The following is a 143,483-nucleotide window of genomic DNA, read 5'->3' as shown; positions in this document are numbered from 1 at the left end:
GTTATGGTGAAATTTTCTTTCAAAGTTTTTGAGAAATTCAAATTCGTTGACTCAAAGCTCTAATATCAAAAACTTCGAAAATAAAAAAACATTCGAAAATAGAAAAAAATCATTCGAAAATAAAAGAAACATTCGAAAAGGCGTGCCTGTGGCAAACTCGCATACTTTCGAGTTCCCATAAAACTTAGCAACTCGCCAAATAGCACGAGTCGGCCACCATAAGAGCCACCGTAGCGGGAAACCAATTCATACACTATTAAGCAGACCTATAGGAAGTATAGGTCTGCGAATCAGACTACAGTTACCATAACAACCGAAAATAATTGAATTTTTGTTAAGATTTGATAAAACCTTAGATTACAGACTATTTTTACTTTCCCTTTATTGAAGACTGTGAGCCTGGGGAGGGGTACTAAGAATAGGTAATGATAGGTAAGGGTACAAACTTTCGCGAGCAGAAACTTTCGCGATTTTCGCGAATTTTGGCCCTTTTCGCGAAAGTTAATGTCTTTAAAAATTCTAGGAAGGGCCATTCGCGAAAGTTTATGCTCGCGAAAAATTTTTGACAAAATAGAAAATGTGTAAAACTTTAAACTTTGAATAAAATGTAACTTTTATGCCACTTTTTAGCCTGCTCAAAGCACAAATGTTTCAAGCCAATTCAAGAAGTATTTGTCCCTCTAAGCCATTTTTTTATGTGAAAATTCTCAATTTTACGTCTTGATTCGCGAAAGTTTATGCTCGCGAAAAATATTTTTCCGTTAAATTCGCGAAAGTAAATGTCGTGAATTTCGCGATTTTTCGTCCTCGGGAAAGTTTCTGCTCGCGAAAGTTTGTAAGCCTAAAGTATGTGCCTCCCTCAAGGGTGCCTTTAAAAATCCGTTTTACCAATTTTTCCTACATTTTGGTCCAGAAACGCCCAAGGGTCGAAAGCAAAAAACCTAAATTACCTCTCGCCCCATAGTGAGAGATACTAGAACTTAAGTTAACGATTCACTTCCATATCAATTAAACCTGGATTGTGAAGAAAAAAAACGAAGAACTTACCAAGACTGTAAATTCTCAAAATTTCATATTCCGTTGAACAGATTCTTTTACCATTGTGATCATAACAAACAGAAGAAACATCTGTGAAATTCTTGCTGACACCAGTATCTTTTATTTCGTTGCAAACTTCCATAGATGACTTATCAACTTTCCATTCTCGGATCATCTAGAAAAAGTTTTTAAAATATTTGATTTCAGGGGGGATACAGGGTTGTTCTTTTCCTATCAAGGCTCGATCTAAAGCATATTTCAAATTATTGGTTTCCATCTTCTCTCCTTGTTTTCCCCATCCAACACATCTGGCACACAACGTTACGGGGCCCATATATGCAAACATATTAGTACTAGTAATTTCTTGGTTATAAGGGAAATTCGGGATAAATTTCCCGAGGTCAATTTAAAACATTTCGAAATTTGACCGACTTTTGACCATACTCGCACCCCTTCGTTTATCAAAATTTCTTACCGTTCCCCTGGCTTAGATTTATATTTCGTGCTTGTGGAAAGGATCTAGCGTTTTCATTGCTTTCGAGGTGCATGACCAAAAAATTAGGCGACAAACGTAATTTAGAAGACGATTTGACCGGCTGAAAATGCCGTATGGCCCGTCCTTACGGGAACGTGGAAAACAGGATTTAGGCAATTTTTTGACCGGGCGCTGAGTCCGCAATTTCAATGCTCTGTCTTAGATCTCGTACAAGCTTGTTCTCCGGTTGGTAGAAATTCACCATGGTGAATTTGAACGCCAATGAACGCCGTGCGGCTCGGCAATCGTCCATACAGGAACCTCTTGCGCTGTACCAATTCTGAAAAAAGTCCAGACCGACTTAAGGCGAAATCTAATCGGGCGCTGTGTCTTCAATTTTGGTGCTACGTCTTAGATATTTTGCAGGCTTGTTTTCCGCTTGGTAAAGATAGCTCACACCAGTTTGACTGGCTAAAACGCCCTACAGCCCGGCGATCGTCCTTACGGGGACGTCCTGCAGCGCACCTTTCGCGGCCAGTAGTCCGGCGACCGGTGACGGTGGAGTGATGAAATTTGGCATGCTTCACCCCTTTGATGTGCTTGGCATCTCCAGAAAGTTTCATGTCGTGAAATTCACCCAGTCATTTTTTAAGTTATTATTGTTTGCATTTTAGTTGTTGTTAGTGTTTGCAATTTTCTTTTGTGTTTGTATATTTGCCCCCGCAGGAGCGTAGCGACGAGGAGGCACTCATAGTTTCACGCATAGATATTGGACTGGAATCTCGAAATTTTGTTGTTTTTTTGTGTTTTGTCGCGCAAGCATCCCCGTAGTTAGTCTCTTCCGTAAATGTTCGGTTTTGCATATTTTCATATTACGTTATATGCTATTACCATTATTACATATTACAATCTATTAGTTTTGATTTAGCTTTGAAAAGCTGAAGCGAGTGTTATAAATGCAAATTATAACAGTGTATGATATAACACGAATTACAATATTACTTGCGTGCAAATCATCAAAACAAACAAAATGGCAGACTGGTTATGATGATGAGCTGATTCATTGACTGGAAAAAGTGTTTTGTATGTCAAATTTTGTTTCTTGTCTTTGAAACTGAATACTAAATACTGTAATTTAGTCAGAAGTTCATTTCAGCAATGATTTCAATTCTTTTTCTGGAATCTTTAAAGAAGTTTGCTCAAGTTTTCAAATGTACATTTGATATTTTTGTTCAAACTGTAATTTATCTTTCTCTGTTATTATATTAATAACTAGCTTTATTGTTTATAGAGCTTCTTGAGCTTTAAAGACCATCATATGGTCGTAACTCGAGAAAGTCCTTCTTAACTTGGTAAAGCAAGATACCAGCAAAGTACAAAAAAGTTGAATGTACACATAAGTAAAGTTGAATCCAAAAGTGGTTGAATGTGTTGAATGTCAATCAATGATTTTTTTTTTTTGGTCTTCAAAGTAGATTTACCTCACTTAGAGTGTTTTCACTGTTTGTTCAGTGTGGTAAATCTATTTTAAAAACCTGAAAAAAGTTTGTTTACATTCGTTTAACTTTGCATGCGCACGTTCCACTTTTTCATGCAGTTGTGATAGGGGCCGTCCATATAGTACGTACGCAAAGATTTTCCAAAAATTTGATACCCCCACCCCCCTTGTACGCAGAGAACAATAGAAATGATGTCATTTAAACAATAGATGTACGCTTTTGCTAAACCCCCCTCTCCCCCCTTCACTGCGTACGTACTATATGGATGGCCCCATAGCCTAAATAACTTACGCTCTAGGGTTTGGTGAAATAGCTCCAATTCTAACTTTCCAAGTTAAGGCATTTAACGGTGGTTAGACTAGGCACACAGACAGTCATACAGGAACACCATAAAGTGAGAGTATATAGCTAAAAGCTCAAAAAGTCTAGTTTCCTGAAGGCCCGTCTCTTCATTGTCTGTACTGCAATCATATCTTAATGGCTTCAATCCTTTCAGCTTGGAGAAAAGATCGCATCATGAAAAAGTACTATGCACTTGAAAAAAAATTAGGCAAATTTCAACTTTTTGACTGGTACGTCTGAATGGACCACAATGACATTCCTTTATTTTTCTTTTGCCTGCAATCACAGCGTAAGCAAGAGCAATCTAAGATGTCTGCAGCATTATCGGAAAAGGTCTATTTAGTGAATGATCATGACATATATTGTTGTAAGAAAAAACAAACAAACAAGGAGATGTGAAAGTCAGTAAGATAATGATACCATGATTTTCGAAATATGTTTTTGAGAAGCTTTTCCAGCTTTTCTTTGAATTTTATTTAATTGTCAAGCTGCATGAATTCTTCAAGTATTTTGTTAATGGAATATAATTTTTTTTTCAATGAATCAATAAATAATTAAATCAATCAATTATTCCTGATTATTTTTTATGCTTTAATTTTTAAAGCATTAAAAGCTTTATAAGTGCATGAGATGACCTTTCTGTGGGGGCATTTAGTGAAAGCTATGACTAGTTTAATATCTTTGCATATATGGGCCACCGTACAACGTTGTTTTAACAGTTATTTAACGTTCACAACGTCCTTATAACGTTAGATGAACGTTGGAACAACGTTGTGCGCCAGCTGGGTATATTTAGATATTACACTATCCTCTCACAGACTCGGCAGGATTTTTCCAGCCAGTGTTGGTAAAAATTGACTGAAACTCGATAGCGATTGATATTCTACTATTCCACTTGAATTTCCACTCTTTTCAAGTCGGAAAATTCAGTGGTGATAGAAAAAACAGTACATTATTTTGAAGCTTGAAATGAGGATTCGTGTATTTGATTATTTTGAACAGGGACCTAAATGAGATTAAAATTTTCCATTGGGGACGATATTTTGGTCAATTTTTCCAGTGGCCAACCAGGGTCCAACCGGGTAGTGGTTGTAATATTAGACGAAATTTTCGACCTTAAGTCGTCTTATTTCTTTCGAGACAGACTTTAGAATAATATAATTTCTCAAACTTACATTAGATCCGGAGATGATCTTATTTTCAGTTGGGTGGCATGAAACGCAATAGACAACGCCATCACCGGCTGTAGCTGAACAAAGCTGATTACCTGAAATTTAATTTGTTAAAGTTCATAAACCTCATAATGATATTGACATAACCCTGTGCATAGATAGCTCTTTATGGGGAAAAAGGATAATAAAGAAGACAACAGCGTAGTTGCTGATATGAAATGTCTGTTGGCGATTTTAAGTTATCGAAATTCCGAAATTTCATAGGTAAACACCGAAACACCGAAGCGTTTTAGGCAATCTAGCGTCGCCGGCAGCATTTCAAATTACGGAATACCGTTTATTTTTTCTCAAAAATACTAAATATATCATTGGAAGCAAGAAAAATGCCGATATCTTGTCACCGAAAGCCTGGAACGCCCCTAAAAAAATTATTTTTTCTATTGTCCATTGTGCACATTGTAGCACATTGAGTTTGAACCCCCAAAGGGGCTAAAGACGAACCTTTAACCTTTCTCAAGCTAGAAAAAGTGAAACCTTAACTTTGCCTCGCATTGAGAAATTTTGTATTATAAACACACGGATCGCGTGTTCAGGATGGGAAAAAAGTGGCTTCATTTCTCATCCTAAAGTTTCGGATCTAGCCCCTGAAATCAACGTTGTAGCCTGTTCAAGCCTCTTTTCGGCTTATTTTATTCCAAAGGCTAAGCATATCTCCAATCCGGCAGCTGTCTAACGAATTTCTCTGTTTTAGTTACATTTTGTCTTCAGAATCACGTGTTCAACATCATGTTGATGTCAAACCCTGGTTGATGATAACCGCATATGTTTTATTTTTTGCAGCAAAATATAAAAATATTCTGTATATATAGTAGGGGGCCAATCCTTTGGATCCGTGACATCTTTTATGCGACGCAACCGCATAATTAGGCTCGGCAAAAGTTTTTATGGGCCAAAAACGGGAAAAAGGGCCTCCTCTCAAAAAAGTCTTGAAAACCTTCCTACTTTCGAGCTAACCACGTGTGGTTGCGTCGCATAAAAGATGCCACGGATCCTAAGGATTGGCCCCCTACTAATATGCTCAATAATATTTTGTGGACCAGAATTATGGAAAAGTTTGCTATTAGAAATACCAAGAAATGATATACAGTACCTTGGAGATCCCATCCAATAATTTCACCACCCAAATGAGCTGAGAAAATCATTTCCAAGCGTTCATTATAACAATAGTCAAACCCAGTCTTTTCTGTACACCATTTCTTGACAGTTTCAAGTGATTTCTTATCCAGGACTGCAATCCATGAGCGATGCTTATTATCTTCCCAAAGAGAAAGTGCAAAGTCTGAGCTACCTGATCCTATCAAGATTTTGTTTTCAGTACACTCCAACCATACTATCGCCGTATCCTTAAATAATTTAACCAAAAGAAAATGTGAATCTTATGGAAATTGCGATTTACTACAAATAAATCATCCCGAAAATGGTCATTTACTGATCTTTAGCTCTGATATAAAAATCTTTCAAAAGACAACAAACAGTTTGTATACTTTAATCGTAGAAATTTTAGCGAGACTAATTTTAGCGTTTTAGCGAGTCTTCCCTATTTTCGCTAAAATAAATCTCGCTAAAACACGCCGAATCGACAGATTGCTAAACTTTATCTGCGCTAAATTTCTGGATATATTGCCTTGATACATTTTTATCAATAGGAATAGGGTTTCAGTGCAAAGAAATGCTAGAAAACGAATTCAATCAATAATATAATACGAGTATTTGCTAAAGTTTATCCACGCGAAATTTTTTGAAATCGTGATTCGCTAAAATAAATCCAAAAAAAATCAAGATTTTCCCAACTCGCTAATATACGCTAAAATTAGTCTCGCTAAAATTTCTACGATTAAAGTATGTGAGTCACCTGGAGTCACACATAATCGAGATTTGAAATATCAGACCTGTTGGAGCAACCGTAAGCTGAAGGCTCAAAATGAGATAAAATTTACTAGGAGTTTAAGAAAAAACCTCATTTGCTCTAAAATGGGGAGACTGCAGTCTCCCTGCTTTCACCGGGCCTCGATATTCAAACGCGCTTATATTTTCCACTAATTAGTTTTTCAAAATTCGTCTCAGAAAGTGAAGGAAAAGGAAGAAGAATTTTCGCCTATTTTAATAGAAAAGTGCTACAAAAATGATTTTTAAACAATCAAAAGCTAAATAATATTGATACGAAGAAGGACTCGAGCCTCTGCAAACTGATTGCTTATAAAAAAATGTGTACCTCATCGAAGATTTCAATTGAATCTTCCATAGTGGCTGTGGAAACATCCCACCACGATAATTTCCCCTTCATATCACCCACGAGTAAGCTTTTACCATCAACTGAAACCCAAACAGCCATGCCAGGGACATTCAATATGTGAATTAATTCACCGCTACTTTGATCCAGGATTTTAACCTTACTTCCAGCTGCAATAGCCACTATATCTCCTTGTGTATCTGAAGCAGCAATGTCCCTTCCACCATGATCATATTTAACCAACATTGGGTCACATTCCTCAGGTATATTGGCCCAATATAACGGGTACGCTTCCCCTTTGACTGAGGGCTCCGTCCCTAAAGCCAAGGTATCTTTGGTAACATTTGAGACTGGGGCTTGTGATACAGCCATGTTGAGGCAGAAATTCGGGAATTCCCGAATGTACGGTGTATAGAGCTGAACAAACGAGGCCCATTGCTTGAGAGCATCTATGTCATCTGCATTTGTGAGTGTGTCCAAGGCGAGAGTGTATTCGTCACTAAGGCTTTGATGTTGCTTGGCAACAATGCGTTCTTTAACAAAGTAAATATTCCTCAAACTCATTTTCAAGCTTTCAAGAGGTGAATCTTGATTCTGGCGAGCTTTGAGTTGATGGTAGACCAGTTGTTCTAGGGCATGTTCGAAATATGCTGGTGGTTCCTCTTGAGGTGTTTCACAGCATTGCTTGGTGATAATGTCTTCAAAAAAATCTCTCATCCACGCGTGTGTTTCTTGTTCGAATGATTCTGTCATAAATTTTCGGCGCACGGCATATTTGAGCTGGTCGTGGAAGAATCGAAGATAGCCACCACCACCTAAAAAGACATAGTTTCTATTTTATGCGACCAGTTTTTTTCATATTTATTTGTTGATACATTTTAAGTTCAAGTCTGAAGTCGCTAAGGACTTTCAAAATTTTACTGACGGTACCTCTAAAACCCTTTCTAACAAATAACAAATAATGCAGTAACCACATTTGAGATTTTCTTATTTTCTTTTTTCCAGATTTAGGGCTTCTAAGCTAAGTTGCTTTTATTTTTGGGCCGTTTTAAAGTTCGAGTCTTGTGCAACTCGTTAAGAAATGTGTATTCGTTGAATTCGAAAGTTTGAATGACCGAAGTGCAGAGGTAGTGCATTCGACTACGGTGCATGAGATTTAGGGTTTAATGGGGGTTTAATCCCTCGCCTGGTATACCAAAGATTACCCAAAAAGGTACAATTTTGTGCATAATATAATGCGAATTTTTGATTTTTACCACAGCTTGAACCAGTCTTCCCCCTTACTACAATGCTGAAGGAAGGCTCTACCGGTCCGTTTTTCGCTTGAATCTTCATCCATCATTGTAGTAAGGGAGAGTGGAGTATTTCCGATAAAATTAAATGTGATTCTGAAAATTCTCATAATTTAAGGGTTCTGACCATAGTCGGAAAATTGATTTCAGTATTTATGTATTTTAGTTATGTTTTAGGTTCTTTAATACTTTCAACAAAGAATTGCCTTTATAAATTGCTTTTTAAGCAAATCCCTTAACCCTATTCATACTAGGCTTTTAGGGGCGGTTCAGAACTAGGGGGGGGGGGGGGCTTTTCCTGTACCACCCCTTAACTTTTGATCTAGTGGGTCTTTTTGGATGAAATTTGGCACACAAGATCCTTGTCACGTAAGGTAACTTTTGACAAAAAATTTTGTTGATGACGTCACTCATCATGCTCAAAGTGAGCAAAAACCGAAATTTTCCATTGTTCTTATAAATAGCTATTGTATTCTAACAAAGGCTTTAGAAAAAAGTTGCCTGAGTTAAAAATGCTTATTTTATCCTAAATATTCAATAAATTACGGTTTAAACGATATATTTGACATTAAAAATAAATTTGTATTGGAAAAGTGTCAATTTTTGTGACACCTTACTGTCAGAAATGTCATCATGCTCAAGGTGTGAAAATATTTGGGTGTCAAATTTTTTTTTATTTTGAAGCAAAATAAAAGTTAGGAATTTACAGAAAATTTCACGGCAAAAGCTCTATTATTTCAGGAGCTATTACCAATAGTTTGACTTCCGAACAGAAAGAGCCCCCCCCCTAGTACGAATAGGGTTAAGAGTAATTAAGAATTTAATTGCAAAAATGATGTTATGAACTTTAAAAAGACGTTAATGATATGTTTGCATCACTTTCTCTTATAAAAAGTGCTAAGTTTTAATGGGTAATTAACGTTTTTGTTTCGAAGTTTTTACAAACTGTCCGCAAAAAATTGAACTGTTTTAAATTTTTCGGAAAAATTTTCTAAATTAATGCATCAAAAGTTATGGCTGTTTTTCTATGAAAAATTGGGATGGAAAATTGATCAAAAAGCACTCTTTTCAAGATTTAGAAAAATTTGCCAGAAAAAAAAGTTTTAGTTCGATAAAAGATACACCATCTACCGCAAAAAAATTTTCAAAATATTTTTTCTTTGCTGAAACTAAGCTCTTCCAAATTTGAACTACTCTTCTTCATAAAAGTCTTCATTTTCTTCTTCATCAAATTTTCTCATTGCGATTCTTAAATTTTCAGACTCACGGATAATTGGGTTAGCAGAAAATGTATAACATGCCACAGTTTTGTGGGCTACATCAAGTAGAACTTTATATTTTGTAAATGGTAAATATTAAAAATTCACTATGGTCAGAGCCCTGAAGCACGTAATTGTGTACATGATGCTTTATCTGCTCAATGCTTAGAAATTAAAGATGTGAATTAAGGGTATGTGGACCAACCGAGGGAGAAAGGGTGTGCCCTACCACCCTAACCTTCGAGTAGACAACTATCGAAAGAGGCCGGCGGCCGTTCCGATCACGATAGCAAATTTTTCTTGATAAATGCCTTTTCCAATAGATAATGAAAATATAGTTATAGTTGTTATTAAACCATGATGAGGAAGTCATTGTCATTGGAGCAGGTATATTTGCTAGTATACTGCTAGTGATGAACGAAAAAAAGACCTACCAGCAGCTAAGAATTTGGCAATCGAATCGTAGATTCTTGGAAAATTTGCATCGTACAGAAACTCCCCATCGCCTTTTTCTCTTTGTTCTTTAAAATGCAGAAGATCGTTGATTTGGTTTTCCAGCAATCCATCCTTTGAAGCACACAATAATCCTGCTACGTCCTCCACAAATAATTTACCATACTTTTCAGACCATTCGTCTAAAAGGAAGCTAAACAGATCTGTAATGGTGTTTGGTAGACTCTCAATATACTGGGAAACTTTCTCGAAAATTCCAAACTTTCTCAATGCCTCACATGCAGCGATTAAGTACAATGGACTTTGACTTTTGGACAACAATTTCTTCATTTGATTCCCAACTTTTGGATCCTCATTTTCGGTGAGCTTCTTATTAAACCTTTCAAGTGTTGCTCGGACCATTTCTTGCAAATCTCTATGGCTCATGTTTTCGATGGGAAGTCGTTGTGCATCTGGTGAAACATGACAAGCGTTCTGAAATGTCCCATTTTCTTGGTTTAATGTTGAGATCATGAATTTGAGATTTTTTGGAGCTTCTTTTGGTGGAAGCCACCACACATCCCAAGCACCTGAAAGTTAACAAAAAAGATAACAGGGCCTAAAATGCTAAATAATAACCCGTCTTAGATAAGTCGTTTTAATAAGCTGATTGAAGCATTTTCTAATATACCTTTTTGACCGTAGTCACGCGGTCAGGCGTGTGCCACTTTATTATTTAATTTCCCACTCTAAACTCGTTTCCTTCATATGACTATGGTTAAAACATTACTGTAAGTTTCCAGACCAGAGTTTTTTTTATACGGACTATGGTATAACATTACCTAATCCAGTATTGAACTGATTGACAGCATCAACGATAATCAGAAATAATTTGTCTGGATATTTTTTAGCACTTTCGATCATAAATTTATGATGTTGTTGTTTTAATTTCGAAGCGCTCCCTTTAAACCTTTTTGCTAATTTGGTTTCACCCATGTCTCGTCTGTACTTTCTCAAATTGATCTGAAGTCTTCGCATCATACCTATAAGGAAAACACTGGCGGATTTAAGACAATAGAGCAAGTACGTCGGAAACAAGCGAAGGCATGCAAGGCTCGTTAAAAGACAATGAAATTACAATTACAAATCTCTTCCTCTGACAATTTCGACATAGTCTAAAATTGCCTATGCCCATATGAAAACATTTGAAATTAAAATATAGTGGCTTAAAAGGTATAAATACTTGTTTTTTTTTTGCTTATATAAAAGCTGTCTCAATTACTCCCTTGTCCCTTAAGAAAGACTCTTAGAGTGATAAGGCTACTGTTTGCTTGATGACATTTCTTTAGCTTATGCCACTAATACAGCGATTGTCTGGGTGTTTTTTCCAGATTTGAATCATTTACTAAATAGACAAAAAGAACTGCAAATTTTATAAAGAACAACAAATTTTGCCGTCCAGAACCCCGACCTGGATGGTTTGCCCATCCCTACGAATGCATTTCTCCTTGTTTACCACAAAGATTTACTACCCTATATATGGTTAAAAGAACGGCAAATTACGCATGCGTATTATTATACAGGATTCTTTAGAAGAATAGACTAGCGAGAACAAATTTATAATCTGAACATCAAACCTTCAAGACTACTTGACCCAGGACAAGTATCAACAGCATGGATAAACAAAAAATCTTTTGTCTCCTCCACTCGACTCATACAATCAACCGTAACTTTGGCCAACAAACCAGATTTTCCACATCCTGGCTCACCATGTAGAACCAACGTGTTTGCATCACTGGTTGTACTTGTAATGCAGTGTTGAAAAGCTTTTTCTACGAGATCTTTTCGACCAACAAATGTAGCAGCTTTGAATTTTACCGCATTGCTATGCTGGATTGACTCCATGGCGTAACTAAATGTAATAAAATTTATGCAATATTTATACCGGGTGGGTCAAAAAAACGCCCCTATTTTACAATCTTTGATGTACATTTCTCTCCACAAAACACGTGTTTCGTCCTTCCCAGGACCCATCAGTGCGGCTCGGGTAAGCGAGGATAGACTGCTGTTCTCACCAAAGAGCTACATTAATGGACGTGTTACACGACTTCACCTGGACCAATTCCTTAGAGACGTATTTGAAATGCCCTGCTAATACAGCAGATCAACTGATTAATATAAACACCCAGAAAGGGAAATTATGCACCTTCGAGAGACTATTTTGACTTTTTGGACCTACCTCCGTTTTCGCCGGAAAGACAGTATTTCTTGAATTTCTCGAGCTGTACTTTAGATTTTTTTATGAAATTTTGCACACTGATGCAAGATGACAATACCTAAAATGTGACGGAGCCCGATTTTCGAAAAACATTTTTTTTCCGGCCGGAAATATGCCGGAAAACCAGTTTTTTGACATTTTCTCGAATTTTCATCCTTAGTTTTTTCTGATTTTTTGCAGAAAGATGCGTATTCGCAATACTCAAAACATGACCGAGTTTGTTTCGGTAATCACCGTTTTTGCAGATTTTCATTTGACTTTTTCCTTATTTCTTTGTTTTTTTTACACAAAAACATTATTGATAACAATGCCCACCATTAAGGGCTCTGACCATAGTGAATATTTCTTAATTGCCGTGTTTAAAATGTGTTTTCTGACTGATGTAACCAACAAAACTATGGCATGTTATAAATTTTCTGTTAGACAAACTATTCCTGAATCTGAAAATTAAAAAATTGCATTGAAAAAATTTGATGAAGAAGAAAATGAAGACTTTTATGAGGAAGAGTATTTCAACTTTGAAGAGCTTAGTTTCGGCTAAGAAAAAACATTTTGAAAAAATTTTCGCAGTAGATGGTGTATCTTTTACCGAACAATAAAAATTTTTGCGGAAAATTTTTGTAAATGCTTCTTTGTCTCGAAATTTTCAAAATAGTGGTTTTTCATCAATTTTTTATCTGGATTTTGCTTAAAAAACAGTCATAACTTTTGACACATCTTTTTAGAAAAATTTTCCGCAAAATTTAAAATAGTTCAATTCTTTGCGGACAGTGTAAAGAAATTTTGAAACAAAAAAGTTAATTACCCATTAAAACTAGGCACTTTTTGTAAAAGAGGGTGATGCAACATATTATTAACATCTTTTTAAAGTTCATAACGTCATTTTTGCAATTTTCTTAATTACTCGTAATGGATTCGATTAAAAAGCAATTCATAAAGGAAATTTATACGGAAGAAACATTGTGGCAATTTGTAATATTGTGATAAACTGGTACCAACAACAATCAATATTTATTTTTACGATATATTTCGGATATATTTATCCATCATCAGGTCTAAAAGAATAAAAACAGTTAAAAACAGTTATATAGATTTAAAAATTATATAAGGTAAATTTCAAAATAATGCAACGCATCCCTTCACTACATACACATAAGACACTATAAATGAATAAGAAAAATTGAATTGATACAGAAAATAAAAGGAAAAATTAGAAAAAAAAAAAAAAAAAAATACATACAAGTATATAAATCGCTCAGGGAGTATAGACGTAGCGTTTTGGGAATTAAATTTTAATTACCAAAGCCCTACTTCTATACTCGTCTTTTGCATTAAGAGATGGCTTATGCTCATTAATCATTAATGCCTCAAGGGCCATTAAATAAAATGTTGAACGTGACGTAGTACAAAGAATTGATACGTTCTCAATTGATAGCTCGATACCACAATCCTTAAAATGATTCCCCACGGGGCCAGATCTTTTGTGTTCTTTAAGTCGTGTGATTAAATGACGGATCGTTTGACCGACATAGCACGATTGGCATCGTGAACAACAAATTTTATAAACCACGCGACTTTTGAAACACTTTTCAACTGGAGGTTTCAGACTTGGTAAATCCATTTTAAGTTTTTTCGAGGTAAAAATGATTTTACACGGAACTTTCAATTTCTTTAGCGAACTTTCAAAGCTATCCGACACTTTACCGCGATATTCGATAAAAACCATTTTCTCATCCACTTTGTCTTCTTCGTCATTCTTGTCATCTTCCTCGTTTTTACCGTTTCGAATTATGTTAGACAAAGTTCTAGATATTATTGGTTCGAAGAACTGCGTTGGATATTGATTGTTTCGAAGCATGGTCTTGGCCTTTTCCAGACTGTCGTGGAAACTTTTCCATGAACTGCACGATCGATGTATTCTATGAACTAAGCCTGACACGACTGACCTTTTGTACTTGGTCGGGGCCAGTGCGTTATAATTCATGGTAAGCCCTGTATCTGTCGGTTTCGTATACCATTCTGACGAAAGTTTTGTTCCGTCATAAAGGAAATTCTTTGTTAAAAGTGTTAAGGAACCTGAAATATAACTTTTATGTTCAAATACCAAAATCAATTTTTGGACTATGGTCAGAGCCCTTAAGCATGATTCAATTGTCAACAAAACTGATTTTTGCAACCGGAACTTTCTATTTCTATTTTCCCTACTCCCCTTCCCTCTTCCCCCATCAACAATAAATGATAAGATTTAATGTGTTATGCATTTTTGCAAAACGCTATATCGTCTGACTGACTGTATTCATTTTTCTCCTTATTGCTTTATTATCTAGCTTTCATCATCAGGTAGGTCCATTCAGCATGTTGCTTGTTACTGTTTTTGTTACCCTTAAAGAGACGCGCGGAAGGCAAAAAAATTCTTTCCTTGCCGTCTGCAAATGCGCATTATCCATTATAGCCTAAGCACCACTCCTCCCTCCCCGGTGTTTGGTGCTTTGCGAATTATGGCATAAAATCAAAAGAACAAATTCTCACTTGTCAACTTGAGTGGTATCAACGGATGAATAATTCGATAAAATGGAATCCATCAAATCTTCATCGACTTGTTTTTCAAATTCTTCCAATTTTTTCACGTAACCAACTCCAAAACTTTTGGCATTTTCTCTTTTTAATGTGATTTTTGCATTCTGGTATTGTGCATTGTATTCTGACCATTTTATTTCTGGATGATCTTGAATAAATCTAAAAAGAATATGTTTCGATTAACCCCTTCCGTGCCCACGAGGGAAAAAATATTTGTCTTCACCAGATGTTAGCTGCAAGGCCTGGCAAGGCCCAATGTCGAATATACTGGACATGACTTATAAATTGTTGCCCAGTTTTTTTGTGCAGCTGCTCAATTGATTCTTAAAAACATATGACAATGTCAAATATACTTGACATATGGGCCTATCGAAAAATTTCCGCAATGTCAAATATACTTGAGATGGGGACGGAAAGGGTTAATCCTTCGAGTATCTTCCTATATTTTTACTAGGAGAAGCATCTTGCCCTTAAAATCTCAAGATTGACAAGTGCTGACCTTGAAATTGTGACGATTTGATTGAGATTTTTTTCTATTTCTGACAAGTACCATCTTTTGCCTTGCGCCGCCAAGGTCATTATTCTGTACATAGGCACAAATGCATACGGCTAATTTCAAAATTCATTGCCGTTAGAGGATCTGTTGTCATTACCTTTTCTGATTTGAGATCTTTCAAACTTACCGCTGCGATGGAGTGCGGGTGAGAGAGGGAAAACGACGAGAGAAGTGTTGCTATATATAAACCATACTTCATCGCAGAGGTCTTCGTAGGGAAATGTTTTATCAAACAGACATTGCGCACAAAGTGTACTACGAAGCGATAAACATGAGATACATACACTCTGGTAAAGATTACCCCGGATATTAACTCAGATATAATTTCCCTACTTGTTCAAAGCATCTCTATCCTGTTCATAAGCTGAAGCATTTTCATTCACATTGTATTGAAATTTCAATTGCAGATCTTCCATTTCTTTTTCCACATACTCAAATTCAAAAATCCATCGAAATTCTTCTGGAAATTTTGTACCTTAAAGAAAAATGTATTTGAAAGTTATCACAGTGATATAATTTTTGACGTGACGCAATCTATATATGAAAAGGAAGAAAATGTTCAGATGAAGGTGAACAGTCAGTCATTTATACTGGGGGGTTGTGGTACTCAAGATAAGTGAACATGCGGTCCTTAAGGGTATAATTTTACTGGGTCAAAATAAATGAAATCTTTTGAGCTAAATTTGAGAATCAGATTATATTTGCCTTAAAATTGACAGAATTTTTTTGAAAGTGTACCGAAAGGGTTCATTTTTCGCCAAACGTGATTTAAATTATTTTTCTCTTTCACGTAAGTGCGAAATTTTGAGACCCAAGTTTTTGTCAGAACATACGGTCGCATATACGGTAGTTTTCACTCAGCATTTGCTGAGCATAGATCAATATTTATTGAACTTCGCTTTTCTATTTTTTTCTTCTAATTATTTGAAATCAAATGATTATTGGGGCCCCCCCAGCGGTTTGCGTGAATGCGTGAATGGGCTTTTTTGGTTGCGTGAATGCGTGAATTAAAAAAACTTGCGTGAACGTGAAAATCCATTTTCGTGATTGCGTGAATGCGTGAATCTACCCTGTTTTTTACGTGAACTCAGGGAATTTCCCTTTTCACCCAGTTTGTAGAACGTGGCACGTTTGTTCGAGATTTTGAGTGCAGCACTCGCCAAAAGTCGAGTTCAAGTAGGTATAGTTTAGTCAGGCCTCACCACAAATTTTTAATTCAAAGAAATATTTAATACCCATGATGCAGACTTTTGAGAACCTCATTTCTTGGCAAAATCAGTCTGAAATGGAGTCGTATTTAAGCACATCAGAGTGTGAAAATAGAAATTTTCCCCTGTCGGCGCAAACCATGGTTGCGCCTCTCTTAGTCACTATGTTTTCGGCCCCTCCAAGTTAGGAAATCAAGACGCGAGCCCTGATTAAAAGTATTCTTTTTAAAATTTTTATAATCCTTTTACCTCATTTTGCAAACTATCAAGCGATCGTACCTCCCTCTTAACGAATTTAGACTACATTCTTTTTCAATGGTGTTAAAATAGCATTTTTAGCCAAACGCGAGGTGACAGTTCTTCTCTGCGCAAACCATGGTTGCGCCTCCTTACCCCTTAGCTAAGCATTATGGTGTCACCCTGGAGTTTGTTTGACCTATTTTTGATAATGATTAAGATATTTTTGTACAAAAATTCGCCTGCGGCGCATATCCGTTCACTTACTATAGCGATACCTTAACTGGAGAAGTTTCACCTTTTCTAAACGACAGTGACATGTTAGAAGAATCAAATATTTTGCGTGATGGCATGTGATTAAAGTTAAAAACTTACGTAGCGCTTTAAGCTAATGTGCTTATAGTCAGGTTTACAGGAAAAAATCACTACTGAGTTAAGTTTTTCTCAAGTGCATGACCAGATCCGGTCGAAAAATATCTCGAGTGTAGCAGCCTTGCCATTTTGGTTCCGCTGGGGGCCTCGTATACGAGGGCATTCTACCATTTATAGTAGATTGTAATGTCTAACGTCTGCCCCACTCTCGACTACTTAACAAAAACAAACGACTTCTCTGATAATTCAGACTCTGCAAACTGGCTTTTCACCAAAATTTGTAAAATGTTTGACAATTTCCCCGATTTTTCCGAAAGTTTCCCCGATTTCCCAAAAAAATCGGGTTTGCGTGAATTTCGAGAAAAACTTGCGTGAATGCGTGAATTGCGAAAAATTTTTGCGTGAATGCGTGAATTTAGGGTCCGCTGGGGGGGCCTCATTATTGAAAGTCACTTATCTAATGAGGTACATAAATGATAAATGTAGGCCTCTCTAGTCAACCTCTTGTGAAAAAAAATTCTTATAGGTTTCTATCCATGATATGCACCATTGCAATTTCTTCTAACATTACATCACGGACCCAGCAGTTGATTGGTTGTTAGTGACGTAAATTCAGTCAATACTTCAACCAATCAGCTGTTGGGTCCGTGGAAGTCATTGTAATGGTGCATATCATGGGTAGGAAAGTTTCGACCATACCTTTTGGCTTGTCTGGTAGATCCAACATATTTCTCTTGTAAAAGAAAACGGTCGGTGATTCGTTTTTGATTTTCCCTGATTGTGATGCTTGCATCACTTCTAGAGATGTGATGCTGACATTTTTACCATAGCTTTCAAATCGTTTGAACCATTCGTAAAGCCTGAAAATCAAAGTTGATTAAAAAAGTCACGTGGGATATATTAGCGGGTAACCATGCGTAAAAACAATATGTTAATGTTGGAAATTCAGGTCGCTTTAGGTGGGCTCACTAGAGAAAAATACTAAAACTTTTATGAGCTTGTTAATGGCGTTGATTGAGATGTGAAATAGAGTTTTACTTACTGCGGCTGCTCAAATCCATTATCTGGCAAATATTTGTCCTGCACCCAACCATATCGATCTGTTCGAAGTCCCAGAAACCATGGCATGTACAGGACATCTTCACGACATTTATCAACCTGATTCAAACAAGTTTTTTGAATCGCTTCACAGCTATTACTCTCATTAGCTAAAACCCCCCATCGAAGATCGACTGGTATAACTCGAATGAATTTTGAGGCCAATTTTCGATTGATGCTTGGAATGACACGTTGAACCTAAGTCATTGTAAAAATAAGATTAGTATCACCGTAATAACCCTAAAAGACGCGTATATATTCGTCTGAATAGGTCCAAGACTAGAGTAGAATCTCTAACGTTTCCCAGGCAAGAAAAGGTGAAGCCACTTATTCCCCATCCAGAACAAGAATTGTATCTAGCGGCTCTAGTTTTTTAGGATTACATTTTTTGAAATCTAGGGGTATATTTTACTTTCAATCCAGCGTTTGTGTAAAAACCACGCGCAGGAGTTCTGGATGAGAAATAAGTGGCTTCATTTCCCTCCTAGGAGTCTAGCCCTTCGGGCTTGGCTGTTAATGTACCTACACCCCTGCTTCTGAGCTTTAAGGGCTACATACACTACACAATATATTGTCAGGCAATATATTGATGATATATTGCTGAATGTCGACAATATATTGAAAAGGTGTTCGCAATATATTGCCAGCTCGATTTGCAATATTCCAACAATAAAGGGGGATTGTTTACAGAAAGAAAATTCCTTTTTATAATAGAGTACCAGTTGTTTACTTCGTACATTACAGTCCGCAAACCATATTGTCGAATATTGTTCGTCAATATATTGTGTAGTCTAAGTAGCCCTTAGTGAATGTCCAAAATCCAGTTGAATGGGAGTAGAAAATAAATGTGAAACTCTCTTGAAGTTTAGACTATTTCCCAAAATTAAAGTGGGTTTACTTAGATTACCTTTTACTGATGTTATCAGAGTAAAATATCTTACCTGATTTGGGTATATTTATGCACCCATTATGAAAAATGTGTGGAAAAAAATGTTTCGGAAAACATTATTTGAGAAACTGAAAAACCGATGTCGAAAAATTAGCCCTGATTCTAAAAAAATTTTCATACCAAGATATCCCTTTCAGAATGTGTATCAATGAAAGTGGATGAAATAAAAAGTCTGATTTCAATCCAAGTTCCAACTTCGCGTTGTTTTGCTTTCTCTTTCACTGCTTCTTCGTAAATCAAATTTTGAGATAACCATTCGTCCAATGAAATATCTTCTACCTAATAAAGAACGTACATATGGTTGAGATTGTATCAACATATTGTATTTGTAGTTTAATCCAAAAGTCAAAACCTTTCATCGCTCCTCGAAGACCAAATGTTCTATAACAAAGCAAATAGCTAGCACCAAGAAGTTTCCCGAGTTCCCCAAAACAGACTTCTGCCTATATTCAAAAATACTTAGAGTTTAGACAAATCTTTGGATTACCGAATGTCTCAGCAATGGACTTTTACCCCCGACGGATGTTTTTCGACAAACATTTTCCCGATGGACGTTTCCCCGACCAGATATTTCTCATACTGATTTTTCCGGAAAAAAGTTCTCCCGGCTATGACCGGACATTTTCCCCAAACAGATTTTTCCAAACAGATATTTCCGGATAGATGTTCCCGGGCTGGATAACGTCCGGTTACCAATCTTGTAAAAGCATTACCTTACTATAAGCACAACAAGAAGCCATAGTGGCGTGAAGGCCCAGTTTATTCAAATTTACGCTTGAGCTGTATTTTTTAATGTCCATTAACGAATTCCAGAGTCAGTGTCGCGCAGTGTCAAGATGAAACTAATTTGATAATTTCTGCAAAAGCTAAAACCCCGCAACTTAAGCATAGTAGCTGTTCCTTAAAAATAATTATTAGAGCATCTTTTTCAACACAGTATTATTACCAGAACAAGCATATGAAAACACTAAGTACAAACCTTTATACAACCCTGTGTCACAGACCCACTGGGACCCCAGCTCCACTGGAAAATCTGGTAAAAGTTTCGTCCTCTCATCCCCACTCGAAATTAAATGTTTAAAAATTGCACTCCAAAACCATCCCCACTGGATGGTTTTTACCCTTTGAACAATAGACTTTCTTTTCCCATTGGGATTTCAATAGGAATTTTTATCCCCACTAGGAAAAAAGTTTCAGTGGGGCTGTGAGACAGGGGTGTCTTTATAAGAGGATAAGAGAATAATTCACTTACAGAGACAGGAGGTTCAATGTCATCTGTATTGACCACACTCTTTTTCGGTTGATTCTTTTTGATAGGAGGCGGAGGCACTGGTTGTTTTGAGGGCTGCTTGACAGGAGGACTTTCTTCTTTGTTAATTTGTTTGTTGTTGGAAGGTCTACTGGCAGAGGGACGTTTTTCAGGTTCAGAGATTGCTGCTGGTTGTGGTTGCTGGGTCTTCTTTTTCTTACTTGAGACAATGGAACCCATTTTCAAATCAAATATCTGTTGTTAAAATTACATTTTTGTTCAAATATACCTTTCGAACATACCAGATGTCTGCCAGAATATCACTTTTCTCAGAAAAAAAAACTCTATTACACTTTTTATTCAGTTTAAACGAGTTGAGTTGTTTTCGTTTTTCTTTTTTCACAAAAAATGCAATATTTTGAATGAATAACATTGAAATTACAAATTCAAATAAGAAATGATGAATAAAGTAATACACTGTATAGAACTAGTATCTAGGAGCTGATTACAAGGTTCTCTATATACACAATGGTGTTAATTGATTGGACCAAAATGGTGTATGCAAGTTCAATGACGTATCTTAGTTTCAGAATTTGTAACAAAAACAAACCGCATTTATTGTATTTATAGAAAAAGGAATAGAATTTTTTTAACATTGATGTAAAATGAATTAATAAATTTAGCACTGATGTAAATGTTTTTCTTAAACTGAAAAGAACCCCCCTTTCACCTTGACCCTTTAAGTGCCACTGACGAACGAGTATATTGGCCATGGGCTATGTAGGAGGGCAAAGCGGGCCTGACAATTAATTTCCCTTACCTAACCCCCCCCCCCCCCCCCCCCCACCCCCCCCCCAAAAAAAAAAAAAAAAAAAAAGAACGAAAGAGGGGACTCTAAGGACCTCTAAGCTATCCAACGAGCTATGAACGAGCTTTTAACTCCTTCTAGATCCGGAGATATACTTTAATGGGATAAATTTTCGCGGGGATTAATTTATCGCGGATGAGAGATTTCCTGATTTTTCGCGGGGATTTAATTTCGCGGATTGGGGTACAAATTAAAATTTTTGAAAAGGGTCAAAACATTGAAATAAAAATTTTCCAGGAAAATTAAGAATTTGTTTTTCAAGTAATAAGAGGGTGTTTTGGAATAGGGCGAGGAGATATGTATTACAAAGAACACTGTTTGCAAATGCTGCTGCCAAAACAAAGCGTCCGAGTAAACCAGAAAACCCATCTGTTATCCCGAAGACATCTAATGCGCCTATTTTGTTAGATTAGGAAGTTTTTTAACTTGTTAAAAGAAGCAAAAGAGAGATAAATAAAATGACTTAAAATTGTTGTTTCGTTATTTTCACTCTTTCTTATAATTGAAAATAAATTATTTTGTTTTCCGTTTTCCCTCCTTTTCTTACATATCCTTTTAAATGTTTAATTTCAAGCCAGTTGGATTACCCTCTTGCATTGAAAAGCTTTTAACAATAAGCGATCACTTTAGATAAAAAATTTTCCAATACCTCTTCCAAGTTTGTAAATTTGTGAAGAAAATTTTGAGGAAAACGATTTTTTGCTAACAAGCATATCGAGGATTTGACCTTTTTCGAGGGTTGCGTGCCCTCATGTAGAAAAAAAATAAAAAACGATAAAAATAGAAATTTCACGGATTGAAAAAAAACTTTTTTTTTCGCGGAAACTAATTTTCGCGGATGGTTTTTTTTCAGATTTCCAATGGGACTTATTTTCGCGGATGACACCCAAATCCGCGAAATCCGCGAAAATTAATCCCCGCGAAAATTTATCCCATTAAAGTAAGCCTTTAAAGTTTGAATATAGCTTTTAATAGAATTAGAATTGGATTTCCCCTAAAATAAGAACAGAATGTATTGAGAAAAATTTGAGGTTCAAAGTTTCAAAAACTAAGAAATGCCAAGCCTTAACAAAAGGTTAATGGTCCTTATGGAAAACAAGTGTAATAGCTAAGTCAATGAAATTCTTTCATAACTGGCAGGTTGTGCAATATTGTTTCAACAGAGATTTGGGAAAAGAGGATAAGAAACGCCGCTGCCGCTCGCTGTTTTCCTATTCTTTCCCTTTGAATTCGGCACCCTTTGAAGAAGCAAGGCTGTAGAATAGTTGAGCAAGAAGGAAGGTCGAAACAAAATGGCGTTACGTACAGGTTAACCAATGTTCAAGAAAGAAATCCTTGAATAAAGCTTTCCAGTGAGTTCTTTGTGAAAAAGAGACTGGGGAGTGAAACTTTGATCTTCTGGGGGTTTTTTTGTCGAAAAGAGTTTTACTGTCGGTAGAGTTGCCAGTCTTCTTCGAAACTCTCGCCGCTTTTTTCCCGTTTACCGCCATAACACCATACTGCCATATTTTCCCGCCTTTACTATCACTGTAACGGACGATAACATTGTCTATGTTCAGTCAAAACAATTTTTATTGTGGGGTAACAGGCTTGTGTTTAACACTGACAGTGATTCAACTAGAAGAGAATATTTTTTTGCGATATGCTGTAAATCATTTCCCGAAAAAAATCTTCTCTACAACTAGTGAAGGCCCACCCATATATTATGGAACAGAAGTCAGAGAAAAAGAATCTTTGTGAAACAATACTTATGATTTTTTGATAAAAGAATTTACTGAAAAATATAACAATATCTTCAAAATTTAATCTATAATAACCAAAAGATTTTTTTTAATATCTTCTCATCACATCTGCAATCCAGTGTCGGAAATTGTGAGCTTTTGTATAGACCCCGTAATAACGTTGAGTTGCACAACCATAACCCCATGAAACAACTCCCCACAGATACCATTGCGATTCACCAGTCACTGCATCTTGTTTCCGACAAACTAAAGGACCGCCAGAATCACCTGAAAAAATAATGGGGATGATAGAATGCTAGGTATATCTAACTATCTTCTTTAATTCAAGATTTCATCCCCATTCAAAATCCAATGTTTGAAAATTGTACTCCGAAGCCATCACCAACCACTTAACCACTTAACCCTACCTACTGATAGAAAATTGGCTAGCATTTTTTAACTAGTGAGGCTATCTATAAAGCTGAAATTTTATGACTTTTCATCGAATTTTATGGGGAATGTTTTGGTTCAAAAAATTATTTCATTGGTCAATTATTTTAGTCCCAATGACAGGTTTGTCGGTGACCACTACCATCGCACAATTGCAGCGCAGGCTATTTTGCTCTTTTTTATGTGCTTACTCCAAGATACTATAACATGTTACCAAGTAAACTTTAATTGTCCATTTCATTTGTATTGCTTCTATTTCATCTTACAGGAGAATTAGCAGCAACAAATAAATATAAATATGACAAAAAAAGTATCACCAACTTGAAAAAGTTGAAATGTTCTGATTTTACGTGGTTTTGAAAGTTGAAAACATTTTCTTCGGTTTTGGCGCGCTATAGTAGAACGTCACGACAAAATTGTTGATTTAGAATTTAATTTTCATTTACTGCATTGTAAAAGCTTCCAAATAAAAGCAAAATGAAGGAGAATGTGTTTCTCCATCCGTTTCAATAGCAATTTTAAGAAACATCTTTTTTTTTGAGTCTTTTGGGTGATTTTTGCCAATTGTTGATACAATTGATGACGTCATCAAAAATTGCATTCAATTTTCAAAAATATTTTTTGATAAATTTGTTTGTTATAGGTTTAAGCATTGCAGTACCAAATTTCATGACCAAATAATGTTCCTATCCTAAGTTATCCACGGGGGGCACTATGTGCCCCCCTTTCAGTTCTAAGGGACCCAAATAGCTCTCAGTAGAGCTCTCACCTTGGAACAATGAAATTTCTATTGCCTTTGAGATTTAAATAGGAATTCTTATCCCCACTGAGGAAAAAGTTCCACCGGGGCTGTGAGACAAGGGTGTAGGGTTCCCAGCTGGTACACAACGTTATTTCAACGTTTATCTAACATTATATGGACGTTGTGAACGTTAGATAGACGTTAAAAGAACGTAGTGTGCAGGCTGGGGTGTATATATAAATAATAACCTTGGCAAGAATCTTTAGTGCCATCTTTGAAGCCTGCACATAACATGTTATCAGTGATACTTCGGTAACCCATGGTAGCAACACATTCTTTGGGATCGATCAACGGTAATTTTGCTTGTTGCAAATACTTAAAAAAATAAAGAGAAGTTGCAACTGCGCCTATTTTTGTCTTGATATGTTAAACCCACTGTTCCAAAATGTGCTACATGTTTTTTTTATAGGCAAGTATTTGCCCCTATATCAGGCTCACATTATGCTTTAGCATTCTATTCTTCTTAAACAATAGATCCATTGTTTGGGTACCAAAAACTGAGCCTGCGTATGCTTATAAAAGAAAAAAACATGTATTTCGTACAAAAAACTGAGTTTGTGTATGCTTATAAACGTTATGCTTATGTTAGAAAAAACATGTTATTTGTCTTCATATAAGCAAGACAAGTAAAAGTCCAGAATTGGATTGGATCTTGCTTCATTCAATCCTCAGTTTATCATCATCTTTGGACATTTTCAATAGTTTTTTCTTACATAAGTTTTCCTCAATGATCAATTTTTGAAAAAAAGCTGTAGTTCCCAAATACAAAATCTTTGAAATTCTTGTTTCAAGCAAATATTCTGATTACCACTTTTCTTTAAACACGCGTCTTGAAAAGATTTCTAAGGTTTTTATGGTAAAGACAAAAGAAATTAGGGTAAAATTATGTACGGTGATAAAAAGTTAATAATTTCGTCAGGAATTACCCTTGCAGAACGCCCGTTGAATTTAAGAGCGCCCCAACCAGACACCCAACATTCCGAATCTAAACCAATATCAACAAAATCATCAGCTACGCATGCGTGTCGAACGCGTTGGTTAAACGAGACTTTCTTCTTCAGTTTAAGCAAGGCCATGTCTGCATCATTAGAGACAAGTTTTCCATATGCTGGGTGAATGATAATCTTTTCGATTTCCATTTTTTGTTCCCATTGTTCCTTTTCGTATTTGTCATGTTCACCTAAAAAGAAAGTTGATGTAATATCGGCTACCGTAATTTTTCTAACTTAACGCATGACAACAATTATTTCGGACGCTGCGCTTGGAAAATTAGTGAAAGACCGAGACACGAATTTCCTATTAGCAGAAAAAAATGTCAATTACAGCTGAAAATTGCTCACATAAACATACGCTTTTCAAAATGTCTGAAGTATGAGGTAATTTTTCTATCTCAGCCAATCAGATAGTTTTACCCGATTGTTTTTTTGTGACTTTTCTACATTAATTTCCTTTTGTGACCTGCATCGTAAAACTGGAAATAGCTTCTGAAATTCACAGAACTGGAGCTTTATTATCATCGAGGTTAATATCTAAGTTAATTAATTTTGTCAAAAGTCTTTTTTTCAAAAATATTGTCCCCAAAATTGCTTGTTACGTCACTCAAATCTAGTAGACTAAAATCTGTCATTTTGTTTTCTATTTTACGATAGATTTATGTAAGTTTATATTAACGTAAGTCACGATGCTTTGCTACAGAGAAGCTCTCAATCCTTTGACGGCTGTGGAAGAACAAAATAAACGAAGAGCCTTCCCAGCTGGCATACAACGTTGTGTTCACAACGTCCATATAACGTTAGGTGAACGTTGAAACAACGTTATGTGCCAGATGGGTTACCTGCAGTAACTTTATAGTCGTCAGGATCTTTGCTGCGATCGAAACAATGAGCCGCTGTCACCACAAATTGATCAGAAACAAGAGTGCCACCGCACCCTCCAACTTTGACCTGAGGGAGAGACAAGTAGCAAGTTAACACTCTTTTGTATACATTTATATAGCTATAGAAGTTAAAGTTATGTGCACACATTGTAACAAAACTGAAAGGAAGAAATAGAATTGGCCACCCCTTGGTTTTCTATACTGGAAAAATATAAAACATTATGGAATTTCACAATCTCGTAACCAAAGCCACTTCCACCACTTTTTGATTTTACTGATGGACGTGGTATCTGTCTTGCGCTATTAGAATAATGAAAATGTTCGAGCTTGAAAATTTCAGTCCTTTTTAAATTCAGTTCATTCAGATCAGGAGGTACGATCTGGAGGTATCTTTTACTTTACTGATGCAGGTATGGTAAAACGGGGGGGGGGGGGGGGGGGGGGTACTTAGGCAAATGGAGGGTACGGTATGTGCCGCCCTTAAGGGTACCTTTTTTGGACTTCCAAAGTCCCGCTAAGGGTCGGAAAAATCAGAAAATCAAATTTCAGTCCCCGTAAGGGTCGGAAAAATAGGAAAATTTCAACTTTTTACCCCCTGAAAGATCGAAATTTGGTCAAAATTGGTCAAATTAGTCCCGCTAAGGGTCGTAAAATTCCCAAAATTTTCCTTTGTTTTCTCCTTTTTAGTCCCGGTAAGGGTCCAAAGTTCGAAAGTCGGGCGGCACCCCCCTCCCCCGTCAGCTTGCAACCCTAGTACCCCCCCCCCCGGGGGTAAAACTTACCTGCCAAGGCCATTCCCCTGGTTTAGCTGTTGTTCCTCCAACAATTCGTGTCTTTTTTTCTCTGACTCCACATTTTCCTGTGTATTCCTCTATGGTGAATATGAAATAAATATCTTTTTGAGTTAAATGTTGTGATTTTTGAAAATCCAAAGATGGGTTGTTTCCCAGCTGGCACACGACGTTCTTTCAACGTCATTTTAATGTTCACAACGTCCATTTAACGTTAGATGAACGTTGAAACAACGTTGTCCTGTGTCAGCTGGACTCAGAGAGCCTATATAATGGTATAATGGTTGAAAGTCATCAGATGCAAGTGTAAATGTTTGAAGAACCATGTTTGATGGTTTAATAATAATAATAAAATTTTACAATCTAATCCCTATATAAGGATGGATTGGCTGTAGGGCTACCAAAGACACTGGACGATTGTTGTCTGTGTTGTTGGGAACCCTAGAGCAATCTCACACCCTCTCATTTAATGATCTATTACAAAATACATCAATTGAAACATCTTTATCAGAAACAACTTGGTCTAACAGTGTCTTGGAAGGTCGACCACGTTTACGATTTGTGTCATCGTTAAACATTAATTGTTTCAACGACCGTTCGTTAGGCATTCTTATTACATGTGCCACATAGCTCGCTTGTTGACTTTTGATAAAGTCAGTGACGTCACGAGTTCCACAAAGTGCATGCAAATTCTCATTCGTGATGACTAGTCGATAGTCATTGTTTTCTCTGTCAATTTGTTTAAACCCATTGCATATCATTCTTCTCAAGAATGTTCTGTATGTGATGTCTAGTCTGTTTAGTTGATTCGTAGTTAGACACCAATTTTGACAGGCGTAGGTAAGACGGCTACGCACAAAACAGTTCAGAAATGAAATGCGTGTTCTCAAGTTGATATGGAAATTTTGCAAGAGGTTTGATAGTTATGCAAATTTTTGACAAGCGAGTTGGATTCGTTGATTTATTTCACTGTCTCCTGTACTAGGCTCGCAGCAATTAATGTAAGCTCCAAGGTATCGAAATATGGAGACATTTTTGAGGTCGACACCTCTCAGGGTTGCAATCGATGTTGGAATTTCGTCAACATTCAGTATCATTGTTTCTGTTTTGGAGTTATTTATTGCAAGACCAAAACAGGTGAAGATTTCGTCTAAGAGTTGAATGCTTTTTTGAAGACCTTCAAGTGATAGAAGGTACAGCACTAAATCATCGGCATATCCTGACCATGGAATTTCTGACGTCCCCCAAGATCGTTGGTTCCTGTCTCTCATTACAGCCCTTTGTTTTCGAGAAATGGCTCTCGTGTTCAAACGATATTTATGGTTGAAGAATTTAATTTCTTCAATCTGTCGACTATTTTCAAGAAAAACCCTCATTACGAAATCAATGTACAAGTTGAAAAGGTTAGGGCTTTCTGGTCCTCCTTGACGAACACCGCTTGTTGTTTCAAACGTTGCTTCCTCAAAATTTAAAGAAGTGTTTTCATACAGTTTCTCAAGGATGTCAATCAGGAGTGAGCTTTGATCATCTTTGAAACGAAGTTTAATTGAATCAAACATCCATTTGCGCGGGATGTGATCGAAAGCTGCCGAGAGGTCGACAAACACAAGGTAGAGTGGCTGTAGTTTTCGATTGGAGATCTGTTGTATACGTTTGATGTTGTAAATCCCATCTGTTGTTCCCCGGTTCTGTCTGAATCCGTTGTTTTGCTCATCTGTCAATTGTGCCTCGTACCAAGGCTGGAGTCTACTCAAAATAATGTTCACGATCAATTTACATATAGTTGAACCTATGCTCAAGCCTCTATACTTTGAGGGGTCTTTCTTTGACCCTTTACCTTTCCACAATGTTTTCAATCGGGAATTTCCCCAGGCAGTAGGAATGTCGAAGTTTTCCCTTACGTTTGTAGTCATTTGATGAATAGCATCGAGAAGGATTGGACATTCACATTTCTTTAATAATTCTGAATCAATGTCATTGTTTGCTTTCTTGTTTCTAAGTTTATGTAAGTGTTCAGTAATTTCATCAATAGTGGGAGGTTCATTGTTAATAGTGATCGTCGATGAAATTTTACGAAGTGATTCAACAAAATCTGGTAAGTTATCAAGTTCATTGGGTCTCATGTTATCATTATTTGGATTGAAATGGAGTTTGAAATGTTTTAACAGTTTTTCAGGAGGACATGAAGAGTTGCTACTCGAGGTATTTAAAGTCGTAGTCGTTTGCTCCCAGCTTTAGTGACATAAATGACTTAGTCAGGCAGCTGAGGTCACATAAAAAAGTGCAGTAGCTACAAAGTTTGCGAACAAACTTTAAACAGTTGTTTTCAATAGATACGACCTTTCTGAACACAAAATCATCAACCGGACAGTTTGAAAATAATTACCGGACGCGTCCGAAAATATTTTCGTATTTGATGACGTCACAAGCAAAATGAAAATTTTTATGAAAAAAAGCATAGACATATTATATACCAATCGACGTAGATTAAAAAAAAGGTCACTAACTATGTCTGAAAATTTGATAATAAAAAGTTACAAGCTTCCGAAGTTTTGATGACGTCATATTTACACTTTCTTTAGGATCGATTTTCTCGAGTTAGGTTGAGAAATCATATATATCCACTTAAAAGTCTTCTATATCGATTTTTGAGAGCTTTCGAATGGCGGTCTTAGATTTCAATTTTGATAAGTTTGAATTTTTGATTTTTTTTTCGTCTCGGACAGGTAAAATTGACGTTACGGACATAAAGGAAAAGCGTTCTAACTTTTTATAGCAAAATTTTCAGATATGGTTACTGACCATTTTCTTAATCTACGTTAAAAAACGCTTCGATCGGTATATAATATGTCTATGTTGGTTCTCAAAATTTTTTCAGTTAGCCTATGGGCACGCATGACGTCATCAGGTACTAAAATATTACCGGACACATCCGGTAAGTAATTTCAACAACTCCGGTTGATGGTTTCTAGATATTTAGGTTGTATATTTTCAATTAAAAGTGGTTTGGGATTGTTCGCACCCCGTCCAATTTTTTTGTGACCTCAGCTGCCTGTCTAACTGGTTGTGAAAGATATTTCTAAAGCTGGGAGCAAACCGTCAAACATTGTTCTTCAAACATCGTGACGTTTCATGTTTGAAATCGATGTTTGACGGTTTGCGGAGTCAAAAATCGTATCTTTTCAACAAAAAAATCTCCAAAAATGTTTGAAAAGATGTTTGAGCAAGTTCATAATTTCTTCAAACATTCAACTCGGGCTTTCCCTAGAAGGAAGACCTTGCATTGCTAATCGAACATTGAATATGACTTCGAACGCGTGATTTGAAAAGTAAACAAAAGAAAGAAGCCGTTGTAATGCAACAAAATAAATGTTTGAAACAATGTTGGAAAGTGCCGCGCAAACCATTCAACAAGAGAGTTCAAATGTTTGAAGAACCATGTTTGATGGTTTGCTCCCAGCTTAAAGCTGGGAGCACAAACCATCAAACATTTGAACTTTCTTACATTTAACTATAAAAAGTTACAGGCATTCTTGTTTCCACTGCCAATTATATCTGTACAGACTTTAGTTGCCTGTAGTTTATAAATTTTGATTCGGCCTCTTCATAAATTATTTTGAGTGCAACACCTGCCTCATTTTAAAACAGCTACCAAGTGATCCCGCGAGTCTTCAAGTGTTACTTCTATAAATAGAGTATATTTTTTATGAACTCCTCTGGGAATCAATCACCATAGCAATATTTTGAAAACGAGGTAAAAGTTGCTCCTAACGTAATTTTTGAAAAGGTTTGTTGTTCTACTTACTACAGATATCACAAGCTTTTAAGCAATTTTCTTTCATGAAAGGATAATCTTCATCCGTTGGCTTACATCCTCCTCCAAGCTTCTTGAAGAAACATTTGACTGATGAATAATCATTACAAGCTGAAAGAAGAATAGTCAGAGTGAAAAAGTTTGTCATTTTGATAGGAAAATGTTTTTATTACCTTAGGAATACGAAAAGTCTTCGGCAATGGTGAGCATGTTTTTACCGAGTTTGTTTTTTTGCGACTAACTTAATACACCTTTTCGACCGTAGTCGCGTGGTCAGGCGCGTGCCAACTAATTATTCAATTACCCCCCTAAACTCGATCCAATACTTTTTGACACATTTTTCTATTGTCTATAGGTGCGGAAAAAGGACTGGGACGGTTTTATTGGGATAAAGTGGACAAAAAAATTTCTTTTTAAAGTCAAAATTATACTACTACCTTGGTTAAAAGAAGAATCGATTACGACAAACTTTTGATGTACACTCCTTAGTGATCAACTGCGCTGGAAATATAGCGATTTTATGTATTTGTATTTTGGACGGGGTGGCTGAAGTGATTTATAATAACTGAGGATGGTAAAAGAAATGATTTACCGTCGTCCTCAGTCAATCAGGATCTAGACAAATCAGAAGCTGACCGTCTCCGTCGCAGAAAAACAGACAAACATATAAACTCACTATCTTATTGCCCCGCAGGGGCTTTTGTTGCTTCACGTAGCGGGCTTGTTCACCAGAAAAATATTCATGTCGTTGATGTTTTTTCCGATTTTGAGCAAGCCCCCGCGGTTAAAAAATGTTCGCGCGCACCTATTGTTTTATCTATTTTGATGTGACTTGTATTGATTTTTAGTTCTTCAAAGTAAAACAGAGACAGTGCACAAAGATGAGCATATATTTATTTTTCTTATAAGTATCTACTTTATAAGAATCGAGTCAATAACTCTTGATAGAAAGCCACATACCTTGTCTGTACACAGACCCGATATCTACGGCTAATTTCAAAATTCATTTCCGTAGAGGGTCTGTTGTCATTGTCTTTTCTGGTTTGAGATTTTTCAAACCAACCGCTGCGATGGTGTGCTGTTGGAGTTTGGCGAGAAATTGGAGGCGATAAGAGAAAATGGCCGTCAGAATTGTCAGAAAGAATATAAAGTTTGTCGAAAAAAATTCATAACAAAAAACCAGCCAGCTTCTTGATAATTAATTAAAGAGAGCTCTAAATGAAGACATTCTATTGCAAAATAACTCTTTTTGCACAAATCGAATGTTTTTTGTTTACATTTTGGATCTTTGAGTTCACAAACGTGAGAGTAAAGTTGTTGGATTGGAATCTTCTGAATCATGTTTTTTTAGGTGGTTTCAACTTCAGTTCTTTGCTTTTAAGTTCAAATTCAGTACTACTTTTATGGCGTTTGATCTATGTAGAGTGGCTATAGTTTGTTTTGTTGGCATAACTTTTGTAAAACATGCTTAGAAAGTTACCCCCAATCATGGACCCCATCCCTTTGTTTACAATTTTCATAGCTTCGGCTGCCATTTTATTTTAAAATTATACTTCATTGCAGAGGTCTCCGTATACGGGAAAATTTTTATCAAACAGACAATGCACACAGAGAGTACGTCTACGAAGCGATAAACGTGAGATACACTCTGATACAGAGTACCACATACCTTTCGGTAATTAGTTTTTACAAAGTAAACAAAGGACCCGGGGGAGGGTGTTCTAGGGTTGCAAGCTGACGGGGGGGGGTGCCGCCCGACTTTCGAACTCTGGACCCTTACCGGGACTAAAAAGGAGAAAACAAAGGGGAATTTTACGACCCTTAGCGGGACAAATTTGACCAATTTTGACCAAATTTCGATCTTTCAGGGGGTAAAAAGTTGAAATTTTCCTATTTTTCCGACCCTTAGTGGGACTGAAATTAGATTTTTTGATTTTTTCGACCCTTAGCAGGACTTTGGAAGTCCAAAAAAGGTACCCTTAAGGGCGGCACATACTGTATCTACCATTTGCCTAAGTACCCCCCCCATAAGAATCAAGTTGATAACTCTTGATAGACAGCCATATACCTTTCGGTAATTAGTTCCTACAAAGTGAACAAGGGATATCAAGATATTTTACCATGTGCGCCAAGCTGTACACCTCGTTTCTTTTGTTTATCAGCCAACAGAGAAGAAAAACATTTGATTTTGTCTGGTGTTTGTTTTTCTTGTGTAAAAAGATTTTTGATATTGTGCTGCGCATAATGGTTTCAAAGGAACGAGACAAGCGTTCAACGTTAGAAATCTTTAGCTGTGCGCTTTTTGAATGTGCGCTTTTTGAATGGTGTTCCAATAAAACGATCTGGTGGAATGCGGCCTTCAAACGTTCATTCTCGATTATGAATGCGTTGGCGGGGCATTCATAGCGACAGCTACTTGCTAGTTTAAGTAGTGGATTAATACTGTCAAGGAGATTGGACATATCAAAGTCACATCACTATTAGTTGCAAATATAGGGGCCAATTGACGGGCTTGTGCCACTCGAAAATGGAACATAAAGTCCCAAAAAGTGGACAATTTTTTATATAATTTAAAATTCTCACAATTTATGCCAAATTTTATGACTTGTATACTTAATGTTTCCCGGGGGGGCAGCTGGGCAAAAGGACCGACGGGTATGTGCAGGTCCTAAGGGTACCTTTTCCAATAGCTTTAAAATACACTGTAAGGGTCGGAAAAACTAGAGATGCACTGTAAGGGTAGAACTTTTAGAAAATTCTTGAAAAATCTAGATATTTTGACCAATTTTTGCACGAAAGTGATCGAAAGTTTGGGGGAAAATGTACTCTAAGGGTATGATTTTCACTGATTTTTGCTGCACTGTAAGGGTGCAATTTTAAAAGCCAATTTTTGGCCCGCACATACCGTCAGTCCGCAAACCCAGTGCCCCCCCCCCCCCCCGGGTAATGTTTCCATCTCAAAAACCTATTCAATCATTCTGGGAATTAAATATATATTGATTGCAAAGAGAACTTTTTTTCAATTACCTTATGTGGATAAATTTTGGTGGGGATTAAATTTGGCGAATTTTTGCGAATTTTGGCAAAATAAATCCTCGCCAAAATTTAAAAAAATTAGCCATTCGCCGAATTAAATCCCCGCCAAATTTAACTAAATTTTTCTAAGATAGAAATTCTATGGAGAATATGTATTTCTTAGTAAAATAGCACGTAAAATTGAGCATTCGCCAAATGAAATCCGCGCCAAAATTTATCCACTTAAGGTATTTTAAGTTCAGTTAAGGTAATGAGTTTTGAGGATACTTTACATAAAGATTTGTCCATTTTTTGCCAAAATTTGCGAGACCAAGATGAGCGAATGAAAATAATGTTTCGAGAATAAATGAAGAATAAGCTCACCTTTGCTGAAAGCAAATGCTATTGAAAATAATACAGCAACTCGGATCCAGCCTCTCATCTTGAATGGTTCAGAAGTTTGAATCTTAGCAAATTTTAAGATCGGCATAACCTCTTATGTTTTAATCAAATATTAAAACTTTTTTTTACCGAAAGTCGAAATGGGAATTGAGGAGTAGATGAGTTAATTAAAAAGCCTTATTTGGTCTTCTATAATTTCCTTCACAAAGTATTTCAACCCTTTAAGTGCCACGGTCAAGTTTTTTAAAGAAAATCGCTAGTTCAAACTTTAAAGGCTTATATCTCCGGATCTAGAAGGAGTTGGAAGCTTGCTTATAGGTCGTTTGATAGCTTAGAGTCTCCTCTTTCTTTTAGGCGTCTTTGGCTTCGGATTTAGGAAGGACGGGTTGGGCGGCGGTAAATGGTAAATCCACTGTGCGGACCTGCCTGAATGGTAGAAAGGTGCCCAGTGGTAAAACTTGAAATTAATTTGGTGGAGGACAGAATCAAGTTAATCAGGGCCAAAATTGGAGGTTCTTGGATCACTCGTTGACCAAAAATGGTCAAAAAACGGTCAAAATCTTAAAAAAGTGGATTTTTGTCAAATTCTTTTTTTTACTTTTTGGCTTAAAATCTCGCTGAAAAGACTCACTTTTGATTTTTTTGTGCTTGACAAGAAGTTTAATCCAATTCCTACAAGCTAGACCACAAATGACGATTTCTAACTCAAACTGGGCATTACATAGCCCATGTCTGATATATACGACATTGGCACTTAAAGGGTTAATAGGGAAATCACATTTTTTAATTTGCGATTACATTACTGGAAAAGGAAATTTATGCAGCTTTAACAAATAAATTTTGAATTGATTAAATTTACTAGACTTTTAAAGAATTTTTCATTAATCTTTTAATATTGATTCAGTTGTATTTATACAAAGTTGCAAAAAGTTTTAAGACAAAATTACATCAGTAATTAAATTGAACATTAAAAATGTTGAGTAAATTCTATTTACAATGGTAGGATTTGACTCTAAAAACCTTTTTTTTTTCTAAAATTTTCTAGGGTCGATCAATGATGAATCAAGCATCGACAGCGTAAGGATTTTTAATTGTATCCTTTCCGGTTTTATCAACCTTTCCCGTATTACGGTCACTATTCTTTTCCGAATTCCAGTTAGCATTTGTTTTGAGGACATCCGCAACTCTTTCNGCTTTTTTAATCAATAAGAATAATCATAATTTGCACCAAAGACACAAAACACTACTTGGTCACGCCTTTTTACTTATCAAGAATGTCAGCGTTTTGGACCAAAAACACCAAACACTACTTGGTCACGCGTTTTTGCTTATCAGGAATGTGCACAATTTGGATCAAAATAAAAAAACACTACCTAGTTACGCCTTTTTACACAATGGGAATGTCCTTAATTTGGACGAAAAACACAAAACACGACTTGGTCACAGTTTTTTAATTTTTAGGAATGTCCATTATTTGCACCAAAAACACCAAACACTTCTTGGTCACGCTTTTTTAATCATCAAGAATGTCCATGAATTGCACCAAGAACACAAAACACTACTTGGTCACGCTTTTTTACTAATCAGGAGGGTCCATAATTTGGACCAAAAAAAACAAAATACTACTTGGTGACGTCTTTTTATTCATTAGTATTATCCATAATATGGACCAAAAAGACCAAGCGCTACCTGGTCACGCTTTTTTACTCATTGGAAGTTTCCTTGTTTTGGATCGAAAACACAAAAGCGCTACTTGCTCACGCCTTTTTATTCATTAAAAATGTTCACAACTCGGACCAAAAACACCAAAATCTACTTGGTCACGCTTTTTTAATCAATAAGAATAATCATAATTTGCACCAAAGACACAAAACACTACTTGGTCACGCCTTTTTACTTATCAAGAATGTCAGCGTTTTGGACCAAAAACACCAAACACTACTTGGTCACGCGTTTTTGCTTATCAGGAATGTGCACAATTTGGATCAAAATAAAAAAAACACTACCTAGTTACGCCTTTTTACACAATGGGAATGTCCTTAATTTGGACGAAAAACACAAAACACGACTTGGTCACAGTTTTTTAATTTTTAGGAATGTCCATTATTTGCACCAAAAACACCAAACACTTCTTGGTCACGCTTTTTTAATCATCAAGAATGTCCATGAATTGCACCAAGAACACAAAACACTACTTGGTCACGCTTTTTTACTAATCAGGAGGGTCCATAATTTGGACCAAAAAAAACAAAATACTACTTGGTGACGTCTTTTTATTCATTAGTATTATCCATAATATGGACCAAAAAGACCAAGCGCTACCTGGTCACGCTTTTTTACTCATTGGAAGTTTCCTTGTTTTGGATCGAAAACACAAAAGCGCTACTTGCTCACGCCTTTTTATTCATTAAAAATGTTCACAACTCGGACCAAAAACACCAAAATCTACTTGGTCACGCTTTTTTAATCAATAAGAATAATCATAATTTGCACCAAAGACACAAAACACTACTTGGTCACGCCTTTTTACTTATCAAGAATGTCAGCGTTTTGGACCAAAAACACCAAACACTACTTGGTCACGCGTTTTTGCTTATCAGGAATGTGCACAATTTGGATCAAAATAAAAAAAACACTACCTAGTTACGCCTTTTTACACAATGGGAATGTCCTTAATTTGGACGAAAAACACAAAACACGACTTGGTCACAGTTTTTTAATTTTTAGGAATGTCCATTATTTGCACCAAAAACACCAAACACTTCTTGGTCACGCTTTTTTAATCATCAAGAATGTCCATGAATTGCACCAAGAACACAAAACACTGCTTGGTCACGCTTTTTTACTAATCAGGAGAGTCCATAATTTGGACCAAAAAAACAAAATACTACTTGGTGACGTCTTTTTATTCATTAGTATTATCCATAATATGGACCAAAAAGTTTTGTGTCACGCTTTTTTAATCAATAAGAATAATCATAATTTGCACCAAAGACACAAAACACTACTTGGTCACGCTTTTTTAATCAATAAGAATAAACATAATTTGCACCAAAAACACAAAACACTACGTGGTCACATTTTTTTACTCATTAGAAATATCCATAATTAGCACCAAAATACACAAAACACTACTTCGTCACGCGTTTATACTCATCAGAAATGTCCATATGTTGGACCAAAAACATAAAACACTACTTGGTCACATTTTTTTATTCATAAAAAATGTTCACAACTTAGACTAAAAATGTCGATAGTTTCGACCAAAAACACAAAAAACTACACTTCGTCACGCGTTTTTACTCATCAGAATTGTCCATATGTTGGACCAAAATTACAAAACACTACTTGGTCACACGTTTTTATTCATTACCATTAGGAATATCCATAATTTGGACCAGAAAGACAAAACGCTACCTGCTGGTCACGCTTTTTTACTTATTAGGAATATCCATAATTTGCACCAAAAAACACAAAAGCACTACTTTGTCACGCCTTTTTATTCATTAAAAATGTGCACAACTTGGACCAAAGACACTAAACACTACCTGAAATGAGCTTCTTTCAAAAGAAATCTTCTACATGATCCCCAAATGTGTAACAATAATTACTGAACTATTATTTATGGAAATGTCACTTTAATTGAATATCGAAATAATAGACAGACTTTATGCTATGATTCTCTATCACTGACTCTTTTTACAAAGCATTGATGACTTTTTTAAGTTTTGTTTTGAACAATAGGAATAAAAACATCAACTTTGAACTTCATCCAAGATCTTGGATGGTCGTCATGGTGACTTTTGTCTTCGCTGATTATGCGCTGAATAGAATCTCGAGTCGTCGGCATAACGTCAATATATGATTTTAACCTATTGACCTATACCTAGTGCTATTCATGGTACCAAACACTACTTCGTCACGCTTTTTCACTCATTAGAAATGTCCATATGTTGGACCAAAACACAAGACACTACATGGTCACGTCTTTTTATTCATTAGGAATATCGATAATTTGTACCAAAAAGACCAAACGCTACCTGGTCACGCTTTTTTAATCATTGAAAATTTCCTTGTTTTGGACCAAAAACCCAAAAGCACTACTTGGTCACGCCTTTTTATTCATTAAAAATGTTCACAACTTGGACCAAAGACACTAAACACAACTTGGTCACGCTTTTTTACTTATTAGGAAAATCCATAATTTGCACCAAAAAAACACAAAAGCACTACTTTGTCACGCCTTTTTATTCATTAAAAATGTGCACAACTTGGACCAAAGACACTAAACACTACTTGGTCACGCTTTTTACTCATTAGGAATATCCATAATTTGCACTAAAAAATACAAAATACTACTTGGTCGCGTCTTTTTATTCATAAGTAATATTTATAATTTGGACCAAAAAGACCAAATGCTACCTGGTCAGCAGTGGCGTTGTGGCAGGGGGGGCGGGGGGGGGCATGGCCCCCCCAGCAGAGCTTTTTTGAAGGGGCGCCGAAGAGCAAGGGGCGCCAAAAGAGATTTTTTTAAACGCCCCAATCTTAAAAATCCTTTATGCGCCTTAAATTGCGCCCAGGACCAATTTTACTGGGATAATTTTAAAATACTTGCAATTTTTGGTAACTTCTTTGCAATCTAGCTAATTTACAACTTTTTTTGTGTACAAACAATATTAAATGAAAATCTAACTGCGCCCCAAGACCAATATGCTGACAACAATATTGGAATCATAAAACATAAATTTTTTCGCTCGCCTCGCTCGCATAAGACAGTGTTCCTTTAACTTTCTTTTCACTCTAGCAAGTGTCAAATTTGTCTATTTGTATCTTGACAGTTGATTTAAAAAAGATTTCTAGTCGGCCCCAACCTGGTGGGGCCTATTTTGTCTTTTCCTTTTCATCATCAAAGATAAATCTACTCTTCTCCACTAAATATTTCCTTCCTCATTATGCCTAGGCAAATGAATTTGGTAAAAGTTTAGAAAATGGTGGGTGGGACACCACTTTGGAAAATTGGAGAGGGGCGCCATTTAAAAAAGATTGACTTTGGCCCCTCCAGAAAAATTTTCCCACAACGCCACTGCTGGTCACGCTTTTTACTTATTAGGAATATCCATAATTTGCACCAAAAAACACAAAATACTACTTTGTCACGCCTTTTTATTCATAAGTAATATCCATAATTTGGACCAAAAAGACCAAACGCTACCTGGTCACGCATTTTTACTCATTTGAAATTTCCTTGGTTTGGATCAAAAACACAAAAGCACTTCTTGGTCACGCCTTTTTATTCATTAAAAATGTTCACAACTCGGACCAAAGACACTAAACACCAACCTCGTTCCCAGGGCCTGATTCTCACTTTTTTATAATTTTGATGGTCGTTTCGAATCGCCCTGGCAAAAAAGGATTGAGATTCGCTGACGTCAGCGAAAAAAAAGTTGAATTTCAACTATTTTTTCGCAAGCTTTCATTTTCTGGAAGATAATTTTTTACTGATGTTGCCGTGGTTGCATTGACGTCACAGCTACTAAGAACCAATCACATACCTTAATCGATCAAAACATTAGCTCATCGATGGAAAACGTGTATAAGTTTCTGTTCATGCATTTTTGACCCTTCTCTAAAAAGTTGAAAAAATAGCTCTTGATGATGCCAATGGTAATGGAAAGATTGATAAGCCAGGCATTGGAAATGGGAAGAAGGAAGCATACAGATGATAGATGGTTTATATAAGAAGGTAAAATGCTTTTTTTAAAATGGGATCCATTCATGTATACTTGAAGTCAACACTTTTCATTTTCCATGTATCGAAGGTGGTAAAACCAGAAATTTTGTACAAAGAAAAAAAGAACAAGAGTTGGAGACTGTTAATTTGTTCCTCTAAAAACTTGGAGATTTCGTGTGAAAGCCATGTGATTTTTATTTTTGAGGAAATTGTTAAAAAATTCCTAAAAACTTGTAGAAAATGGTCTGTTTAGTTCAGTACCTCCCCCATAAAATTCTGAACTTTCTTGCAACTGACAAAGGCTATGATATCTATAAAAGGTAAAATTTTGGGAATTCCCAGTACTTATCCCTGTAGGTTTGTTTTTATACAAAAATTTTCACATTGAATTTGTTGTCATCTTAAGGTGGCAGAAAAACTCTGAGATCTGGAGATTTGGTTCAAAACTGTGAGCCTCACAAGAAGTTTAGATTTAATTAGTTAAGAAAAATGAACAAGAGATTACTCGTGAAGATTTTGGGAGCTTATTTTTACGTCTTTATTAAATGTTTCACTTTTATCTCAATTCAAATTGTTTTGACTTGGGAATATGGAAGATTTTTATTGCCAAAAACTGATAGTTTGATATCTCTGATAATACAGTAATTCATTCTTGGTTTTCTTGTAACTATATTGCTTGACCAAATCTACACGTGTATTTCTTCTGAAATCAAGAAAAAGTACCAGAGTTTGTTTGGCAATTGTTTGTTTCAATTTATCTGAGAATTATCAAGACAAGGTGAAGCGTGATGCTACAGATCAAATCTGTGTTTAGACTGGACTCACCAACCTTTATGATAGACGTTAGGTGATCAGGATGGTCCATTGAATAACTAATTACTACAGCATTAATTACAGCTGTTGCCTTAAGATGAAATAATTTATCCTGTTTTGACTAAGGACAACTCGTGTATATATGCTGAAGTAATTTCCCTTATTCAATAGAACATAGCGTTAGCCTAAAGGTCTATTATAAGGGTACAGCCTGTTTATTCTGTTATTGAAAATCTATTTTGATCCAAAAGACACATCAACGTTACCTACCTTGAGTTACCTTGAGCTTGTTTCGTAATATCTTTACGCATCCATCCTGTGAGGACCGATGTAAATTTTCATATTGATGATGCTGTTTGTTTCAGCTCGTCTCATCATAGTGTAGCCAGTCACGAGTGGCTCGTCGGGAACTGTAAACAGATATTTATCCAGCTCAGTTTTGAATTTCAATTTCTTGCACCCAGTGAGATCCCTCAGACGTTTTGGCAGCGAGTTGAAAAGCCTTGGTCCTTGGACTTTTAAAACTTGAGTATATGACTTTTTGCCAGGGCCCCCCTTTTCACTAGTGGTAATGTGACATTTCTTCCTTGTCTGGGATTGGCATAGAACGTGATTGTCCCAGGATTTGGGACAAGCTTCTCATAATACACCAAGTGTATATGATAATATATCTTTCACGCCTTCTCTGCAGTGAAAACAGTTTTAATGTTTGTAGTCTTTCCCAATAGTTTGGTTGTGTAGGTTTTTAAATCCTCCTTGTGAATGACTTTTGGAGATCTTCGATCTGCTGGATCAGATTAACTTCATTGGGTGACCATAGTTGAGAACAGTTGTCGATGTGTGGTATGACTAAAGACTTCCAAAGAGTGAGCATGACATCATGTTCTCTTGAGCTGAATGTTCTCAGAATCCAACCAATGAGTATCTGTACTTTTTCTACAATGGTTAGAATATGTTGGTTGAATTTCGCATCGTCTGACATGGTAACACCAAGATCCCTTGTTGAAGATTTGGTTTGGATTATCTTTCCTTCACCTGTGAAATAACTGGTGGCTGGTCCGTTTCCATAATGGAGATGCTCGAACTTTTTTCCATTTAACATCATTTTGTTTTTGGAATATTTTTGAGTCAAATTATTTCTACAGTAGGAGAGAACTTAGCAAATCAAGCACATGCATATGTCAACAAGCTCTTTTCTGATCTTTGAAATATCTTATTCCACTCTTTTCATTCAGAAAAATCTTTTTACTTCTTCAATTCTCAGAATTCCAGGAAATTATAACACACTATAAACTAAAAGAGCCCATATATTATGGATGAATAAATTACTCTGATCAAGAACAAGTTTTTAAAATAGCAATATTTTTCGCAGGAACTATTTTCTGTGGAACTAATGCGTTTTTCGGTGTCTACTCTTGTGCTTAATTGTAGCAAACCCTGATTGTAGGGGTGGGTGGAATAAGCAGGGGAGTTGGTACTTTGGGAGAAAATCCATAAAATGGGGAGGTCAATATTAAGTGATTTTGGGGTGATTTTCCCAAAAACCCCTAGGAGAATGAAGGTTTTGGTTTGGGACTTTTTCAGGAAAATTTCATAAAATTGGGGTTCATTATAAAATGATTTTGGGGGGATTTTTTTCCCCGAAAAATTGCAAAGTGACCCCCTTTAAGCGCAAAAGAGTACTTCAAAAATTAGTTCCACGGAATACAATCTTTATACTAAAAATCCTCAAAAGCGTCTAGGAATATGAAAGGGTTTGAGCAAAAAGTGGGTGGCAACCGTGAAAATTATTTCCGCAAAATGTGCCAAGTAAAACCTCAAAGTATTTTTTTGTAACAATTTTCCGAAATTGAGGTATCAGAATTTGAAATTTTTGAAAATGGGTTATTACAGGACAATAAGGATCCCACATGCCAAATATTACAAACCATCTGATTATCCCTTTAGTAGTACACTTATTATGGAAAAGATTCTTCCAAATAGGCTAGAACTTTGTCTGCAAAGTAGTTATTTTTTCTGACAAAGGAGCTAGATTGCTGGTTTCAATTTTCATGCAATGCTTTAAAATAAACTGACTTAAAAAATAATATTTGCGAGCAGATTTTTTTAAAATGCACACACTTGTTATGCTTTTATCAAAGAATTATTGCAATACAGACTGTATCTTTATAAAGTTAATCATAAAGACTGGTGCGTCCAGCCAAACACAGATTCGATCTGTAGCTCTCACTGCACCATATTAAAATTATCCGCGCCACATTGTTAGCTTTTTGAATTATATAATATTAGTGAAACGGGGACTCAGTCAGAAGGCTGTTTATGCAAACATAATTTGCAGAGACCCCCTTTATACCCATCCACCCCCCTTTCTGTGATGGAATTTTATCTCCCCTCCCTTTCTTACAGAACATTCGTTTTGAAGGAAACTTGCTCTATGCACCACCAAAATTATTTAAAGAGTACAAAGTATATGCAGCCATTACAATGAAACTTTGCTAGTTTTATCAACCTACACTTTTGCCATCAATCACATTTAGTCTTTTAAAGGGACATAAAAGTAGTAAAATGTAAACATTGCGCGAACCACGTGTCATTAAAGAGAACAATTAAAACCACGTGTCCAAAACAAACTTGTAAAACAATTGAACAATCAAAATTAGCCATATTTGGTTTGATTTTTTATTTTGACATGTGACATCTGTTTTGATTTTGTATCCGCTGCATACAGTTTGTTTACAAATTTTGCAAGTCCTGTAAGTCCCTTTAAACAAACTGACCATATTTGTATATACCATGAGATTGGGTAACTTGCATCAGTGGAGGCTAACATGCATATCCCTCAAATGAATGACCTGGCTGGTCATTAAAATACAACTACGCAGCTCTACTCTACCATTTTTGTTTTGATTTAATACTGTATTTTAATGACCAGCCAGGTCTTTCATTTGAGAGGGCTATGCATGTTAGCCTCCACTGATGCAAGTTACCCAATCTCACGGTAATCAGTTTGGCCAAAATTTTCAAACCCCCTTTATTATTTTTATTTCCCTAAATTCTCACCCACCCCAGTTTTATTTGGCAAATCCTGGTACTGTGCCCCCTAGAAAGACCCCAGAAAAGTTGGCATTCTCTTTTAATAGGGGGTAAAAGGGGGGTGCAAACTACGGGAAAATTTGAAAATGCAAAGCCCAAGAATGTTCAATTGAGATTTATTGTCATCTCACACCATCAAACCTTTTTCTTGCTTTCCAAACATGTTGGATTATGTCCTTACAAAAGTACAGTACAACACCAACACAACAAGCAAAAATTCAGTTGCAATTTTAATGAAAATGCTGGGCAGGGGATACACAATAAAATTGTATAGTGGATACACAATAAAATTGTATAGTCCACAATAGTGGCAGTGGTAAAATGTAAAAGTGGTAGGCTAGTCTCCTTCCAACCTATCTGCCTACTTATACATCCGTAAAATTACTTCTTACTTACTTATGAAGCTTTTCCACATCAAACATTATAAAGAAAAAGACCTACCCAGTCTTTAGTAGAAAAATAACAAGATAACATTTTTGACATTACATATTGACTGAAAGTTTGACTTCGAAAACTGTTTTGTTTTTTAGCAGGCAGACAGTTTGCACTTCACATCGATTTACATATAGACGCCCACACGAAAAAAATGCTGACTCTGTCATAATTTCCCGTGTCGGCGAATAACAACAGATCAAAGGGAATACTAATGTTGTTTGCCAGGGCGATTTGCTACATCCTATATAAAAAGCAAATCGTCATGGGGACGAGGTTGACTAAACACAACTTGGTCACGCTTTTTTACTTATTAGGAAAATCCATAATTTGCACCAAAAAAACACAAAAGCACTACTTTGTCACGCCTTTTTATTCATTAAAAATGTGCACAACTTGGACCAAAGACACTAAACACTACTTGGTCACGCCTTTTTTAATATTAAGAATACCAATAGTTTAGGTCCAAAATACCAATCAGTACATTGTCATATACTCAGCATAAACAATATTTTTCACTCAAAACGCCCTCAGATATCTCTTAATCACACCTTTCATTGAAATTTTCCTCACTTCTATCATTCGTCTTAGAATTTCATCTTATATCAAAAGAATTTTACGACAACTATAATTTCAAGTGTAGAGGAGTTACTGCCTTTGCTCTATTAGTGTATTTACGCCCGAAACGCCCGACGAGATATAAAGTAATACACGTTTTTTATTGAGTTTTTCTAAGAACATTAATTTTTTTTTGAAGCATTAGGATTTTCTTTTTTTTGAGTTTTAAGCCTGAAAATATTATTAAAATTTTCACGGTGATCGGTAACCGGTTTGTTTGAATTAGAGGAATCCCAACTGTCATGAGGATAGGAAAGAGCGATCTCTCGAAAACAAAAGTGTCCCAGAACTTGTGACTTTTTTGATTATTAAAAAATTTCTTTCTTCTACATTTGACTTGTTATAAGGAAATAAGGACTATAAGGAAATAATTCAGATTTATCAACAAATAGATCAACGTGAAAATTAAGTTATTTGAAATTGATTAAAAAATAAAATATCAAAATTCATTCCACCATTTTGTGAGTTTTCTTGTGCCGTTTCTTAAAATCCTTATACAGTATGTTCTTTATAAAGTTTATTAATTTCGCCTTAGCGAAAGTATTACGGTAGGCATGGTGCGGCGGCGGCGATATCGGACGAAAATTTAGAAAACGAAAGTACTTGATACGGTGGACGAACTCGCTAAAATCAATTTACAAATTACACGCTCGTATAACCACGGAAGATCTTCGCAGGTTTTCTTTGGATTACGTCATTATATCTTTGTGTCTTTAGCTTCACAGTTTTGATTTTTCTTTATTTTTTTATAAGCATATAATTTATAAGAATCAAATCAATAACTCTTGATAGATGGTGATATACATTTTGGTAATTAGTTCTTACAAAGTAAACAAGGGATGGCGTGCAATAAGAGCATATCTATTTTTTATAAGCATATACTTTATGAGAGTTTTTAAAAATAAATTAAACAACAATTGTTCTTAAATTGGTCTTATTTTTTTAGCGATTTTAAGCCTCGTTGTTCTTGTTGTAAAATTGTTTCATCAAGTCTCGATGTAAAGTAGATTTCAGATTAGCTTCATCTTCTTCTTGTTTTTCCCATGTAGTTCAAATTCCAGGCGAAATTTTCGACTTCAAGTCGTCTTGTTTTCTCATAAAAAACACGGTTTCAGACATTCTCACAGTTTAAACAAAGGGGAGAGATCAACCATCAACTATTTCTTGTTGCATTTGTTGACACCTTTGAATAAAAGAGCAAATCGGCTGTCAATCTATTTCATTTCAACAGCTATTAAGGTGTTACTAAACAATATAATTCAACCGAAAAAGCAAATAGAAACCATCTCTAAATCTCAAGATCGATCAGAAATAATTTATGCGATTATTCGTTTATAGATTATGACGTAAAAGAGAAAATAACAATAGAAGACGAATTAGTGATATGTGGGGAATTAGTGCTATATACACCCTTTGTTCACCTTTTTATATTGATAGATAGCTCTCATGATTGTAGGGGTTCTGGGTATGAGCAAAGACTTTTTACTGGCTGACTGGTGCTCTCAAAATCGTACACGTTTTTTTTTTTATAAGGAGCCTTAACTTTGCTCTGAGCCTGGAGTTCCTTATTTCTACAGAGAATTTCAGGATCAAAGTTTCTTATCGAGTTCCTTATTTACATAGCTGCTAAGTTTGGATAACCATATCTTACTGTTCCTTAAAACTTCTTTTCTTACAGTATTCTCAGCCTGAGCAGTTCCTAAACAATTCCTTATTTTCTGGACCATTTTCAGCCTCGAGTTCCTTATAAACGTGTTCCTTATATAAAAAAAACGTGTATACAAATAAGTGAACTAAAGGACTGAGAACGATTTTGTTATTTTGAATTCAGAGCAAATTAACAGAAGGGGACTAGCTAAAATGACATTAAATTTTCTCAGCATGATTAATACTCTTATAGTGCATACGTGACTATTACAAATAGAAAGGAGTATAGGCATAGTGGGCCAACAGTGATTTAATATGTAAACTTGATCACAGAAAATAAATTGGTATATCGTTTTATCTTCTTTTGTGGATATCGTAAAAGCTTTCATTCCCGGAAAAATGTCAATAATATCACGAACTTCATTATGAATTAACAATGGAAAAGGTTTCCTGGAAATAAAAATTGTAGCAGTTTTACGGTATCTCATTGATCATGAATAGAAATGCCTTAAGTAAACACTTTGGGAAAACTTGTCGCCCACGTTATAGCTTCAGAATAAAAAAAATATCCTACGGGCCATATTGAGAAATGAAATTTATCAACAAATTGAGTAAGATAAAGCTTTTTCAAATAGTTATAAATTGAAATATTTATTTCAATAGTTTCAAGTTTTTTCAGTATATTTTTTTAATCAAAATTATATTCTAGAATTGTGTTGAACGCTAACCGTACTGGCTCAACTTCACTTCACTATGTTTAAAATCACTTATAGGTCAAATCACAAAATTGATAAAAAGACCAATTTAAGCCACATCAGACCATTTCATCTACAGCTTGCTCCTGCCTGTACCTCCCTCTAACATTTTTTCCAACTTTAATTTTTTTTGCTAAAATTTTGTGAGCCAACTCGACACGTGACATGTATTTTTGGCCGCTGACGTGACTAAATTGAGATTGCACACACTGTCTTAAATGGTCAATACCAATCACTGGTGAGAATTCAAAGTCAAAAACACCTCATTTCAGGCAGGTGGTGAACTTGTATTTTACAGACCGTTGTGTGAAATTTTGGCCAAGTGACGAATATTTTTCCCTGGCGAAAATTTTCCCCGGCCTTAATGCGTTTACCAACTATTAGCAAGTGACGAATACTTTTCCCCGACGAATTTTTCCCCGTTTTTTGACTTTAAAAGGTCAAACATTTTTTGACTTCGCCTCTTATTTTGACGAAATAGAAATGCAAAATAAGTTTTAAACATGCACGCATGGTGAAAAGTGAGTTACCAACTAGCTGAGCTAACAAAACAAGACGAACGTGCCCCGTGTCTGTTGAGCCTTCTGAGTCATTGAGCCTAGGTAGTTCCAGTTCACAAAATTCATAAGAAAATTGGAAGTGTAGTATAGCGCCCAGTAGTCTGAATCGCAGATCTCTATAGATATACTTCCCATAAGAAACTTTTTTCGCTAAAGGATAAGCAGAAGCCTAAGTGCCCAGCAGCACGCCCCTGTACCCAATTTTGCCTGAGTGCCCGCCCACGGCACGTGGAGATGTTTCGATTGACAGGGTACATTTTTTCACCAGCACATGAAAAATAAGGCGGTGAAAAAAATGCCTCGATTCCGTCATGGCTATGCGACCAGGGTAGAGTTTCTCTATCAAGACTTGGCTTGCAATTTTCAGTTGTAGCTTATTGTATTCAATAATGCATGGATATTTTTTGGAACATAAATAGGTTTGTTTACATACATGACTCGCGCACGTAACTAATACTCTCTTTTCCTTTTTTGTTGGAACGAAAAGAGGGAGAACAATTTCACTTTTTGGTATATGGAAGCCCATTAGTGCCATTAAGATTCTCCTTTAATCTTTTAATGACGAAACTAAAAAAATGACAACTAAACTAAAAAAATTGACGACGAGACTAAAAACTTGACGAAGAAACTGGAAATAAATTATTACTTCGTTTTGTCGTCGAAAAAATTGACAACGAAACTAAAAAAATGACAAAAAAATGATGAAAGCATTTTGGGTTTTAAATGATATTAAATGTGTCAAGTAGGCGAGATTAAACTTAAAGGTTTCAGTTGATTATGCCTATTGTGCTACACGTTTTTTGATAAGAACATCCAACATTTTTGAAGCCTTCAGATGTTCAACTTTTTTAATCTTAAGTCTAAAAATGATCTTAACTTGTTCCTATCTTAAGGTCTTTTTTCTAAGAAATCGGGTGTTTTAGAGTCGGTATAGTCTTCAAAGGCTCTAAAATCTTTCTTAATATGTCATCGAAGTCGATGTATATACACAAAGTGTATTGAGTTAGCTGACGAAAAGGAGCTTTTTGATGATTATAAAAGCAATGTTTTGAACCGATGTTTAATAAAATATTATCATGCCATTTGTGAACAGGAATGTGATGAAAGAAGGAAATATAAAATCAATTCCAGGGGGTAATAAGATTAGTGTAGGTGAGGTATGTGCGGACCCGACCTTCGAGCCCTGGCACTTAGAGAGACAAAACCGGTGACAAATTTACCCTTTACTTAGGAAGACAATTTTTGAAAATTTTCTTAGCCTTAGAATGTTTTTACTTTAGAATGTTTTCCGGTCATTCTACTTGATACTGTGATCAGAAATTTGATTTCGCGTTTTCGGGAATTTTTGGTATATTCTTTGAATCCTTAAAACTCGCGAGATCGCTGTTGGAATTTTTTGCGCTTTCTAATTGTTGACTATGTTTTGCTAAATTAAATCCACGTGAAATTTTTCATAACGTTCATTTGCAAAAAGATCCAGAAATTTCAAGAATTTTGAGCTGATAACTTAAATTTCTTGAGAAAAAAAACGTTTATTGAGGAATGTTTCAAAGGGTCTTACAATTCAGTTAAAAGAAAAATTGTAAGTTTATTCACGCCAAGTCTGTACGAATCTGATAAAGCTCGCTTAATACTACCAAAATAATTTAAAAGTTTTTTCGCATTTCATCGTTTATCTAATGTCATAACGTCCATATAACGTTAGATGAACGTTGAAACAACGTTGTGTGCCATCTGGGTTTGCTGCTAGATGCAAATCTACCCTGAGCTTCAGAGGCCGAGTTTTCAAAGAAATTATAAACCTATGACGACCAAGTGTAAAAAAATTATCGCACATGTTTTAATTCAATCACTGTAGAAAGAATCAAAGATGAAGAGCAAGTATTACCATATTAAACGTTCAGCATACTGTGGGTGTATTCACACGGTTGCTTGAAAACTTTCAAAAAATAGAAGAAAGAATTGCACGATCTTTCTCCTTTGTCTTTTATTATCTAACTTTGCACGATCGCGCGATCGTTTCTCAAGCAAACTTCAAGCCAAAATTATAATTTCGTGTTGATAGTAAAACAATATACTATTATCAAAAGCTTTAACGCTTTTCCTCTTGGGGAATATTTTGAACAAATTAATATGCAAATCTCTTTTCATCCAAAAATTATATAAATAGTTTGGGCTTCATTCATCGTTTTATCAAAAATGTACATTAATCCTGTTAGCTTAAGCCGTCAGGGGAAAAACACCTAATACAGGGTGTCCCTAATTAAAGTATCGAGTTTGAACATGCGATTGAGTAGAAAAGTTTGTGTGTGTTCGCTAAAATATAAGAACGTTCTCCATCACACAGGCTTATTACAAAAGGTAGTTACAACGTATAAATTAATCGTAATGACAAAGAAAAAAGAGGGAGAGCTTAAAATACAATTTTGTGAACACGTACATAAAACTTTCTACTCATAGTTGTGTTTCGACTCGATACTTTAATTAGGGACACCCTGTACAAAAAACAGACTTTACAATAATCTTTATGATGCTCGAGAAAATGTAAAACTTACAAAATATAAAAATTCTTAGAAAACTGTTATCAAAATACAGTGGTAGGCAAAAAAAGAGGAAATGTAATTATTCTAAAGTTGGAATTATAAAATATATCACGTATGTTATCTACAACAGACACGCAACATGTTGCCATATTATTTTGACATTCATCTAATGTCCATAAAGGTCATTGAACGTTAGATGGATGGTATGTTGATACTTTGTCTCGTTTTGTGCTACTGTAGCTTTTCAACGAAATTTACCAAACAGTTTTCTACATCTCCACAAAAAAGTATCGAAAAGGAATTCTATAGATAGAATTCCTTTGAAACTGTCAAACAGTGATAAAAGATAATAAAATAAAACTTCTAAGAAATACCAAAACGTATTTTAAGAATCATCAAAAACATTTTCGTATTAAGGAGATTTAATCAGAAAGCGAGTTAAACCAGTTATTCTATCTATTGTTTTCTGAAACTTATAAATAAAGATGACATTGGAAGATGCCGTTTAGTAAGTATCAAAATTAAAACACTAATGGTATGTTCAGGACGTTAAGATGGCGAATAAGGAGTATTACAAATTCTAGTAGTACAAGTTATAATTTGTACTAGACTCGAATCGTTTATAATGCGTGTAATACAGTAGTATAGGATAATATATGATAATACGATTATTGCTACGGGATGTAGTTTGTATAAACGACTGGAAGGATCCGATGTTTCGGTCATATAATCCCCGGCTAACTACGCAGAAACCTACGTAGCAAGAAAACAATTTATCAAGCAACAACAAACTCTCAAGACAAAGTCAACTCAAATGAAAAACACGCACATCCACACACATTCTTTTTGAAGATTTTTTTTTTTGAGCGGTATTGCAATATTGACACTTTTCTTTTGATTAGAGTTAGTGCACAAAGGTTTCTAGATAGGCGAGCAAGCTAAACAATTAATTCAGACACAATAGAAATAAAGCAACTAAAATTGTTCTCTCCATTACTTTTTTGCTTTATTTCTACTATGTCTAAATTAGTCGTCTAGCTTGCTAGACTATGTATCTACGAGCCCCCCCCCCAGCGGTTGGCGTGATGGCGTGATAGAGGGTTTTTCGTGGCGTGATGGCGTGAAATTTTGAGAAAAAAAATAGCGTGATGGCGTGAAATTTGCAGTTCAGCGTGATCGTGAAAATTATATTTATTACTTGAATCGTAATTCCATGTCCATTTTAGCCAATTTAGAGGGTTTAAATTTTAAAATTTTCTGGATCAGCCCCAACTATGGTGGGGCCTATAATAGATCTAATTTTAAAACATAAAAGAAACGGTGCAAACGGTTTTATTCATCTGCCATTTATTATTGTAACTTCCTTGTAACTTCCAATTGTCTTTAGCAGTTGCTAGCTAGTCTTCAAAATAAAGTCGAATGCTACGAGTAGGGTCGAGAAATGAAAATTTCAACGGGGGGGGGGCAGAGGGCATAGCCCCTCATGTTTTTACCAAAAAAGCTACTTGTGCGTTTAAAAGATTTCCATTATTTTTACATGAATTATTTTTCAAATTGAATTGAAATGGGTCCTAAAATAGCACTTTGAGCCCTTCAAAATTCAAAAATTTTCTCCGTTGCCCAACCTTGGCTTTGGGCTTTGTCGATTTACTCAAATATACCTCAGCCCTCAAACCGGGGCCCTTTGATGTGACCCACCAGTTGTCAAAAAATGAACCTTATCGCAACTAATTTGATCAAATTTTGATCTTTCAAGGAATGAAAAATCAAAATTTTTCTAGTTTTCCGACCCTTAGTGGGACTGAGATTTCTTTTTCTGATTTTTTTCAAACTTTACAGGGACTTTGTACGTGATATTTGAATGTTCATTTGCTTACTAATGGATTTAGTTACTTAATTAATTTATCCGGACATGAGGGGTATTTATCAATTTATCAATCGGGAAACGAGTATAAAGGAAAGGGTTTCAATAGGGAAAAATTCACTCGAGGAATTACAGACTATGATTTTCACATATTGAACTTTCTGTGAAATACAAACTGTGAACTAAAAAGCATAAAGCATTTTGGACACCCTTGTCACACTTCTGTGTCACAGCTCCTGTCGAACTTTGTTCCTTAGTGGGATAAAAATTCCTATCGAAATCCCAAATTTCAATTTCCTAAAATTCTATTAGTCCAAGGTAATAATATAACAATAGGCAGACACTCGTCCCGATATGAAATATGTGTCTGATATAAACGGGGACACTTATGCAAAAATAAAACTTTTAGATATCGCAGTGCCGTAGGAAGAATTTCCATATTGGGGGGCTGAAGTTTAGTGACACTGCGAGGGCCAACCATGGTTTGGCCCGAGGGGAAAAATTTTGAAAATTTGAGCTCTAGATTGCTTGAAAATGCACTCAATTGTCACAATTATGACAAATTATAAAAGAAAAACTTTGCATTCTGGAAAATAACTATTTTTGAAAAATTTTTTGGGGAGGCATAGCCCCCCCCCCTTGCCCCAGTTGCTACGGCACTGTATCGCCAACAACAAAATGACAATGAATGATTGATGATGATTTTGGAGGCGTAATGTCATTATGTCTGTGTTGTATTTTGATATCTAAGTTACGTAGTCAAAACATTTGAATTTATATTTTATCTTTCTTTTAAGAATTTATAAACAACAAAAATGCGACTAATACTCTGGTTTGCGTTTATATACTTCATCAGTGCCCAGACTCTTGTCGAAGGTGAGTTTTATTTTTTAATTCTTTGTTATAAAATCATAAGACTAAATCCAACTTTTTACTAAACTTTTACTTTTTGATAATTCTTAATAATGCATAAGTGAAGTAGACTAGAAGTACAGTACTTGACGTAGTTAGCATTTGGGAGAAAAAATACTAAAAATCAATATGAGAAAAAACTACATTTAGTTGGAAAATATAGTTAAAAGTGGGAAATTAAAACACGAATTTTCAAATAAAAATTTTTTTACCCTCCAAAAATAGTTAAAATATGGCGGTGGCGGACTGTCATATTGGCGCCAAAAAAAAACTTTTAGAAAATTGTTTAAATTGTCATTTAAATCTGCTCTCCTGTCTCAATTGCATTACTTTTCAAAAAATCGGAGATAGAGAAAACATATCCTCATTTAAGCTTAAGTAGATTATATCATTACTAGCGGGATCAGACCCCGGGGGGGGGGTTACTTAGGCAAATGGAGGGTACGGTATGTGCCGCCCTTAAGGGTACCTATTTTGGACTTCCAATGTCCCGCTAAGGGTCGGAAAAATCAGAAAATCAAATTTCAGTCCCACTAAGAGTCGGAAAATAGGAAAATTTCAACTTTTTACCCCCTGAAAGATCGAAATTTGGTCAAAATTGGTCAAATTAGTCCCGCTAAGGGTTGTAAAATTAACAAAATTTTCCTTGGTTTTCTCTTTTTTAGTCCCGATAAGGGTCCAAATTTCGAAATTCGGGCGGCACTCCCCCGTCAGCTCACAACCCTAGTCCCCCCCCCAGAATCAGGCCATTGAGTTTCAAGCCAAACACCAGTTTTTACACAAACGCCGGATTGAAACTCAAATCTATCTATCGCTAGATTTCAAAAAATGTAGTCCTCTAAAACAAAAGAACCGCTAGGTACATCCGTCGTCATGATAACGGTGCGTTCTATGGGTGTTTTGGATGGGAGATAACTTCAATTTCTCTTGCCTGAGAAGGGTTAAAGTTTTGCCTCTAGCCCTTCGGGTTTGAAATTCAATGTATCAGACATCATAAAAGACGACTTTATCCTCCAATGCAAAGTTATGTAATCAAATCATATTTTATTTCCTTCAAGCAATTTTCCGTTCGATTGAAAAAGAATTCCGTTACTTATCGTTTCAATTATCTTTTAACGTAGACTTCACATGATGACTAATAAAATGTGCTTTGAGTAATGCTGTTTTTACTCTATTTTGCAATAAATTTTGTGTTAGTGGTAGTAATAGAGGGATTCAACTAGTCGCTTTATTGAATAAAAAACACGCAAAAAATGTTGCTTTTTAATGAAACAATACTCCCTAATAAGAGTCCTGCGAGAGTTAAAGTCGCTAGCGAATTCACAAACGCTGCAATAAAGGCTTCTAACACGTACCCCAGCTGGCAAACAACGTTGTTTCAGCGTTTATCTAATGTTCACAACGTCCATATAGCGTTATATGAACGATGAAATAACGTTGTGTGCTAGTGACACGGCTATAATTGGTCCAACGCCCAGTGGAATGGGCCTTTAAATTGCAACTGGTCGAAAAGATTTGACTTTGTCGGGGCCTGGGCGCGCATTTACCAATTGACAAGTCCAGGTTAAAAATGAAATTATCTAACTTACTATTGTGCGCATGCGTAAGAAAAAACCACATAATGTTAATACCTCTAATAATACTAGCCATAACTTTCATTAAGGTGCCCCCACAGCAAAAGAACACATAGAGTTGAATTTGCGTTCAAAAAGAATGATCTTAGCCCTACAGTAATTTTTGTTAAGAGTGACCTCTCATCTGAGACAAAATTCTTTCAAATGCTAACAAATGTGTCAAGGGAGTGATTTACAGTCTACTTAGAGTGACATCCGTGCCTTGTCTTACACGTTTTTTATAAGAGCAATTTCATAAGAATACGAGGCTGAAATTTGGCCAAAACCTTAAAAGAAACAAGAAGCCGAAGCGGCATGAAAGCCCAGCTGACGTGGCAATAACCAGATGTCGTTTGTATCAGAGCCCCCCCCCCCCCCCACCCAGCGGACCCTCAATTCACGCAATCACGCAATTTTTTTTTGAAACTCACGCATTCACGCAAATTTTCCTCGAGTTTCACGCAATAACCCGATTTTTCAAGAAGTCGGTAAAAATCGGGAAACCTGCACATGATCGGTGGAAAAAAGGGCAAATTCACGTATTCACGCATTCATGCAAACAAAAAGTGAATTTTCACGTTCACGCAAATTTTTTCAATTCACGCATTCACGCATTTTTTTTCCAATTTCCATGCATTCACGCAACCGAAAATGCCCATTCACGCATTCACGTAAACCACTGGGGGCTGTATCGGTCACCTTAAGAGAACCAATGTTTGCGGAATCGTATTTTTGCAATTTTAGGGTTTGAAAGAAAACATCGAGTCTTAGAATCCTAATGCACATTTTCGGCAGAGATTGAATTACGGAACATTCAAAATTTAAACAAGTTCGAAAATTGGCTGAATGAAAAAAAAAGAAAAGAAACCAGCTGCGCTGGAAGGTCAGCAATGATAAATGATACGCAATATATGTATATAATAGATCTACTTTATGTTTTTGTTACTAAAGTCTATTCACGATAAGTGTGCACTTTTTTTTCTTTTACCTATAACCTTTGAAGGAATTCTTCAATCTTTATAAATTTGGTATCAGTGGAAAGATATTAGTAAGTGGAACAATTTAAAATAAAAAACTATTTAAAACAATTCCAAAAATGAAGATAAAAAGGAAGAAGAAAAAAATGAAGATCTTGTAGAAAAGTGCTATAACTTTCATTTTCACTGGAGAGATTCTTTGATTTTAGGAGATCATCACTGTTAAGAAATTTTATTAAAATATTTATTCAATATAAAGTTATGATACGAAGTTAGTAAGTGATTGACCCCAAAAAACAGCAAAAAACTACAGAAAACAGCGTTTTTAGACGTCAATCAGCTTATAACTTTGTTTGATATCTTTTGACTGAATGATTATTTTTGAGAATTTTTTTCACAGTAATGACGTTCGATGATCAAGGATTCACTTCAGTGAAAATGATAGTTATAGCACCTTTCTACAAGATCTTCATTTTCTTCTTCTTCATTTTCATCTTCATTTTTAGAATTTTTTGAAGGTTTTTTTATTTCAAATTGTTCCATGCACTAATATCTTTCCAATGATACCAAATTTATAAAGATTGAAGAATTCCTTCAAAAGTTATAGGTAAATGAAAAAAGAGTGCACACTTATCGTGAATAGACTTTTTTAGTATGAAAGAAAAAATCGGTTTAAATAAATTCACAAACTTCAAATGTCAAATGTTGACCGTCAAAGTTCAGAAGTATCGATTTAACGCATAGCATCATGAAAAACATACTGCATTTTAGTATTCTTTAATGACTTACAACATAAGTTTACGTGGAAAAATTCTCTGTCAAGCTTGAAATATAAAACTCTAACATCCAAATGCTCCCTGACCTGACTCCATCTGTCCATCCATCTCGAAAACCTTAAAAAATACTTTGCCATAAAGAGAATGAAATTTGAATTTACTACCAATTCAATCCAATATAAGAGTAGGTCAAACATCGTGCGGGTAGGCGAGGCAAAAATTCTAAATTGGCCGCTGGTTTAGCCTGGACGGACTTGTTAATTTATTGCGCGCACAGGCCCCGACAAAGCCAAAATCTTTTCGGTCAGTTGCAGTAATAAAGTTATCAACTTAAGTTGCAACATAGGAATACAATCACGTGTAATTTTTCGAGTAATCACATGTTTTGACTGCATTGATATACAGGGTGTCCCTAATTAAAGTATCGAGTTTGAACATGCGATTGAGTAGAAAAGTTTGTGTGTGTTATCGCTAAAATATAAGAACGTTCTCCATCACACAGGCTTATTACAAAGGGTAGTTACAACGTATAAATTAATTGTAATGACAAAGAAAAAAGAGGGAGAGCTTAAAATACAATTTTGTGAACACGCACATAAAACTTTCTACTCATAGGCTGCGTTTAGACCGAATGGCATTTGTAATTTGGCATTTGCTCATGAGGGATTCGATTTTAATAGCTTTTCCATTGTATTTTCTGTCATGGCATTTAAGGAATCGTCTTTTTAGAGTCATTACTGAAAAGGTGATTCCCTCAAGTTCAACTTTGACAGATCAAACGATGAAAAGCATGGAATTTCTCAAAAACTGCAGTCATTAAGACTGAAACTTTTTGCCGTAGGGCTAGGCTATGGCAAATCTTGCAAATTTTACAATCTATAGAAAGAACTGAATAAAAAACGTGCAAATACTTTAAAAAATCAAAAATGTCATTTTTTCACTTTGTTTTGGTTCCTTTGTTTGATTTGAAATGCCAGAAAAGGGGATTCCTTTGCTCAAAATGGCATTTCAAATGCCAACGAAATGCCAACACGCTGGCATCATTAGGCATTTGACAAACCAAACAATTGCACGGAACAATAGAATTCAAAAGAATACTGCAAGCAATTACAAATGCCAGGCTGGTCTAAACGCAGCCATAGTTGTGTTTCGACTCGATACTTTAATTAGGGACACCCTGTAGGGTGCTTTTTCACTACGCTAGATAGATAAGTGGTTCTCATCAACGGTCCTTTTCATAAATTTCTAAGGGTTGTAAAAAATATACAATGAAGATTCGTGCTTAACATCAGATTTTGATCGCTTCATATCAGCACTCCAGATTTAACGTCGAAAATTGGTCATTAAACCTTTTGTCCTCCAAGAGGGTTTAATGACCAATTAAGCGAAAAAGGCAGCATAAATAAATTGGTTGCCATGAAAGTAGCAGAATGTGCAGTGGGATTCTTTTGTAAAAAATTGGTCATATGGGAAAAGTGTTTTCTTTCCCGATAGAATTGAAGAGAAAACTTTCATCTGTATTGATTTGATACAAAAGACGAGGAATCTTGTCACAGAAAATGTTCATTAGAAGGTTGTAGTTCTAAATCCCTTGATTTGCGAGTTGATGATTTTTAATAAAACTTTTTTTAAATTCAAAGGGTTATAAACGCTTTAACAACTGTTTTGGGAGTCAGTAATGCTTTCCTATCAATTTTCTTTGTTTCAGCTAATCGATTTTCGCCAGACAATCTCAGTGAAAAACCACCCATAATTTTGTAACCCATGTATTAAAATTCAGAAACAACGCATGTTAAGCAAAAAATCATAAACATTCAAAAAGAATTGAACGATATATGTTCAACGAAATCATATCACCAACTCAACGCGACGAGGTAAATTGACAAAAATGACAAATCAAAACGCAAAAAAAAAACGGACAAATAGACAATCCTACAGTTGAAAGCCAACAAAAATTCATTCCATTCATCATAAAAATCGGAATAATCCGATTTAAAAAACGGGTTTTCGTCACCAGGTTTTAGATCGATCGTAAAAGAATAAACACAACTTCCACTGGCACAAAATAAAAAATATTTGCGATTGGCATTATAATATTCGATGCCTTTCTATCTAATTGTTTTAGGAAGAGGCGGAGATATAACACGTTATAATGGATTTGACTATTACTTCAGTTCTGAGGCTAAAATATGGCAAAACGCAGAGAATGATTGCATTGATCGAGGCGGCCATCTTACAAGTGTCCATTCACAAGCAGAAAATAATTTTTTGAATCAACAAATTAGTACTAGGTTCGTATATAATACCATTGAAGGACTCTGACCATAGTCGGAAAATTGATTTTAGTATTTGAACATAAAAGTTATGTTTTAGGTTCTTTAACACTTTTAACAAAGAATTGCCTTTCTAAATTGTCTTTTAATCAATAAATGCCTTAAGAGTAATGAAGAACTTTTTGAATCAACAAATTATTGCTAGGTTTGTACAGGTTGCTTATTTATGGCGATGATTCGTGAGAAATTTGTTTAGTAGGAGCTCTTTAGGTGCATTGATGAAGCCCTAGCTGTTAGCATTTTAAAGGGACATTAAAGTAGTAAAATGTAAACATTGCGCGAACCACGTGTCATTAAAGAGAACAATTAAAATCACGTGTCCAAAACAAACTTGTAAAACAATTGAACAATCAAAATTATCCATATTTGGTTTGATTTTTTATTTTGACATGTGACATTTGTTTTGATTTTATATCCGCTGCATACAGTTTGTTTACAAATTTCGCAAGTACTGTTATGTCCCTTTAAATTCGAGAGTCCCGTCAAATTCGAACCAAGTTTCTTTTTTATCATTCTGATATCACTCAGAATGAAAGCATAGTCCGTAGAAAAAAAACTCCGTCTGGAAGCCTTTTGTTTCTTTCCATTGTTTCTTAATTGAACTTGCGTTGAGAAATTAGCTTGTTTTTCTCACTTTTTGATCATGCGATTAAATCTTAAAACATCAATCCCAAGGGGAATATTTGGTAACGTGATCAAAAACTGAGCAAATCGATTTTTATCTTTTGATATTAACAAAGGGGGGCGTACGGGATATCGGTACATCGGTATTGGCCTTTTTTTAGATCGGTAAATCGGTATTACAGGAAAAAAATGATCGGTACTCGGTATTTCAAAATTATCTCGGTATCGGTAAAAGACCCATTTTTATGTCGGTATTTCGGTATTTTCGGTCAACCATCGGTATCAAAGATCATGAGCCATTGCGCCCCAAGACCAAATTTGGTGAGATAAATTTTAAAATCTTGCAATTTTTTTCGCTCGCTTCGCTCGCAATAAAGTTCTTTCACAATCTACCAATACACTCTTCTCGAGATGCATAAATAAGCATTGCAGGCCTTGTTTTCAAATATTGTTGCCTAAGTAACTCAACGTCATTTGACATGTAATTATCTTTTGTAAATGTGCGTGCTTTTGTTTTAAAACTGATAACTTCCTTTTGGGAATGCATTTGCGTCTACGTAAATTGAATGTTGAATAATTATTCTACTTGCGAACGAGGCCAGCAATGCTTTCTCGAGAAGAGTGTACTTGGCGAACACAAAATTTAAAACAAATAATTTAATGTTTTTTGCTCCCTTCGCTCGCACTACCTTCTTCGATATCTTCTTGATAAGTATCAAATTCATGGCTTTTTTAGAGTTTATGTTATTTGGTTGACTTTCAAAAATTTTCTATTTGGCCAAAGCCTCCTTTACTATTCGAATATATGAACGATATGTTCTGAGCGCTGATCTACTAAATAATCCCTCCCTCATACGTAAATTAGTACAAATTAAGGAACACTCAGGGGCGCTGATTTGAAAAGTCATTGCTGCAATTTTGATAAGGCAAGAGGCGCAGCCAGGGGTCTGCATGACACGTGAATGACCATTTTTCTGCCGTGAATACAGTTGACGCTCTCTAAATTGACGTTCTACTCTTTGATAAGCTCCCATTTTCGATCCATTGGCGTTTTGACAGGGGGGCACGCCTCCCAAGTTCTTGAAATTACCCTAAACTGTAATTGATCGCCCCCCCCCCACCAAAAAAAAAATAATTCACCAAAAATGTCAAAGTTTTCCCAACAGAATGTGAAGGGGTTTGTAGTTTTTGTGACCTTTTTCTGGCTACCTTTGACCTTTTGAAGGCCTCCTTTAAGCTGTTTGATATTTCTTAGACCAAAATTTTCGCCTGTGGCGCCAAGATTACAAAGCAAACTCTCTGCGACATGAAATTTTATGCTTTCTACACTTTTTGTGACCTTATTCTCGCTAACTTTGAGCTTGCTTAGAGCAAAAATTTACTCTGAAAAAACTTTCTCTGAAAATTTTCCCTAAAAAAGGTCAAAATTTTTCCAATCCCTCCACCCCCCGAAACGAAAACTCGTGGCTACGCCTCTGCTAGGCTTTACTCAATCCATCTCGATGAACAATGTCGCAAATTTTTCTTGCTCGCTTCGCTCGCGCATACCAAGCACCCATTTTTGCCTAAGTACCCCCTCCGGGGGACAAGTACCTAAAATATGGGGAAAAATTGATCGGTATCGGTATTTGAACGAAAGAATTTTCGGTAAATCGGTAATTGAGAGAAAAAGTGATCGGTATATCGGTATTACGAAGTCCCGTACGCCCCCCCCCCCCCACAACAAAGGAAAAAAACTAACAAAAAGTTAAAACAATAAGCTTCCAGACCAGGGTTTTTTATACCGACTATGATAAAAGTCACACTTGTTACGATTTTCCAGTAAAAATAAAAGCAGGCAAGTTGCTCTGAGTACGAGATTGGATCCTCATTTAGCCTTTAACGATTAGGGTTTGTCAAACTTGATAACGTCGTTAAAAGCCTTCTCTTTTTAATTCCCCTAAATTTAAATAGGTATGGTTCTCAAGCAAGGGTCTGGTACGGTGGATTTAGAAGACCTGATTTGAAGTTTGCATGGTCTGATGGAACAGACTTTAGTTGGACAAAATGGGGAGAAGGTGAACCAAATAATCATGGAGGAACGGAGAATTGTCTTACCCGTTGGATATTTGATGGTATCTGGAATGATTTAACTTGTAATCATGCAAATTATTATATCTGTAAACTTGATATAGGTACGCCTATTTACTTTACCAAAAAATATGAATAAAATCACTTTGAGAAGGGCTGTATTAAACTATTTCATAGAAAGGATTCGTTTTTTGAGTCCATGATATTTAACAACGTCACTTTAGTAATCAATAAACGACCGTTTTCTTCCCTTGCAGCAACTACTACAACAAGCACCACCACAACAACAACACCACCAATGCCTCCATTGCCTCATATCGTTAATGGTGAGCTTTAAAAGGACATAACAGTACTTGCGAAATTTGTAAACAAACTGTATGCAGCGGATATAAAATCAAAACAAATGTCACATGTCAAAATAAAATATCAAGCCGAATGGCTAATTTTAATTGTTCAATCGTTTTACAAGTTTGTTTTGGACACGTGATTTTAATTGTTCTCTTTAATGACACGTGGTTCGCGCAATGTTTACATTTTACTACTTTTATGTCCCTTTAATAAGCAATTCAAAATATTGTGACACGGGTACAAACTGTGTAGGAAAGTCTGCATTGTCAGGCAATAAAGTGTCGCGCAATCCGAGTTCGAACAGGTAGCTTTCGCACGATCTATGTATGAAGATATAGAAAGGCCAAGACACAACAAACTGACAAGATTGATCTCCACTTTGAGATGAAAAATAAGAAGTTTTTTTCTTGAATTAAAACTTTTTACAAGAATGACGATTAGAAAATCAAATAAAACCTACTTAGTATATTAGTCTCTATCTTCCAGATACGTGAAATTTGATCGTGTACACGCTTTTTTTTTATAAGAATACACTTTATAAGAATGTCCATGATGAAAATGACCAAAAAGCTAAGAATATGCTAAGAATATCACCATCATGGAATTTTGCTACTAAAGCTAAGAATGCCATTTTAAGAGCATTTTCAATTATAAATTATAAATTATCCTCAAGTACGGCTCACTCCTTTCACAATAATGTCATTTTATGCTTGAGGAACTAAATGTTAAATCTAGTATGAATTAGGATCCTAACCTAAGAATGTGCTATAAGAATATTTTAGGATGATTTCCCCAAAAAAGTTAAGAATATCCATGATGAAATGGATTTACACCATTCTTATAAAAAAAAAACGTGTAATTTCTTTCAAACCTGAGCCCTTTGACGTGAACCCATTCTCTTCTGCTCTCTTCTTCTTTTTTCTTCTTTATGTTTTCCTCTTCCTCCTTTTTTCATATTTCTGGGCCCTGTTATACCAATTGTCGGATAGGCAATTTCGTAATTTATGGTCGTTAGGACACGGATGGAAAACATATCGTGTGTTGTGTAATGTCGTTCTGGGGCCTAGTGGAAGTGTCGTTAGCCCCAAACGGCCTAAAAGTTTCTACTTTTAGAAGTTAATGTTTCTAATCTATCAAATGAAAACGCTGTATGACAATATCCACTTAAAGAATCTGTGAGATCATAGCCCAAGGTTCATTTAAGGCTCTTGGATAGACTGGTTGGATCGATTATATGGCCCGGTAGTATTTGGTAGTTCACCATTTTGAGTCTTTGTCTAGGTAGACTGTAAAACAGTAAATGGCAGCCTAGCGCCATGAAAAAGTTATCAGAAAGAAAAGTTTAGTTAGAAGTAGACTCTAGATTAGTACAAGCATCCCAGCTGGCACACAACGTTGTTTAAACGTTAATATAACGTTATACGTACGTTGTGAGCGTTAGATAAACGTTGAAACAACGTTGTGTGCCTGCTGGGATGGCTATAATTTTTTGATGCAGAATGATTTTCTAAAGAAATACCCTTTGCCCCCCCCCCTCCGAGCTGCCGACTTGATTTTTGGGGGGGTGAGGCAAAAAAGTGCCTCTGATTACTGATTTCAGTGCCCCTTAGCTTCCTTTACATCTTAGAATCAGCAGCTTTTAGCTTAAAAGAAAAAATACCTAAAAAATTTCGTGCTCAATTCGCCCGCGACAGATTTCAGGTTTCAAGTTTTAACCCCAATTTTAGTCGACCCACCCATTGAATTTCAAGCTCGAAGGGCTAGAGACAAAACTTAAATCCTTCTCAAGCAAGAGAAACTGAAACCACTTATTTCCCATCCAAAACGCGCATAGAACGCGCCGTAATCAAAACGACGAATTGTATCTTGCCGTTCCTATGTTTTGGAAGACTACATTTTTTGAAACCTAGTGATGGATTTTAGTTTTAATTCGGCATTTATGTAAAAACTACGCGTGGACGTTCTGGGTAGGAAATAAGTGGTTTCATTTCCCATCCAGGAGTCACGCATCTAGCCCTTCGGGTTTGACTCAATGAACCCATCTTGATACTGCATCATCCAACTTATTTATTTACAAAGGTTATAAATATCATTGGTTATATCCAAATTATTCACTGATATGACTTTTTTACATATAGTTTTTGAACCCTCCAACCATTAATACTTGGTAAAAAGTTTAGAAATGCAATGTGCACTTGCAAGGCTTACCCAGCTGGCACACGACGTTGTTTTAACGTTCATCTAACGTTATATGGACATTGTGAACGTTAGATAAACGTTGAAACAACGTTGGGTGACCGCTGGGTATCCATCTGACACAATCTCAATCACAATATGGCAAAGTCCCTATGATTATTTAGAAATCTAGTCAAGCTGCAATTAATGGCAATTGTTCATGTAAAGCACGTTATAAAAATGGAATTACGTTTGTTTTATGCAAACACCTAAATCAGTCCCGGCACCAGGTTAAAATTTCCCTTAGATAAGTATTGTTCCTCTACAACCAAAAAAATACAGTTGACGCTCTCTAATTCGACGTTCTACTATTCAATAGGCTCCCTTAAATTCGATGATAGTTATAAAGTCCCCGTCAACGAGAAACTCTCATAAACGACCCTTCCTTATCCGATAAGCTCCCTTATTCGATGAAAATCCAATTCCTTGAAGATCGAATTAGAGAGCGCCAACTATACTTAGAAATGAGGGAAGTTCCTCTTACACCTTCATTCGGCGTTTTTTTCTAGTCAAAATACAGACTAGGAAGGTAAAAGCTGTACAGTGAAATTATTAATGCCCTGTTTCCAGAAGATCACTTCTAACCGATATTCCTCAGCGAGTTAATCATGAATGTTTTAAAGTAGACCCGCGGGGGAGCCCTAAAGCTAAGCGACCTACCGTAGGCGTGGCCCTCTTTCCAGGCTTCCTAAATTGTACTTTATAGGTTTAAATGAGCATTTATTAAGACGCCCCCTTCTCCACTGGGAACCCTTCCTACTAGAAAAAATGGTTGAAATATTGTCCCGGTGGAAAATTATAATAGATTTTTGTCCCCGTTGAAGATAATGATATAAGCCCCACTGCAAAATAATGTTTTATTTTTTCCATCCCTACTGAATTTTCTGTCTGGAAAACTATGTAATTCAAATCCCCAGCAATAAAAAACATGGGAATAACAATCCTCATCGAGTTTTGGTCCGTTATTTTTATCCCCACTGGCTGATATAATCATACTGGGTCTGTGAGAAGAGGGTGTATATCAAAATCTAGTCACAATTTAACATTTATTACACAATTTTACTTTATATTTTTGTTATTATCATTAGACACATGCCAACCTCATTTTCTCGATGCAAGTTCCACCATCTGGCAAAGGAGTACCGGATTTTCCATAGAACCTGGAGCAAGTGGTCAAAGATGCGATCGACAAATTAAGACGGGATGGTATCGGTTCAAAAGTCCTGCTGGTTCAATTATGCCCGAACAATGTCCTAATATCAATTCTTGCGGTAAGGCGATTCTCTAAAATCATGAAGTTCTGTTGGTAAATTCTTATAATTATCAGATGAGATGGAGTTTTTATAAGATACTGTAATAATTGGTCATTTTATATAATAAAAATGACGCATTCTTTAGAAAAAGTAACAAAATTGCTTTATTGCTGGTTAAAAACCGACCAAATCAAATAAGAGCTTGTAAAAACTCCATCTCGTCCCAAAGTTATATCAGGATCTTCTTCCTTAGCTAAATTTTGAAGGCTTCTCTAGACCTTATAGTTCGCAGTTGTGACGATCTTTGAATGTAGCACGTGAAAAGTCGAGCCAACTCCTAGAACTTGGATGACAGTATTCACGCCAAAGATTATATCAAATCATTCTCTGTTAAGGCCAGTCTCGACTTGATACCATCAGGTCTTCTGATGAATTATTTTGAGTGCAACGACCTGCCCCACTTTAAAACCATTAAAGGGTAATTTGATCTTTTAAGTCTTCAAGTGTTTTTCTTATGAATATAACATAGAGGGCAAATTCTTATGTGCTTCTCTGGGAATCAATTACCATTATAGTATTTCGAAGAAAAAAAACATTGCTTGTGACGTAATTTATGAAAAGGTCTTTTGGCTCAATTCATATGTTGTTGCCTTTATCCAGGAAGAAGTTTGATTAGATCACTATAATTGTCCGAATAATCGTGTTCCCCGCTGTTTAATTTTCGAAACATTTTCGGACACGCTTCACCCAACAGTCTCATCAGGAGATCCCCCTCCCCTGTTTATCTATCTTTGAAATCATTTTCAGTTACCATAAGCTGGATTGCTCTAAAAAAACTGGTTTTAGTTTATAACCACCTTATTGTGGGGTTTTTGGAGGTACAATTTCGGGCCCCTTTTCATTCAAACACCCAGCTTATTGGATTCTAGACTAATAAACTCGGAACCTATATTTCTATGAAAATGTTCTTAATATTATCACGCTTCTAAAGTTAGTCATCTTCTTTCCGTTCTGGTTCATTATCCGTTTTCAGCCAGCATAGAACGTTCATTAGAATTTTAACGTTCATGTAACGTTATATGAACGTTAGGGCCGTCAGATAAACGTTGTTATGACGTTCGATATTTCTATCACAGGCACTACGTTACCAATTTGGTTAAATGGTTCACATCCAACGGAGGTTAATGTCTCAACGTCGGTCCCAGTGTGTGTTGTATATCCTGGGAATAATTGCTGTGGACATACATACAACATTGATATCAAACAATGTCAAGATGAAGTACAAGGAGAGGATTATTTTGTTTACAATCTACCTGCTACTCCAGGATGTCCAATGTCTTATTGCATCGGTAAGCTTTTACATCTACAGCCGTAGCATGAAGAAGGGTAGAGAATCGAGCTATGGTGCACAAGGTTGGGGGTTTGACCCCTCTAGCCAGGTTTCTCTAAAGATTCCCAAAATGGTACTTGATACTTCTCTGCTTGGTGTTCAGCAACTAAAGAGATAGGTCAAGTGTAGCGCACTCCCCTGCCTTCGGGTAGACAGTTATGGAAAAGGGAGCTTTCGGATATCCTTCGTCTGTGGATCACAAACAGCTTTATAAAGCCCAAAGGGCTAGATGGCGTACTTTTGCTGAAAAGTGTGCCGTGGTCAGAAAGGAAATCCTACCTCTGTCACGTGATATTACGATAAGATTTTCAGTGTTTGGCTTATAAGAAGCTTCGCAAGTTTTCGAGAACAATAGCAACAATATTTTTTCCAATATTCACTTTTTTTTGCCTGCGATGGCTCAAAGCACGACATCTAGCCCTTCGGGCTTTATAAATTTACTTACTTTACATCTGAAGGAAATAATCCATTACAGTAACAATCCCTTTGTTGATATGTAATCCGATCTCCTTTAGCCTTATGTGAAAATTTCTTAGATATGCCCTATAGCATTGGTGATCTTAATTTTTTATCACCATAATAACAACTGTGGGGGAGAGAATGAATTAGACTACGGTGTATAAGAGTGGGTTTCCATCTAAAGGGAGGGAACCCATTAATAATGCTTTTGTTGATAGATGTGAAGCCACTTTTAGTTCCTCTGTAAAAATTCCACAAAGATTGATTGACTTATCACTTAGGTTTCCACTGGTCAGATTTCATATCCTATTTTATGTCGCCATCACTTTTGACTTAAAAATCAGGTTTTCAGTCAATTTCTTTGAACTAAGCTTAGTCTAAAAGTTATATATCGTAATGTAATTCTTTGCTTCTTTCTATGTGCAATATTTTTTATATTTTATATATCGAGGGGTAGAACCACTTCCAAAAAATAAAATAAATTTATCCTGTGTTTTTTTAGGAAATGAAACACGTTGTCCTGACGGTGAAAGATCTCCAAATGGTTTCTCCCCTGGTTGTACCAGTAAGTCTTTTCTGATATTCTTTCCATGTTAATTTCAGTCAATCCTCTCTGATTCGATTTTCAAGGGAACTACTCTCTGTAATTCGAGTTTTTGGTCAAGTTCCAGTTGGTTTTAAGAACGTTTTAAGACCTACAAAGTTAAGAGCACTAGAGGGCTTCAAAGATCTTGAATAATTTTATAAAAAACGTTGTTGCAAAGTTCGATAATGTTTCTTGCCCATTTGACGCAAAAATGTTGCCCCGAGAAAGATTGAAAGTAAAGCAATTAAGAGAAGGATCAAGGCTAAGTGGAGAAATCCAGGGAGAAAGAGTGGCGCCCTCCCCTACCTTCGGGTAGATAGCTATCAAAAGAGGAGCCTTCGGGTCGCCTCCGACTGCGGTCACAGACTTACTAATAAGAATGACAGCTTTTATAATAACTCATATGCCTTTACAACATAATTTCCGTTTTATTAATTTTTTTAGATGAGTTCCCCAAATTGAAAGGAAAACCTGAAGTGACTATTGGTAGTCATGACAACCGAATACGTTTCACTTGTGATTTTGAACCAGAACAAATTAAGAACAATGCAAAATATAAAGTGTCATGGTACACACGCACATCTGACGGTAATGCAGAATTAGTGAAGACAGAGACGTTACATGGGAATCAAACAAAATCTTTTTTACAAAACACTGATCGGCAAAAATTCTGCTTACAGAAAAATGTAAGTTGGTTCTTTTTTACAATACCCCAAATACCGTAAGTTGGTCTAATGTCGACACCTCTATTCTAATTTCCACACTCTTATTTAGAGATAGGAATAATAGGAAGGTCAAAATCACTGATAGACAAAAGATTTATTCCTCTCTAATCCCTAAGCAAAGAAAAATAATTTCAATCAGTGATTCCGACCTTCCAGTTATTCCTATCTCTAAAGAAGGGTGTCGAATTTAGAAGAGGGGTGTCGACATTAGATCAACTTACGGTACAATGAAAGCACTTTAAAAGGATAGTCCAAACTTAAACCCAGTCCCTTAGTTCGTTTTTTTATGATTCTGACAGCGCTAACGATTGTATCACGTCAAGTAGTAAAATTAAATAAGTGTTTCTGTTTCATATCAGACGCGTATTTCATATCAGGACAGTGTCTTGCTATTGTTATATTATGCTTTTATAAGCAAAAAATGTTTTTCTTTTTAAGAGGTCTGTGTCAATGTTAATGTCAATGTGAAAAAGCTTGTAAATTAAAATTGATGAGTAAGCAAACGTTATCACTCTTATTTTAAAACAAAACCTTTAGATTGAGGATAACCAGATGGTTTTTGATTTTAGCTTGTTGCTTATTTCATGAGCCAAAACAATCAAATATTTTTGCCTAACTCTTTTTTCCTAAATCGGATATAAAGCTCCTTTTTGTTATATTTTTCAGTTCTTTTGTGAGGTTAGTTCTGTATTCCCTGACTCCGAAGATATTTCTGATACCAAAAGAAGCGATGATTTCTTTGCTGGAATAAAGGTAAGATTTAAATTGATCCTTGTTCAGTGCAGATTCAAGCAAGGCTCTAAATCTTATGACGGAGGGTGTTTTTAGCCCTACTCCTTATAAGGAAATCAAGACACTTAATTTTAAGCCTACTAAGACCCACTACTGAATTGTGTGTGCAACTTTTCTCAAATAGGATTTGGTAATGTAACAAGCTTTAAAGGTTTTATTTTTACATAAGTGTTCCCGTTTCATATCAGACACATATTTCATATCAGGATAGTGTCCAGTAGTTGATTTGGAGAGGGTGAAATGTATCTTCGAGGGGGGAGGCGGAAAATGTGATCCTCCTTCTGAAAGAAATTGCCCAAATTTTTCGTTCCGGTTAGGAAAGATACCCTTATATTTCAGCGCCGTTGATTTTAACCCCATTTGAAATTCAAAGGAAGAAATTGCACTTAAACCTCATCCCCACTGGTTTCTTCTGAGCTGGGAACAATTAGAATTACAAACAATTAGCGAGTGAAGCATCTGACCCTAAATCAAAGTTGTATTATGTGTATAGTTTTAATGATAACATTGTAATGATGACATACCATGATTGAGTTATAAAGAAACAGGAGAAGTATGCTATTGTAACCAAGCTCGCTTTACGATTAAAAAAGTTACGATGTATGTATGCTCATAATCTCATATATCGTGCATTTTTAACGAGCTCTTTTATCCATTGGTGAAATCTTATTGGCTATCATTGAAGCTTTAGAAATTAGTTGAGACGAGATTCATTGTTTCTGACATCAGTGTAAGAAAATATTTGGACAAAAAAAGCCCTGTAAACTTGGCAACCCTTCGTCAAATAATAAGATTTTTTGATCAATGTTTTTTTTGAGGTGAACTCTATTGCTTGATACTTTCCTTTAAATTCTCCAGCCACTTAATGTCTACAAATTGAGAGGCTGCAATGTTCAATACTGATAATTAAAACGTTCAGAGCAAACTTAAGTTCTACTAAAAAGGCGAGCTTAGAATTTCTTTTGATACATTTTGTAAAAGAAATCAAAAGACTTTAACGACCAATTACCGACAAATTCAACTCCTGTTTTTCTTTATACCTCCATGTGTTAATGTGCTAAATTTTTATTGATGATCAATCTATACACTAATACTTCGAACAAACGCCCTCTTCTTTTAAACGCCTCCCTTCTAAAATGGGTGTTTATTTGAAACAAGTATCTGTAACTTGTAAGAAAGAATCATATGAAGGGGTTATGTTTGCTTTCTTTATGATCAACAAACTAACTTTTACCCAATTTTACATCCCTAAAATGAATTATTTGAACTGAAGGAACACTAAAAGGCAAAACGAAGTGTTAAAGATTATTCAATAAACTCCCCCTTCTTTTAAACACCCCTCCCTTCTCGAATAAACGCACTATCTAAAATCCAAAACATTTGATAAACGCCCACGCCGCGTTTATTCCAAGTTATACGGTATACATTTTTTTCCATTTTAGATCAGCCCTACAACAATAGATTTGGCTGAGAATGATGCACCAAGAGAGTTAAAGTTCGAGACCACTATACCAATCACCTGCGAGCCATTTTTTCCTGATTGTGCGGTCGACCTTGAAGTTGCACAAACGCAGAATGATGGCGTTCTGAGTTTTTGTAAAATAAGGTTATTTTATCAACCAATACACGTTTTTTATAAGAACCAAAGAATATCATAATATGCAACTTCGAAGTCAATAATTTCAGAACATTTTAAGATCACATTTCAGGGGGTTTACAGGTTTTATTTAAACCATGCAATTTCTCATGAAATAAGAGCAAGAATACTTACAAATAGCTGATAATAGGAACATTTATGCCTAAACCCATAAAGATGCAATTTTTTGATATTCTTATCTTATAAAAGACGTGAATGTTCAATTTGATACTGGGATAATATCGCTTGTATAAACTACTGGATACATCTGGTGTTCTGCTCTTATGCGAGTCATCTTTATCCAGACACTATACCTAAATAAGTTGTCAAGACTATTAAACTTTTTGAAGAGCAAATTTTAAAATTTTCTAGCGCATAGGCGTAGCGAGATACCCTGCAAAATTTATGAGGGAGTGCAGACGTTTACGACATATTCATTATCTTTTGATAAAACAAAGACAATAATTACAGTGTTGTAAAAACCGCTCATAAATCTCGCTACGCGTATGTAGCGGGGCTGAAATCCCAGGGTATTTTGACACTGGGACGATAGTGCTGCCTAATATTCCAATATGGCTAGGGTCACAGGTGGTCTGTGATACAGGGATGTTCTTTAGATATTTTGATTAACAAATTTATGTATCTTCTCTCTTGAAATGACTGAAACCACTGGGAAAACCAATCCACTAACAGATTCGTGCCCCTTATACCACCTGCAATTTTGTAGAGGTCTGCAATTCAGACTACAGCACTTTTGAGCCACATAAAAGTGTTGAGCTACAACCATCTTCTGTCAATCAGGATTAAAACAAATCAAATGAAATCAAAATTGATAAAAATAAATCGCATCTCCGTCGCCGAAAGGCATAAAGGCCGGTCTCCACCGAAATGAGCAAAAACTTTTTGACTTTTTTGTAAGAATATTGATCGGTTAAAAAATAAAGCAATTTCATTGGTCGAAATTGACGTAACGGATGAAAAAGTAGAACTTTCTTCAACTTTTTTTTTCGTTCGCGGGAAACTTTTCTTTAACGTAATCTTCAACCAAAAAAGGTTAAGAAAAAAACTGTCGCCCATTTCGTACGAAAGTGAAGACCTGCCTTAAACTCACTAAAAACAAAAAGTTTATTGCATTCTTCATTTCAGTTTTAAGAAGGGTCCCGCTGGTCAAGTAAAAACAATGGAAGTTGTTGCCAAAAGAGATTTTATTGACGACGGTGATAAATCAATGAAAATCAAATTTCATATTCCTTTAACTCTATTTGTACCCGATTGGAAATGCCATGCAGAGTTTCCAGATGTGACGGTAAGATCGTCATCTCAACAATATTTATTCTTTACATACCGCCCAGAAAAGTGTAAGTATCACACGGTACCGGGTACAACATAGGATATATTTTTGGAGCTCAGATTTTTCGTCATATTTTCCGAGCCTTTATGCAAGGAAATTATATTTCGTTTGGCTGGCCATTCAAAAGATAGAACTAGAAAAAGAACTGGTCAATTTACCTATGAAATATACATCAATAATTAGAAGAAATAGTCCATTATTATTTTGATATCACACACTTGCTTTCCATTTTATGAATATTCATCCTGAGCATGTTGTGTTGTTGCGTCCTTTTGTTAGTATTGTTTTGTCTCTTTTTGTTTATTACACTTTTTGAATAGTTGAAAGTTCAATACGTCTTTTACTCATGTATATCAATGATCCGATTTCAGTCGGAAAGGGTATATTGTTGCTAGGTTTGCAAATTGACGGGTACGTCCATTGAGTTTGAAGCCCTGGGCTAAAGAGGAATCTTCAACCTTTCTCAAGCAAGAAAAAAGCAGAGCCTTAAGATTTGCCCCACATTAAAAAAATTTGTATGAAGCACGAATCATGTAATTAGGTTGGGAAATGAGTGGCCTCATTTCCCACCCAGAAGTTCCGGATCTAGCCTTTTGAAATCATCGGGGATGTCCTTTTTGTCCATAGGTACACACTAAAGATGTTACAACGGCCAATTGCTATTCCAATGGTGATCCACACATTACAACATTTGATAACAGAAGATTCGACCATTATAGAGTTGGTGATTATATTTATACCAAATCTGGTGCACGTCTATTTGAGGTAGGCTCAGTTTTAGAAGAGTTTTTCAGAGGATTTACCGATAGAATTATAGTAATATACTTTGTGTATAAATCAAATTCTTAATTCCAATATCTAGAGTTTCCTTTGGTATAAGGGAAATAAAGCAACTAGACCCTTAGGCGAACGCAACTGCCTATTGAATGACTGACAATGGTATAGTTACTTGCAAACGGATTATCTTATCTTTAGGTAACGGCTGTGTTTTAAAAGACATTATCATTTAGTTGACATGAACATTAGAAAATTTGGACTAGTAATCTCATGGTTTGGATTGAAATTCTAACAATTCTGAAAGACGTCAATTTAACACTGGAAATCAACCTGAAACTTTAAGAATAGGTCTCAAAAAAGTCGAGTTTCAATTTGATAGCATTCCATTTACTTAAAGCCTTCGAAGTTAGTAAGAAATTCGAAAAAGGTGGTTAATTTCCAAACGACGAAAATTTCACTTTTGCAGGAAATTACAAATTCTAGGGGGGAAATTACAAGTTCGCAGGAACTTACAAATTGACGAAAGTGAAAACATCATTCGATTTCAATCAACCATGAGATGAATGCTTAGTAATAGACCTTTTAAATAAGTTACGTCACAAGCAACGCTTCTTGTTTTCAAAATATTGCTATTGTAATCGAATCCCAGCGGAGTTCATAAGAAGTTGACTGTATTTAAAAAAGTAACATTCCACGAGAAGACGTGGGACATAATGGGTGTTAGTTTGGGCATGGATTTATTATACAGTATATGGCCCCCAGAACGGAGACGGCCCCCAAAACGGAGGTTTTCATTGAAATGAAGATTCTGACTTGTAGATTTATCAGAGTTAAACGATTTTTGTTTATTTTGAAAGAATGATGGTTATACTTAAAAATGAGCATGTTTTTGCTGGTTTGAGACAGATTCAAAATAACATATTTGCGTCTAAAGGAAATATTTTAACACCAAAATTGGATAAAAATTGCATATAACTCTCTCTAGCTCCTTGGATATTGAAAATAAATTATGAAAACGAGGTATAGGAAACTTTCTACACCTAATGCCGTTCAGAAAATGCAAATACATCTGTGACTTTAGAGGCTGGGTAAAATATAGCATCTTGAAGGTCAACCAGTATTTTGGAGCCCTAGAATCAGCATTGACAAAACCGAAAATTCTTGATATGAGAAAAAGCAAAAAATCTTGGAATTCTACTCCTATCACCTTGAGTTAATAGTTTATAACAAAAAATTAACATTATATATAAAATTTTTTGCTGAATCAGCAAAAACGGCAAATTCTGTCATGTTCTTGCAAAATATAAGAGAAAAATATCTTTATAGCTTAATATTTTCAGTTTCAGTTAAGCTTTTTTTCTAAAATTTTCACAGCTTATTCCATACATGAATGGAACTATTTTCAAAAGAGATTTGTTTTCAAAAAATTGATTAAGACGTTGTTAAATCAAAATCGTCATTTTGAAAATTTCTAAATTTTCAGTTTGGACTTTGCAAAATCGAAAATCTTGAAATATTTCATAAAAATCATAAATTTTACATCCATCGGGTCGTAAATTTAAGGGAAAACACAAATATGTTTATAGTTTTTCCCCATATTACCACTGGGCTTAATAATTTGATTTTAACTACACCTCCGTTTTGGGGGCCCCAAACCTGCATTTTGACAACCAGGGGTACCTTATTGGTATATATTTTCGCGTGTTACAAAGTTCGCGATTGCCGACTTCTGTAAAATTTTCGCGTTGATTAAATTTCGCGATTCACTAAACTAGGTATTTTCAGAAAGTGGGAATATAAAGCAAAAAAAAGACTGATTTTGCTTGAAACACAACGTTTTTGATGTAAAAATACTAACAAAATACTAAGAAAAATTTTTTAGCGTGTATTTAATTTTGCGATTTTGTAATTTTGAAAAATTTAAACAGTATTAAATTTCGCGAAAATTGACCAAAAAACTCGCGAAATTAAGTACCCGCGAAAATTTGTAACACGCGAAAATATATACCAATAAGGTATACTGTAAAAATTTTATCAAATAGATTTATGCCCAAAACCCTCTAAATCATATTTCAAAACTATGGTCAAAATTTTGTATTCATATCTTAAAGATATCTCGAGAAATCGCTAAAATTTCAAACGTCCGTTTTGGGGGCCATTATAAAAAAGCTACCTATCTCTAAGCGATTGAAAAATATTGTTGAAATTGAAAATTTTGAAAAAGAACTTCTAGGAAATAAAGTAGAGATGTTAAAGGTTTTCATGCAGCAAAAATTTTTGTAAAATCTCTTTTCCTCTAGATTTGAGAGAAATTTCAAAATTGATCGCCTTTTTGGGGGCCACATACTGTAGAGACTCTGGATAAACATCAAATGAAACGGTGGAGAGCCAAGTATTGCCTTTCCATCGTTTCAGAAAACAATAAATGTCCAGGCTTTGTCCGCTAAAGACAACTGTAATAGCGGCTCGAAGGAAAACTGATTATTACTCTTATTTCTAAAAAGTTTTTTTTTTTTTCCGATAATTTTTAATAAGGACAAAAAGACAACACTTTTTCTAGCGATTTCTGTAGGGGTAGGGCAGTTAGGGCGGTAATTAAGAAATTTACTGTAAAAACGTATTTTCAACGCAGGTGCACGTACGAACTTTTGTATGTGCTTCGGTGTCCTGCAATTGCGGAGTAGCAGCCAGAGAAGGTGATGACGTCATGGTGGTGGACATGTGCCGAGACAATGTACCACGTGCTCGGTTCGCGAGTACTGTTGAACCACAACCTGGAACTAAAATCAATCGTAGTCCTGATGGAAAAATTTTTGAGGTATGAAAAAAATGCTGACAATGTTGATTTTATCAATCCGGTCTCGATAATTTATTTTCCGAGTGGCATGTACTTTCAAACTATAACCGTAAAAGAAATAGAAAGTTTCTCAATATAGAAAAAAAGCCATTTGCCAGAAGTTTTGCGTCCTTCTTGTCTACGCTACTGTATCTTTCAAGTTGGAGTGTCAGTTTACATCACTAAAACTACAATATAATTTTGATTTCTAAGTTTTCTTTCCCATCTGGTGCATCCGTTCGCTTCGAAGCAAGACGTTGGTTTGGTGACACTTACTACGCAAATATCGTGGTCAAACTTCCCTCAGATGATTATAAAAATACATCTGGTTTATGTGGTATCTGGGACAGTTCGTCTACCAATGATTTGACCAGTAAAGAAGGACAGCAGTTCCAAGGAAGAGGTCAAGCGCCACTTGGTTTCACAGAAAGTTGGAAGTAAGACCTATATACATATTTTCGACCTTAGTCGCATGTTCAGGCGTGCACCACTTAATTATTTAATTATCCCCCTAAACTCGATCCAATCCTTTTTTGACACATTTTTTTATTGTCTATGGGTCCGAAAAAAGGACTGGGACAGTTTTAGTGGGATAAAGTGGACAAAGAAATACTGGCGTGGCAATTGGCGGCTACGGTCGAAAAGATGTATTGTTGACCAGATATAAACACTTTTTCATTAAAACACAGTTTATAAGAACATTTAGGCTGAAACGTTAGAAAAACTAAGAACATAATAATAATATGGCCATCTTGAAAAGGGGAAGTAAAAATATTCCCAAATTTGCTTAAAATTATATGAATTAATTTAAAAATTCATTCTATAATTGCAGTAATTCTTTTACTTCCCATCTTTGAATTATAGCAGATTTATTTTACTGGAGGGTAACCAATTTCTATAAGTCATATGGATATTAAGGGAATTAGGGAGTGGTCAAAAAATATCTTCTACGTGGGGTGAAGGATTTTTTTAAAGTCTAGGGTGGGGTTGGGTGGAGGAATTTGTCAAAATATTTTAGCCAAGCACATAAGCACTTTCAGGCTCAACACCAATTAAGACGTTCTTATAAAAAAAGTTCCGCAATAATAATCGGGGAAAAGCAGTTCACTACGCAAGTTAACTGCAGCGACGAAAATTTTGAAGGGGTGACGAAATTCCCCCCCCCCCCCCACAAACTTTTTCTACGATATTTTATTACCCAACCAAAACTTTTACCCGATTTTTTTATCCCACCCAAAACTTAATAACTCTTTAAAAAATCCAAACATTAACAAAGTTTTTATGAAGATGTCCCTCACTTCTGGACATTTTTGGCAGCAAGAAAAGATAATAGTTTGTAGCGGTAATTCAATGTTGTAATAAAACTATTGAAACAAATGAGTACACTCATTTCGTTTTATAAGCATACGGTAAATTTCGGCTGAAGCTCACTATGCTTAAGTAAAGCTCAATTTTGAGCCTCGACTATGCTTAACCCTATGCTTGGTAAAAAAATTATGAAGAGGGGTAAAAAATTTCGCGCATTTTCCCCTATCTTTAATCTTGAGAGAAATGAAGACATTCTATTGTTTTCGAATGTTGTTGTTATTATAAGTTGTGTTATTTATAAGAGATTAAACAAAAATAAAATCACCAATTTTGTTTGTAATTCTCTTCTTCATTCTTCTGTTATTTTCTGAAGTTTTGGAAATTATGATTCTAAAAATTTCTTTGGCTGAGCCTCAAGGTATGCTTAGCATATGCTTGATTTTTCTGGAAATTTGAGCTTCAGTATGCTTATAAACGTTATGCTTATAAAACGAAATGAGTGTATTACTAAAAATTTTGATAATTCCTTCTTATTATTTTGTCAGGAACATTTAAAAAATTTGAAATTTTGGTCGGGAATAAGTAACGAATTTGAAATTTTGGTCGGGGAAAGTGACGAATCTGAAATTTTGGTCAGGGGAAAGTGACGAAAATGCCTGTAGGTGACGAAAAAAAACCCGACTAAATAAAACTCAGACATTTTTTCCCCGATAACGTATGCTATGCATGACCTCTAGAAATGAAAAAAAAATTGCTTTTAATAGGTTAACCCCTGGATCAAGTTTATTCTATCATCGTGGTGGACCACAAAAATGTTTGGCTGAAAGAATCAAAACATACTGTTTCTGCAGTGAAAACGCTCAGAACAACCAAGTTATCAATTGTACTACTAATGCTATTGTTGATCGTCCAAAATATATTCTCGGAAATAACCAATATCAAGAGCTCAATTTTCCAGGTAAGTTTTCCCGGTTGCGAACCCAGCTGGCACACCGTTAGATTAACGTTGAAACAACGTTGTGTGCCAGCTGGGAAGAATAAGTATTTTCTTTGGGAATGACTCAACTAAAAAAATTGCATTTAAGAGTTGCAAAGTGATCTACAATCATGGACTTTTGTATTTGAGAGAAAAGGGTCTTCCCGGCGAAATTTAAACACTGCAAATGATTTTTAAGTGCGTTAAACTACAGTTAGAAAGTAGAGTTTTAACTCTTAGTTTTAACTTGAGACTTAAGACTTAGGACCTTAAGATCTCAGGATTTAAACAGTCAAATTTGCCTCTAAGGCTCTAAGGCTTGGAATATAGCCAAGAAGCCACAAACCCCTCAAAAATCGAAACATTCGATGAAAGAAAGTCAAAGCGCTAAAATAGCAATTCTCGCCCGAGCTTTAAATTCTGAAAAACGTCAAAATACACTAAAATGTCAATATGTTTCGACCATAATTGTAGTACAGTCTCTATGACTCGAACCCTCACAGGAGACGCAAATTTGTTTGAGTAAAGGGAATTTGAGCTATGGAGTAAGGTTTATAAGGCAATAATTTTAATTGAAGGTTCAACAAAACTTGTTCGAGTTAAGGATGAGGAGACATTCGAAATACAAATGACTCACTAGATTTCAAAATAATCCTTGAAATAATCATTTGCATATCGCAACGGGACAACAACTTCTTCCGCAGAAGGCTTCTCTTTTCCTGTGCATTGACTTTCAAAACTCAGCATAATTTTTTATACGATCATTCCAAATAGCTTGCTCCATCTAGTTTTTACTGGACATTGCAAACACTGGTTTAGGGAATCTAATTTATATCGAAACTTCATGTTATTTTGAACAATAGCTACAAGGGACCAAAAAACGCCGAATTTTATCCAAAGCAGAAATTGAGTTAAGGAAGTGACTTAATATAGCCTTAGAGCTCTAATTATTCAAATCAATTTCTACATTTCTATTTTCAGGAGCTGAACACTGTGGTAAAAGAAGGCGAAGACGTCGGGATGTTGAAACACAGAAAACCTTAATCTTGCCAGATGATGGCGAAGATGCGGTATATTTTTACGATCCTATCCAGCCTAATAAAACGATACCTTCTTTCCCAACACCTAATGGTATCACTGAAGAGCGGGCTATCTTAAATTGTGACAAAGCATTGCGAGAATCAGAGAGTGGAAAAGTATGTTTGGAACTCGTTCCCGACCTTGATATTGATGGCATCATAGAGAGCTGTGTTGAAGATACAAAGGTTAGGAGATTCTTCCCAGCTGGCAAACAGCGTTGTTTCAACGTTAATCTAACGTTCACAACGTCCATTTAATGTTAGATTAACGTTGAAACGATGTTGTGTGCCAGCTGGGTTTCTACTGAAAGATTCTGTACAGATATCACATATAAAAATGCAGTTGACACTATCTTATTCCCGTCGTTGAAAACCAACTACAAAATGTCATCAATACTTTTTTTTTTAAAGTCAGTGTAGAGAATCATAACATAAAGTCTATCTATTTTTTCGATTCAATTAAATTGACATTTCCATAAAATGTGTATAAAATGCGGAAAAGTAAAATTAAAATTCAAAAAATTCGAATTTGATCGTCCAGGAACCCGCCAAAATGGCTTTAAGCGCTTCAAAACCCAAAAATTTATAAGGATAGTGTAAATCTATTTCATCATGGACAGTGCTGCAGCAACTGGGGGGCAAGGGGCTATGTCCCCCAAAAATATTTTTTCTCGAAAATGATTATTTTGCAAAATGCAAAGTTTTTCTTTTTTAATTTGTCATAATTGTCAAAATATGTTGTTTTGAGTTTTGAATTTGTTTTGAGTGCATTTTCAAGCAATCTAGAGCTCAAATTTTCAAAGTTTCCCCCCTCAGGCCAAACTATGGTTGGCCCTCGTGATGTCACTAAACCTCAGCCCCCCCCCCCCAATATGAAAATGCTTCCTACAGCACTGTCATGGATATTATTAACTTTTTTGTCGAAATCACCATATATTATTCTTAACATGTTCTTAAGATAAATTTTTAAGATTTTACCAGTCATAGTGTCAAAATCATCGAAAAGTAATATAAAAACAGAAAACTTTCTTATGTGTATGCATAAGAAAGCAAAAGAACAATAAATACAAATGTATTCAACAGCTCTATGTAAAGTACAATGTAAAAGGTGCGGAAAGGAACAGCTATAAGAAAGATAAAAATTTCATGATACGATATTCTCTATTTTTTGGCATAAGAAGTTGTTTCGACGTTAGTTATGAACATTAGATGAACGTTGTAGAAACATTGTTTACCATCTAGACAAAAAATATGAACTGTTGTCTTTTGTTACCCAGCTGGCGCATGACCGGGAACAAAACTTTGCTTCAACGTTAATATTGATTAACAATCTTAATTACACGCTTTTTTATAAGATCAAACGAAGAACATAAGGCTTCGATGGCCAAAATGTTAAGAACAAGTTATAAACATTTTAAGGCTTTGAAGACTCTAAAACACCAGATTTCTCAGGAAAATGCGGACAAAAATACTAACAAACAAAATGGTGAAAATAAGAACGCTGTTAAGAACATTTTTAGGCTAAAAACTCAAAGAATTAAGAACATCCGAATGCTTCAAAATTTTATTAAAAAAATGTTTAACTATCAAAAAAATCTTTATAGATCTTGGATGATATAGAAGTTGCAACATCATCAGCTGTCGGTGTCATGAAAGATGCATGTGAGGAAGTCACTCTTCGAAATATCACATTATGGAAAACAGATGATACTACTGGTCAACTTCAACCACCAAAAGCTGTTGCCGAAATCTTATGTCCAAACGAATGTAGTGGTAATGGTTATTGTGCCAATGCAACATGTGTTTGTGATGAAGGATATTTGTCTGCTGATTGTTCCATCCACGAAGGTGAGGAAGCACAGATTTCTGTTTATCTAATTTTCACAGGTCCATATAAAGTTAGATAAACGTTAAAAAACGTCGTGTGCCAGCAGGGAAGAAAGACTTCTGACCATAGATTTATAAAGTCCAAAGGGCTAGATGTTGTGCTTTAAGCTCTTCCAAACAAACAAAAAAGAAAGTGAATATTGCAAAAAATATTGCTGGTATTGTTTTCGAAAAACCCGCGAAGCTTCTTATTGGTCAAGCACTGAAATTCTATTGTGATACCACGCAACCTAGGTAGGATTTTCTATCTAACCTCGGCACACTTTTCAGCCAAAAAACGACATCTACAACTTTGGACTTGAATCTATAATTAGTCTCTCTAAGGGTCGGAAAATTCAAGATTTTTAGGAAATTTCTTGATTTCCAGAGAAAGAATTATAACAAAGTCTCTCTAAGGGTATGACTTTTTTCAAAAATCGAAAAAAAAAATTCAAAATGTCTCTCTAAGTGTCACCTTTTTAGCAAAAATCAGTCACTCTAAGGGTCGGTTTTCGGAGGTCCTGTCCGCACATACCCCTCATTCACCAACCTTAGTACCCCCCCCCCTGGAATCTATGTTCAAAAGTCCCTCTTCCCTGCTGGCACACGACCTTTTTTCGACGTTTATCTGACTTTATATGGACCTGTGAGGATTAGATAAACGTTGAAACAACATTGTGCGCCAGTTGGGATTCATATTCCGTCTATCTCAGTTTATTAGTGGGGTAAATAAATTGGAAATAAAGTCTTTGTTTTGATTCAACCGGATGATTTTTGTTCATTGGTGTAAATATATTTTTAGAACAAATCTTGCCCTTTACTATTTCATTAAGAGTTGACCAGAGTCTAGGTATAGGAATTCATGCTCTGGTCTCTTTGAAATTTGCATGAATTGTATTTGTTCTCCTAAAATATTACGTTTGACCATACAATTTTCATAGGGTATAGACTTTTCTTCAAATTAAAGAAATGATGTGAATAATAGTAGAAGTTCAAATTAGAGATTCATGATATTCATAACGTAATGTTTTCTACGGAAAGACCCCAATTTTCTCCAGTAGTGGCAAATTTAAACTAGACAAAAGTTGTATAAAATTTGCCACTACTGGCAAAAGTTGGGTTCTTTCCGTAGAAAATATTACGTCGTGAATATCATTAGCCTATACTAGACGTCACCCGCATTTCTTCTACGCAATTAACCTCTATTCCACTTTGCGACTTTTTTGAATGTTTTGAGCCCCTGTTTTCAGACTCAAAACATTTGATTTTTTGACGTCATTGTAAACTTTTGAAGCTCTTGCAGTAGCAAAAATATAGCACTTGAAAGGTGTGAATTCAAGAAAAGTGGAACTCACTAAGAAACGAGATGAGAAATCCCAGTTTTTGGTGAGATGCTTGCTAGAATATTATGAACTTTATAATGTATCTTTATAGATGATCCACCAGTGTTGGTGAAAGTGGCTTTCAGCGGATTGTGTGACATTCGTCAAAAGGATTGCGTTCGAACACGTGTCATCGGTAGAAATTTCATCAATTCTGAAAGTTTAGCTTGTCAAACAAAGGCTCTCAAGGTATGTTTCAATTCGTGTTTGGAGTCGTTTATAATGCGTGTAATAAAGTAGTATAGGCATCATATGATAATACGATTATTGTTACGGGATAAAGTTTTTTCAAACTAAAATTTTTCCCTCCATTACTTTTTGCTTTGGTTCTTCTATGTCTGAATTACAATTTCACTAAAAGTCCATCGCTTAAAAAAGTAGGAGTCTCTATAGCCTATGCAAGACGTCACCCGCGTTTTTTTCTACGCAATTAACGTCTATTCAACTTTGCAACTTTTTGGAATGTTTAGAGCCCAGATTTTTGGTCTCCAAATATCGAAACGGGATGAAAAATCTCGGTTTTTAGTGAGGCACTCACTAGAGTCTCTATAACTAGAAGACACCGGGAAGGGAAATGTCCGAGTTTAAAGGAAATTTCATTTCAGTTCAGTGACCAGAAAATTTGTTCGAATTAAAGAAACATTCGAGTTATAGAGGTTCGAGTTTAAATTTCACATGGTGTTGCTTCGGACACAAATGACATTAACAGTCAATTAATCAATATAAGAGACACGACCCTCCAACTAAACGCTGTTATTAAAAACAGAAGCTTTTTGTTGGTCTTCCTCAGGAGACCCCAGTCAGCTACGATGACAGAGGTCGTGGGTTCAATCGCTTGTCAATTCATACCAAAGTTTCAAAAATGGTCCATGATAGTTCTCAATTTAATGCTCAGTGATCCAGAGATTAAAGAGAAACGATTAAGGATAAGTGAGGAAATCCAGAAAGAAAATGACGCACTACCCTGCCTTCAGGTAGATAGCTCGAAAGAGGAGCCTTTGGGGCCGTCTCCGACTGCGGCCGAAAGACTTGCTTTACTTGGTTATCGTATCACACCCCCTTCTCATAGACCCGGTAGGATTTTTTCAGCCAGTGAGGGAGGATAAGAATAACGGAATGAAACTCGATGGGTGTTGATTTTCTCATATTGTTTTGGCTGGGGATTTCAATTCTTTTGTTTTCAAGTCAGAAAATTCAGTGGGAATGGGAAAAATAGTATAATATTTTGCAGTGAGGATTGGTTTATTTGATTATTTTCAGTGGGGACAAAAGTTGGAGTATTATTTTCCATCGGGGACGGGGATATTTGGCTAATTTTTCCAGTGGGAAGGGGTCCCAGTGGGTTTATGAGAAGGAGGTGCCTTATCTTGTTATGATGATTCTTCTTGGTTGTTATAGTTCACTACTGACCATTCTATCGATGAAGAATTCAACGGAGAAGCTACAATTCAAAGCAGTGAATTATTAAGTTTTCGCCGAGTTAAGTTGCGATCTACCTGATGTTCCAGTCGATATTGTTTTTTCGTCAACGCAAAAAGGAATTCCAGTTGGGGGTTTTGATATTCGATTGTCAAACAATGGGGAAAATTTCTCGAATGAGAGTTCACAATTTGTGGTGTATGATTCCAAATGTTTACAATGTAATGCCACTACAAAAGATTGTCTATGGAAGGTAAGATACACCTTTTTTATAAGAACCAGTAAAATTTTTCTTAGGTTCGGTTGTTCTTATTTTTATAGCACGTTGAGCCTCAAATTGTTCTTATCCTGTTCTTATTTATAAGATGCAATTGAGGTATTTTAGGTGTTATACTCAATTTTTACTACTTAGGTGAGACCAATTTAATTTGTTGTTCTACGGACAGATCATTAGAAAAATACGGGGCGGTCGGTCGGCAAAATAAGAATAAATTTTTCATTTATCAGGGTTGGTAAGGTACCGAGAAAATTTTCAAAAAAGTACCTATCTGGATCAAAAATTTACTTTGTTTTTTATCTTCGATGAAGGTCATAATAAAATTTTAGTGTATGGAATGCTTTATATGATTTTTCAATTTCTTGAATTAATTTTCAGCTTTATTCAAGTTTAATTCTTACAAATAACTAGTGTTTAAAATAGATTGTAGTGGAAATTCGATATTATTATTTTTTTGATTTTAGCAAAAATAGGGTCGGTCGGGCCCATAGAACAACAAATTAAATTGGTCTCGCCTCATACGCCTTGAATTTGAGTAATTTCAGGCTCAGTATTGTTCTTAAATTGTTCTTAATTGTTGGCGATTTTGAGCCTCATTGTGCTTATAAAATTGTTCTTATATAAAAAAGTGTACGTGTTTTGATAAGAACGAATTATATAAAAACTATATAGTCGATGCAGTACTATATGAAAAATGCCTTGGTATTTTATTCTCACAAAACCGATTCCAACGCATTCAATAGTTGTCAAAAGCATCTTGGAAGCCTACTAGAATGGTTCTAAAAGTCTTGAAAATCTACCTTTGATTCTTATAGAAACTCATAGCACGTACAGAAGTGACTAAGTCTGAATATCAATTGAAAGATTCAAAAGATCTTCAAAATTTGCAACCCACGCATGCTTCCGCCTTCAATATCATCCCAGCTGACCCGCAACGTTGTTTCAAAATTAATCTAATGTTCACAACGTCCATATAGCGTTAGATGAACGTTGAAAAAACGTCGTGTGCCAGCTGGGTATGTGGTGTAAAATTAGAAATGAGTTAACTTCATCATCGTCGAATTTTAGGAAGACTCCTGCCGAGTGAACAATTATTGTTTTGGCAAAGGAGAAGCACATCCATTGGATTGGTGCGATGTCTGTGTTGGAGAAAATGCTTTTGAACCAAGATATGGTAAGAGAATTTATATTTGGTTTTGTATCATTAAAATGCATGGGGACAATGCTTAGTTTTTAGAATATATCTTTCCGTAGAAACCTTCCCAAGACTCGTACCAGTGCAGTTCGGGGGCTCATTAGAGGGCTCAAAACACTAAAGGGCTGCTTAGACTACACAATATATTGACGAACAATATTCGACAATATGGTTTGCGGACCGTAATGTACGAAGTAAACAACTGGTACTCTATTATAAAAAGGAATTTTCTTTCTGTAAACAATCCCCCTTTATTGTTGGAATATTGCAAATCGAGCTGACAATATATTGCGGACACCTTTTCAATATATTGTCGACATTCAGCAATATATCATCAATATATTGCCTGACAATATATTGTGTAGTGTATGTAGCCCTTAAGCCTTGCATAAACACTTGTAGAGAGCAGAGAGAGAGAAGAAGCCGGGCCTGAAAGATTCTCTGTAGAGCACTCTAGAAACTGAATTCACGCTCAGCGCTATATCTATCCACAAATAAGTGTTTCGTCCTTCCTAATCAGATTCTTAAAAATCTCTAATAAACCAAGATTAGAAGCCTACAATGCATAAAAAACTTATACAGTATTTCATTCACATCCAATGATTGGCTGTAATGCGTGAAGCAGGCCGTAATGTTTTAGATTTTTTAAAGAAATATAACTTTTAAACCCGGGGGGGGCACTCGATTTTGAAAACGACCGTACGTTTGGCCAAAGATCAGGTCTCTAAAATCGGACTCTTACAGTGTAGGAAAAATTTGGCTGAAAATCGACCCTTAAAGTGCAATTTTTCGAAATTTTTTGCCCTTTTCAGGGCAAAAATCTTTTGCAATTTCTCAAATTTTATCTCAAAATTTGGTATTTTCTCAAATTTTACACCCTTACAGTGCACTTTTTCCCACTTGCTCACAAATCAACCCTTACAGTGCACTTTCAAAAGTCCAAAAAAGTTACCCTTAAGGGCCGCACATCCGGTAGGTCGGTTGGTCACTTACCTGAAGTGCCCCCTTCCCCCCGGGCTTTTAAATTGATAATCTTATACAGTACATTTTCTCACTGGTCAGCACTTACAATTACCACCATAATACCTTTCTTTTCCCAACCTATTTCAGACAACTTGGCACCTGTGTTTCGACAAACAGAACCTATCAAAGTTTTTAAAGACCAAGAAATGAGCTTCGTTATCCCCGTATTTGATCCTGAACAGAAGAGGATGAAATATGAGTTGATAGAACCACCATCGCCACCACTGGGTATGGAGATCTCCAATGGTGGAGTACTGACATGGACACCCAAGGAAGAAAACAAAACGTTCTCAGGTAATCTTCAGTGTGTCTATTTCATGATATGCAACACTGGAGAGTCTTCTGAGAATCTTCAAAATTTTCCACCAAATACGTCACTTAAACAATAGAAAAAGTGATGTATTGGGTGAGCAAAAACAGAAAAGTTGCATAATTTTGTGAAGCCACTGCAGTGGTGTATATCATGAATAGGCCCTTTTTACGCAGGACCTATTATGTCTGGTACAAAAGGGAACTTTATCGTCTCCGATTTCAACAAAAATTTTCATTGCCAAGTTCATTAACATTTTGAGACAAAAAACTTTGACCACTGAATTAAATGTGTTAACCCTATTAGCCCCAGGGCTGCCAGGGGGGTAGAATCTACCACGCTGGAGTTCTTTTGCTTATATCTCGGAGAAAAATTTTTTAAACAACTTGAAACTTTCTGACTTTTAATAAAATCTTATTAAGAGTACTTGTGCAAAATTTTAGGGTCATAGGTTGTCCAGATTTTAAAGTGCTGATAACTTCTAAACTATTTATTCAATCATTTTCGAATTTTGACACGTGATAGGCATTGATAATAAAAATTCAAAAAATCAAAAAAAATTTGAAAATGATGACGTCATCATTTATGACGTCATCAAATTTTGAAATTTTACTCATCTTCAGCATAGATTTTAAGAGAAAATCGTCATGAAAATTGCAAAACCGGCCATCATGTCAAAAAACAGCCTTTTACCTCTCAGAATCTTCAAACAGAATCTAAATATCTTTATTGGTTAGACTGTAATAGACACTTTTGTAAACCATATATTTGGGTTTTTTTCCGACAGGTGGAAATTTTGTGATGACGTTATCGGTTTTTGAATGACGTCATCAATTTTTTTTTCTTTCTGGAAAATTGTATCATGATGGAGAACATTTGTACCAAATTTCATGGCCATAGCTCTTCTAGATCGAAAATAATCGAGGGTGGTAGATTCTACCCCCCCCCCCTGAGGATACAAAAGTCAAAAAAGCTTGTGGCTAATAGGGTTAAAGCCAACAAAAAAGTGTAACATTATTTTACTTCCCAAAACCAGCGAGTTTATCATTTAAAAATCCTAACTAAACTCTCTTTTTTCCCAGTGCGGATCAAAGTTACTGACATTTGTGGCAACAGTTCGTATTCTACATATGATTTTGAGGTTGTTAATTGTCCTTGTCAAGCTTTCAATGGTGCAGAATGTCAAAGGAGTGATAATGGAACTATTAGCTGTGTTTGCCCTGCTGGATGTACCGGAAAAAAGTACGAAAAAAGGCTTGATCACTAATAGTTCGCTCTTATTAACTCGTTCATGAGTTTGCTTAGTTTGAATAGACCTTATCAGAGTTTTTGATTTTTCTAAAACAGCGATGCATTGTGGGATTATTTCGGGGGTATTACAATAGAAATCTCTTAGGAATTCCTCGAGGGAATTCTATTGAAATACCCGGGAAACAATCCCACAATGCATCACTGTTTAAAAAAATCAAAAACTACTCTTTATTATTCAAATCTTTCTCTAATTCGATCAAAGTTTTTGATCCCTTGAAAATCGATTTAGAGAGAATCAACTGTACTTCCAAAGTTGAAAATTATTCCACTATTAGTTTTGTGCGAAGAACGTCTCTTTACCACAAAACCATGCCACAGATCCGGAGGACCCCGAGCCTCACATGTAAAAAATACCCTAGGATTTAAACCCTACTGGATAATTAAACTATAGTTTTATCCCCATTCGAAATTGGGCCGCAAAAACTACACTCCAAAACCAAAACCACCCCCGTTTTTCTTTTTTGAGATAGAAACAATGATTTTCTGTCCCCTTTCGGACTTTCATCCCCACAGAGAGAAAAAAATCCTTTAGCAAAAATTGCCTTGACTTTGAGTTTTTTCATTTACTAAGGTCCCACTCAACTAAGCTACTTTCCCAGCTGGCACACAACGTTGTTTCAACGTTAATCTAACGTTCACAACGTCCATTTAACGTTAGATGAGTTGTGTGCCAGCTAGGTTGAAATAATTAATAAAGAATAGAATATGATCTTCAAATTCAAAATACCCCAAAATACCCATAAAGAAACTCTGTTTTTCTTCCAAAAATTTTTTTCGTAATGGATAAGTAAGTAGCTTGACATGCAAAATGGAATGTAATTTCTCAATTTAACTCAATTCTCTTTTCTTTTCCAGCTGTTCCGTTGGCGAAGAGTGCAAATCAAAAAGTAAGGAAAAACTAATTTTTTGATTTTCTAAAAGTTCATTTTGGCTTGAAGTTTAGTTAAAATAATTTTCTTTAACGTGGTTTCAATATGGTAGTCCAGCTGGCGACGACGTTGTTTTAACGTTCATCTAACGTTATATAGACGTTATGAACACAAGATAAACGTTGAAACAACGTTGTGTGTCAGAACGGAGCAGTTCCGTTCCGAGCGAAACTGTTTCGAACTGTTTTGCTTTGTAACGTCTTCTTATTTGATGACGTTTTCAATTTTGACGTTCACGGAACGGAACGTATCGTGTGAACTTGGTCTTAAAGCGATAGACTTTAGTTTAAAATTGATTATTATTATTATTATTATTATTTTCATTATTCGTACCTTATTCTGTCGAGTACAAATTAGTAAAGATTTTCTCAATCCAATCTTAGCACCAGTCACTTCAAACAGTGAACTTTTTGTTAAACTTTAATGTTATGTCTAGAAATAATGGCCTCTTCTAATAATGGCCATTCATATAATCGATTTTCAGAGCTACATTGCTCCAAATGAGACAAGAGGCGAATCGCGCATACAGGATTCGAAGCTACTTAATTCCTTTAAGTTGTGCAGATCACCTGTTTCTTATGTTGGTTGGCTTAAATGTCATTTTTACCACCAGAATTCGCCAAAAATACCCATCAGCTGGCACACAACGTTGTTTCAACGTTTTTCTAACATTCACAACGTCCATTAACGTTAAATGAACGCTGTGTGCCAGCTGGGTAGTGTTAAATTCAAACTGTCATTCAAAATGTGGTGATCTAGTCTTCGGCTAGATTATCACATTTGATCTTACCCCTAAGGACCTAAGGTATTTATGCAAATATTGGACAGAGATAGAGGTGCATAAGTTTTTTTATTTATCAATGAAAAAATTTCAAAATTTCAAAAAGAGAATCAGTGGATTGGAATTTTCCTTGAAAGGAAAAATGTGAAAAAAGAATTCACACATCCCCTACGGTGTTTAGGTTCTGCAAAACCTGGATGGATAGAGATGCATAAGTTTTAACATTTTCAATATTTCAACTTTCAATAGCATCCCCAATGAAACTCAACTGCTATCAAAATAAAATGGAAATTGGTTTAGAATTCGATCACCTATCACGTCACTCCTTACCTTATATCGTCAAATTTCACGGTGATAATAACTGCCCAACATTAAATGCATCTTCAGCATCTTCAATATACGATGGACGTCTATGGATGAATGCAAATTACAGTGAATGTGGTATCAAAGCTTTTGAGAGTGGAAACAAACTACTCTAAGGTCCCGAATAGACGTCCCCCCCCGCTTATTAATTTTCGAAAATATTTCGGACCCCCCCGTTCTTATTAGGACCCCCCCGTTTATTAGTTTTTAAGAATATTTTCAGCTGTCAAAGAGAAGGACCCTTATTTTGCTCTAAATAGCCTGATTTTAGCCTTTATTTACCTAAATATTTTCAGACCCCCCCCGTTTATTCAGACCCCCCCGTTTATTATATTTTGCAAAAATTTCGGACCCCCCCTTTTATTCTGACCCCCCCTACTATTCGGGACCTTAGAGTAGTGTTCAAACAAATCGTTGAAGTTGTGTACGGAAAACAAATGAAATCTTTAGATGTTTATCGACATTTTATTGATACTTATAACGCTTCTTGTTCGATTGATCGAAATGTTACACATAAATTAAACATCAATGTTAAAGAACAGGAGACTATCGACAAGGAAACAGGTAGGCACTTTACGTGTAGCACACAACGTTGTTTTAACGTTCATCTAATGTTTACAACGTCCATATAACGTTAGATGAACACAACAACGTCGGGTGCCATCCAGGTTTCTATACTTGTGATGCATATTTATTTTTAATGTATGTTTTTATGAGGCCCTCGAAACAGTTTGCGGTTTTCTTGATGTTGTACTAGAGACTTTCTTCTGGCGAGGAAACAGGTAAGTACTTTACAGGGGGGTTCATGGTTGACGGAGGAGTGGAATCGGCCCTTTTTCGATCGGAGTGGCGGAATTTGACGAAAATTTGACAGAATTTCGGAAATTGAATCTGCTGACGGAGATGGAAAATTAGACAATTTTAGTGTGGAAAAACGGAATTTAGCAAATGTTTTTGCAATTTTTCGGAATTATGGCAAAAGATATTCAAATCACGCAGAAATTTTTACAAAGAAAGCTTGAACTTCAAAGGAATCTTCGATGGCGGAGTTCTTATTTTCATCCTGAAAATTGTAAAAAATCACCAAAAGTCCTCCCTTTCCAGATACACATCTTGAAAATTAGTAAAATTTGGGACCCTACCAGATATCTTCAGAGCCTAAAAAAGGGATCCTGACTAGCAACATATCCCCCCGTACCCAATTTTGCTTACCTATTTTGAAGGTGAATGGTAAAATACGATGGCTTTTTTACGGAAAAACTTAATGAAGAACTAACTCGGCAAAAAGTAATCTAGGGGTTCTCGATTTGGCGAAAATTAATTTGATTCAATAATACAGTGGGACGTCCAATTTACGGACACCACGGGGAAAAGGGTGGTTAGTGTCCGCTATAGTGTCCACTAATAAGTACATATTTCAAACTTTTTTTTATTCAACAGAGGAGAACGCCGATTTCAAATTCAAATTTAGTGCTTTCAAAGACGATAAAACGGCGATCAGTGGTTTGGTCTTTCTTGGAGATTTAATCCATTTCGAATTGGAGTTACTTTCCAACTCTAAAGTTGTGAAAACGTCTCCTCAAGATTGTTTTGCTACACGTTTGGATGGAACAGGACGCTTCGATCTTATTAAAGATAGGTAAACATATATTTATAGTAGAGTCAAAGATGGGTTTTGCTATTTATCATAAAAACCTTTCTTTTTGGAGGAGATCTAAGTGATATAATTTTCGCGAACTCTTTAAAAGAAATGTTTTGTGAAAAGAAAAATCTCCACGAAGAAAAACAATAAAAAGTTTAAGCGCCGTTTCAGCAAATTGTTCGTAAGTGTTTCGCCTTAATTTCTTTATTGATGGAAACCTTCACCAACAGAGGCAACAGTCGCGAAAATCGACAATAAAATAACCAGAAAGCTTTCATCAAAAAATATATTTTTGAGAATTTTTTTTAGCTTTGGGTTTATTTATTATATACTATAAGTGATTTAAAGTCATTCAATCAGCAAATATTCTTATCATTTTTTTAGATGTGTAGGTGATGATGAAACACTCGCGATCACATCGTCCAATCAACAAACACACATGTTCTCGTGGAGAATGGAAGCTTTCAGATATTTTGGAAATTCTGACGGTATTGTAATCACCTGTCGAGTTTTGGTTTGTCGAAATAATCCTTTTGATCAACTGACAGATGAATGTAAGAGATGTGGACAAACTACCGTCAGACGAAAACGAAGAAATGATGTAGATGAAGAGGAAAAAGATGTTTTGAGCGAAACTTCGCTGAAGAGCACTCCCATTTTCCTTGTTGAAAGACCAGGTATGTGTCGCTCTCTCTCATTATTTCTCTTCTTACATGTTGTAAATTGTCGATTTGAGTGATATTTCATTTCCTGGATTAAGTTTCCACTGACTTTTCTGAGATTTTTCCGCTAAATAATGTTTTCAAGGCGGTTGTTGCACTCAATGAATTTTGAAAAGGCCCAATGGCATAATTTAAAAACGTACTATGCACTTATCATGCCTTTTACTGATGCATATTTCCTGACTGTCCCCCAGCTCTCGGACTATAATTTTAGTCAACTCTGATGTTATTGTTTTATTTATTCTAGACAAAGGCGAAAAGGCCAAAGTATCTGGTGATGAAGGTCTCGATCGCACTGAAAAGATGGCAATCATTTTTGTTTGTGGTGTTGTGGCATTGGTTCTTTGTGTTGCCATCCTCAAAAAGGTTTTCTTCAAACCTCAAAGTGGAATGCCAGAAAAAACTGCTGTTGGATAAAGAAATACTTTCTTGTAGCCTACCCCATAGGATGAATGGAGTATAAATTAATTGTATGCGTCAAGGGATAATCAGATGGTTTGAGATGTTGTGTCGAGAAACGACTATTTGAAACGGTTCCTACATTAGAACACCCCTTTTTCACTCTGACCAACTGGGACCTCTTCATTACGGAAAAATTGGCTTAAACATCGTCCCCAGTGGAAAGTTTTACTCTAATTTTTGTCCCCCCCTAAAATAAATCAAATATTTTTTTGGCTCGAAAACGACGGAATTTAAATCCCTAACAATAACATGGGAATGTCGGATCCTCCGTCGAGTTTCAGTCCGTTATTTTTACCCCCACTGGCTAATAAATCCTACCGGTCCTGGAGAAGGTGAAAAGGGGATGTGTTACAATTCTACTGTTTTCTTGCTAAAATTAAAAAAAATTATAACTTGACTATGTCAACTTTCCAAAAGAGTTTGACAAAAAGATTCGGAAGTTTTTCTCAGGACACAGTGGAATCCATCTACCAGTAAAAGATCTCAAACCGTCTGATTTATCCCTTTAATGTTTATGTATGTAAGATTAAGTAATCGAGGTGTCTTTATCTAACTAAGTTTTGTTTGCTGATCAATAAATCCGAATTTACTCTAGATTAACATTCTAGATCTAAGCATTCTTTTTGTATGTGCCTGTATACCATTTTTCTATGTAAGATTCTCTGTACTAATTAGAAAATCAGAAATCTCAAAATTTATTTTTAAATGAACTAAACTAATTTTTGTAATAGACTTTGTGTATTGAACCATAACTTTTATTCAAGATGATGTATGAAAAAAATTTTCCTTTTAAAGTTGAATATTGTGTTTGTTTCAATTTGAAATCCTTATCCAAATCTTTTTAGACATGATCCAAACAAATCATCGTATTAGAGGAAAATATATCTATCAAACTGTGCAAAATCCTTTAATATTTGCTTACTATGATCAAGATGACTGCTTCACAAGATTTTGTAGTCTTAGAAGGGTTGCCAATGAACATAGTGTAATTTGCATGGAAATTCATTTTTTCACCCTGATAAAATATGACAGCCCTTGATTTGTAAAAAGTTGTTGTCTAAGAATACGCCTAATTGACGCATTGATAAGAAAATTTGTTGTAGTTGATTAGAATTTTTTTTCGGAAAATTTGGAATGAAGTATTTTGTTTTGTTTGTCTTTGTTGTAACTGGCCAAAAGCCACTTTCGAAACCCGAGCTTTAAAATGCTAAAAACGAGAAATTACCCAAAATTCTCAAAATATTTTGACCGATATTGTAGAGAAATGAAAAATGAAAAATTTAATTTTAAAAATGATACCATTGTCCGGGCTGTAATAGGGTTGTGAGCTGACGGGTATATACCGCCTTACTTTCTACCTTCGAACACTTAGCGGGACTAAAAAGGAGGGGAAATAGGGAACTTTTATAAATTTTGTGAATTTTACGACCGAGATTCAATTTCTGATTCTTCCAACCCTTAAAAGAACTTCCAAGTTCCAAAAACCCTACCATCTTTTGACAATAAAAATAAAAAGCCAATCGATTTAAAAAAAGGAAGAACTGGAAAATAGATCTGAACAAGCCAGAATTTTGCTGACCTAAACATTGATCAGATTATCTTACTCATTCAACTCACTCAACAGTTTTCTATGGTGGCCTACAGAGACATTAGCGATATAATGAATTAGCTGATCGAAAAACAATAAAAAAGCTCAAAAAAAGGGCAAAAACAAAGGGCATGGTGTTAGGGCAGGGAAGGGCTCATTTCAATTTCATTTCAATTGGCCATTTTAAGGCCAGGCAGGTCAAGGGCAGGGGATTTTAAATTCATTTCAATTCATTTGCAATTTCATTTCAAGGGCAGGGCAAGGGCAGGGCAAGGGCAGGGCAAGGGCAGGGGGCAATTTCAGGGCAAGGGCAAGGGGCAATTTCAGGGCAATTCAGGGCAAGGGCAAGGGCAAGGGGGAAATTTCAGGGCAAGTCAATTTCATTTTAAGGGGTCAATTTCATTTCATTCATTTCAATTTCATTTCAAGGGAAAGGGCAATTTTCATTTCAATTCATTTCAATTTCATTTCAAGGGCATTTAAAGGCATTTCAAGGGCAAGGGCAGGGCAATTTCAGGGCAATTTCAGGGCAAGGCAGGGCAATGGTCATTTCAAGGGCAATTTCAGGGTCAAGGGCATTTCAGGGCAAGTTCATTTGCAGGGTCAATTCAGGGCATTTCAATTTGCATTTCATTTCAGTTCAATTTCAGGGGGAATTTCAATTTCAGGTCAATTTCATTTCAATTTCATTTCAATTGGTCAGGGCAATCAGGGGAAGGCATTTCAAGCATTTCATTTGCAAGGGCATTTGCAATTTTCAATTTCAGGGGCAAGGTCAGGATTTCAATTTCAATTTAATTTTAATGCAGGATTTCATTTTTAAGTTCATGTTTAATTTCATTTCAATTTCATTTTAATTTCAAATTAAATTCAAAATGAATTGAAAAAAAAATCACTTCATGGCCGAGAAGGGACAATAAGGGCAAAGACTGGACGAGAAGGACATTAATCTTTTTATTTCAATCTCAAATAATTCAAAATGATTGAAAAAACAACCACTTCATGGCCGAGAAGGACAATAAGGGCCAAGACGTGGACGAGAAGGACAGGAAATGGCGGAGAAGGACATTAAGCGTGGGTTCAATCTCAAATTAAAACTTCGTTCCAAAAACCTACCACATTTTGACAATAAAAATAAAAAGCCAATCGAGGGAAAAAAAGGAAGAACGGGAAAAGAATGTGAACAAGCCAGAAGGGTGCTGACCTAAACTTGATCAGAGATTAACGCAGGTCAACTCAGCAACAGGGGGGGGGCTACAGAGAGCAACGGTATCATGCATTAGGGGACTGCAGCGAAAAAACATAAAGCTCATAGGCAGGAAAGTCATTTCAAGGCAGGGCAAGGGAAGGGCAGTTCAAGGGCAGGGAATGTCAAGGGGTCAGGGGAATGGGCAAGGGCAAGGCCATTTCAAGGCATTTAAATTCAGGCAATTTCATGGCAAGGTCAATTTAAAGGGCATTGGAAATTTCATTTGGCAAGGAAGTTTCAATTTCATTTCAATTTCAGTGTTCAATTTCAGGGCAAATTTCATTCAATTTTCAATTTCATTTCATTTCAAGTTCAATTTCATTTCAATTTCAATTTCAATTTCATTTCAATTTCAATTTCATTTCATTCAATTCATTTCATTCATTTCAATTTCATTTTAATTTCATTTCAATTTCATTTCAATTTCATTTTAAATTTACTTCAATTTCAATTTCATTTCATTTCAATTTCATTTCAATTTCATTTCAATTTCAACATTAACTTTTTTACCGGGGGGGGGGTACTAGGGTTGGTGAATGAGGGGTATGTGCGGACGGGACCTCCGAAAACCGACCCTTAGAGAGACCAAATTTTAGTGAAAAAGTGACCCTTAGAGAGACTTTTTCGAAAAAATTTCTCTGATTTTCAAAACTTCCTACCCTTAGTGGGACTTTTTTGTAATTTTTTCTCTCAATATCAAAATTTTTTTCTAAAAATTGTGATTTTTCCCACCCTTAGAGGGACTTTGATGAAAGGTGAAAAACCCGACCCTTACCGTCCGCAGCTACCCAGCACCTATTTTTGCCTAAGTACCCCCCCCCCCGGGCTTTTTTATTTATATTTCAATTCAAATTAAATTCGAAATGAATTAAAAAAAATCATTGAGGAACCAGACCACTCACATACCGATTTTTCTCACGATTAACGTCATTCCGACGCTGAGTCCATGACTCCACTATGTACTCCACTCCCTCCCCTTAAACGTATTTTTGTAAGAGTATCAAAATCTTTTGAAACCTTCGGAACGCCGCTTTTAGGTTAAAATTGCAAAATCTTGGCCCTTTTTACGCCGGCCCTTTTAACGCCGGCCCTTATTACGCCACGAGCCCAAAAATAACGCCAATAAGGCCCGGTGTAAAAAGGGCCGATAAGGTAGTTTGTTCTTATATTAAAAAAGAAACGTTTAGCGGCGTCGTAGTAGTGTCGTAGTCAGCCACCAAAAATCGATGAAATCGCTTTTTCTTTTATTCACATATTTACAATGAAAAACTTGAGTCTACAGCTGCGGGAGTAATGACTTTCACACTTTACTTCATCAAAGTCGAATAACAGGGAATTTTTCTAGAGGTGTGTGTAAATCCCCAAAGGAGAGAGTGTGAGGTACGAAAAATGCAGCTCAATCTCAACCGGCTCGCAACCGTTTATTTACATGACTAATAGACCTTTTCATTAATTACGTAACTAACATCACATTTGCGCGCAAAAAAAATCGATGGGTTTTGATTGGTTTTTGAGGAAACATTACGTTATGGTGGAGAAATCTTTGGTCTGTAATTTAGAATAGGTAAAAAGTCAAACAATTTGGATCAGATTCAGATTATAAAAGGTCTTTCTTGACATCGAGTTTAAAATAACATAAAGTACCTTTTAAAGTTTTTCTCATAACCATAGAATTATCTGACTATCCCTCTAAGATTTTCTGTTTAGCTTCAGGAAAATGCATTAAGATTTCTAGGCGAGACTTATATTAAGAGCAAAGTCCTTCTGAAGAGAAAACAGAACGCTTTGAATGCTTTGATTAAACTTAAATTTTTCCTAGTTCTCTGTTAGATCAGTTAAAAATACTATTTCAACCAGACTCTATTCACCAGAGCGATTAACTCTAGCATCAGAGTCACTAGGACCATCGAATCCATTAGACTCACTAGAACAGTCGACTCCACCATCAGCGCTGAACTATCAACTTCATTAGACTTGCAGAAGCACCAGTAACAACATGCGACTCAAAATGGGCTCATTTCAAGTCTAGATGGCGACTCAAAATGGGCTCATTTCAAGTCTAGATGATAATTAATTTATAGTCCTCTTCCCAGAAATCTAACATTTTTCTCGTCCACGTCTTTGCCCTTATTGTCCTTCTCGCCCATGATGTGATTTTTTTTGGGACAAGCTGGAGTTTCTACAAGCTCTTATTTGATTTGGTTGGTCGTTAAGATGTAATAAAAGAATCTTATTACTTTTTCTAAAGAACGCGTCATCTCTATCACTTTAAATGACCAATGAGTGAAGTATCTTGTAAAAACTCCAGCTCATCCCCTTTATTTCAATTCATTATGATTTTAATTTGAAATTGAAATAAAAAAGGTTAATGTCATTCTCGGCCATTTAATGTCCTTCTCGTCCACGTCTTTGCCCTTATTGTCCTTCTCGGCCATGAAGTGATTTTTTTTCAATTAATTTTGAATTTAATTTGAGATTGAAATAAAAAAGATTAATGTCCTTCTCGTCCACGTCTTTGCCCTTATTGTCCTTCTCGGCCATGAAGTGATTTTTTTCAATTAATTTTGAATTTAATTTGAGATTGAAATAAAAAAGATTAATGTCCTTCTCGTCCACGTCTTTGCCCTTATTGTCCTTCTCGGCCATGAAGTGATTTTTTTTTCAATTCATTTTGAATTTAATTTGAGATTGAAAATTAAAAAAAGGTTATGTCCTTCTCGCCATTTAATGTCCTTCTCGTCCACGCCTTTTCCCTTATTGTCCTTCTCGGCCATGAAGTGATTTTTTTTTTCAATTCATTTTGAATTTAATTTGAAATTAAAATGAAATTGAAATGAAATTAAAATGAAATTGAAATGAAATTGAACAATAAAATGAAATTGAAATGAAAAAAATTAACAATGAAATAAAATGAAATTGAAATGAAATAAATGAAAAATTGAAATGAAATTGAAATGAATTGAAATTTGAAAAATTTGAAATTGAAATGAAATTGAAATTGAAAATTGAAAATGAAATGAAATAAATTGAAAAATGAAATTGAAATGAAATTAAAATGAAATGAAATTAAATTGAAAAATTAAAATTGAAATGAAATGAATTTAAAATGAATTGAAAATTGAAATGAATTTAAAATGAAATTGAAATGAATTAAAATGAAATTGAATGAAATGAAATGAATTGAAATGAATTGAAATGAAATTTGAACTGAAATGCAATTCAATGAAATTGAATGAAATTGAAAATGAAATTTAAAATGAAATTGAAATGAATTAAAATGAAAAAACGTGAACATGAAATTGAAATGAAATTAATGAAATTAAAAAATTGAAATGAATTTAAAATTTGAAATGAATTTGACAAATGTTGAATTTAAAATGAAAATTGAAATGAAATGAAATTGAATAAATTGAAATTGAAATTGAAATGAAATTGAAATGAATTTAAAATGAAATTGAAATGAAATTGAAATGAAATTGAAATGAAATTGAAATGAAATTAAAATGAAATTGAAATGAATTTAAAATGAAATTAAAATGAAATTGAAATGAATTTAAAATGAAATTAAAACTTTGAAATTGAAAATTGCCCTGAAATTGAATGAAATTGAAATGAAAATGAAAATGAAATGAAATGAAAATCAAAATGAAATGAAATTAAAATGAAACGAAATTGAAATGAATTAAAATGAAAGTAAAATTAAATTTAATTGAGCTTTTTTATTGTTTTTCAATCCGTGTAGCGAAAGTATAATTCAATTTTCCTTTTAAAAATGAAATGAAAATTGAAAAAAATTCAATTTTTAATTTTCATTATGCAATTTGAAATCGAAAAACAAGCTATTTTCAATTTTTCATTTCAAATTGGAAATTGAATTTCAAACAGGGTTTTTTTGGAAAATTTAGGGCGTGTCCGGGCGCCCTTCCTTCCCGGACCCCATCCTGTCGTGTGTGCGATCGCCTTGTTAAAATCCTATTTTCGCCCGTGTATTGAAAGTATAATTCAATTTCCAATTTCAAAACCAAATAGAAAATTTAAAGTAAACCATTGAATTAGACATTATTCTTGCTAATTGATTTTTCATTGTACAATTTAAATATCCAATTTAATTTCCATTATTTTTTGAATAAGGAATAGGATTTTTTCTACAGACATACAGACAACGTACAAATCACGTCGTTTGGACATTCTCGAGAATTTTGGACTCGTTTTGGTCATTCATTCATTCATTAAACCATCTGTTGTTGACCTCTCTAAAATAATACATGGTTTTTACGTCATTGTCCATTGACCATCAGCCAAAAACACTGACCAGTATGATATGCAATGTCAACCTGTTTTTCTTTGCACAATGACCTTTTGAAAAATAGTAAAGCCATACATAAATCACGGTGACGTCAAACTCCTTTATCTCTCTCATGAAGAAAAATATCTAGACTAAGGCATTTCGGCGCATCAGATCTATTCTTGGCTTTTTCAGGAACCAGACAGATTTGACCCATCGAGCTTTTTCTTGCTCACCACCGCAGAGTATTTTCCCTTTATACGATGGCTCTGAAAGCGGTTTTATTCTCTTTTTCAAAATTTCTCCGTTCCTTTTAATGAAAAGGAGAAGTGAAATATAAAAGGTGAATTTTTTTCTCCTTTTAACACAAAAGGTGATTTTTTCTCCTTTTAATCAAAAGGTGAATTTTTTTCTCCTTTTGAATTTAACATAAAAGGTGAATTGTTTTCACTTCACCTTTTGACAAAATGGAAATGGGAATTCTAAGGGAATGCACACGTGTGTGGACGATCGTTCGTGTTGAATATGAACAGTACTAGCTAATAGCCAGGCCATGACATGATAACCTTTATTAGATTTCCCAGAAACAAAACGGACCGCATTTGGAGTGAGGAGGGAAAAATGAAGTAAAGCCGAATGATAGAAGTGAATCTCCTATGTAGAATTTGAAGGAAATTGTTTTCTACATAAGTTGCGCGGCCCGCATGGTTTAACGTACAAACGCCAGATTAAAGATGGTCCGAAAACAACGGGAAATACTAAGCTTTTCCTCATCAACTCACGATTAAGGTTAAGGTTAAAATTCAAGGTTAAAATGCATGACGACTAGTCTAAAAATCCAAATCCAGGCGATAAAAGAATTCTCATTTTGACAAAAGGTGAAAAAAATTCTCCTTCTTAGAAAAGGTGAAAACAATTGTCCTTTTGACAAAAGGTGAAAACAATTGTCCTTTGACCTTTTTTGAACAAAGGTGAAAACAATTGTCCTTTTGACAAAGGTTGGTCCATTGAAGGGTGAAAATAATTCTCCTTTTGACAAAAGGTGAAAATAATTGTCCTTTTCAGTGCGGTCAGACTAGACAAATTTAACGCTGTCTGGCTTTAAATTTAAAACTCAATTTTCGGCAAAGTTCAAAAGAGAAAAATCAAGCAGTCTAATCATTAAAGGGACGTAAACATGAGCGGAAGACGTTTATTAATTTTCATAATTTTCAAACATTTTCTTCGCAAAAAATGGGAACGAATCAAACGATTTCGTACTTTTACACTTCTTAATATGCTGCATTACAAACGAATGAAGAGATTAGCTTTGATGATGAACCGCCCGTTTCTGGCTCGCAACGAGCGAAAGATTTGGGCCCTTGAAAGACACGAATTTTGGTTTACTGATCTATGGGATAGAAGAGATGAAATTGATAATAATGTCCGTCATAGCCAATGGCGACAAGATTTCCGAATCAAAAAGGAAACTTTTGAAATGCTTGTAAGATTGATGAGTCCAAGGTTAGCAAAGCAAGACACGCAACTTCGCAGGGCTGTACCGATTGAAAAAAGGATTGCGATTGGGGATGGATTAGGTTAGCGACGGGAAATGCATGCATAATAGAAGTCGGAAAAACTTTTGGTGTTGCAAAGTCTACTGCTGTTTCAATTACGAGGGATTTTTACAAGGAACTTTCGAGGATTTCGGGTCAGGTTATCCATTTCCCAGTTACAAGAGATGAAACTAGAGAAGAAATAGGACGATTCAAAGAGGAAACAAACTGTAAAATTCCACAAGTGGTAGGGGCAATTGATGGAACGCATATCAAAATAACTGCACCAGCAAGCGAACATAAGGGAGATTACTACAGCCGTAAGCAATGCTATACAATCAACACTCAAGCAGTTGTTGGTGGAAATCTAAAGATCCTAGATGTCGCAACTGGGTTCCCAGGGAGTATACATGACGCCCGAGTGTTAGCTCATACGTCGCTATTTCGAAAAGCAGAACGCTTGGAAATTCTAACTGATCCTACTAAACGGATTGATAACAACACTATACGACCACTTTTACTGGGAGATGGAGCTTACCCTCTGGTTCCATGGCTAGTCAAACCCTATCCTTTTATTCCCGCTTTAACGAGGTCAGAAAAACGGTTTAACAAAATACTCAGCTCTGCTAGAGTCACGGTGGAAAGGGGATTTGGTATTTTAAAGGCTCGGTGGAGATGTTTACTAACGCGCCTTGACGCTGAAGTCGAAAATGTTTCTGATCAGATTATCGCTTGCTGCGTTTTACACAATATTTGTCAAGAAATGAATGACGAATACATCGATGAAGATGGAATGTTAGATAACATACTGAGAAACGAGAGGCGAGCAAGGCAACAACGACGAGTTAACCAAGACATTTATCCGCTGGGAGAAGAAAACAAGAACAATATTGAAAATATATTTAGAACAAAACGAGTAGTACTTTTCATGTAGTGTTCAATGAGAGTGAAATGTTAAAATATTAACTAAAAACCGTTAAAAAACAGTATAATGTTTCAACTTTTAAATTTTCTAGAAAAAAAACATAAGACAAGTGTTACCAAAATATTTTCACTTTTGATTTTGACCACCAGGACCACCAGATAAAATGTTTCCTAACTGTAAGAAAAAATCTCTATCGCGTTTTTTTTCTTCTGCGTCATGTTTTTGTTGGTTTTCCACCAACTCTCTCATGAATTTTGTGTAGTTTTGTTCGGAAGATTTGAAAAAATCAATTTGTTCTCTCTGAACATCAAGTAGTTCTTCGTGGAATGTTTTTTTCTTCTTATTCTTTTTTGAATCATTTAAATCAGTCAATTTTCGTTTGTTCTTGTTTTCATTTCCGTCAGGTTTCTTGTTTTCGACAGTACCCTCAGATTCTTCAAACGTGTCATTGATACCCGTTCTGCAAGCCGTCTCTGTATCAATATCAGAATCTTCTGATTCAATAAGCTCATCTTCTTGTTGGAGGATGGATTTGCCACATGTCCAATCGTCTGGTTCGGCAGGTTCGGCTCTATCGTCTGCACAATCTGATGATGGAAATTGCAAAAAGAATTAGAAAGAAACATACTCACTGGGTGTGTGAAAATGCTCAAAATTTTATTTTAATTTAAATTTTTTTTCTATCATATCGATCATCTCTCACATGGGTTAAAATCAACAAATTTAGAAGGGTTTTGAAAATTAAAAAAAGAAAAGTACAAACATCCATTTCATTTACGCCTCGAGATTTTAAATCATGCTATAACAAAACAATTACCTGGTTTTGATTGTCCAGATTCTTTGACATTTGGCATGGTCATCACATGTTTATCTGAAAGGACCCGATCCAATTGTTGATAGAATTTGCACGTCTTAAATTCAACACCACTCTTTCCCTCGTTGTGCTGCTTACACTTCTTGTATGCGTCTTTCAGTCCTTTTATTTTGGCTTTACATTTTGTAATGTTTTTGGGCTTTCCGTTTACTTTGTTAACTGCGTCTCTTATTTTACCCCACGCTTTGTTAGCATTTGTCGAATTCAACATGTCTTGATTCTCAACCCATAAATAAACTAATGTAGTGGTCTGTTCTGAGGTCCAGCTATCTCTTGTTGTGTTTTGTGATTGTGATGTCGAGGGTTGTTCGGTCGACGGTTCGCTTTGTAGCTGATTCTGTTGAAAATTTGATCCTGTTTGTGGCTGATTCGGTTGTTGGTAAGCTTGTTGACTTGGAAAAACCGGTCTTGTTTGTGGCAGATTTTGCTGCTGATGCATTTCCTGGTTAGGAAAATTTTGCACTGCTGCTTGGTAGTTTTGATAGTATGTTGGATGGTAGTATGGTGGCGGAAATGACATTTTTCATCCAAAAATACTTGTTTTAACAAATCCAATTCTCCCTCAACTTTTCTTCTCTTCTCAATGACTCAATCAAACCACATCAAATCACAACACACAAAAAAAAAACAGACACATTTTTTTCACTCATGAAAAATATGAAAAAGTGTGTTCTTCTGATCTCAAATTTTCTTTTGTTTCGAGCACCTATTCATACTCAATAAATGGGCCCTAATTTTAACAATAGAGTCAAAATTTTAAGACATGCTCGGGAGCATGTCTTATTTCGGTTTAATAATTAGACCCATTATATAAATTTGAATAGAAGATTTATTTTTTTGCAAGCGGTCAGACTACATTTTGTCTTGTTACTATGGATACGGGTGTTATTTAACGATTTTTTTTTCTAGTGAAAAGGTGAAAAAAATTCTCCTTTTGACAAAAGGTGAAGTGAAAGATTTCTCCTTTTAACAAAAGGTGAAAATAATTCTACTTTTGAAATTCACTTCTCCTTTTGTTAAACAATAGAACCTATTGTTTGTTTTAAAAGGAAAAGAGAATTTGAAATGGAGAGGAAATTCTCTCTCAGAGCCATCGTACCTTTAATTTTTTACTTATTTTTGCTATTTGTCTAATCTTATGATTTTTACTGAACTTACATTGTTAAATGGGAGAAAAATTTCTACGGGTTCAATTTTAATCTTATTTCTATCCTTTTGTATTTCCTGTATCAATTTTTTTAACACACTTAAATTTTGGCTGAGCCCATATATCTTTACTTTTCAACAAATTTCAGCTTAAGATGTTTTTTTCGACGCTCGTAAAACTTGAGATCAAACAAGTCAAAAAATTAGAACCGATAATAATATTATCATGAAAAGTTTGAAAATCTTACCAAAGAATTTGTTATTCCTTTCTAGTTTTGTGAAGATATAAGACTAAAATGATCATACATTAATCTTTGGCGCGACAAACCTTTGGAAAAAAACATAACGCTGAGAATATAAATCTTTTCGTTTTGTCCGAAAGTTTGTAACGCCGAAATTTACTTAAATTTACTTTTAATTTACTTAATTGAAGTCAATCGAGCGTCAACCGAACTTCAATTCGGTTGACGAATTCCAAAATACGAACCCCAGTGAAGAATTCTAAAATACAAACCCCGGTGAAAATATCCAAATACATATCCCAGTGAAAAATATTCTGAAACCTTCGCGAATCAGACGTTTTAGAAAATTTTGTGAGAAATAAACTTTGAATGAGCTTTTCTTAAAATCATTTTGCGAATAAGAACTTGGACATAATATACATTTTGGAAGTATCAAAGTTGACTTATCATAAAAAGAGGCCAATAGCAATGTTTAACAAACAATTGTCGAAAAATACTTTTTCGTTGGAATAAACTATGGCCTATTTGACCGAAATTCGCGAATAAAATTAAGGAGAACCCCCGATGAATTGCATTTTTTATTTAGTATTTCCTTGCATTTTTAAGCTTCTGGTGAGAATTTTAGTAGTCAAATTTGTTGCTATTCCTTCGAATATTCTGTATTTTTCTCGTATTTTTGCGATATAAATATAACTTAAATCCTGAACGCACCAAAAATACTATAAACGGGATATTGCTACGCAGAAGAAATGTTATCCACCTACCATCTTGACTACAATATAGCAATTTTCATATTACTATTACAAGAAATTTTCACATAATTTATTTTTGCGATCTCGCCCTTTTTTCGCGCATGTTAAATTCAATATTCTATAAGATTTTCGATTCGCAAAAATCAATTCTGCGAAATATCAAAAAGAAGCTACATAATGTATTATTTTGTGCTCAATTAAATGTAATCTAGTCCCCGAAAGATAAGCGGGAGGATGGGTACACGATTTTTTATTTGGACGTCAAAATTTCGAACAAGGCTGCAATCAAGGTCATAATATTTGAGAAAAAAGGGAAATCCACCGGGAAGTTTTTGAACCACAATCGATTTGTAAGTGCTCTAAAGTAGGTTGGAAGTGTAGAGTTTTAACTCTGAGTTTTAACATGAGACTTAAGACTTAGGACCTTAGGATCTGAGGATCCAAAAGTTCAAAAATAGTCCAATAAGACTCAGAATATAGCCTGGAAGTCTGCCAACCCCTCCCAAATTGAAATATTCGATTAAATTAAAAAGATAGCCAAAAATCGACTTTCTCGCCAGAACTTTAAATCTTGAAAAACGTTAAAATAACCAAAATTCTCAATATATTATGACCTTAATTGTCTTTGAAAATCAAAAATGCCAAATTCTGCTCTGCTGGGGGTCTAATTTCAAACTTAAGTCATATTTTCCGGTTAAAAATATCCCTTTCTTCGATTTAACAGCCAAAAACTTTTTAAAAAATTGAAAATTTTCTCAAATATTGGCATTTTTAGATTTCTGTAAACGGGACCTTATCAAAAAGTGAAATATTTCACCAAAAACTGATTTTGACCTAATGAAAATGCTTCAAAATGGTCGGAAAAGGGTTATTTTTCAAATTTTTGGGGTTTTCTCCTAATTTTAGACCCCCCGCAGAGCAGAAATCGGCATTTTTAATTTTCAAAGACAATCAAGGTCATAATATTTGAGAAAAAAGGGAAATCCACCGGGAAGTTTTTGAACCACAATCGATTTGTAAGTGCTCTAAAGTAGGTTGGAAGGGTAGAGTTTTAACTCTGAGTTTTAACATGAGACTTAAGACTTAGGACCTTAGGATCTGAGGATCCAAAAGTTCAAAATAGTCCAATAAGACTCAGAATATAGCCTGGAAGTCTGCCAACCCCTCCCAAATTGAAATATTCGATTAAATTAAAAAGATAGCCAAAAATCGACTTTCTCGCCAGAACTTTAAATCTTGAAAAACGTTAAAATAACCAAAATTCTCAATATATTATGACCTTAATTGTGGATGTGCTTGTTACAAAGGGTGCGCGAAAATCAATACCACTTTTTAATCCTTTGCTTTTATTTTCGCACGATACGTCGTTGTAAAAAATGTCACCATGCTCAAGGTATGAAGATAATTAGGGAATGATGTGTTTTTTGTTTCGGTCCCAAATATGGGGGAGCCTCCAGATATACTTTAATGCAAAGTATTTTTTAAAATCGGTGCCATCAAACAAACTAGAAGGGCTCCCAGTTGTTTTGAAAGTCCTACAATTTCATGAAGGGTTAAAATTTTGAAACATTGTCCCAAATTGTCCAAAACATCTTCCCAGGAGAGGGGTTGTCCAACAGGAGGCCCCCCCGGCGGACCCTCAATTCACGCAATCACGCAATTTTTTTTCGAAATTCACGCATTCACGCAAATTTTCCTCGAGTTTCACGCAATAATCCGATTTTTCAGAAATCGGAAAATTTTTTGGGAAAAATCGGGGAAACATTGGAAAATCGGGAAAACTGCACATAATCGGTGGAAAAAAGGGAAAATTCACGTATTCATGCATAAAATAGCCCAGATTCACGCATTCACGCAATCGAAAAGTACATTTTCACGTTCACGTAAGTTTTTTCAATTCACGCATTCACGCATTTTTTTTTCAATTTTCACGCATTCACGCAACCGAAAATGCCCATTCACGCAATCACGCAAACCGCTGGGGGGCCCCCAACAGGGTATGCTGCTTGGTTTTAGAAAATTGACCTTACGTGAGATTCAAAAATGACTGAACCCTTTTTTTATTCCCAAAAATACTCGCAAAAATATCCTAGAAATATGACAGGGGGTATAAGAAGCTAGATTTTTTTAGTGGGCGAGAGGTGACAGCTAAAGAAGTTGTTACTCGAACTTGTACATCCTATACACGCTTTATTAAAGTTTGGCTTTATATAAATTCCCTTAAACTTTAAACTTTTGATATTCTGATTTTATGTTAAGCTACACGCTTATTTTAAATAAGAATGGTGTAAATCCATTTCATCATGGATATTCTTAACTTTTTTGGGAAAATCATCCTGAAATATTCTTACAGCATTCTTAGGTTAGGATCCTAATTCAGACTAGACTTAACATTTAGTACATAGGGGGGGGGGCGTACGGGTTTGACGGTGTGACGGTATTAACCCTTTTTTCTATCGGTGTTTCGGTGTCAAACATGCAATGCGGTGACAAAATTAAGGATTTTAGCAAATTTTGCTATCGGTGTTGACGGTAATCCAAGAAATATGCGTCGGTATTTCGGTGTCTGCGACTCCCGTACGCCCCCTCTACATACGTCTCAAAATTCCATGATGGTGATATTCTTAGCATATTCTTAATTTTTTGGCCATTTTCATCATGGACATTCTTATAAAGTGTATTCTTATAAAAAAAAGCGTGTAGCTAGGTTATCGTTTGGATTTTTAATTTTAAATTTCTTGAGAATATTTTAGGATAAATTCGACCGAAAAGTTATATTAAGAATACACGTTTTTTTTATCAGAATATCCAAAATTTTGGAAGGATTTGGATGTTCTTAACTTTTTGAGTTTTAAGCCTAAAAATTTTCTTAACATGTTCTTATTTTCGCCATTTTTTGAGTATTTTTGTCAATTTTCTAAGAAATCGGGTGCTTTAGAGCCCTTTAAAGCTTAAAATGTTCTTAACTTGTTCTTAAGATTTTGGCCATCGAAGCCTTGTGTTTTTATATAGTTTGTTCTTATAAAAAAAAAACGTGTATCACAAAACAAAAATACACCATTCCTATAAAAAACGTGTATGGCGATACCAAGCCAATTTGTTGAGTTTACAGGCCATGCAAGTCAAAAGTCAAGAGTGTTGGTCGGTCGGCAAAAAAATTAAAATAAAAGGCCCCCATAAAAGATAGATTAAACCCCAAAATTAGCTAAAATGGCAAAAAGTAAATATTACCAAGAAAATTACCAGACTCTACAAGGGCAACATAAAAACTAGAACATAAAATCATGGAAAAGCTACCAAAACGTAGCCGGCATCAATGAAAATAATGGACTCCCGAAATCAATTTTACTTTGATTTCAATTTTTCTGATTTTAGAGTCGGTCGGGCCGTAAAACAACTAATTAACTTGGCCTCGTTTAATTCATAAATTCAGGTAAGAAAAACCGGGAAAACCTTCACGCAAATCGGGAAAAATTTTGCAATTCACGCATTCACGTAGACGTGCATCCAAGAATCGAAAAGTCGCACCACGCAAACAACCTAATTTCGCTTTAATGAAAGGCAAACTGCTTGGGGTCTCCATTATTTACTACACCAAATAAGTATTAAGTATTAAGTATTAGGCGTTTTAGACTTCCCAAATGAAAAATGCTAAATTAAAAAGTGTAAACTTTACGACTTTTAATTCGATCAACATTGGGCAATTCGCTTACTTAAATTGACTCTCCTTCTTTTGGTTCTTTTGGGGTCATTAGCGTAGGTAGTATGCACACAGATAAAAATAGCTGAAAATTGACTCCCTCCTTTAAAGACAAATTAATGTTTTTTGCATGTGTACATTTTCCCCAGCTCCTACACCAAATACGCAAATGTACGTTTTTGAAAAGACTCCTCCCTCCCCTATAGCGACGCTATTTCTATTTACTACAATTGTACAAAAAGAATATAGCCGAAAGTAATTTTAATTGACGTATAATATAAGAAAAATTCCCCAAGAAGCAAAAATTTTTAAACAATGTATAGAAATATCGATTTCTGAAAGAAATAAAAGAATTTCTCCTATTGTTATACCAACTTCTTCAACATGTTTTCAAATAAGCCCAGTGGTCATAAAAGTCTAGTGGTCATAAAAGTACTGGGTAAGAGATTGGTTCGTTGCACAGTTAAAAAAGAAAATTGTGCACGCAGTAAATATTATTTTATTCACTGACAAACTGACGAATGAACAGACTGAATGTGTTGCTAAGCATATTGAAATAATGGACTTCAACGTTACCTTTTTTGTCATGTCAGCCGATAGAGAAAGAGTGGAAAAACGGCTGAGAAGAAGCCAAGTGACAGTGGAAAGGCTGTCAAGAATGTTTGGTGTAAGTATTTACACGTGACTTCCTTTTGATATTTTGGTTTTGGAATAATTTTTCTTCCTCGCTGGAGATGAAAGTACCGTCGGGATATTTTTGTACAATGTTTTCGAGACTCTATCGCAAGGCCAGAAAAAGCACGAAGTTAGTCTTAAAAAAAGAGGACTTCGGAGTAACTAAAACAAATCTTTTTAGCTAATAGCAAAAATACTGTGTCCCTTTAAAATTTTTACAAAGCTTTTTTTCACGTGCACATTTCTTTATAAACAAGGCTTGACTGTAAAATCATTTATCTCTTACGCATTCAGTATGATTTTCTAATATACATGTGTGAAAACTTAAATCTTTAATTTTTTTTCCAGTTCACGCGTGAATCACTGTATGTCACTGAGGAATACAATGGAACGTCCGAATTCCCAGATGCCGAAGGAAGTTTTGCGTTTCTCGAAGAAACAATCTATAAAGTAGAGGGTGAAAGACTACATCAACAAGCAGCACAGCCAACCCCTGCTCAGCCCGCTCAGCCTGCTGACGTAGCAGAAGACTTTGGAGCATTTAGACAATTTAACTTGCCACCTGGGTAAGTTATTTTTATTAACAGCAAGGCCGTGCCTTAAGGGAAGAAATTTTCGTGAGAAGATATTTTGGCGGAATGTACTTTTGCGAATTAAAGGAAATTCATTTTATTTTCCTAATAGGTACAAGCTAATATGATGAATTTCGCGGAAAAAATTTTCGCGATTGCCCAAATTTTATATTTTGCGGAATTTATTTTCGCGAATTTCCTATTTCAAAAGAATTCGTGGAATTTTCGCTAAAAAGGTGCAAATTCGCGAAAATAGCTTCTCGCGAAAATTTCTTCCCTTATGGTAAGAGGGGGAGGGGGGCTAACGCTTATAGTGACAGGGTATTGACACGGGTATTGAGACCACGAGGGCCATACATGGTTTCACCCGAGGGGGCGATAATTTGAAGTTTTATCTCTCTAGATAAAAAACTTTTTTTCAAAATACCATTTTTGAAAGATTTATGGACAGGAAGTAAGTTTTGAAGCTACATTAAGCTAGTTCACTGCTATTCATACTTATTTTTTAAGAAAAACTTTAAACGGGAAAATACGAGCTGGAAACATTTTGAGATTCATTTCTGCATCAACAATCTTTAATTTATACATTTTTCGTTTTATTCAGGCCCTCCAGAAAAAGGCCAAAATCATCGATTGTTTTCTTTCTGAAAGTATTCCTTGGAAAGCTTGAGGGCAAGAAAATTGGTAAGGAAAAAATATTTGTTTTCGGGGAGAAATAAACCTAATGAAAGTGACCTTTAAAAATTGAACACTTAAGTTGAACATTTCATAAATTGTTTTTGCAATATCAACACTGTTAATCTTTAATCATTCAGTTCCAGGAAGCTTAATGACATAATTCATGTCCCTATTGTATTACGAGCTTTACGCTTGGTTTTCGACCAGAAATTTCTTAAAATCTTCTTATTACCGAATAGACTGAATATCTTTCTTTTCTTATTTTCAGACTCAAAAAGAATGCAGCTCGTACGCATCACGGACGAAAACTCTAACGTGGCCAAAATTACCGAGATGGTGAGAGAGGTGTTTGATGATGAGTCTCTAGTACTTGTCGAGGCAAACGGTTGTCCGTTCGAGGATTCAGCGGTTACAAGAGGTATTTAACTTTTTTCTATGTTGTCTCTTTTAAATCTTTACACAGGCATAAGAAAAACCTATAATGAGTCTTGCTCCACATTTCTCTATCCATTACAAAAATTCATTTTCATTTGCATCTTACATGTAAAATCATATACATATGTAAAATCACACCGTGTATTTCTAGCTTTAAGAATATTTTAGGATGAGTTTTCGACAAAAAAGTTAAGAATATACATTATGAAATGAAAAAAAAATTAAAGAATTCTTATAAAAAAGCACGTTTGTAAGGTTTATATGTATACTTATGGTGCAATTTGGGATATGTCAAAAACTTTTTCTGGTTTTGTTTACAAAACTTTTGCATTATATAAAATCATAAGTAGGAATTTTTCTACTTGTGTGTAAAATCATATATGATTTTATGAAAGCGGCTTCAGCCAATCAGATTGAGTCTTTACTTATGGCAAGCGAGGGGAGAAAAAAATCGCCTGAAACAGAAAGAATACGTAATTTTTATTTATTAAAAAATATTTTAAAAAGCGTGTAGCAACCAAACCCTTATTCACTTTTGATACACGATTTTACTTTTATAAAAATATCTTCTATGAGAATATCAAGTCGTGATTTAGGATTTAGAACAACAGGTTTATTGTTTAGAAATAAGACCCATAACAAAAAAGCACTACTGTATGCTGATAAGAAATAAAGCGTGAAACAATAGTCGTATCCTCGTTGTCTATTAAAGTTTCTTTTGTAATTTTCTCCAGAATTCGTCTACTGGAAAGTGAGTGCCAGAAAAGTCTACGCGGTCCCACGTGAAGAACTCGATCGAAGAAATGAACGGGCAAATGGATCAAATTCGACAAGCCAGGTTGACGAGCAACGACAACAACAGCTTCATATGGACCTCACTTCAAAGATATCTGGGATGGAGCTCAATATCCAAAATGGAATCGAAAGAAGTACACAGCAACTGCAAGAATCAATTTCCACAATAAGGCTTGTTGGGCCACTCAAAGATGCGTTACGATGCCTTTATTGCAGAGGTACCTCCAGACCCCCAGTGATCTACGGGCTCTGTTGTGGTCAAGTTATTGGTTGTGGAGAGTGTCATTTACACTACGATGGCGAGACGTGTATTCATTGTAGGAGTAATGAGTTTTCGACCATTCAACTACGCTTTTTTGATGCATTACTCGAAATAATGCACCAACTCAACATGTGATGAACTATTTACAGTATAGTATAGTATCTTATGAAGTCTTCTTTTTGTACATATCATCTTTGAAAAGCGAAAACATATCTACTACATCGTGGAAATCGCCATGAAGTTGTACATTTCTTTACTCAAAGTAATAGCTGGACTAAGTAACAACTAAAAATCATTTAGTTCATCGTTTATGACTTAAAATTATTATCGAGCAAGTTTTTTTATAATATCGAAATCCCTCTAAACATGCCTTTTGAATTTACGCTCTTCATCATAGAGCCAATTTTTTATAAAAAAGCCCAGCTGGACACAACGTTGTTTCAACGTTTATCTAACGTTCATGACGTCCATTTAACGTTATATGAACGTTGAAACAACGTTGTGTGCCGGCTGGGAGTGTTGTTCTATTTTTCAAGACCTCCTAAAACTTGGAAATGCTGTTTTAAAAACTCTAAATAACAAAGTTTTCATTGACTTGTAAACTATTCGTTTAAAATTAAAAGATAACTGTGAAAGATAAATATTTTATACTGTGATACAGGTGTATGGTGGCCCATGAGTGCCAAATTAAATTTTTTTTGACATTTCTATAAAAAAAATTCAAAATAATTTACTTTTCACATTCATTTTTGCAATAGCTTTTAATTTAAGTTTTGAACTAAATTTTGATTCAAAATTGATTTACTTTCTATTTTTGTTTCAAATTTAAAACAGGTTTGTTTTCAAAAACGATTTCCAACTCAGCCCATCGAGGCCATGTCATTTTAAAATCAATTTTAAATTTTTTTAAATGAATTGATCTGACAGCCCATTGAGGCCATTCATAGAAATGAGTAAATTTCAACAGATAAAGTCTCTTTTGATAATAGAACGAACAAGTTGTTTGTTTTTTTGGGGGGTCACATTGGGGTTTCCTCGGAGCCATAAATATTAAAGCATATGGCGGCAACAAGAAAGGGGTTGGAAGTACACGCTTTTTTTTTAATAAGAATATACTTTATAAGAATGTCCATGATGAAAATGGCCAAAAAACAAAGAATATGCTAAGAATATCACCATCATGGAATGTTGCTACTAAAGCTAAGAATGCCATTTTTAGACCATTTTCAATTATAAATTATAAATTATCCCCAAGTAAGGCTCACTCCTCCACAAAAAATGCCATTTTATGCTTGAGTCGTATGTACTAAATGTTAAATCTAGTCTTCTTTAGGATCCTAACCTAAGAATATGCTGTAAGAATATTTTAGGATAATTTTCCCAAAAAAGTTAAGAATATCCATGATGAAATGGATTTACACCATTCTTATAAAAAAAAGCGTGTAAATAAAACTTCCCTCCTATTACACTTTTTTTTTATAAGAACCAGTAATTTTTTGCTGAGACTCGGCTGTTCTTAATTTTTTGGCACTTTAAGCCTTGAATTGTTCTTATTTTGTTCTTATTTTTTCTAAAGTAAAAAACATTTACTTTACTATTTAAAGGATTTTAGAAACCAGTGATTATTTTTGCTATAACCCTCTAACTTCTAACTTCAGCCTCTCCACTGTTCTTAAATTGTTCTTATTTTTTGGCATTTTTTAGCCTCATTGTTCTTAAAAATTGTTCTTATAAAAATAAGTGTATTTCCTCTCTTCTTATTACATTTTTCTTTTCATGCTCGCGTGCTGCATATTAAGAAAAAATTCGACTCTTTATTTTCACATATATACATCAAAACAAAGGCTCTTCATGTTGCCCATTGTTTGATGAATAATTTTGTCTGCAAAAAGAAGTAAATTTTTCAAGACAAAATACAACCCACCAGCCAAACAATGAACAATAGAAAGGAAAAGCACTGTGACGGACAAAAAATCTCTCATTTATGGTACCATAGAACCCCGGGGGGGTACTAGGATTGATGGGTGTCGGGTATGTGCGTGCCAGACCTCTGGACCCTTACCCTTAGAGAGACTGAATTTTGGTGAAAAGGTGACCCTTAGAGAGACTCAGTGTAGAAAAACCCAACCCTTAGAGAGACTTTTTCACAAAAAATTTCTATAATGGGCCAAAGAAATTCGATTTTTAAAAGAATTTCTCCAATTTTCGAAAAATTTCTCTAATTTTTGAAAAATTTTCTCACTTTTTTTAAAAATGTTCTCACTTTTTTGACTTTTCACTTTTCTTTGACCCGAGTTTGTGAAAAAACCGACCCTTAGAGAGACTGATTTTGACTTTTGTTGTTTTGGTAACCCTTAGAGAGACTTTGGGAGGGTGAAAAACCCTACCCTTAAGGCACGCACATACCCAGCACCCATTTTTGCCTAAGTACCCCCCCCGGGCATAGAACACTGGAGTAAAGGATATCATTTTATACTCTCCTACACATTTGTAAAAAATGTTTGGGGTTTAAGCACTAAGTTGTTTTGGCCTTGATGGGCCGTGAACTGTAAACAATCCAATAAGTAACCATAGTAACTTCAATCTTTTAAGCCTGTAGGGGTCTGGAGACAAAGCTGTCTTTGGCACTGATGGGCTACGTGAGAAAAGTGATTTTAAAAATAAAAAAACGAAATGCTTTTTAAAATGATATCCAAAAGTAAATGAGAATTAAAACAAAATGTAAATCATTTGTGTGGCCTTGCTGGGTCGTATTTTAAGTTGTTTTTAAAGTCATTTTGAAAACGAAATTACTTTTAAATTGATTTTGAAATGAAAGTCAATTTAAATTATAAAATGAAAGTTATTTTCATTTATAAAAAAAATCCTTTTTGAGTTTTTCAATAAAAAATTACTTGGCACTTATGGGCCACCATACAGGTGGTAAAATCGGGGAGACTTTTTATTATGGTTTTGACTATTTTTATTATTTTCCTCTCTCTCGTAGACGCAATGATATTCCGTGCGTTTTCCGATTATACCTACTCAGTAACCAGTGTTGCGGTTCTCAACTTCAGTTGAGCTAGAATCTGAATCTTTGAGAGCTTTTTTCAATTTTCGAAAACTTTGATTTTTGGGCCCTAGGGACGGGTTTTTCGCCAAAACGAGGCTAAAACTTTGGGGCAATCTGGAGACTTCAAAAATTGTCGGATTTGGCTGAAATTTCGCACTCTTGTTCCTTGGGTGAATATCTGGGGGTGCTTTTTTCATTTTTTCATTTTTCAAAAATAGATCTCTATTTTATATTAAAGTCCTTCCCTGTTACTTAGAATGCAGTAAATATTGCAAATTCTGTTTAAAAGCAATACAGTTTCTATTGCAAGTTTTATTTAAAAGCAACATCTCTATTATCTCTATTATTTGAGCTATTTTATTGACCGACCACCCGGTTTGTTTTATCCTTAGCATTTCATTCTTTTATCATTTCTGGCTTTTGCGACTAGAGAAATGTAACTGGCTTTAAATTTAAAATTCTGTTTTCGGCAAACTTCAAAAGATAACAACAAAATTTCCTTTGTAAAGATGAACGAAATTCTTTCCTTTTGCATGCTCGAACGTGGCGTATAGAAATAATTATTGTTTCTGAATTTAGAATTTATTTCCTACACCTCTGCAAAACTTTTAAACCCGCTGGGGTGGGTCAAATGGTTATCTTTTCCCAATGAGGTCAAAAATTTCTATTGTTCTTTTATTGTATTTTCAACGGAGTGCCTCTTTTAATGTTTGATTTAACTACTGGAGTGACCTTTCTGCTTAATGGGGCGAAGAAATGGGCCTTCTTTTAGCAATTTTCCCACTGGGGGCGTAAGTAATCCAAGTGTGTCAGCGCAAATCCCACTTTTCTTAAGGCCATGCACAACAAGGAACAAGCAGCTAAGCAGATCTGCTTCCGATACCTTAAGGTAGACTAGTAAACTAGTCTATAAATGTTTTAAAGAAGATTCCGGGAGTTATTTTGAAAGGGGCGGGCGAAGGAAGAAAATGTTTTCATTTTCATTCTGTGGTTATCTTTCCATCTATATTTTATGACAACCGACTAATACCTAACCTTAAGGGTACAAATTTCTGCTGGAATTTAGTTTTGCGGATTTTAAGCTTTTAATTCTTATGTATTACTTCGAGTAAACGCCCCTCTTTTAAACAACCCCACTCGAATGAACGCCCCATCTGAAGAGAAAAGTGTTCGATAAACGTCCCCTTCAAATTTCGAATGGTTTGAACAATAGAAGCAAAATATTTTTTTCTCTTTTATCAGTATAATAAGGAAAATACAAAATGTCGGTGAAAAAAAGTTATCAAACATTCGAGTGTCTAGACGCCTTGTACCAGTTCGTGCGTTTTACGAATAAAAAATAACACAGCATTTTCAAAGGATTGTGGTCGGTTGTTGATGCAATCTTCAAATAAAGACTTAATCCGAAATCTCTGTGAAAATTCTCCTAATCTCCGTGCCTTCTGATCATTGAAACCTTGCAAAGGATCGATACCAAATGCATGCTCATCCACTAACTGACCAGCATAACGAGTTTCATATTCCTGTTTCGCCTCAAGCGCTTCGGGTAAATTAGCATGATTTATTGGTTGCAGTTGGTTAGTGTTTTCCTTGATATTGGCAGGCTTTCCTCGTCCTATAAAATAAAAATACACGTTTGCTGAAAGACTGTTGGCCTAAAAATTTGTATTTTTAGTGTTATTGACATTGACATGGAGAATGAATATAATAAGCATAGTAAAAAGCGCAGCACTTAGTTTCCGATTGTTCTAGTACACATTTTTATAAACAACGAAGTATTATCAGCCTAAATGAAATGGATTTACACCATTCTTATAAAAAAAAGCGTGCATAGTTATTATTCTTTAATGAAATGAGACAAATCTGACCTGGAATTGTATGTTGATTCCAAGATTTAGCAACAACATTAATTCCATATCCAGAAACAGCGCAGGAAACGAACGAAACACAAAACTTTTGAACTTCACACGCCATGTTTATGCTTCCATTATTATCCATTCGGACTAATATAGCTTTGATCGGATAATTTACTCTGATATTAACTTCAGGCCAGAATCTTTCGATTGGTAAATTCTAAATTAATCGAAAAAATGTAGAAATGAAATCAGACGATTGCAAAGAAGTGTGATTTTATGATAAAAACCGGGCTTCCTAGAAATCCCTTTGGTAGATGATTTTTACTTTTATTTATTTCTTTATTTCCTGATCAATTTTGCAAACCTTCTGTACAAAACATTTTTTTCTTTGAAAGGTAAAAAGGGAATGTGGGAAGCCTAGAGGTAATAGTTATTCTTGATTCTCACTTAACCGGAAGTACCCTATAAAAGTTTAAAACAAAAGGAGGGGTGGTAAATTATGGAATTTTAATGGGTTCTTCCGTATAAAAGTTACGTCATGAATAATACCACGAATATCTATCAACTTGAATCGAAAAATCAGAAGCTTGTGAAGCGTGAAAATTATACCAAATTATTCATTTGTAAATTGAAAAGCAAAATAAGTAAATAATGATTACAAGAAAATATCAAAATAACATACCTGCTTAGATTGAGTTTGTCTGTATTTTGCAATATCCTGCCTAGACCTCAAGTGGCCATAAATATCCTGCATTCCCAAAGTGAGGTAAAATTCTTTACCACCATCAACACGAATCTGGTGAAACATCCCATAGTCAGTACATGTCTGCCTGAAATAAAAATAATACCTACCTTAACTGTGAGACCTTATTCCTCTAACAAAAACTGGGTGACGCCACTTAGCGTCGTTACAAACTGTAATTCATATTTTATCCTCGACACATATTAAAATCTAAGTAAAAAAAAATCTAATGAAACAAACCTATAGATCTCTCTGTAAATGGTCAAGTTGTTTTTCACCGGCATGGTTGAAGTTGCAACGACAAAGCGACTGTGCCCGTCAATGGCTGCTACATGGGTAACTCCATACATAACCAGCTTCTCGTTTTGATCCATATGGAGTTTGTGGCCGAAATAATCTGCCCTGTAAGGTATTGGGTTGATTGCTCTTCTTGCTTGAGTTCTCCTTTGAGCAGTGTAAACAGGAGAAACAGTGGATAGGGCTTTGCTGATTCTTGTCTCTCCAATTGCGAGGCTGTGTTTTTGCCTGAGATATCCTGTCATCATTTTTCGTCCATAAGCAGGACCAACCTTTCAAAGAAAAATAATTAATCAACGTTAAAACTGGAAATCGTATTATTGTTATCATACAGAAATTTCGTCATTTAATTCAAGGTCTGTTTGCAGATATTTTTCCTGTCCTTTTTAAACTTCACATTTTCACATTTTTACATGCTCCCCTTTCATTGCAAATCAAAAAGTCCTAAAGTAAAAGATTGGTCATAGAACGCCCTGGTTAAGTAAGTCCCTGAAGTGGTCCATGATTCCAATACAAATGCTTACAATATATAGAATTATATGGTAGTCGTCTATTAAAAAACTATACCTCATCAACAGCAACTCGCACCATTTCATTAACCTGTTCTTGAGAAACTTTCGACGATAAGCCATTTTTCTTGCAAAATAATTTAATCGAAGGAACTGAAAATCCTCTTTCGCCTGGGTAATTGTCTTTCAGAATTTGACTTATCTGATGATAAGTGTTGCCATTCAAAAGTCTGCAGAAAAATTCAAAATCAACATTCTCCATTTCCGTACGTGCGCGACTTGCTCGACCATTCAGTTTTTCTAAAGTGTTTCACAATGGCAAGATCGAGTTTTTTATATAAGGCAGGGCCACCACGTGATCAAACTTAATAGGTTGATCAATTTACTTTCATTATAAAATAAAAATATAACTTTTAAATTTAGGTTCTCATTTCAATATTAACGACAAGTTCATAATTTGACACTGCATGCCTATTTTCATTTTCAGTCTAAAAATGAAATAAATTTAATAAATTTTTAAATTTGGTTTTGAAATTGAAAATTGAATTATACTTTTGTGGCAGCATGGGGATTTTAACAAGGCGATCGCACACACGACAGGATGGGGTCCGGGAAGGAAGGGCGCCCGGACACGCCCTAAATTTTCCAAAAAAAACTTGTTTGAAATTCAATTTCCAATTTGAGATGAAAAATTGAAAATAGCTTGTTTTTCGATTTCAAATTGCATAATGAATATTAAAAATTGAATTTTTTTCAATTTTCATTTCATTTTTAAAAAGAAAATTGAATTATACTTTCGCTACACGGATTTTTTTCGATCAGCTAATTCATTATATCGCTAATGTCTCTGTAGGCCACCATAGTTTTGATAAGATTTTAAAGATTTTAAAATTTTGATAAGAAACTTTATCAAGATTATCTCGTTTACCCAGACAATTTTAGCAGACTTTTGACCAAAAACTTACCATCAATAATGATGAACATGTCATCAATTCCAACACCAAGCACCAGAGAAGGGAGTGTTCCAACGAAAGAGACGAAGAAATTTTCAGCCAACAAATCCAGCCCGAAACCTGCTCCAATTCCAAAAATACAACACATCACACCAACAATGCCTATGGAAGAAATTTCTAGACATAGATCTTTTTTAATAAGACCTATAGTAGAATTCTTAACATTTAGCCAATGACAGCACTCATTAGATTAATGGGGGAGATCTATTATTAAATAAAAATGGTATGATCTGTATATGTTATAAAACTTTTCCAGCCACGTCCCCATGTATCTTAGGCTTTGTTCACATTACTGATGGACGCCAGAGAATAACGGGGGCTGCATAACATCAACAATGGTAAAATAAATTTTACGAATTTACACTCACTTAGTCACTCAGTCAAAAGATATCAAACAAATTTATAAGCTGATTGACGTCTAAAAACGCTGTTTTCTGCTGTTTTCTGCTGTTTTTTGGGGTCAGTCACTTATTAACTTTGTATCATAACTTTATATTGAATAAATATTTTAGTAAAGTTTCTTCACAGTGATGACGTCCTAAGATCAAAGAATCTCTCCCAATGAAAATGAGTTATAGACTTTCCTAAAAGATCTTCATTTTCATCTTCGTTTTTAGAAATTTAACCCTTTAAGTCCGATGTCGTATATATACGACATGGGCTATATAGGAGGGCGACGCCCTCCTGTAATGCCCAGTTTGAGTTAGAAATCGTTATTTTTGGTCGAACTCGTAGGAATTAGATTGTCCTTTATGGTCAAGCAAAAAAAAATTCAAAAGTGAGTCTTTCCAGCGAAATTTTTAAGCAAAAAGTCAAAAAAAAAAAAAAAAAAATGCAAAAAATTGACAAAAATTCACTTTTTTTTTGAGATTCTGACCGTTTTTTGACTATTTTTTTTGGGTCAACGAGTGATCCAAGAACCTCCAAATTTGGCCCTGTTTTACTTTATTCTGTCTTCTAGTGAATTGATTTGAAATTTTACCACTGGGCACCTTTTCATCAGTTCAGTCAGGTCCGCTGCGCGGACCTGACTGCTTTAATTCCCTAAACCTACCCCCCCCTTGGCGCCGCCGCCCACCACGCCCTTCCTAAATCGGGCGGCGCCGAAGGCGCCCAAAAGAAAGAAGAGACTCTAAGCTATCCAACGAGCTATATACGAGCTTCTAATTCCTTCTAGATCAGGAGATATAAGCCCTTAAAGTTTGAACTAGCGATTTTTTAAAAAAAACTTAGAAAAAAGGACCCTGGCACTCAAAGGGTTAAAGAATTTTTTATTTTAAATCGTTCCACTCACAAATATCTCTCCAACGATACCAAAGTTATAAAGATTGAAGAATTCCTTCAAAAGTTATAGGTAAAAGAAAAAAGAGTGTACACTCATCGTGAATAGACTTTAGACAGATGATTCTACTCAGACTTAGTTTGTATTTCTAGTGAGAAATATCTAGTAAGAAGGTTTTTAGGGGTTTTTTGTTCTACACTTGCCACTTGCCTAACGTTTTTGGGAAATGCCTTAGCTGATTTATAGAATTCTGCCACGTTTCAGTGAGTTTTTGATGTGTTGCCAAAATCTCTGCAAAAAGGAACCCTGAATGTGCTTTGAAAATAATCGTCCGATTCCTCGTTTGTCGCAGAAAAAAAAAGTACAATTAAACCATATTGGAAACTTATCTTTGCTTGGATCACGAGATTTACGTTTGGCTTACCAGCTGGCACACAACGTTGTTTCAACGTTTATCTAATGTTCATAACGTCCACATAACGTTAGATGAACGTTGAAACAACGTTGTGTGCCAACTGGGTTCGCTTTTAGAGATTCTTTTCGCATCATTTTCTCCACTATTTTTGGGGGGGGGGCCCCAATAAATATACAGCTGGTTGAAAATGGAACCATAAAAATCTAATTGAAAGATCTTATCACTGAGATTAGGGGGTAAATAATTGGTATTTTGTTTTTATTTTGACGAAGAGATAAAACCAACATTGTTGAAAGAAAGGTATTTAGCCTCGGAACACAAGTAGGCACTTGAAATTGAGGAAAACTTTTGTATACATGTACGTTTTATTAGGCATCCGAGAGTAGTGAACAGATTCCAAAACGTGGGCACAAAGTTGGCAATTAAAATCTTTGCTTGAAAATGGTTGAATAAAGACATTGCATTGATGTCAAAAGAGGACAGTGCATTGACTTTAGACAGTCAACTTTCTGCCAACTTTAATGTACTCACAATTAGAAAAGGCAGAGCGAAAAGTGGGCCTATCATAACGTCAAAAATACTATATGTAATCGCTATTCATACTTTAGAAATTTCCACCTAGCCAGGTTATCGAAACTCAAAATTTCAGAAAAAAACTCTTACCTCAACATGCCTCAACATACAAAGTTTCTAAAACTTTAGAGTTTGGTGCAACTAGAAAAGCCTGGTATAGTTTGAATGACACAGACTGTTAGAGAACCCTTGTTGATAGAATTTCAAAACTTTGGTAACCCAGGCAGATAAAATAATTAACTTACCATAAAACCTCTATCCAGGCTATAACCAGCTCAGCACCTTGATTTGTGTAATTACATACTAAGTTTGCTAAAGACGAGACTGGGTCACTCTTTAAAAACCCTGTTATGGGGAGGCAATTATAAAGCAATTAGACGGAATAATTATTGTTGTTGATGGAGAGAAGATTCTTGAAAGATCAATATCGATTAATTACCTGGGTGAAATAATTTGAAAGCTGTTCACCTTACCGGATTTTGTTTTAAGCCAATGAGATTCGCCGTTGTATAACTATGCTCAGATTTTCAAAGTTGAGAAAGAGGGATAAATGGGAACTATCCAATTAAGTCTGGAATAGCAAGAGAAAATGGTCCCAACCAATCATCTTGATAGATGCGGGATGGGTATACAATAATAACTTTAATTTCTTCCTTATTGTCGAAACACACAAACGAGCGAAGAAACTGATGTTTTTCAATCTCAAAACAATCTTTGATTCGTCGGTCTTGGTATTTATATTCACTGATTCAAGACAGTAAAACGTATTACTAAAAATGCAGTAACGTGCAAAAGTCCCTGGAAATATTATACTGTAACAACATCTTTCTTAAACTTTCATGATTTCCATCGACATATATTGGAAACATCTATACTATATGCCTTTGCGCGTAAGCCTGTAAAAAATCACCACTGGGCTCTTCCAGAAAAAAAACCCGTTATAGTGGGTGAAATATATATTGATCAGGGGTATCGAAAAAATCCTGAAAAACTGCCATGTCCATTGGGTGAATTTACAATGTCCAGGGGTACAACTCGTGTCCAGGGGGTGAAAAATCGAAACATCCAGGGGTAGATCATTGAAAAATAATATATCCTCGACCCCCCCCCCCATTTACGAATTTTTTCTGGAAGAGCCCATAGGACGAATTAATACACATGCTGTAGATTATAAATTCTCTTGGACTTTCGGAGCTTTAGCGTATAACTAGCCACCGGAGTCCTTTTTTTATAGACTGGATGGTGAGATTAAGTCACCCAGTGCTATATGAAAATATGCACTTTTAACATTTTTAACATAATTCTTTCAAAATGGTGACCTCGTCAATTGTTGCTAGTCTATTTCTTACACCCCTTTCTCACAGACAGTCAAGAACACCTTCAAATTAGCCTATCATAGGCTATTTAGACTATTTTATATATGCTATTTAGCCGAAAATCGATAAAACCATGCATTCCTTAGAGAAGACGCGACTATTTATATTTCGTCAGAAATCGAGGTTTTTATCGATTTTCGGCTAAATAGCCTATATAAAATAGTCTAAATAGTCTATGATAGGCTATTCAGCCTATGATAGGCTAATTTGAAGGTGTTCTTGACTGACAGACCCGGTAGAATTTTTTCAGCCATTGGGGATAGAAATAACGAACTGAAACTCGATGGGGATTGATATTCCCCGAATGAAATAGAAACGGACAAACATTGTCAAAAAATATGGCATCATATTTTAAATTTCAAAATTGAAGTTTTCTTTTCAGTCTGCAGTCCAAGCTCTCAATATACAAAAAGTGTTTTTCGTAGAGCATAAATATCATTTTTATGATAATGTAGTAACTGACAAAGAAGAACGCAGGTGTTTTCATTTTGGGGAGCGAAAGTGCATAGATGTTATGTATATCCGTTGATACTTTATACTTTTCATGCATGAAACGAAATTTTATTAAGTGAGGACCCCCTTTCCTCCGGAAAGTCACCCTTGCTGAAAGGAGTGCAGAACAGATTAAAAAAAAAATAATAATCATCCTTTTTATATTTAGCTAAATTCTGCAATTACGAAAGTCTCTTATAAATTCAGATCATTTTGAGCAATCTTGGTTAATCTCTTCTATTCTCTAGCTATGGCCATGAACTACGATGATCTTACTTTTTTCCTTAGTTTCAGCCTAAATGCTCATAAACTTGGTTCCAATAAATAATATTTTTAATAATACTAGTTTTTCCGAGCGGAAAATATTGAAGGGGTGAAATTGCTGATTGAAACTACAATCATGGTCAAAATATATTGAGATGCTCAAAATCATTTGTGGCGTTTAAATTTTCGTTTAAATATCGTTCTTTTCAAAATTTGCCATGAAAGAATACAATACATCGAGATATAATAAATTATTTGCCAACACTGATCTCATCAAAATTAATATATCAGTGATTAAAAGAGAGAAAGAATTTAAGAAAATATGGATATATTCTGCAAACTTAGTGCATGCACGTGTAATCTTATCAAATGTCAAGATAAAGGGTATTGTAATGGGAAGTACTTGAAAAGCATTCTAGCGTGGATATTAACTATTTACTAAAAATAAAATTCAAAAAATATAAAATGATAATTCTAAACCGCCTCATAAACTCTACTACGCGCCCCTCCCCTCACCACTAACAGAAATAGATTTTAGAAATTGTGATATTTCCTGAACCCACATAAGGGTATATTACACGCTTTTTTTTATAAGAATACACTTTATAAGAATGTCCATGATGAAAATGGCCAAAAATTTAAAAATAATGCTAAGAATATCAGCATCATGGAATTTTGCTACTGAAGCTAAGAATGCCATTTTTAGAGCATCTTCAATTATTAATTGTCAATTAGCCCCAAGTAAGGCACACTTCTTTCTCAAAAATGCCATTTAAGGCGCTTGAGACGTATGTACTAAATGGTAAATCTAGTCTGAATTAAAGTCTGTCCAGATATAATTGGCAGTGGAAACAAGAATGCCTGTAACTTTTGATAGTCAAATATAATTGTGGAAATATTTTTTGTTTGTTTTAGAGAATCAAAAGCGCTATATTTGAATGTATTTTTGGTTAAAAAATTCGCGATTTTAGTGGTTAAATTTGTGATTGCAAAAATTGAGCTTTTTTTCTACTTATGCTATAACGTTCATTTTTACATCAGTGGTAGTTCAACCTTAGGTTAAGAAATTTGTAAAATTTCAAGGCAAACAGAAAAGTCCTTCGGAAGATATGGGACCCGAAATACCCCTTGGTAGCACTTTTCTGTGAAATATCAAATCTCCAACTTATTACTAAAAACGGGGGACAGACTTTAGGATCCTAACTTAAGAATGCTGTAAGAATATTTTAGGATGATTTTCCCAATAAAGTTAAGAATATCCATCATGAAATGGATTTACACCATTATTATAAAAAAAAAGCGTGTATAAAATTTCTCAACCAATACTCGTACACATTTCCATCAAGCTAACAGAGTTTGAAAACTGTTGAATTTTCTCAACTGAAGAAAATTGAAGAAAAGAAACATGACAAGATAACTTTAACGTGTAACATAGATTCGTATAAATATTATGCATTCATAAAATTTTAAGATTCCAATGCTAAAAAAAAAATAGATCTTGTCCATTACAGGCAAGGTTTCCTGAATAGATCTCTGAACGACACAAAACGCCAATAAAAAAGCCCCCTAACATCCTAGACATGCAAATGGACTGTTTCATTAAAATCCATTAAGAAGGGGGAGTGGGAGTCTGCACAACAATTAAACAATTTTCTGAGCACGAATTGGTTTATTGGGCTCAATTACATCAACATTTTTGAGATTCAATCCATCAGATTGATTTGATTGTTGAGCAGACTTTTAGATAGTAGTCCACAAGTACTGTTTAAAAGATTCATTGTGGTACACAGCATACGTAACAAGAGCAATTCTTTTCAGACACAAAAAACACCTTGCACTTTAAAGAAACTTAACTCTAAGACGAAAAAGAAATCAAAATTCAGCTTCAATTTATTGGTCAAACTAAACATCCGATTCCCGGACATCCTCCTGTCCGGCTTCTTCCGCTTTCTCAACGGGTTGTTCCTGTGATGTTTCAGTTTGTATCGGTTCTCCCGTTTCCACGTCATCGTTTACAGTGACGTCATTCATTTCGGCTGACGTAGAAGTTTCATCTGGATCTTTTACGCTGCTTGTTTCGAGGGCTGACGCTTTGGAGATATCAGACGCATTGGATAAGAGATCTGATTGGTCGTCATGAACTTGCATTTTGAATTTGTAGGTCTGCTCTGTTGAATCAAGTTTTCCTGAAAAGCAAAATTCCAATCGAATAATAAAGAGCGATAGCCACATCATAGAATGCAGCCCCCTGGCTCTTAGGGGGGGGGCTAGAAGCTAAAGTTCCGGTTGGGGGCTCTTTTTCCCTAAGATCAGGGGGGGGCTACTTACTCAGGGGGGGCTATTTGTTTAGGTCTGTTGACTGGGGGCTAACCTAACAACTTTTTCCAAGAACTAAGTTTGTTTATTGAAATGAATGATAAATAAAGAACGCAGCTATTTTCATGTGGTGTTTACAATTTTCTTAAGTTAGAATTGTCTTCTACTCACTGACAATTTACTTTTCTTATAAAATTTTATTTTTTATAGAAGAAAAATCTTCCTCTAGCTATACAAGGCCAATAAATTTATTGTGAACTTCATATTCTATGGAAAATTTTCGGTATTATACTTCCTTCTGTGTTATAGATGAACAAAAAAGAAACTCAGAAAAGTAATAAGCCAAAGCGAGGATCCGTAAAGGGTTTCGATGGCATTCACGGAGATTTTACAGTTCAGATTTTTAAGAATAAATTAAATTTTTTTTTGTATTTTGGTAGGGGGGCTGTCTATTTCGAATTTTGGTGGGGGCTAAATCTCAGGGGGGGGGGCCAAACCTTCAGGGGGGGGGGGGGGGCTTCAACCCCTCTGCACTCTATGCACATCCTTCCGATGTTTCGTTTAGTTCATAGATAGCTGAGCCGGCTAGCTGTGGACCTTGTGAAAACAATCATTCAAGTAAAATATCGACTCTATCTATCTTATACAAAATCATAATTGAGAATACGCCCTTGTTTTAGTATCACTTTTTTACTGTTCTTAAAAGTCACTTCAAATGAGATGACAGTATCACAAAATGAGCCTTAGCATTTAGAGACCCCTGATTGGAAGGTTACATGGACTATAGAATCCATCTAGATCTAGAGGTATATTGAAAAAAATTGAGTTCAGTTGAATTTAAAAAAATCTGGATAAATGTTTGAAATAAAACTTATATCATAATGACCAACAAGTATTATAGAAGCAAGCACGACGATCGCTAATGCTTCTTACTCCTGTCTTTATAATAGCCATCGAGCGCGAGGTGCGATAGAAAAAAAGACATCGTAGTAAGAAGCAATCAAGCGTCGAGCTGGTTTGGCTGAACCAGTATGTAATCTTAAAAAAATAATCCATACGTTTACCTGAAGATAAATCGAAGGAGCGCCCAGTGACGCCATGATCCTCTTTGGGCGGGGGTGAAAACCAATTATAAAATGATGCTACCACCGGCACACTCCGTAATACGCCCTACAAAAAGAAAAGAAACAAATATAAGCGAGGCATAGGCACTAAATACCGATAAAATTTAAGTGTTAAGTGGAAAAATCTTTAAAAGCCTTTGGGTGTTCTTAACTTTTGGAGTTTTAAGCCTAAAATGTTCTTCATTTTGTGAGTATTTTTGTGCGACTTCCTAAGAAATTCAACGAAACCTTTAAAGTTCTTAACTTAACTTTTAGCACGGAAGCACTATGTTGTTATAAAAAACATGTATGTTAGGTAAGAGATTCACTGTTTTATGTTAAGAAACAAGACGTCTTCTCAGGGAGGATAGGACAACATTATTCTTACATCTTGAAAGAATTTTTCTTCACGTTCTTTGTTGAGTTTGTCTTGCGCTTCTTCGATACTCTTTTGAATGGAATCTGTAACACTTTCCACAAACTATGACAAAGCAATGAATATCATGATATGCACCAATGGAGAGTCTTCCGAGAATTTTTAAAAATTTCCACCCAATAAGTAGCCTATACTAGACGTCATCCGCGTTTTTTCTACGCAATTAACGTCTATTCCACTTTGCAACTTTTTCGAACGTTTTGAGCCCGGGTTTTTTGACGTCACTTTTAACTTTCGAAGCTCTTGCAGTAGCAAAAAAATCGAATTTGCGTCCAAGCACTTGAAAGACTTCTATTTTTCGAGAATCGTCAAACTGGATCTCACTAAGAAACGAGATGAAAAATCCCGGTTTTTAGTGAGGTGCTCGCTACCCAATGCGTCACTTTTTTCTATTCTATAAGTTTTAAGTTTTTCTTTATTCTTTTCTCGGAAGACTCTCCAGTGGTGCATATCATGAATAGTAAATCTGTAGCATTGTACAGTAGCCAACTAAAAAATCCGGCTTCCCTAACAAGGTAAAGCAACTTTCCACAGATTTTTTCGTGTTCAAGGCTCAAGCCAGTTACAATCTATACTGTACCCCCGTGTTGAATAGATCCAATCTTTTGTGGTTACACCTCCTTAAATTCCAACAGAAATTACTCCCAGAATTCAAGCACTTTCGGGTTGAAATTTCTCCGGAATTCTGAATTTTTACAAGATCTAAAAATTCCGGTTATTGTTTGAAAGCATGGTTATTTTTTGTACTCCCTAATTCAATGGAGTTTTACTACATTTTAAAAGAGGATGGGATAAACTTTCTTAACAGTGGGTTTTTTCTGGTAAAACTCATTAAAAGATGAATTTTCCAAAGTTACGTAATGTATCAGAATGTATATATGATTTCGGTTTTGTGATGCTTCGTCAGCAGTTTTCTGTCGGCGTTTGTAAAGCGAACGATTTTGCGGTTCGGCATTGTTTTGCTTTAGCATTGGAAGGTCTTCTATTTTTCAAAATCTTTGGCAAAAGTGGCACAATTGGAGCGAAAAAAGAACACAGGTCTCGTGGGAACAGTGTTTTGTATGGAGACGTATGGAGGTAAGTTCCAAAAACGCCAAGAATGCCAGATCATCTTTTTTATTTGGCATTTAATATGGCACTCAAATTTTGCCACATTTGCCAAATTTTTGTCAATCGAATGCAAAATATTTGGCAATCAGGGCAAAAATGGCATATTTTGAAGTCAATCGAATTGGCTGTAAGAGATTATACCTTGGCGTTATCTTCAAATTCGACAGTTAGCTTAGCAACTAATTCGCTGAATAATTGAAGGTTGAATGATTCTCCGACCTAAAAGAAAGAGAACAAATAGTAAGTAAGTAGCTAGGCAAATCGAAGCTCCATTTTTCTATTCTCAATGGTTGTTAAACAAACTTTTGCGTTTTGCAGGTTAAACCTTATTTTTTGAGATAGCCCTAGCTATCCACATTTTTTTTAGGTTCTGCCATTTTTCTTTATTGAAACAAAGATACATGCGAATATATATTACAAAACACTGCCAAACGCAAAAAAGTCCCTCCACCCGCTAGGAACTAACTTTATGATGTCAGAAATACTAGACTATATGTAAAAAAAAGGAAGAACAAAAAATCGACAAATATGAAGAAGGAAGCTACAGTAAATTAGCATAAAAAGCTAAAATAAAGCATTTCTAAACCTTCCAGATTCATGAAGAAATTCAACAATGTTAAGGCCTTAAAGGGACATGAAAGTACTGACGAAATTTGTAAAAAACCATATGCAGCGGGATACAAAATCAAAACAAATGTCACATGTCAAAATAAAAAATAAAAACATATATGGCTGATTTTGATTGTTTCAATTGTTTTACAAGATTGTTTTGGACACGTGATTTTAATTGTTCTCTTTAATGACACGTGGTTCGCGCAACGCTTACATTTTACTACTTTTATGTCCCTTCAACCCAGTTATCATTCCTGACGGAAAATCGTCCTCTTGAAAATCTAAAATTCTTACCATTCCCAACTGAACAGTATTAAGACCAGTGTCTTGTTGAGCTAACACCAAGACGTCTTCAAATTGTGTACAGAGTGCTTGATAAATTCTCAAATTCAGCTCGTTGGCTTCTTGTTTCTTGAGATCTGATAAATTTGACATCGTCTTCGTCTTCCAATACTTCGGAATACATCTGATAAAACGAAGATAAATTCTGTGTTATGCACTTATCCTTATCCCGCTAAGCGACCGTAGTGCACTGGTAGAGCATCCAGCTACGGTTCACAAGGTTGTGGGTTCAATCCCCAGCTGTGTCATATAAAAGATTCCCAAATTGGTACTTGATGCCTCTCTGCTTGATGCTCAGCAATTAAGAAGGATCAAGGGTAAGTGGAGCAATCCAGGGAGAAAGATTGGCGCCCTCCCCTACCTTCGGGTAGATAGCTATCGTGATTGTGATTAAGGTTGAAAGGTTTATAAAATGCTCCAAACATATTGAACACAGTAATTAAACTTTTCTTCCGCTGTACACTTCTACCATGATGGGACTCGTATGGAAATTTAAGGTGCGTGAAATTTTAGTTTAATCGAGCAATTATAGAATTTTTGAGCTTTTCCAAAGTTGTTAGCCTCATCTTAGGCGCTGAAACTCGGGTCCAAAATATGAAATATAAAATAATATAAAACACTTCCGAGGTATTGATCCAATTTTCAGGATTGTATCAGTAAAATCGGACAAATGCGCCTGCGCCAAGGCTTTCCACGGTAAAGACCGAACACACAGAAACACAAATAAACCTTCTAAGAAAAATCTCATATATAAATATTAAAAAGGGCAGCGGGCGCATTAGCCTGGATGACACCAGAAGGGGGTAGTTATTTGGATAACAAACAACATGACAAATCAATTCCATTATATGAATCTAAACAAGGGAAAAACTAGATTTTATAACATCCAATCTATTGGTTTGATTGACTAATTCAGCATACACGTTTTTTTATAAGAACAAACTATATAAGAACAAAAGGCTTCGATGATCAAAATGTTAAAAACAAGTTAAGAATTTTAAGGCTTAGGGGACTCTAAAATACCCAAATTCTTAAGAAAATGGACAAAAATGCTCAAAAAATGGTGAAATTAAGAACGTGTTTGGCTTAATACTCAAAAAGTTAAGAACATCCAGAGGCTTTTTTGGATGTTCTTATAAAAAAACGTGTACGTTGCTGATAAGATTTTATAAACAGCAAAAATAATTTTTTTGGTTCAAGTTTTTGTAAGAACGTTCCCTGAAAAAACTAGAGTTATAATCTCCTTATTAGTCTCCTTTTTACTTGGAAAATTATTTTGAAAAAGGTAATTGAATCCCCCTGTCATTCTCTTAAAGAAAGTTGAAAATTAATTTTCTCCAGAGAAAATGCAACAAGTCGCAGGGAGTAGAACTCAAAACAAAAATTCGCCATATTAAGATGACATAGAATGGTCGTGGCTTATTCACAATTGCGAAAGACACATCTGGACTTATTTCTTACTTTTCAGTCTCTAGTTCGTAGTTTTTCTGACTTTTTAGGACTTTGTGAGTTATTTTTAATATTTATCAACTGTTTGAATGATTTTCCGAAAGATCGCCACCGGGAGGATTCGAACCCACTAGATCCAAAGTTCCGATGATAAGAAACCAAACGCCCTAACCACTGCACCACGGATTCATGCCAGTAGAGTGGTTCTGACGGCTATTTAAATTGTACAAACTACAGACCAGACTATATTAAGGGAAAGTCACAAAAGAGTGCTTGTTTCGAGCTCCAACACTGACCCTGAGAGAAAGAGAGAGAGAGAGAGAGAGAAAGAAGCTTCCTAGCTAACCTGATACACAACCACACCCAAACCACACCCATACCCAAACCCCACTGGGTTGCCTGCAGGTCCTGACACTATTCCCACATGCCGGATCCGAAAAATATATTTGTGTCTTTCACTTTTATGAAAAAGCCTCCGCAAAGAATTTACTTGCTAAAATAAAACAAGCGTGTAATGTTTTTCAAAGAAAGAGCTAATCAAGCGTTTCTCGAAAAAATAACTGGACACGTTAAAATGTAGAACTGATGTACTGTAACATATTATTATATGTACTATTAATTAAAATCAGAACATTTTGGGTGGGGTATGTGGTGGAACCTTATCATTTTCAATGGGACCATTTTTTACTACGAAATTCCGGTGGGATGAGTGATTTGTTCAGTGGGGCGAAAAAACGGGCCATTTACGGAAAGAATTTTCACTAGAGTGGGGTCATAGAGACAGAAAGTTTTATAATTATAATCAATTTTTTTAACAGAATTTAACATTTAAGTACAAGAAAGGTGTCAAGGATTTCCAAATCAAAGCTTAACAGAAAATGACATTCTTTACCCAAAAATGAGACAAAACAAAAATGCTTTACCGAGTTTTCGGTATCCTAGATTATTCATAGCTTTTCTTGTCAAGACGTATCAAATGAAGAGTAAAGGTTTTGAAAAGGAAAAAAGAAAGTTTAAAGGGACATAAAAGTAGTAAAATGTAAACATTGGGCGAACCACGTGTCATTAACCTTTACCACGCCGAGGCCGTAAATTTACGTTTTAAGCTATAGCCGAGGCCGTAAATATACGTTTTTCGTGCAGTTTAAAGAAAAGCCGCCCTACCGCCTTAAAGACGCCTTTAAATCCCGGGAAATGTCTTATATGACGGAGAGAAAATGTAAACAAACTATTTTCAATAGTTTTAAACCACCTACTTTCGATTTTAACTGTCAAAACAAACTGGAAAACCAGGCAAAATATTCTTTTGGAAATTATGAGCTCATTGACTGCTGTAACTAACTTTTTATGTTTATTTAGTGGAAAATGGTTTGTTTTATTGGTTGAAAATGTTATGTATTGCTTGTATGTAGTTTAGTCAGTGTTTGAGGTAAGTTTCTGCCTCATTATTCTTTAGTATGACGGTACATTAAGGGTGAGGACTGGAGGCTTGTCGGCCGTCATCGACCGTCACCGAAACCCAAGTTAAGGCTTTTGATAAGGCTGCAAAGAGTTTCAAAGTGTATATACTATGTTGTTTCTATTGCTTTCATGCTGGTTGATGATAGGAAAGTCATTTTTAGCTGTTTTTAGTGATATTTCCCATAAAAATTACCTCAAGGGGCCTCTGCCTTATGTGCCTCTGATTTACGTGGAAATTTTCTCGAAAACCAAGGTTTTCTAAAAATGAATTCTGCCTTTTCTAGTAAAGGTATGATTGTGATTTTTTGGCTAGCAGTTGTAGTTATAATGGTGGAAACAATGAGCCAGAAAATTATGGTATCGCAAATGTTCTCCCCACTTTTTTTTTAACCGGAACTTAAAATTTTGAAAAATATGACAAATTGCGTTTTGAATTTTTTTCAACTCTAAGGCAGAAGACTACTGTGTCACCATTGATAAAGGAAAATCCTTTATTTTAACATTTTTGGAAAAGCAGGATAGTTGGGCTTTCCAGAATGGGCTTATTTTTTTGAATCGGTTTAGTAGATCAAAAGTTATGACGGAAAGCGTAAAACTGTCAAGGCGTGCACGGGTTGAAGTTCCCAAAGAGAAGGCGTGGAAAAGGTTAAAGAGAACAATTAAAATCAAGTGTCCAAAACAAACTTGTAAAACAATTGAACAATCAAAATTAGCCATATTTGGTTTGATTTTTTATTTTGACACTTATTTTGACATTTATTTAGATTTTTATGTGACACTTGTTTTGATTTTTTATCAGCTGCATACAGTTTGTTTATAAATTTCGCAAGTACTGTTATGTCCCTTTAAATGTTTTGTTTTTGAATATAAGAGTGATATCGTTTGCTTACTACTTATTTTAAAATAATTTTACAAGAATTAAAAAAATATTTTAAATTGGAAGTTGTTTTAAATATATATTTCATTTCAGGCTGATCGATGAGAGAGAAGCAGGTAAGAAAGACAAGTAATTGCTCTTTATCGCACACTTGTTATACACGTTCTTTTTATAAGAACAAACTTTATAAGAATATGAGGCTTCGATGGCCAAAATGTTAAGAACAAGTTAAGAACATTTAAAGGCTTTGTCGACTGAAAAACACTCAGTTTCTTAGGAAAATGGACGAAAATACTCAAAAAATGGTGAAAATAAGAACATGTCAAGAACATTTTTAGGCTTCAACTCAAAAAGTTAAGAACATTCGAAGGCTTCAAAAATTTTGGAAGGTCTTATAAAAAAACATGTATACATTTTTAATATAGAGCTACTAATATAAAGTTTGAAGAAAACCCATTTGGAACATGGCTAAAGAAAATTGAAAAACTGAAAGAAGGAACACACAAAATCATAGGTTTGTGGATAAGATCGTTTTAAAACAATGGCTCCAGTGAACACCACCACGATCATTTATCTTATACTATTCTCAAACATCATGTTTGCCGTATCCTCAAACATATACCAACTGGTTGCAAGAGACCAAGCTCCATCCATGGTTCAACCTTTTAAAAGCGGCAACACTCTGGACGACAAAATGTGTTTAAGTATGTGTGTCCACAATAGAGAATGTGTATCATATGCTTTTATCCATGGTCAGACAACCCGAACTAATTGTTTATTGTATGGGGTGTTGTTCAGGCCATATCCTGGACAATCAATGGCGTTGAAAAACCACCCTGGGGCGCACTTATTTTCACCGGTTGCTAGAGATTGCGCTGATTTGTTCCAGTTTGGCATAAGAAAGAATGGGGTTTATGATGTGGATATTGTTGGGAAATACAGACGCAAAGTATACTGTAACATGAAGGTATGTCCTAAGCTCTAGTTTAGACGGCCCACTTTTCGCCCTGCCTATTCTAATTGTGGATTAAGGTGAGCATAAAATGGGCTGTCTAAAGTCAATCTCTTGACGTCAATGCAATGTCTTCTTTCAAACTTTTTGAAGCAAAGAATTTAACTGCCCGCTTTGTACCTACTCTTACAATTACAATTGGCAGGGCGAAAGGTGAACCGTCTAAACTAGAGTCTTCTTGCGTCTTTTTAGAGAAGGGTTTCTTACACATGCGCACAATAGAAAGTCAGGTAGTTCGATTTTAGCCTGGAATCGTCGATTGATAATTGCGCGCATAGGCCCCGACAAAGTCAAATTTATCGACCAGTTATGTTTTAAAGGCCCATTGTGCTGCGCGATGGGCTAATAAAAATTGATTTGCTCAGTTTTTGATCATGTTACCTAGTACTCCTCTTGGGATTGGTTTAAAAGATTTAATCACGTGATTAAAAAGTGAACAAAATAAACTAATTTCTCAACACAAGTTCAAGAAACAATGTAAAGAAAGACCGAAAATCCCGGTAGGGATAATAGTACGGACTATGTTTTTATACATTTGAAAATAAGAAGAAGGGAAAAAGAGGAAAATTTTGAAAGAATTCTCTGCGGGAAGAGAAATAGTAGGATACAGAAACTAAAACAAAATAGTCGGTTAAGTTGCATAATTTCAGCCAACACGGAAGCAAACGTTCGAATCTGTAGAGGCGATCCCTTACGCAAATCGAACGTTCGCTTCCAAAATGACGGAAGTTACGTGAAAAATCTCTTCAAATTTTTATACTCATAATTAGGAGGATGGAGGAGGTTGGATGGTGTTTCAAAAACGTTTTGATGGAAGTGTGGAATTCTTTACTCGAGCATGGAAAGAATGTAAAGAAGGTTTTGGAAATGTCGAAGGTAAAAAATTTCAAAGATTCAGAAATGTGAGCCTAATTAGTAGTATGGCATGGTTCCCTAGTCAAGAACACAAGCTCTATACATTTCATTTCACGAAAACATAAATATCGTATTTTATCGTACTAAATATTTTAGAGTTTTCCATACCTTATCGGCCCTTTTTACGCCGGCCCTAATTTAACGCCGGCCCTTATTACGCCACAAGCCCAAAAATAACGCCAATAAGGGCCGGTGTAAAAAGGGCCGATAAGGTATGCAATAAGTAGGATGTGGGAAAACCGTCCTCAAAAGCACTAATTGAAAGGCCTCAAAGTCTCCTGCGACTCAACCAAATAGAAAATAGAAAAGAATTTTTTCAAATTTTCTCAAGTCTATAGAGTCTATATTTTTAAAAGAATATTTCCTTAATTATTTGCAATCCTTCACAAAGGCGAACATTGGCTTGGAAACAAATGGCTGCATTTGATGACAACAAGCGAAAAATACGATTATTTAGTACTCGCCAAAGATTTCCAGGGGGTAATTCAAAAATCCAAATTGGTTTGCGTCCGAATCGAAGACGAAGCTCAAAATTACGGAATCACTTATCAAAGTGTTATCAATTATAATCACAACAACCCGTATGAGAGACGTGTTACAGGTACCGCAATGAGTTACAACGGTAGTCAGTTCGGGACTTATGATCGGGATACGTCTAAGAACTGCGATTCGAAATATGGTCCGTGGTGGCATAAAACGTGTCATGTCAACGCCATGAATGGTATATATCCCGCTCGAGAACAGATTTCTAGTGAAGCTAATGGGTTGATTTGGCATAGCTGGAAGGGTTACTTGAAGTCGTTGAAAGAAAGTTTATTGATGGTACGCCCACAAAAGTTTGTCGCCGACGAACACTTTTAAGACGACGCCGGCGAACACTTTAAAGACAATTAAAATTCAGACGCTGAAAAAAATCCTGCACAACTTATCAAAAATTTTGAAGATTGATATTTTGGCTTTACGTTGCTGATATGGAGCACACTGTCACCACAATTAACTGATATTACTGATACTTTGTTCGCGCGAAACTTTTTTAATGACGTAATCGTTTCTGTAGGCGATTGACAAAAAGTTTTCACTCATTTTGCGCGAAAGTGGAGATCAGCCTTAATTATCATTTCCCGTAAAAGGAAAATCTATAAAACACTTTCTATAATTCAAATTCCTCTTAAATTCGAGCAAACTGGGCTTTCCATTGAGAGTTCAAATTAGCGAGAATTGAATATACTTTATTCAAAAACATAGCGTTGCAAGAGAGCTAATGTAAGATACACAAGATGATCTTCCATAGACATAATAAGCTAATAAAAAACTTACTGGAAAGCTCCCATGATCGGTAACTCTTTCGTATCCAGCACGATGACGTCACTGATTTTGGAGAACATTTCGGTGAAAAGGTCACGTGACACCAATAGATTATCCATCATGATCTGCGAGAAAGAGAAATTGAACAGGAATATCAAATACGAGTTTTTTTCTTGTATTAACAGTTGTCAGTTACTACAAAAGGTAATACAGTCAACTTTCTCTAATTCGAACCTCTGCTATTCGAATCTCTCTATAATTCGAACTAAAATATTGGTCCCTTCAGCTAGAGATTGGTATAGAATACTTTCTATAATTCGAATCTTTTTCTAATTCGAAGAAAATTCTTGGTCCCTTGAAGATCGAATTAGAGAGAGTCAACTGTAGTTACTCTTGATACTACATCCTAGATATGGGCGTAGGTATGGGCGTTGCAGTTGGGTCAACCGCCTTTGCCTAGTAGGCTCAGAATTGAAAATACGGACAAACGACATTAAAAATTTGACTTTCACTAATGTATAGATAAGAAAATTATTAAGGACCTACAATTTTCTGTTGCAAACTCTCAATATAATTATCAACATCTACTTTGCTTGTTCCTTTCGCTATAAAATGAAGAAAAAGATTTTGAAGACTCCTTTAAGCAGAAATTTATATAAAGCAGAAACTAAATTCCGAAAAGGCGCAACTCAAGATTTTAAGTCCTAAAAGAAAAGTAATACGAATGATCTTAAAAAGTCAATATTTCGATTTATTTGCTAAATCAATATCAAGACACAGTGATCTACATCTTCTGTGGAAAGTTTATTTTTTTGAATCTATTAACTTCTGTATTCAAAAGTACAACATTTTCGTGACCTAATAATAAATCTTGGTACGTCTTTTAAACGGTCCTGATTCTCTGAAAGCTTTTCTCCTTTATCAAGACAAAACAACTTTTCAACGTATTTACAGATTAATTCTTGATTGAAGTTACATAAATTTGGATTAAATTTTGGACGGTTGTTGAAAAACAGGTTGAAAGTTTTGAACCGTCCTTATAGAGTCAGGGAAAATTTAATAAATTTTCCCAAAAACTATATAATCTGTAAAAAGTAATTCATGATATGCACCATTGCAATGTCTTCCGTTCCACCCAATAGCTGATTGGTTGAAAGTGACGTATTGACTGCTTTTACGTCACTTCCAACCAATGAGCTATTGGTTCCGTGACGTAATGTCAGAAGACATTGCAGTGGTGCATATCATGAATAGACAAACCTCTAGATGTCAATAACGGGTCGAACTTCATACATAACCCCTCACGAGGTATTTCGACAGCCTCGACTCGCAACGCTGGGTTCTCCTTATTTAGACTGTCGCATAGCTGAAAAAAAACAAAAACTTGTCACTTGATTTTTGGAAAAAATATAGTCAAGTTTCTATGACGCTATCCACTACTAGACAAGAATATGTTGTGAAGTTTGTGACCCAAATTGGGTTTTTTCAAGATTCTGAGGGTCAAAATAATGATATTCCGATGTTATTACAATCGTTATAAAAACTAGGTGCTTAGGTGTCCTAGGGTAAACAAGAAAAGACGACAGAATTAAAACTTTCGAATGAGATTGACCCTTGTGGTATATTCCAGTATGATATGTTTAGAAATTTGGATTGTGCACTGACTTTTATATACCCTGGACCGAGCTATATCCGCCATCTTTGATCAGAATTGGTAACCGAGAAGAAGTCAGAAATGTTAAAAATCAACGTCCTTACGGCGCTACCTCATTCGAGGAAATAAAGTATTCGATGAAATGTAGACCTAGCGCTTCCGATGCATTTTCACCGCTATTGAGTGGTGCTACCATTCGGGTACCACGTTCAAAAAAACCCCGATCAAAGATTTTACTTGGCCAGGATTCAGAAACCTGGTCCAGGGTATATAAAGGTCAGTGGGATCGTGCTACCTACCTTCTGATTGAATGAATTGGTCAGTCTTTCCGATACTTCGATCTTGCCTCTTGGTGCTGCAGCCAATATCTTTCCTTTCTCTGGAAGAAAATAAAACAAGGCAAAAACCAATAATAGCTACAGTAGCCTCTGTGTAATTCGAAATTCTCGTTAAGTAGAATTTTGCGTTATTTGAATCATAGTTAAGTCTCCATAACTGGAGCACGCACGGCAAACGCAAATTTGTTCGGGTTAAGGAAATTTCGAGTTATAGAGTAAGGTTTATAAAGCATTTCTAACTGAAGGGACGCTGAAACTTATTCAAGTTAAGGAGATATTCGAGTTAGAGAGGTTCGAGTTAAGGAAACTCTACTGAATATAGCTTTCAAGTCTCTCTTTGGCCCGCATATACCCAACATTCTCTAAAACTAGTACCCCTCCCTCCGGTTACAAAAGAAAAAGCGTTTGGAAGGAAGCAAGGAGGCTGGGACCGACGTACGAAATTCTTTTCAGCAAAACTCAAAAAAAATGACAAATAACTTCTTTTTAAATGTAAACTGGCATCACAGAAGCGCTAATAATGTGTATTTCAAAAACCATTATGTATAATTTGGCAGTAAAGAGACACAAAACCATGGAAACATTTTCTCCCGATAATGCTATCCGAGAAATTAAGTCTCCGAAATTAACATTGAAAAATTAAATCTCCCGCGAAAATTTATCCCATTAAATTAATACCTTCCGTATCGTCCAGAGTCAAGGGGAGACTCGGTGAAGCTTTGTATTTGTAAATAACCACAGGTGATAAACCAGAAGGCTGTTCAATCCGTTTGACACCGTTGATCACGTCCAGTCTACTGATCATTTGTTGTGCCTGTGGAAAGAAGAATCATCACACTAGTGAACTATATTTTTGGTTTGGGTGTCTACCACGAAAGTCGGTTTTCAAGGATATACGATTTTTACGGAAAAATCCCTACGAAAATGAAAGAATTTCTGTGAAAAGTAGTCTAGCAAGATAGACGAAGAATTCAGACATAGTAGAAATAAAGCAAAAAGTAATGGAGAGAACAAATTTTAGTTTTTACAAATTAAATCCCATAACAATCATCGTATTATCATATAATGTCTATACTACTGTATTACACACATTATAAACGACTCCAGTCTAGTAAAAAGTGGCTTGTCAGCAACAAAAATAAGCTTCCGCAAAAATGTATTCTCCTAACTTTCCTTAATCTTCACGAGCATTTTTGAGTATTTTTTCGAGACCTAAGAAATAGTGATCGACACAAAACTTTTTTATGTCGGATGGAAATGGATTTTAAACATCAAATAAGGCAAGATTTTGAAATAAACCGTTTATTTTGGAGGCGAAAAGCCTCTTTTTCTACATCGCTGAGAGAATTTTTATACTGCTTAAAATCTCAAGATTGACATGTGCGATAGATTGACTCAGTGAATATAAGAGAGAAATTAAAATTCTAAAAGTGGTAAAAACTTCTTTACTAGGAGCCTTATTAGAAAATTTCATTCAACTTTCTTACCAGGACGGATGAATGTTCAATCATGTTTTGTAAATCGTGTGTCCCTGTATCCGAGAAATAAAAAAGTATCCAGGCTAATACATGTTTCTTTTTTATAAGCATAACATTTATAAGCATACCGAGACCTGAATTTGTTGAAAAAATAAGCATATTACAAGCATATTATACTGAGCTTACTTTTGAGTGTAAACGCGGCAATCGTTCACAACTTTCCTGAAAAATCTTTGTGTCATTACTTATTTCCCTATCCTCATGTATCAGTGTTGCAATTTTTCTGTCTGTAGACGGATATCCGTCCAGTTGAGATACAAATATATCATTTCCGTCTTGCCAGTAAGAGGGTTTTTGGTTCAAATGACCATCTAATCCTAAGGTTTCCGTCCATATTCACAAAACCTAGTTGCAACACTGATGTATAGCAACGACAGATTTTGGAAAAATTGGAGAATCGAATTTTTCGGAAAAATAAGCATATGATAAACATACTTCGAACCTGAGTCTAAAATATCTCTAAGCATAACTGAGCTTGTTTCCCAAAAAACATATGCTTAAGAAACATGTAAAAAAATAGCGAAGACCGGTAATCTTTAGTATTTTCAACATCATCAATAACAATAAATCTACGATGTCCAGGGATAAATTTTGGTGTCCAGGGGGTTAAATTGCCATAGGCTGATAAATGAAGATGTCCAGGGGTAATTAATTCATTGAAAAGATAATATATCGTCCACCCCCAATGAACGGATTTTTTCTGAAAAAGCCCATTTGCTCTTTAAAATGACAAGTCTCCTCCACGGCAATTTTTTACTCACCCATAAACTGCACGATGACCCATACACATAATGCAGATAATTTTTCTGTCGAGTCAGCAATCAGTCCTGATAGTTCAGCCTAAAAAATTTATAACACAGAGAAACTTTTGGAAATAGCTCGAAAGTATGCTTATAGATTAGAAGCCTCAAACTAGAAGCCTCAAACTAGACGATAATCCAATTTTGGAAGAAGTCTCGATTTTTGGATGGAGGAAGATATCTTTATCTATAAGAAGGCGTATGGCAGTTAAATTTAAAGTATTTTTTAAAATAGAAAATTTCGAAATGTATATTCAGACAAAAGGACATTGGCCTCAAACTAAATTGTGGGTAACAGTTTTATGTATGGCTTCATTATAGCGCACCGCGTTTAATCTAAAAATAGTGACAAATCTGCACAAATTTATTCGTTTGTACGACTTGCAATCCCATCCTCCTTTGCGTTAGTTGCTCTTGCACGTGTATTACTTACAATATCAAAAGAAGTGTAATAACTTTCACGGTTTTCCAATCATTTCGAAATGAACTATGGGATTGAAACTCGTACAAATTTGAGTTGAAATAATTATGACGTATGCGACGCGGAGCGCTAATAGTAAAACACAGTACTTTTCTAAGAGCTTCCGTAAAAATAAGACTCTCGTCCTACCATATCCTACGATATCTGTGTTTTCGAAATAAAAGTTAAATAACCCCACTGATAAAATAAACGAGAATTTTGTACCTGAGTTGTATTGTTGCATCTGTAGTATGTCTGTATTTTACCGATAAAATATCAAGTTAAGGTTATATCGTTGTAACTGACCAGAACTTGGACACTTTGTAATACACGTTTTTTATATAAGAACAAACTATATAAAGAACATAAGGCTTAAGTTAAGAACATTTTAAGGTTTTGTGAACCCTAAAACAGCCCATTTCTTAGGGAATGGACGAAAATGGACAAAATACATAAGAAATGGGAACAATAAAAACATGTTAAGAACATTTTTAGGCTTGAAACTCAAAAAGTTAAGAACATCGAAGACTTCAAAAATTTTGGATGTTCTTATAAAAGAAAACGTGTAAACAAAACTGATGTGTGCTGATTTACCTTCATCCTCAGTCTATCAGCATCTAGACAAGTCAAAAGCTAACCATCTCCGTCGCAAAAAAACACATATACATAGACTCGGTCGAGAAGTTGTGTTGAAAAAAACGCAGTATAGATTTTATATGAAGAACCATCATAATTTATACCAATTTAATTGTGTTATGGCCTGAAATTACTTCAAGGAACGACAAAATGGAAAACAGTTTTAATAAGAATTAGGGTGTGAAAGGATACACAGTGAGGCAGTGAAGATATACCAAACCATCTCGATAAATTCAACGTTAAACTATCAGCTGACGATGCAATCTGAAGAAATGAAGATAAAAAGTACAGTGAGAATTAAATTCCAAAACATTGGACTTGTTTTATCATATTATGTGCATCAACAAAATAGTTATGTCACTTGGAAGACTTTAAAGTGTGAAAGAAGCAAATTGATAAAACAGAAATAAAGCGGCTGCTTATATTGGATTCTTCGTTCTTTGAGAACAAGGTCTAGAAATGCTTATGTATACCTTTTGAGAATAGCATTTCTATTACCTGAATGGACGGTTGAGTTTGTGAGAGCGCCAAGTTTGCAAGCGTGTCACTGTAAATAGAACGCAACAAAAAAGCTTTTATTCTAAACATAATATATGCAGTAGAATTCCAGATGGCTTGACACACAGCATTGCCAAACCACAGATATCTTACCGATATTCTCTAGAAAACTAGGTAGAGC

At 35.3% G+C, this 143,483-nt stretch overlaps 9 protein-coding genes across 10 annotated transcripts in view; 4 read left to right on the top strand and 5 right to left on the bottom strand.

Moving 5' to 3' along the window:
* LOC136817579 (telomerase protein component 1-like) overlaps positions 1-20,685 on the bottom strand; it is a 35,171-nt gene extending 14,486 nt beyond the window's left edge. The window contains exons 1-13 of the mRNA XM_067073903.1: positions 20,327-20,685; positions 19,195-19,353; positions 18,070-18,323; positions 17,727-17,887; positions 15,544-15,685; positions 14,607-14,813; positions 11,437-11,711; positions 10,642-10,842; positions 9,802-10,389; positions 6,799-7,631; positions 5,677-5,929; positions 4,530-4,621; positions 1,048-1,213 (exon numbers count right to left, since the gene is read on the bottom strand). Coding sequence (XP_066930004.1) covers positions 1,048-1,213; positions 4,530-4,621; positions 5,677-5,929; positions 6,799-7,631; positions 9,802-10,389; positions 10,642-10,842; positions 11,437-11,711; positions 14,607-14,813; positions 15,544-15,685; positions 17,727-17,887; positions 18,070-18,323; positions 19,195-19,353; positions 20,327-20,563 — 3,568 coding nt within the window. The 5' untranslated portion in view covers positions 20,564-20,685. The remainder of the gene's footprint in view (positions 1-1,047; positions 1,214-4,529; positions 4,622-5,676; positions 5,930-6,798; positions 7,632-9,801; positions 10,390-10,641; positions 10,843-11,436; positions 11,712-14,606; positions 14,814-15,543; positions 15,686-17,726; positions 17,888-18,069; positions 18,324-19,194; positions 19,354-20,326) is intronic.
* A 2,237-nt stretch (positions 20,686-22,922) lies between these two features.
* LOC136817577 (coagulation factor IX-like) lies at positions 22,923-34,160 on the bottom strand. Its single transcript, XM_067073902.1, has 7 exons — positions 34,045-34,160; positions 30,637-30,756; positions 26,823-26,911; positions 25,999-26,107; positions 25,091-25,344; positions 24,353-24,479; positions 22,923-23,200 (listed from the first exon to the last, which is right to left on the bottom strand). Exons 1-7 carry the CDS (start codon positions 34,148-34,150, stop codon positions 23,022-23,024), a joined length of 984 nt encoding a protein of 327 aa, XP_066930003.1. The 5' UTR covers positions 34,151-34,160; the 3' UTR covers positions 22,923-23,021.
* Positions 34,161-52,903: 18,743 nt separating this feature from the next.
* On the top strand, positions 52,904-90,140 carry LOC136817575 (von Willebrand factor D and EGF domain-containing protein-like). Of its 2 annotated transcripts, XM_067073899.1 has the most exons (24): positions 52,904-52,994; positions 58,522-58,687; positions 61,307-61,527; positions 61,681-61,749; positions 65,095-65,277; positions 66,396-66,608; positions 67,611-67,673; positions 68,139-68,380; positions 69,086-69,172; positions 70,654-70,817; positions 71,994-72,153; positions 72,826-72,963; positions 75,608-75,793; positions 76,025-76,248; positions 77,884-78,077; positions 79,077-79,360; positions 80,779-81,022; positions 82,475-82,611; positions 83,821-84,094; positions 85,187-85,292; positions 86,424-86,630; positions 87,729-87,888; positions 88,813-88,844; positions 89,917-90,140. In XM_067073899.1, exons 1-19 carry the CDS (start codon positions 52,934-52,936, stop codon positions 83,920-83,922), a joined length of 3,138 nt encoding a protein of 1,045 aa, XP_066930000.1. In that variant the 5' UTR covers positions 52,904-52,933; the 3' UTR covers positions 83,923-84,094; positions 85,187-85,292; positions 86,424-86,630; positions 87,729-87,888; positions 88,813-88,844; positions 89,917-90,140. The 2 variants fall into 2 exon arrangements, with proteins under 2 accessions (XP_066930000.1, XP_066930001.1); XM_067073900.1 differs by lacking the exons at positions 58,522-58,687; positions 61,307-61,527; positions 61,681-61,749 and having other exon boundaries at positions 52,909-52,994; positions 89,917-89,943.
* A 264-nt stretch (positions 90,141-90,404) lies between these two features.
* On the top strand, positions 90,405-92,840 carry LOC136817576 (uncharacterized). Its single transcript, XM_067073901.1, has 4 exons — positions 90,405-90,594; positions 91,471-91,669; positions 92,057-92,349; positions 92,642-92,840. The coding sequence occupies exons 1-4, from the start codon at positions 90,468-90,470 to the stop codon at positions 92,809-92,811; spliced, it is 789 nt and encodes a 262-aa protein (XP_066930002.1). The 5' UTR covers positions 90,405-90,467; the 3' UTR covers positions 92,812-92,840.
* Positions 92,841-101,254: 8,414 nt separating this feature from the next.
* Positions 101,255-102,447, top strand: LOC136817569 (uncharacterized). Its single transcript, XM_067073892.1, has 2 exons — positions 101,255-101,555; positions 101,690-102,447. The coding sequence occupies exons 1-2, from the start codon at positions 101,255-101,257 to the stop codon at positions 102,445-102,447; spliced, it is 1,059 nt and encodes a 352-aa protein (XP_066929993.1).
* Positions 102,448-102,498: 51 nt separating this feature from the next.
* Positions 102,499-104,050, bottom strand: LOC136817574 (zinc finger and SCAN domain-containing protein 29-like). Its single transcript, XM_067073898.1, has 2 exons — positions 103,256-104,050; positions 102,499-103,025 (listed from the first exon to the last, which is right to left on the bottom strand). The coding sequence occupies exons 1-2, from the start codon at positions 103,830-103,832 to the stop codon at positions 102,565-102,567; spliced, it is 1,038 nt and encodes a 345-aa protein (XP_066929999.1). The 5' UTR covers positions 103,833-104,050; the 3' UTR covers positions 102,499-102,564.
* Positions 104,051-109,684: 5,634 nt separating this feature from the next.
* LOC136817571 (uncharacterized) lies at positions 109,685-112,927 on the top strand. Its single transcript, XM_067073895.1, has 5 exons — positions 109,685-109,819; positions 110,176-110,393; positions 111,004-111,083; positions 111,346-111,495; positions 112,247-112,927. Exons 1-5 carry the CDS (start codon positions 109,712-109,714, stop codon positions 112,702-112,704), a joined length of 1,014 nt encoding a protein of 337 aa, XP_066929996.1. The 5' UTR covers positions 109,685-109,711; the 3' UTR covers positions 112,705-112,927.
* A 3,904-nt stretch (positions 112,928-116,831) lies between these two features.
* Positions 116,832-119,306, bottom strand: LOC136817592 (uncharacterized). Its single transcript, XM_067073919.1, has 5 exons — positions 119,084-119,306; positions 118,460-118,788; positions 118,160-118,307; positions 117,490-117,694; positions 116,832-117,236 (listed from the first exon to the last, which is right to left on the bottom strand). Exons 1-5 carry the CDS (start codon positions 119,285-119,287, stop codon positions 116,920-116,922), a joined length of 1,203 nt encoding a protein of 400 aa, XP_066930020.1. The 5' UTR covers positions 119,288-119,306; the 3' UTR covers positions 116,832-116,919.
* Positions 119,307-126,142: 6,836 nt separating this feature from the next.
* Positions 126,143-143,483, bottom strand: part of LOC136817583 (pyridoxal-dependent decarboxylase domain-containing protein 1-like) — a 29,018-nt gene continuing 11,677 nt past the window's right edge. The window contains exons 10-24 of the mRNA XM_067073907.1: positions 143,303-143,351; positions 142,997-143,068; positions 142,394-142,423; positions 141,670-141,748; positions 140,858-140,901; positions 140,049-140,184; positions 139,332-139,411; positions 138,639-138,744; positions 137,925-137,983; positions 137,391-137,503; positions 130,312-130,483; positions 129,547-129,624; positions 128,248-128,340; positions 127,821-127,926; positions 126,143-126,626 (exon numbers count right to left, since the gene is read on the bottom strand). Of these exons, the coding sequence (XP_066930008.1) occupies positions 126,343-126,626; positions 127,821-127,926; positions 128,248-128,340; positions 129,547-129,624; positions 130,312-130,483; positions 137,391-137,503; positions 137,925-137,983; positions 138,639-138,744; positions 139,332-139,411; positions 140,049-140,184; positions 140,858-140,901; positions 141,670-141,748; positions 142,394-142,423; positions 142,997-143,068; positions 143,303-143,351 (1,501 nt within the window). The 3' untranslated portion in view covers positions 126,143-126,342. The remainder of the gene's footprint in view (positions 126,627-127,820; positions 127,927-128,247; positions 128,341-129,546; positions 129,625-130,311; positions 130,484-137,390; positions 137,504-137,924; positions 137,984-138,638; positions 138,745-139,331; positions 139,412-140,048; positions 140,185-140,857; positions 140,902-141,669; positions 141,749-142,393; positions 142,424-142,996; positions 143,069-143,302; positions 143,352-143,483) is intronic.

Source organism: Clytia hemisphaerica, unplaced genomic scaffold (genome assembly GCF_902728285.1).
Source record: "Clytia hemisphaerica strain Z4C2 unplaced genomic scaffold, Clytia hemisphaerica genome assembly, whole genome shotgun sequence".
Classification (NCBI taxonomy): domain Eukaryota; kingdom Metazoa; phylum Cnidaria; class Hydrozoa; order Leptothecata; family Clytiidae; genus Clytia; species Clytia hemisphaerica.
The sequence above is the reverse complement of the archived record's forward strand: the minus strand, read 5'-3'. Positions and strand labels throughout refer to the sequence as shown.

Bases quoted from the DNA above. Each gene is read 5' to 3' on its own strand.
- LOC136817577 (XM_067073902.1), bottom strand. From the start codon at position 34,150: ATGCCGATCTTAAAATTTGCTAAGATTCAAACTTCTGAACCATTCAAG. The intron at 25,345-25,998 runs GTAACCCATCTG...CTTTCTTTTTAG, and splicing joins CGACTATAAAGTTACTGCAG to GTGAACATGACAAATACGAA. The intron at 23,201-24,352 runs GTTATTATTTAT...TTATTTTTTCAG, and splicing joins CACTAAAGATTCTTGCCAAG to GTGATTCTGGCGGTCCTTTA.
- LOC136817575 (XM_067073899.1), top strand. From the start codon at position 52,934: ATGCGACTAATACTCTGGTTTGCGTTTATATACTTCATCAGTGCCCAG. The intron at 66,609-67,610 runs GTAAGCTTTTAC...GTGTTTTTTTAG, and splicing joins TCCAATGTCTTATTGCATCG to GAAATGAAACACGTTGTCCT. The intron at 67,674-68,138 runs GTAAGTCTTTTC...TAATTTTTTTAG, and splicing joins TTTCTCCCCTGGTTGTACCA to ATGAGTTCCCCAAATTGAAA.
- LOC136817576 (XM_067073901.1), top strand. From the start codon at position 90,468: ATGAAATCTTTAGATGTTTATCGACATTTTATTGATACTTATAACGCT. The intron at 90,595-91,470 runs GTAGGCACTTTA...TTTATTCAACAG, and splicing joins GACTATCGACAAGGAAACAG to AGGAGAACGCCGATTTCAAA. The intron at 91,670-92,056 runs GTAAACATATAT...TCATTTTTTTAG, and splicing joins TTCGATCTTATTAAAGATAG to ATGTGTAGGTGATGATGAAA.
- LOC136817569 (XM_067073892.1), top strand. From the start codon at position 101,255: ATGCTGCATTACAAACGAATGAAGAGATTAGCTTTGATGATGAACCGC. The intron at 101,556-101,689 runs GTTAGCGACGGG...TCCATTTCCCAG, and splicing joins TGCGATTGGGGATGGATTAG to TTACAAGAGATGAAACTAGA.
- LOC136817574 (XM_067073898.1), bottom strand. From the start codon at position 103,832: ATGTCATTTCCGCCACCATACTACCATCCAACATACTATCAAAACTAC. The intron at 103,026-103,255 runs GTAATTGTTTTG...TTCCATCATCAG, and splicing joins ATCTGGACAATCAAAACCAG to ATTGTGCAGACGATAGAGCC.
- LOC136817571 (XM_067073895.1), top strand. From the start codon at position 109,712: ATGGACTTCAACGTTACCTTTTTTGTCATGTCAGCCGATAGAGAAAGA. The intron at 111,084-111,345 runs GTAAGGAAAAAA...TCTTATTTTCAG, and splicing joins GCTTGAGGGCAAGAAAATTG to ACTCAAAAAGAATGCAGCTC. The intron at 111,496-112,246 runs GTATTTAACTTT...AATTTTCTCCAG, and splicing joins GGATTCAGCGGTTACAAGAG to AATTCGTCTACTGGAAAGTG.
- LOC136817592 (XM_067073919.1), bottom strand. From the start codon at position 119,287: ATGGAGAATGTTGATTTTGAATTTTTCTGCAGACTTTTGAATGGCAAC. The intron at 118,789-119,083 runs GTATAGTTTTTT...TTTCTTTGAAAG, and splicing joins TGCGAGTTGCTGTTGATGAG to GTTGGTCCTGCTTATGGACG. The intron at 117,695-118,159 runs GTATGTTATTTT...CGATTAATTTAG, and splicing joins GACAAACTCAATCTAAGCAG to AATTTACCAATCGAAAGATT.